Raw genomic sequence first — 144179 nt, forward strand, 5'->3', positions numbered from 1 at the left:
GTTTGAGTAAAGACCTTAAGAGGTGATGGAAGGTGCTGTGGATATTGGAGAAAGAGTGTCCCTGGCAGGCGCAGAGGACAAAACACAAGTGACGATTTCTACATAAAGAAGAGCTGTGCCCGCCCCGCTGTGGGTGGAGTGAAGTGACAAGATGAGCACAGCTCTTTGCACCAATCATGACCCTCCCTTTCTTCCTGCCTGGCTTAATCTAAGCCACACTCAGTATCACGGGAACCACAGGCCACACGTCTTTTGCCAGTTGGCAAGAAGGACAAGGAAGCCAGGTCGTTGACATCAGGAATACTTAAAGGTCTCTGCCAATGACTACAACATAGCGTTAGGGGTTATATCTGTGTCCCCAGCGCCTAGCACATTGTAGGTGCTCATTAAATGCCTCATGGATGAATGGAGGGGGTGGACAAGAATTCCAAGATGGCAGCAGTAGGCAGAGGTAGGCAGCTGGACACTAATCTAAAAAAAACCCTTCTGTGCAGAACTCAGCCGGGGAGATAGAATCTAGCAGAGTTGGGGGAATAAGGCCTATTTCAGGATGTCTGGAGAATTGAAAAAGAGAGCAAGAAGTGGTCTCAGGCACAGTAAAATAAGACAGGACACTTAATACTGAAGCTGGAGTTCAAAGACAAAATGGTACCAGTAGACAGTGGAGTCGATGCTACATAGAAAGGCATCAAGCAGTCCTTCCTAGACAAAGCCCTGTGCCCAAGTCTTTGCCATGTGCATCTGACACTGTCTCAGTCTTATACAAGGGCCTTTGTCTTGACAGGTCAACTAGAAGGACCATACATTTTTTTTCTGGAAAGCTGAAGAAACTCACCTGAACTAGCTGCCCATCACAGACCCTTGACTCATGGCGTTGAGGGCAGAACCTTCTGGTTTGTTCTTGTCATTGTTGAGACCTATTGGGCATACACTCTATCCCTTAAGAAGAACTTCATTTCCAATGAGACAGTGGTCTTACTTTGTTTATAAGTCCAAGGCCTCGCTCTAGGAGATGATCTTGTCTTGGTCCCCAAAGCTGAGGCATTACCACTTCTGTAAACTACTGGCTGCAGCCAGAATCACCTCCCATAAATCACAGCCGAGTTAAGGGGTCCTAGTCAGCAAGCGCCCATCCAATGCACAGAAGTGGATTTGTTTTAAGTCACTAACTGCTGGGGTGGGTTTTTTAGGTAGAAAGGCTATTGGTGGTGCGCCGCCAGAGGAAGACATAGAGGAAACAGGAGGAAGAGAAGGGTTATAGCAGCGGCAAGCAGGAGTTGGGTGTGATGAAGAGTAGCTGTGATAGGCTGTCTTATGCCAAGGAATCCTGCCTGGGCACTAAGCCAATGCTCTCGAGCTAAGCTGTCTTTCTGTGACCCACTTCTGTGTCTTTGACCTTGCACGACAGACCCATCGTATGTCCGTGTTCTCACTTTGATTCAGGTCTCAGTAAGACCCACCTTTGGATTCTGGCCCTGCCACTAACTGGGCTCTTTGCTGTCTACCCATCCCTGTCTTACCAATTATTCTCAGACTTGGGCTTTATAATGAAATACATTCCTGCTCCATCCTTTGTGTTGCCTGTTTATCTCTTACATTCGACCTAGCTCACCATCTCTCTGGTCTGGTCCTGGGCTTCACCCTCTGACTCTGCCCCTAGCAGGTGCCCAGGAAAATCTCACATCAAGGAGTTGGCGCCTTGGCTGAGCTTTGGGGCTGGGATCCAGCCCGGGAAGTCTCTCATCTTTTCCTCTCAACATCGCCCGCGCTTCTGCAACCTGAAGCCTGTCTTCTGATATCCTCCTGGATCCCACTGTTTTTCCATGTGTTCTTTCCTGCTAACCTGTTTTCCAGCACACCACAACATCACTTACTGAGAATTTCCACTTCTGCCACTCTGTGGCACGTGGCCTAATGCCTTGATCTGCCTGACCCTGCAGAATTGCAGCATTTCCCAAGTCAGCAGCTGCTTCTTCCAAAGGATTACCCTGGACTTGCCCTGCCAGGGTGGATTATACCTGCAACAAGAGTTATGAACTTGTGAATGCTTTGCGTAGGGGTTGTGCCTGAAACTGTTTTTAGGTAGCAAGAATGTGCTTGATTCGTGGAAAGACATTTTCTATTTGAGAAAAAAAATGAAATCCCTTTTCTGCACTCCAGTAAATAAAAGGACTCTACTATTTAAAAACACTAGGAAAAACTAGCTCTTGGGAGAAAAATAATACTTTCAAGTCATGGTGAAACAAAGGCACACAGAGGGCAATGCTATGAATATAAGATACTCTTTTTAAAAATTTTTCAGGGAATAAGATATCCTAGAGAGTCTAAGTGATAGGAAGTCTATTAGTACTTTTCTTGAGGCAAAAAGCATTTTTAGATCCTACACTCTCTTTATACGTCTTTGGGGTATTTAAAGAGATGGCCTTAAACAGGCACTCAAATGTCTACAGAACTCCTCTTTAAGCGTCCCCAGTGCTCTTTAAAGAAGGTCTGTTATTGGCCAGGAGCCTAGCGCTGGGACTGCTGCTTGCATGGTGAAGTGGGTGGGCAGGAGGTGCTTGAACTATCCATGAGCAGCCATTGACATGGGAACTCAAACATCTTTGTATGTGAGTAGACAGAGACAATCACATGTAACGCAAAATACACACATTCTAGGTACTATTTGCCATCTATCCTAGATATTTCAAGACAATCTCATGTCCAGTTATATTTCTTCATATACTTTCACTCCCTTGGAAATACTGTCTTTCCCCTGGAGGTAAGTGACTGAATGAATCTAGTCTACCAAGCTAATAACTGAGCAAGCTGAGATTTTCCAGTTACAAGTGTAATGATACCTTCCATCCTCAGTACATATGAATGAGGAAAGGGGCCATGCCTGTTCTTTACTTACATGCATGTGTTTACATGCTTAATGTTTTTCTATCATGTAATCTTTAAATGAAAGGTAATTAATTAATTATATATATACACACATACATGTATATGTATATATATAGCTATATATCTGTATCTATCTATCTATGTAAAATTTCAAGTTTTTACTTTTGTAAGACTTTGTATCATTTAGGAATGCTTTTGACTACATGTAACATAAAATCAGACTAACAGCAGCCTGAGCAAGAAAATCATTACATTTTTCATGTAACACAAATTTTGGGAAGGTGCTTCCAGGGTGTGTTCATTGGCTCAGTGATGTGAGGGTGCTGGGCTGGTATCTCTGGAGTCACTTGGCTTTTCCTCATGTTCACAAGATGGCTGCTGCAGCTCCAGGCATCAAGACCACACACCGGAATCTTAAGTAAGAAGAAAGTGCCAAAAGCAAAAATGAATTTTCCTCAGCAGATTCCTTTTCTACTTTTCTTCCTCCTTCTAAATCAGACTGTCTACCGTAGACTTTTCACATAAGTCAAGTTACATGTAAGAAGAAATATATTGTAAGACACTATGTTTGTCCGTGTTTTGGGTTTTGTTGCTCTGTGCATGGTATGTTTATTTCCTTGTCAGTGTCTGGGACCAGACTCTGTGCTCTCTGAGGCAAGGGTTTTGTTGGTCACATCTCTTTGTCCTCCCACTACCAGGCTTGGAACACCAGAGATGTTTGGTGTTTGCTAATGACTTGCATATGACAACTTTCAGGTTTCCCTTTGCTCTTGAACTACTCACACCTTTGGGAAACTGAGGAGCTGGGGATCAGACTACTTCAGCGTTTTAGCATTGCTTACACCAGTAACTGAGACAGGAACAGAGTGATGGCAGAACGATCATACCTGATTATGTTGGGTTGGTATCAACATCCTCAACCCCCATCACAGGAGAACCTAAGTGTGCTCGGTTGGTTCTATGTCTATGTGTTAGATTTTTTTCTCTGCTTTCCACTCCCATGACACTTGGTACATTGCTCTGTATAACTCCTTCATATTGAAAAAATAAGTATCTAAGTGTATATCCTTACTTGAGAATTTAGAATCCTCAAGGTCAAAGGACATTTCTTAGTTATATTTTTCCCAGCATCTTCCACACTGCCTGGCAGGATAGTATTTATTTATTTAAGTGCTGAGAAAATTGAATGAAAGAAAATTTTCTTGTACTGACATAATACATCTTTCAAATCTCCTGACATGAGTGGCCACTTACATGAAAATGACCCACTGTGCCTTCAGGGCAGCAAATAGCACTATTAAGTTTATTAAGCATATATTTATTGAGCATCTATCAAGTGCAATAACTCTATCAAGTGCAACTACAGCAGAGGGAGTGGTTTGAATATGAATCTACTGCTTTGAGCTCAGGCATTGACTAATACTCTTAATTATAAGAATACAGATACTTTTTTATTTAAAGTTGACTTTAAGGATTAGTGAGATGTTAAGTGGATGTCTACCAAACAGTGATCTTCCTGTAATTAGGCATACATCCAAGTAGACGTGGATGACCGCTCGGATACAGGATAGAAATGAATGCCAGTTTCTGGAAGTTCCATGATTATAAGGCACAAGGTATGATTCTTTAGCTATGCTCTACAGGGCCTAAACTCACCTTACCTTGTTCAACTGTTGGTAAAGACTTTGACCATCAGCAATGACTTGAAACATCAAGAGGTTGTGCCAGTGTTCATGGGGTAGTATGAAGCCTAAGAATGCTCTAATTCTGAAAAACACCCTAGGCACTCATCACGATGAGTTTCTGGAGGAGATGTCCTCTCTAGGGCAAAGCAAAGTGACTAACATTAGCCCGGCATGGAGCCTGGACCCCCCCCACCCCCCACCAAACAGAGCTCTGCTAAGCTCTGTTGGACCACAGGAAAAAGCATTTATCCTAAATTCTTAGACACATATGTCTTTAGATCAGAGTCCATCTCCCTACACCAGCCAGTCCCAATGGAGAATCAATCAGAGGACCGTCATGAAGTTTGCTGCTGCCTTTTCTCCCCTTTCCCTCCCCTGGATGCCACGTAGGAGAAAAACAGGGCATAGAGGGCCACCCGGGCTTGCTCTCAACTGAACCCTCTTACATGGAATGGGGAGAAGAGAGGTAAGCCTTACTTGCTAGGCTTCCAGTTTCCGGAGCATAGATAGAAGAGCTTTGGTAAAGGAGAGTGCCAGAGAGAGAAAGTCACAGCCATGCGAAAGAATTTTTAATGATCATCAGCAAATGTGGCTAATCAATGCCTTGGAAGGTAATTCATCTAGAATCTCTTCTCCACCCCTGGATGGGGAGCAGGTGGGAGAGAGAGGCATGATAGCTTGTCCGCACTGGCTGGTCACATCTGTTGAGACGGAATACAGTCGGAATAAAGGTAAACTTCTCCACTTAAGCTCCCGAAACAGTTGCATGAATATCAACAAATAGGGACCTCAGCTTCGACTTGAGGGTTTTTGGCTAGCTCACCGAGGTTATCATTCTGGTGTTTCCGTCGTATTAGACCCTCTTTATTCTGCACGGGTCAGACCACTCCAGATTTGAATGCTGTTTTGTAAAAGGAACACGGCAGCCTACAGATTGTTTAGAGGAAATTAATAAATGCCATAGGAAATTGAGTTAGAAAGTGCTTATTTTTTTTAATTGCTAATATTCTAGGATTTCAAGGTGCTAAACATCTAATCTCAAGGGATTCGAGGTTGTTGAATTCCTATCGTGTGCGCTGTGGTAGATGCTATGGAGGCGTTATCCGACTTGATCATCATGGCCTCCGTCCCTATTTTACAGATAAGGACACCCGGGCTACAAGAGGCTGATTTTCCTGCGGTCGCACAGATGGTGAGCAGCAAACTAGGATTTGTACCTTCGTCCTGCCCAACTCAGAGTACATGCTGTTCTACTACATCAAGCATTTAACGTTCTGAGATGCTGAGATTCTGTGCTTCGGTGATCCTGTGACAATGATTCTAAGGTTGCCGCGTTTGAAGACTCCGCAGGACGGCTGGGGAAGAATGGGGAGGGTGGGGAGGGCCAGAGGGAGTGTGAGGTGGTAGGAAGAACAGCCACGTCACAAAGGTGATCATTCATTTGGTTTCCCCCCAAACAAAACATTCCTGTTTATTTCTCTGCGTTTCTACCAGGCAGGCATGTGACCTGAGAACAATTCCTTTATGAGGCAGAGTTTTTCTCATTTCCTGGCTCCTAATCTAATAGAAATGTCTAAACTAGTTGGCTGGCTCTGCCAGAGAGAGGAAAAAAAAAAATCTAGGATCAATCACTCCATTTGAAGCTGCATCTGCAGAAAAGATGTCAGGAAGGGGCAGGGAGGGGCCAAAGCTCTGTTTACCACTGTGCTTCTCCTGCAACTTCTGGTCCGTCTCTGGGTCTCTCGTACCCCGATGAAGTTGCTGGCAGGGCCTCCCAGAGCAGAGTTCAGCCAGGGTACTGTGCCCCGGCCAGTCTTCCAGCAGATTCTCCCTCTTTACAACCCGGTTAAGTGCCTCCTTTGCCTGTCGCCAACCAGAGGATTATGCCTTGACCGGTTTCCAGGCTGCGTCTCTGAAAGTCTCCTTATTAAAGGCATTAAAAAAATATATATCCTAGTGAAGAGCTTCCAGGAGTTCTTTTTTTGAAACTCTAGTTATCCCCATGGGACAATCAGTGCAAATTTATCCCCAGTTGGAGTCCATCTGGCATGAGGACAGAGTCCTTGAAACACCCTTGCAAAGCAGTTTGTTTACATTTGTCACAAAAAGGACTGCTGTCGTGGTTCAGCTCTTCCGTGGGTGGGAGAGAGCCTCACCCTGGTCCTAACCTCAAGTGACTGATACCTGGGCACCTAACAAACATGCTGGATCCCAGAGGCAGATACAGTCAACGAAGAGCCTACACTGTCCTTGGATGTCTAAGATTATCACATGAAGTTATTACCCAAACTCTAATCAGATTTCACTATTTTCACACTAATGTCCTTTTTCTGTCCCAGGATCCAATTCAAGATTGCATTTGTTTTGTTTTGTTAATTTAATTTAGTTCCCCCCCCCCCCCCCCCCCCGAGCTTTACTGAGGTATAATTGGTTACATAAGATGTTAACGTTAGGGGAAACTGGCTGAAAGGTTTACAGAAGCTCTCGCTGAGGGCTGGGATTGGGGTGTGGATGGGAGGATTGACTGTAAAGGGGCAAGAGGGAACTTTCTGGAGCAATAGGAACGTTAGACATTTTTATTGGGGTGGTGATTACGTAGATGTATAAATTTGTCAAGACATCAAACTGTAGACTTAAAATAAGTACATTTAATTGTGTGTGAATTCTGCCTCAAGATAGTTGATATTTGAAACATTTTTTAATCATAATATAAGATCATGTCATCCCCATATATAAAAATCCACCAATGGCTTCTCATTACACATTAAATAAAATCCAAGCTCCTAACTGGGAAAAAAAATTGAAATAAATAAATAAATAAAAATGCCTCTAATGAAAGGTTGGATAAGGTCCTTAAGATACGAAGAGCTAGGGCTTCCCTGGTGGCGCAGTGGTTAAGAATCCACCTGCCAATGCAGGGGACACAGGTTTGAGCCCTGGTCCGGGAATATCCCACATGCCACAGAGCAACTAAGTCGGTGCGCCACGACTACGGAGCCTGCGCTCTAGAGCCCGCGAGTCACAACTACCGAAGCCAGCACGCCTAGAGCCCGTGCACCACGACGAAGAGTAGCCCTTGCTCACAGCAACTAGAGAAAGCCCATGCGCAGCAACAAAGACCCAACTCAGCCGTTAATTAATTAATTAATTTTAAAAAGATACAAAGCTCTTATTAACCAATAAGAAAATGGGCTTGGCTTATTAATGGGTGATTTATAAGGAAATAAAAAATGGGTAATGACATTCAAAAAGAAGTTTAACCCTATTAATAATAAAATAAATATAATTGGAAACAAACAAAAAGATGATCACGTGAAATGGCTTGTCTGAGGCTTGAAACAAACAGTAAGGTTTCCTTAACATCCCTCATTTGAGGAGCCTTCCAAGTCTCTCTCTATTAGGGTCTTCTTTTTCTTGCTTCCTAGACAGTATCTCCAGTGAAGTGAGATGTCAAAGAAAAATTGTGTTTAAATAGATGTTACTGTGTTGCTCAGACTTTTTGCAGAGATGACAGAGGCCAAGAACAGCATGAGAGTTGCCGAGTACGTGAACATCCTTAATTAAGATGCATGGTCTCACACCAGGCACAGGACGTGCTAAGAGATGGTGAGCCTGCTTCAGCCAGCAGTGGTCCCACGACACAGGCTATCTATATAGAATTTGGTTAAGGACGATTGCTTTGTAGAGTCATTAGTGTGTTCTGCCTCCTCTCCCCATGGTGGGGGCTCAGATCAGAAGGGCTGGGAGAGCATCACGTGAGGGTATTCCATGTGACCCTGGAGTTGGGGTCGTTAGGAGCTAGGTGCCTGATCCAGTTGTGCCTGAGGGGCTGTGGAGTGGGTCTTGAACTCTCACTGCCTGGCCCCACGGCCAAGACAGGACTATACTGGAAAGGCCAGAGTAGGAAGGGCAAAAGCTAGGGCGGTCTCTGTGTGCCGGACGTAGAGTTGCTAACGGGACCCTTCCCAACCAGGACAAGGTGACCGCAACAGAGTGTGGACTTCAGGCTCGGAGTGGAGGGCAAAGCTGTGAGTAACCAGAGGAAGGAAGAATTGTCCACTTAAGGGAAATGCAGACTAGAGGAATTCCTGGTGATGGGGGAAGTGTCTCCAAAGAACACTCAAAAGTCCCCAAGAAAAAGAGAATTGCTACACCCAGAAGATCCAATGACAGTCAAAATGGTATCAGTCAAGAAAGAAGTTTCCTGCCCCTTGCCTCTCCTCCCTAATTTCTTTCCAGCCCTGCAGAGACCCAAATTACATCCAGAAAGTGATGGAGTGAAAACGAAGGGAGAAGGTAAAGATCCACTGCTCCTCTGCCCAGCTGCCCAGGGAAGGGCTGATCTGGGGGAAGGAAAAACAAAATAAGTGAATGATGGTTTAGCGTTTGGATATGACTATAGATAGAGTAGATTTTTTAAAATCCCTAGAAAATGACACTCTTTATTATTATATCTTTTTTTTTTTTGCCTGAAAATGATTGAGGGATGTTTTATTATCCTAGACTGAGCTGAAAAGCTGAAGAACCTAACTGAAATTTCATGTAGCATAAATGGAGACAGAGGACAAAACAGGGAGTCTAAATCTGAAGTTCAGTGGTCGATAGACTACGCTGTTTCTGTCTACATCCAAGCCTAGTTTAATTATTAAACCTATTACATAGAATTCTCCTAAAAGGTAGGAGGCTTTGGAACAAAAAAATAAGTGCATCATCCATCAAAAAGCTACATTCATCATCTAATCAGGACATGAGACATGCAGTTTTTATATATGAGGAAAACTGCTAGCACAAGCTCACGCCTCCCTCCTGCTTCCTGAGTCATTACAGGGATGAAATATTCGAACTGAACATTTAGGCCACCTTAGTCAGGATCTCACAATGTCCCTATTGTACTCTTATAATGCCAAATACCACTGGAAATGTTCTGTTCCGGGTGCTGCATTCAATAACTTGTCATTGATTTCTTTAAGAAATGTAATAAGGTTTTACGTGGAGAGGAGCTTATTAAAGCATGGGTGTGTGCAAAAATACACCACAGCCATAGTATTTCTCCACCTAGTCCAGAAATTTCTAGAGAAATTTAGTCTTTCTAATCTAATAAGAAATGCAGAATTCACCCCGTTGGTTGAAAGAGGCCACTTTTTCATGTCAAGGGATTTTATGATTCCCGGGTGTCATTACAGAAATTGCAGAGGGCTACTCCTTATAGCTCACCTACCAAACCCTATCCTGCAATAGGTGAGGTTTGTCTTACCTTTTCTTCTCTTGCATACAGAGCTGGCCACTGAGTACTTATAATAGCTCCATCCGCCATGTTTCTCCCCTCTCTGGCCAGCCACTTCCCACTCTTTTCCTTCCTCTATGTGGTGACTTTAAAATATGTTTTCAAATCTGTTGACACTCCATCCATCAAGTCCAATTCCCTTCCTCTTGAATATGAGCTGGTCTTAGTGACTGACTTCTCACAAATAGAATTTGGCAGAAGTGATGATGTGTGATATCCAGGGCTAGGTCATAAGAGGCAAGACAGCATCAGTCTGGGCTCTCTCTTGGGACACTTGCTCTTGGAATCCAGCTACAGGTTTGACCCCAGGCCACATGGAAAAACCTCATGTAGCTGTTCGGGTCAATAGGATGGCTGAGGCCCCTGTTCACAGCCAGCGTCACCTACCAGGCACGTGAATGAGGAAGCCTTCAATGTGACTCCAGCCCCAGCCATGGTCTGACTGCAACCATGTGAGAGACTCTGAGTGAGAACCACTCAACTAAACACAGTACCATGTGAGACAATATGTGATTGCTGTTTTATGCCACCAAGTGTAGGGTGGTTTGTGACACAGCTTTCGATAATCAGAACACCGTCAAGATGTACTACTTGGGAACCTTTAAAAATGTACTCTTGGGGGCTTCCCTGGTGGCGCAGTGGTTGAGAGTCCGCCTGCTGATGCAGGGGACACGGGTTCGTGCCCCGGTCCGGGAAGATCCCACATGCCGCGGAGTGGCTAGGCCCGTGAGCCATGGCCGCTGAGCCTGCGCATCCGGAGCCTGTTGCTCCGCAACGGGAGAGGCCACAACAGTGAGAGGCCCGCGTACCGCAAAAAAAAAAAAAAAAAAAAAAAAAAAAGTACTCTTGGAAACACTGTTTCCAGTCTGGGAATATACCCTATGATTTAGAATACAAATTATGGAAATAACGTTTATGCATAGAGAGTTTTCTTTTAGGAAGAACCATTTCCCTATTATTGAACACTTGGACTATAAAACTCTTTCAAAGCCACACAATGAAATATTAGGAAGCTAGAAAAATTTCTAGCAAGACTGACAAAAATTAAAAAAGAGAAGGCACCAATCGCCAATATGAAGAATGGGATATACTACTAAGATCACTACGTATTCTGGTATATCGCTAAAGATTCTGGGGCCATTAACAAGTTATAAGGAAATACTACAAAGCTTTCATTTAAGCTCATAAATTAAACAACTTAGAAGAAGTAGACCAATTCCTCAAAAGCTGTATACTACCAAAACTCAACCAAGACCAAGCAGATAATCTCAATAGCCCTCTAACGGTTAAAAAATTGAACTTGTAATGAAAAAGATCCCCCCAATTAAACCACAATGAGATATCACTACACATCTATCAGAATGACCAAAATAAAAGAGAGTGACGACGCTCAATGCTAGTGAGACAATGGAGAAACTGAACCCGTCGTTGTTGCTGAGAGTGTAGGATGGTACGGCCACGCTGGAAGCTAGTTCAGCAGCTTCTAACAAACTTAAACGTGCAAGTGTTACACGATCCTGCCACTGTGCTCTCGGCATTTATCTCAGAGAAATGAAAACTTAGGTCCACCAAAAAAACCCAAAATCCCGTATATAGCAGCTTTATTAGTAAGAGCCCCAAACTGGAAATAGCACAGATATTCTTCAACAGGTGAATGTTTAAACCAACTGTGGTACCTACATAGCATGAGGTACTCAGCAATAAAAAGGAACAAATGATTGCTTTTCTCTTATTCATCCTATAGCTGAAAGTTTGTACCTTTTTACCAATCTCTTCCTATTTCTCCCACCCCCACCCCCTGCCAGCCCCTGGAAATCACTTTTCTCCTTACTCTCTATTTCTATGAGCTTGACTTTTTAAAAAATTATTCCACATATAAGTGATGCCACGCAGTATTTGTCTTTCTCCGTCTGGCTTATTTCACTCAGCACAAAAGGATTCCCTTTTCTCTCGTGGCTAAATAGTATTCCGTTGTGTGTGTGTGTGTATCACAGCTGCTTTATCAACTCATCCGTTGATGGACACTTAGGTTGTTTCCATATCTTGGCTGTTGTGACTAATGCTGCAATTAACATGTGTGTGCAGATATAGTTATCTCTTCAAGACACTGATTTCATTTCCTTTAGATATATACCCAGCAGTGGAATTGCTAGATCATATGGTAATTCTATTTTTAATTTCTTGAGGAACCTCTGTACCTCCACACTGTTTTCCATAGGAATACATCATTGATACATGCAAAAAATTAGATGAATCTCCAGGAATTATGCTGAGAGAAAAAAAGTCAACCACAAAATGTTATATACTGCATGATTCCATTTATAGAATATTTTTGAAAAGACACTTTTAGAAATGGAAAGCAGGTTAGTGAATGCCAAGAGTTAGGGACTGGGAAAAGGAGGGAGGTTGGTATGGTTATCAAAGGGCAACATGGGAAATCCTTGTAGTGATGGACCTGTTCAGTATCTTGATTGTGATGGATATAGGAATCTGCATGTCTGATAAAATTGTATTAAGTTAAATGCACACACATACACACACAGACACAGATGAGTTATAAGTAAAACTGGAGAAATCTGAATAAGATCAGTGAATTGTGTCAGTGTCAATATATGTTTTTGTGTCAATACTATATTTTTGCAAGGTGTTACCACTGGGGGAAACTGGGTGAAGAGCACTCTGTATTTTTCTTACAACTGTATGTGAATCCATAATTATCTCAATAAAACTTTTAATTAAAAATTATGTTATGAAGAGGCTGTGATAATATGGGATAAATTGTTTATAACATAAGCATAGGCTATTTATTTATTTAGAGGTTCTTAGTCTTTTTGTTTATTTAAAAAAAATTTTAACATCTTTATTGGAGTATAATTGCTTCTTCAATGGTGTGTTACTTTCTGCTTTATAACAAAGCAAATCAGCTATATATATACACATATCCCCACATCTTCTCCCTCTTGCGTCTCCCTCCCACCCTCCCTATCCCACCCCTCTAAGTTGTCACAAAGCACCGAGCTGATCTCCCTGTGCTGTGTGGTTGCTTCCCACTAGCTACCTATATTACATTTGGTAGTGTATATATGTCCATAAAAAGTTAAAATATTCATAAAATTTATATCCTGGGTGATTCTGTCAAATAGCTTCAAAGAAGGCAAAAATAAAAACTGTATAAAAATTTAAAATTAAGAGAAATGGGAACATCAAAGAAAACCAAAAAATACTATGTTAAAATTTTATTTTCTAAAGTTTCTATAATGAGCACAGGATACTTGCGTAATGGAAGAAACTCTGTTAAGATGAAGTCTTATTCACTTTTAGATTTTTACTATCTATTAGAATACTTTGAGACCTAGGTTCTCAACTGAGGAAACTCAGTCTGAATGGTACGTTTGTATTTTGACAGTAGAAGCAGAAGTCTCCAAATGCTGAATTTTAATAAAAAAGATTTCAGGCATCAGTCAGTGAGTTGAAGAGAAATGAGGAGGGGGTGATGGAGCTTATTACTACTCATTTCTGGGTCCCTGGAACATGTGGCATAGTGGGATTCCCCCACTTTGCTCTTGCCTAAGGCTGCTTACATGCCTCCATGGCAGATTCCTTGCCTATCCTACTACCATTGCACTTTGGGCTTGGCTTGAAATTATTCAACTGTGAAGATACAGAATTTCAAATTGTCCTGCCTGTTTCAGTAGGCACAAATTCCTCCACAGCGGGGAGATTTCTCTGGGGAAATTTTGAAAACAAGCAGAGATGCTGAAGGAGTTTGGAGAAGACTGTTTTCTGCATGGAAAGTTCTGAGTGCAATTAAGTTGTACCCAAAATTTAGAGAGGCTAGAAAATTTTGGGGGGAAAATATGGTCCCCCATCAATGCAAAGAATAGTGTATCATTTCTGAATAGAGGAAACTATCACCGAATTACAAAATCATTAGAGGCAGAAGGCACCTAAGAGAAGGGCCATCATGTTGAACAACATCAGGTGACCCCATGCACCTTTAGCCTATGTACGTGGTGGCCCTGGGAGTTGTGCAGTGTACAACCTGCGCGACTGTATTACTTGATTCTGATAAATCTAGTCATTACCACCACTGTCCTTCCCCCCCGGCCCCACCGCACTTAGATACAATCCTCTTTTAGAGAGGAGAAAAGTGAAGCCCAGAGAGGGGAAGGAACTTGTCAAAAGCCATACAGCTAACCACAGAACCCAAGTTCTTGAATTTTAGATTAATACTCTTTCCTCTCTACGGCGCCACCTGAAAGAAATGTTTATACTAAAAAAAAAAAAAAAAAAAATCATCCTGAAAAGTATTTGTTTCAAATCTACACTGCTGTAACCTAACCAGGGCTATTTTCATAATGTTGAAACAGGAGTGAAATTGAGTCTGTACATTCTAAGAACAGTTTCCTCACATATGAAATGGGGATAATAATAGTGCCTTTTAGAGTTCTTTGGGGGGATAAATGAGTTAATATTTGTAGAACACTTAGAACAGTGTCTGTCATATAGACACATATAAGTATTAGATATTATTATTAAGTGATATGTGGACTTTGGGAAGAACATGTACCTTTTATCTGTGTTTTCACATGACCTGGCATGGCTTTGAGGAAGTGCTATATTAATGTTTTGTGATGATGGATGGATGTGTGGATGGATGAATGGATGGAAAGACTGAGAGAAGGATGGATGCATGCGTGGATGCATGGATGGATGGATGGGTGGATGGAGGCATGGATGGATGCAAGGATAAATGGCACCTCTAGCATTATAGTGGTTCAGGTCAACAACCTTGGGGTTGTCCCTGATTCCTCTCTTACTCTATATAACTAATATATTAGCAAATCCTGCCTATTCTATATGCAAAATATATTTAGAATCCAACAACTTCTTCCAACCTCCACCATCCTAGGACCAAGCCATCAGCATCTCTCTTAATTGGCCTTCCTGCTTTGACCCTTGTCTTCCCATAGTCTATGCCCTTATAAGGATGATCTGGCCCCAATTACTGCTACTCTGGAACCCCATCTATTACCACTGTCCTACTTTCTGTCTCTGACCCAGCTACACCAGTCTCTTAACCATCCCTTGGATGCAGCAGGCATGCTCCCATCTCAAGGACTTTGCACTTACTGACCTCTCTACCTGAGATGCTGTCCCCGTTGATCTCTTCTACTTTCATGGCTCCCATCTAACAACTTCCCCTCTATTCCTTCTGCTAGTGTAATTGAGATCAGGAAATCAGTGGATTAGCTAATGCTGGGGCTCTTTCTCCTTCAGAGATCAGGAAGGTGGCGAATCTTCTATCATGAGATTGAGGGCTACGTTATTCTCAGCTCGGGTGTCCGGAGCCTAGAATACTACGTAATACTGTTTTGTCATGAAGGGTTCTGAGATTACAGCCCCTAAGGAGTGCGTAAACTTACCAGAACTTTTTCTCTTCTGCGTTTTAGTTGCTTATATTTTTTGAGCTTTGAAACCCATGCTCCAGGGTCACTTCTTATTTTTATTCTTTGTGATTGTTACTTGACATTTTGGATGGTGAGCATCTCAAAGCTAGGACTTCACGGTTGTATAATATCTCCTCTTTCTGCCACAGACCATGATACAGAAGAGGTTCATGCTAACAGGTAACTTTTATGGAGCACTTCCTACGTGCTAATGTGTAGACTGTTTGCAAAAATGGTGGCTATAATTTCCCTCCTGTATATCTTCCACTTTGCAATGTGAATTTGCAGCTCTTCCATCAAGTGATAGAGTCAGTTTCCCAATCACTGGGTGGGCCCTGTGGCTTACTTTGACCAAATATAATATGGCAGAAGTGACAGCCAGGGGCATGCCTAGGCCTCAAGAGACTTTGTGCAATTCGGCTGCGTCTCTTGGAGGCCTGTCCAACCTCCAACAAGCCCAGACTAGCCTCTTGGAAGATGAGGGGCCACAGGGAGCAGCTGAGGCCGTTTTAGACCAGCCAGCCCCAGCTGGCCTGGCAGCTGCCTGTGGATACATGAGTAAGCCTCGCCTCGGCCAGCAGAACCGCATAGTGGGTTCTCATCCAAATCATCAACCCATAGAACTAGGAGGCAAATAAATGGTTGTTGCTTGAAGTCAGGGCTTGGCAAACCACAGCCCATCAGCCAAATCTGGCCTGCCTCCTGCTTTTGTAAATACAGTTTTATTGGAATACAGCCTCACTTGATTGTTTACGTACTGTCTAGAGCAGCTTTCCCATTATAACAACAGAGTTGGGTCATTGCAACAGAGCTGAAAATACTTACTATCTGTCCCTTTACAGAAAAACTTTGCAAACCCTGTTTAAGTCACTAAATTTAAGAGTGGTTTGTTAGATCCACGAACTGAACCAAGCACTTTAAATGATTATCTTTAAATTTGCACTGTAACCCAGTGAGGGTTTTTGTTCGTGCCTATTTTACAGATGAGGAAACTGAGGCATGGTGAGGGAGTGTACATGGTGGAGTCGGGAAAAAACACAAACAGTCTGGCCTCACAGACTCGTGACTTTGGCATACTGACTCAGTAAATAAAGAGATGGGTTTCCATCTGAGCGAATATACAGCTGAAGGAACAGTTGAGGTCAGTTCCTTTGAGGTGGGATTGTAGATGTAATAACCTGTGTCAATGCTGTGGTACTTCTGGGCCCACCTGAATCCCTCACTGAAAGGGATAGGAATCTCTATATCCAGACCTTAAGTGTTCTGACAAGTCTTTTATAAGTGTGCCCCTAATGGAGGGCTCAGAAGAATCACTGAAATATATGCGGGAGGGAGGGAAGTAAGGGGTAGGGTGAAGAAGGAAGGGGTGGAGGTGAAGAAAGAGAGGGAAAAGAAGCTTTAGAAAAGGAAAGAAGAGCAATCCACCTTCCAGTCGTGCCTGAAATCCATCTCATGTCTGATGTTAGGTGGTCACTAACATCTGTCCTGAAGGTGGAATCAATCTAGAATCAATCTGTCACTGGGGAGACTTGGAGGGTCATCAGGGGTCATTATTATTATTTTTGTGTGTGTGTGTAATACGCGGGCCTCTCACTGTTGTGGCCTAACCTGTCTTAAATCTAAGCTCTGGTCTTTGCAGGCCCAGCATCCTCTGGAGTGGGCCAGGGGCCTTGGTGACAGGGACACTCACAGCATGGGGGGAGCATCCTCCCCGGCTCACTCATTCCCCAAGAACAGGAGCACGTGGTCAGTATATCACTGCATCCCGGACAGAACAGAAACCCCCCCCCCCGACTTTCTCAGCAACTCTCCCACCCCCCACCTTGCTGATACTGTTCAATAGCCCACGTTGACTTTGGGAGGAGAAAAAAAATGTAATTGTTAAAGCCTAAATCCCTTTAAACTCTAAGATCAAAAGGAAGGTTTCCATCCCATGACACATAATTAAACATGCAGACGTGCCCAACTTTGATTCATGAATGCTTCTGCACTTCTAAATTGTTGCCAGGGAGATCAGGAACTGAGAAAATTAAAACCATTACGCCTCAAAAGAGTACATGATTTTCACAGCTTTCTAGCGTGATTTCCTGTTGTGCAGAACTTTATGTTCTCCCATTTTCTCCTCCCTACCTCGGTGTCCGGGGCTGAACGGAAGCAGCTTTGCAAACATCTTTAGGTTGAGAATTCCTGCAGGTCCGGTGTGATGTGAGCACAGAGCCAGATTGCAAGGCCCACCATCTTCTTATTGCTTTATGTTCGACCAGAGGGCAAATTCCCCACTTAGGCAAGATTCCCTGAGGATGGCTTCAGATGCTTGGGTGATGGGATGGCAGCGTGGTAAGGAAAGCCCTCAAACCCATGGGATGTATTACGCAGAGCTCTCTAGAGAAACAGAACCAGTAGGATCTATATCTATATCCTCTATATTTAATTCATTATTATAGGAATTGGCTCGTGCAATTATGGAGGCTGAGAAGTCCCACAGTCGGACACCTGCAAGCTGGAGACCCAGGATGGCTGGTGTGGTAACTCAGTCTGAGTGAACTGGGGCGGCAGACGATGCAGATTTCAGTCTGGGTCTGAAGACCTGAGAGCCAGGAGTGCTGAGAGCAGGAGAAGATGCCTGTCCCAGCTCCAGCAGTCAGACAGGAAGGGCCAAATTTTTCCTTCTTTCGTCTGTCTCTTCTAACCAGGCCCTCAAAGGGTTGGTTGGTGTTCATTCCTACTGGGAAGGACAAACTGCTTTACTGAGTCCACCAATTCAAGCACTGATGAGTGAGGGAATGAAGCCTGAGGGATGTGTGATAGGGGTGGGCAAGAGCATCTCCTGGCCCATCACTCTTTGCAGTTAATTAAGGTGGTGCTTCAAATGGAAAACGTCCTGCTAATGGCAAACCACATCTGACTCTCTCCCCCTGCCCACAGTGGAGGGTGAACATCCCCCTATCTCTATTCCTCTTGCCTTTCCGGGAAAATCCCAAAATTGAAGACAGCTGTTTCTTACGATAACAAGCCCCCGGCCGGCACGTCAGCTCCCCTGCATACTGCAATGACATGTCTGTTTCAAGGAACAAGTAAAACAGTGGGAAGTTGCCAAGACAGAAAGAGCCCCAGGGGAAAAAGCGCCAGGCAGCGTTCAAGTGTCCTTTGCTCGCTCAGTGACTTTCAAATGTCCTTTAAGCAGGAGGCCAGCTACTCTGGCAAAGCAGGGGGAAGAGGTATGGAGTGCCGCTGGCTCTCATAGGAAGCATGCTGGGACCCTGGAGGCTCAGGCTGGTGCAGCAGGAGAAAGGCGGGACTAAGTGACCTTTTATTTCTTGGCCCTGATGTGGACCACCAGCAGCGGGTCCATGGAGATCAAGGGTCAACTAGCTCAGGTGTGGTTCAGGCAGGTGCCCGCGACCAAGAGACAGACAATACTCAGAATCAGAAGACAGCAGGATCATGACCGTCACAGGTGTCACAGGTGACACAGGTGAGCAGAATCTAGTCTCCAGGGGAAGAGGTTGGACCATGCACAGCTGACCTCACCAAACAGGCTGCGATCCAGGCTGAGCACACATTCCTCCTGGCAGGTACCTGTAGGGCTGGGTGGGAAAGCTGAGCTGGAATCCCAGGTACTCCTTCTGGACTGGTGAGATCCAGGGAGCGCGGGATGCCAGGGGCTCCCTCCAGTGCACCCGCCACCTGGCAACAGTAGCTGGCTTAATCCCCCTGGCCTGCAGCTCCAGGGCTCAGGCAGTGGAAATTCTGCCTGCCTCGCTCAGGATCCTCTTGGGGACGGTTCAAGGCTGAGCCTCTAGGGGAGGGACCAAGGGCCCTGGGTGGGAGGGCTGAGGACTGTGAGATTATACCGTCCTCTTTACGGAAGTCTGGGAAAACTGGGCCAACCTCTAGCAGGGCACGTTTCTGCCAAAAACAGCCAGTGAAGCCACGACACCAATGCACGATGTTATCTTAGAGGCGTGACTGTGGCTACTTTCCACCCAGGGCTGGATGGGATGTTTAATCAACACGTTGCCAAATAATGATTTTGTTGTAGCATTTTATTGATAACTAGAAAAGACTAGCTCACGGACTGTCTGTTCGATCCGGCAGACCACCCAACTCCCCACTTCCCACAGGTAATTTACCTGCTCCTAATTGGGTCTGAAAGCAGCGGGTTGATATTTAAAGGTAGGAGCACGGCACATTTTGTATTTTTCCAGAGACCATGTGGATGAGAGTTTTGTGCTCTGGGTAACTGTGGCTTAAAGAGCCACATCCTTCTCTTAAGCTCTGTGTCTTTGGGGAAAATATATCACTTCCCAGAGCCTATGTCTCTCCATTTATAAATGGAAAGGAATGATGTGATGCTGCAGTGAGATTAGGGACACAAAAGCAGCTTTCCCAGTGCCTGACACACATGGGATTCTCAGGGATTGCTAATCTGTATCTTTCAACGCAGAAAGAAGTAGTTCCAAATCTCTACCTCTTGCTGCCCTGGGGTGTCTTGTAATATCCTCTACCTCCACACATAATGCCTCCTAGCTTATTATTTCCTATCAATTAAGTTTGCTTTTCAATATAGCTCTGTCAGGTCATCCAGACAGGTGAAGTTAGTCTGGCTGTACAGATGGGGAAATTGAGGTCGGCAGAGGGGAAGTGACCTGTCAAAGGTCGTCTCTCTTAACTAGATGATGGTGTCAGGGTTTGTTGCCACTGAGACCAAAGGGCTATTGAGCCTCGGGGAAGGAGAAGTGGGAGGAAAGCTGGAAGAATGCTGAGAAGACAGAGTGAAAGTTACAGTTTTCAGCCATGCCCTGGAGAGGTAAGAGGGAGCATGAATGAGTTCTGGCTCCCAGGAAGTGAGGTGAAAGATACCTAGGCTGGCTGGGGTGCAACACAGGGCTCCCCTTCCTGGGGGATTGGTGCTCCGGGGAAACCCGGCAAACTAAAAGGCCCGAGTAGGAGTGGAGGCAGGTGCAGAGAGTGGCCACCATCGAACAGCTTGATGAGCTTCAGAGAAGGGGTAGAACTCGCTTGCGTATCGCTCCATGCTCGTTGAGACTGCAGAGTTGGGGCAAAGACGGAGCAAGGTCTGAGGTCTGCCCTGTTTGAGCCCCTTTCATTCAGCTAGCACAGGCATAAACGTTTGCTCGAGGTCAGCATACGGAAGAGGCTCCTGTGGGTGCCTGCCCCGACCCAGGGGATTCTGCCAGGTGGCCTCCTGCCGTCCTCCCTGGCTTACGTGTTCTCCTGTCCCATTTTGGTGCTGGATCTTAAACCCGGCTCTCTGGCACGTTCTTATACGATGCTGGGGATAGATTTAGATGAAGCATGGCTTTGGTCACAACCTCAACACGAAGACATGTTTGTTGACACGTCTTACTTCCCTACTAAAATTTCAATGCTTCCAGGGCAGGGCCTTGACCTTCTCACCTTCGAAACCTTAGTACCTGCCCCTGCACCTGTACATGACAGGTGATTGTTGAATGAATGAATGAAATGAATGAATCTGGCATCTCACCAATCACTAGTATTTAAGTTTCACAAGGACGACAAGGAATGTCGTCCATCTTGCCCGTTGCTGAACTCCACGTCTGGTACATGACGGGCATTCAATAAACATTGTGGAATGAATGAAAGGTTCATCTCCACCTCGGCAGCACTGGCCTTCTCCCTTTCCACTGATTCCTGCAGTGCTGGAGCTGGGAAACACTTTAGAGACGAACTGATCCAAGTTCATTATCTCAGAGACAAGACGGTGTGACCCGGTGAGCTCGCACACGCCGCTGAGTTGGGAGGAGAATCCTTGCATTCTGGCTCCCAGTCCAGGGTTCTTGACTCACTACCTGCTCCATCTTCATGACGATTAACCACCTAGGAAGCAGAGCAGCAACCGGAGTCACATTCGCTCAGAGGCCTGCCTGCGCCAACGGCAAAAGCAAGGGCTCAGAGAACGTCTGAAAACCAAGCTTAGGCTAATCTGTCGCTCAGCCAGTGAGACACTCAGATTCTCCAGCAGGTGGACAGCAAAGCCACAGCCTGAGCAGGGATTTGCGTTGGGTGGGCTTTCTCTAAGCAGTCCTGTGGCTGAACGCTCACATTGCTGGGGGTCCCCGGGAGCCTCTGGATCACTTAGTCTGCCCCCGAGGGTTTGCTCCCGCATTCTGAGTTCCCTTGGTCCTTCGCCAGGGGGCTGCTGAAGCTCCATCGGACTGCCTTCTTGCAGGTGAGTGTAAAGCACGGCAGCACCGGCCTCAGGAGGCCTGGTTTCAAACGTTGGCGCTGCTGCTTCCTGGCAATAAAACCTTGGGCAAATTATTGCTCTTGTCTTAGCCTCGTTTCTCATCTATAGAAAAGGGGTTTAGTGGAATAAAGAACATAAACCTTGTGAGAGTATAAAGCACGGTGCCTCGCAGGTGTGGCATACGGTGAGCATCTAATAAGTAAATATCAGGGACTACAGGTAGTACTCAGGTTGAGGGAGGACTCAGTACAGCGCTTAGAGCCTCCGTCATCAGACTCCCTGGGTTCGAATCCCGGCCTGGCTCCTCATCAGCTGCGTGTCCTGGCGCCCGTGATCCAACCTCTCTGTACCTGAATATCCTTATCAATCAGATGAAGGTGATAATGGGGTTGTTTCACTGGGTTTATGACAGATTCCAATAAGTTAACTTGCAGAAAGCACTTCGAATAGTTTCCGGCACGTGGCAAGTGCCGGATAAACACCAGCAGTTCCACTCTTCTCATTACCTCATTTCAAAAACAAATTTAGGAGAGCCAGATTCTTTCTCCTGCAAGCCTCCGGCTGAAGAGATGAATGCAGACACCAAGACAATGGTGCCAACATCTAGCTTATTGGCTGGTAATCGTATTTGCTTATCCTTGTCGTTCCCAAGTATAACCCACTGCTGGTGGCGCCCCGTGCCTGGACGACGCTTCTGAGCTGAGGTCGCTGGGCGGTGACTCCTACACTGTGCGCCGTAACTGGCTGCCAGCAGCGAAATTGCATCTGTATTGATCTAAAGAACACTTCATTGATCAAACACTGGGAAAGCAACCTTTGAAACATAAACCCATTATTTTAACAATTTGTTGCCAGGAATAGGCAGAGGCTGCTTTTATTTTCCTTGTTGGTCAGTTGGCCTTCCCAGGGCAGCTTCCCCTACAGGTAGGTGGTCTGGAGACCTACCTTCCATGAGCAGCTGAGCAATGACCACCTCTCAGGTCGCCAGCGCCATGACCCCCTTTTGCCCTCCACGTCTCTGTCCCTCTAGGCCTTCCTATTGGCAGGCTCTTCAGTCTCTAAATACTTTTTCCCCCGCGTCCTTGCCTGGTTCTCCCTTGCACAGCCTTTAAATCTCCCCTCCCTCCTTGATCTCACTGGCTGAGTGGGACGGCCCATCCTCCTTGGTGTTTCTGGATCATTCTGAGCAGTTGGGGGTGAGGATGAAGGGACCAGGTTGCCAGGACCTCCCCACGAAGCACTCACGGGCTGTCCCATCAGGTTTGGAGCACAAATTCATCTGAAGCCACTGTCCCCCACTCTTCCCCATGTCTGCTCCTGGATCGGACTTTATTAAACGTCATTAAACCAAATTCATGTTGGTGTGGGCTATTAGGAAACTTAGGGCCTCTAGGTGAAACATTTTTAGAAGGGAGGCATCACTCTGCAGCAATTTCCAGAATGACTCAATTAACGCATGCACACAGAGGGTTTCAGTAGCCCTCATGGGGGAGCTAAAGATTTGTCCCCAGTTCCTGCCCTCAGTGGACTGACCATTTAGCCACACTAACTGGAGAAACCCACACAAAGGAGTAAATCACAGGAGGCAGGACTTACGAGGAGTTATGAGTGGCACAAGAATTCAGTAGGAAAAGAATGGTCTCTTCAACAAATGATGCCAAGACAGCGGGATAGCCACATGCCAGAGAATGAAGCTGGACGCTTACCGCACACCCTATACAAGCAATTACCTCAAAATGGAACAAAGACCTATGTGTAAGAGCTGAAACTATAAAACTCTTGGAAGAAAACTTAAGTGTAAATCTTCATGACTGTGGATGAGGCAACGGTTTCTTAGATATGACACCTAAAGCACAAGGAACCAAAGGGAAAAAAATTGGACTTCGTCAAAATTAAAACTTTTTAACTTCAGAGGATACCAACAGAATGGAAGGAAATGTATTCAAGTCATATATATATTTTTAAAATTTTTGGCTGTGTTGGGTCTTCATTGCTGCACGCGGGCTTTCTCTAGTTGCGGCGAGCAGGGGCTACTCTTCATTGTGGTGCGCGGGCTTCTCATTGTGGTGGCTTCTCTTGTTGCGGAGCATGGGCTCTAGGCACGCAGGCTTCAGTAACCGTGGCATGCGGGCTCTGTAGTTGTGGCTCGCGGGCTCTAGAGCGCAGACTCAGTAGTTGTGGCACACGGGCTTAGTTGCTCCGCGGCATGGGAGATCTTCCCGGACCAGGGATTGAACCTGTGTCCCCCACATTGGCAGGCGGATTCTTAACCACTGTGCCACCAGGGAAGTCCCTCAAATCATATATTTGATAAAAGTCTAGTATACAGAATATATAAAGAACTTTTACAACTCAAGAACAGAAAGACAACCCAATGTACAAATGGGTAAAGGATTTGAATTGACACTGCTCTAAAGAAGATAGGCAAGTGGGCAATAAGTACATGAAAAGATGCTCAACATCACCAGTCATTAAGGAAATGCAAATTCAAACCACAGTGAGGTACCACTTCACACCCATAGGATGGCTATTCTCAAAAGACAGAAACGACGAGTGTTGGCAAGGATACGGAGAAATTGGAATCCACATACACTGCTGATGGGAAGGTAAAACAGTGCAGCCACTTTGGAAAAAATGTTGGCAGTTTCTCAAAAGGTTAAAGGTAGAGTTACCTTGTAAGGTAACTTATAATGACAATTCCGCTTTTAGATATACACCCAGGAGAACTGAACTATGTTCACACAAAATGTGCCACACAAATGTTTGTATCAGTATTACTCTGAATATCCAAAAGATTGGAAACAACACAAATGTCTGTCAGCTGATGAATGGATAAATAAAATGTGGTTTATTCATACAATGGAGTATTTTGTAGTCATAAGAATGAATGACATTTGGATACTTGCTGTAACATAAATGAACCTTGCAAACATTATGTTAAATGAAACAAGCTAGACATAAAGGCTGCATATTATATGATTCCATTGGCGTGAAACATCTGGAGTAGGCAAATCCATAGAGAAAGGAAGTAGATTAGTGGTGCCAGGAGCTGGGGTAGGAGGACATAGCGGGTAACTGCCCAGTGAGTACAGCATTTCCTTTTGGGGTGATACATAAAAAGGGTGACTTCTACAGAATGTGAGTTAGATCTCAATTTTCAAAATAGAGTGGCACAGACCCAGGGTGCTTTGGGTGGTCTGTTGAGAGAGGGAGCCATTAGGTCAGGACACAGCTGGGGGGAGGGGTCCACTCTCCTTCCTTGTGATTTCGCCCCGAGGGTGGCAGGCTCCTAAGATGACCCTTGTGACCCCAGAGCACCAGGAGGCCATCACTCTAGGCAAATAGGAGTCTCACAGCCCAGGCTGTTGAGTCCTCCGTGCAGTTTTCAAGGGGACTTACCTTTTGGTTTTGAGTTTCCATTCCTCTTGGAGAAGAGAGGCAGAAGCTGTTGACAAGCCTGGAAATTGGAAATGTAAACGAAAAAGGGAGTCCCGCGGGAGTTGAACACACAGCCTCCCCGGCTCAATCACCTTGTCGGACAGAGGCTCCTGGCTCAGGGACTTGGAAGCATAACCTGCTGAAATGGTTTGCCGTCCATCTCTCAGACCAGGCAAGCCACCCTGGGCATCATGCCATAAGGAAACAAATGGGCTGTCACTTCATGTATAAGGCCAAGCACATGAGCAGAAGAGCTCCAGTCTCGACCACGATGTGGAATGGAGGGAAACAGTTTGGGAAATGTTTTTGAACCCGATGGACAGGATATTATGGTTTAGGGTGGACACCTGCTCAGGAATCAATGGAATGGGCTGGTTCTATTTATGGAGGCTGAGGGCAAATCCTGCATCTACCCTGTGGGCAGCGGCAGGCAGGCTGGACGCGTTCCCGGAGAGCATGTGGGCAGGAGCCTTCATCCCACAGATGCTCAGAGAGGCTGAGTGATGTGGCTACAATGGCAAAGCTTACTGCCTGCAGATCCAGGGTTGGAAGCCATATTGCTGTCCTTGTACTTATTGTTTCACTCCTTGGACAACTCTTCCTCTCTAATGACAGATTCGGCGATGCCTGGTCTTTTGGCTGGAACTCCAGAGAATTTCTCTCTCCTCCTCCACCACCACCTCCTTCCCCTCCTCCTCTTTCTTCTTCTTCTCCTTCTTCTCCCCCTTCTTCCCCTCCTTCTCCTCCTCCTCCTCCTCCTCCCCCTCCCCCTCCTCCTCCTCCTCCTTCTTCTCCTTCTCCTTCTCCTTCTTTTCTTCTTCTTCTTCTTCTTCTTCTCCTTCTTCTTCTCCTCCTCCTCCTTCTTCTCCTCCTCCTTCTTCTTTTCCTTCTTCTTCTACTCCTTCTTCTCCTTCTCCTTCATCTCCTTCTCCTTCTTCTCCTTCTCCTTCTTCTCCTTCTTCTTCTCCTTCTTCTTCTTCTTCTTTTCTTCTCCTTCTCCTTCTTCTTTTCCTTCTTCTTCTCCTTCTTCTTCTTCTTCCTCTTCTCCTTCTTCCTCTTCTTCCTTCTTCTTTTTTTCTCCTTCTTCTTCTTCTTCTCCTCCTCCTTCTTCTTTTTCTTCTACTCCTTCTTCTCCTCCTCCTTCTTCTTTTTCTTCTCCTCCTTCTTCTTCTCCTTCTCCTTCTTCTTCTCCTCCTCCCCTCCCCCTCCCCCTCCTCCTTCTTCTTCTTCTCCTTCTTCTTTTTCTTCTTCTCCTTCTTCTTTTTCTTCTCCTCCTTCTTCTTTTTCTTCTCCTCCTTCTTCTTTTTCTTCTCCTCCTTCTTCTCCTCCTCCTCCTCCTTCTTCTTCTCTTTCCCTCTCCCTTCCCCCTTCCTTTCTTTTCTGAATAAATTGAGTAAAATCCATTTATACAGAGGCATTACATAAATTCCTCAAAATAAAGAGTGATTCTCAAACTAGAGCAAGCACAAGACTCACTTGGAGGGCTTGTTAAGACAGAGAGCAGGGCACCACCTTCAGAGTTTCTGATTCAGTAGGTCTGGGGTGGAGCCTGAGAATGTGCATTTTTACCCCTCTTCCAGGTGAAGCTGATGCTGCCAGCTCAGGGACCACACATCAAGGTCCTGCTCCGTAACTTGAACAGTGCATTTCCCAGCCTCTGGGCAGGACCCTTCCTACATCATTTTATGCAGGGGATCATCTCACTTGTTTTCATAAGTCTCCAGAAAATTCTGTAGATGAATCCATATAGAATTTCTCCATGAAATTCTATAGACCAATCAATATTATTACAATCATCATCTGGAATTTATTGAGCAACTACTAAGTGTCAGGGGGCTAAAGCTCATAGAGGGGTCTTTTCTAATCCTGAAAAACTGCATGCAAGTTAAACTCATTGATGGTTAAGAAACCACCGCCTGTGGCTTCTCAGCCCTAGAGCAGGACTCAGGTGGGACAAAGGCTGGAGCTACTGAGTTTCAGAAATGATGTCATTGTCACCTGCTGACCTCCTCACCCACAGGCAGTTCTGGGAGCACTCTGCTAGAGATTTTTGCTTACTTGATTCCTAGGTATCCATAGAAACCCAGAATCATGAACTTGCATGCTTGGGTAGGACCCTAGATGTCATCTGGTCACTTCCTTTCACTCTGGGCGTATGTAACGTCTTCTCTATCTCTTGGTTTCCCACTGCAGTCCTACCCTTCCCGTAGGAAGTCTCTGTCTAAAATGACACAGCTTCATAAAGGCTTCCTGATTGTCTAAGGAGATGGGGTCATTCCCTCTTCCACCTCTCCACTTCATCGCCTCCTTTTTGATGTGACTACAGAGAAGCAAGCACTTAGATACCAAAGCTTAGGGACTCTTACAGACATAGTGTAATCCTCTTATTTGCCAGGGCTGGAGACTGAGGCCCAGGAGACAAGTCAGGATGTAAGTTAAAAAATAAGAGAAACAGGCAGAAACTCTAAGAAGTTCAGAGGGCAGTGAATATTGTTTTCAGTGAAATGAGGTCTTGGTGGAAGGTCACTGGGCAGTGAGATACCTGGGTGGAAGGGAGCACAGGGAGGAGGGACCTGTGAGTGGCCAAGTGGGGTCTCGAGGGGGTCGAGGAGTGGGAGAGAGAGGCAGCAGCTCCCGCAACCCATCAGTTTCCCAACTGTGACATGGGCCAGTTGTTGAGGACCCAGGCTTGCTGTGAGACCCAGGTGGAGTGAGTTAGACATGAACGGCTGTCTGGTCAGGCCTGGGGATTCTGGAGAGTCACCTGCACCTGCTCCTTCCTCCTGGGGCTCAATGGCCCAAAACACTCCTGTAGGGACCCAATCCCATCAGAACTGCATGGACTTAGACTTGGTCTGTGCTGCTCCAGGATGTGGGCAAGCTCTTTCTCCAAACCCTTTTCCAGAGATTCAACAACCATCCTAGACTCCTTCCCTACTCTGTATTAGACCCAATCAACCAGGACAACAGAATATGAACTATTAAGATTATGAAACAAGACACAAAAGAGCCCCATGCGCTCACCTATATACCCATTTGTCCTTGTCATCCCCCATTCTCCTTCCTGCAATTTAGGCTTCAAATATTTTTCTACTTCTTTTGCTCTCAACACACCATGCTCCCTAGAGCCCCCTTGCCACTGCATTGCTGGCAATGGCCAGCCCCTTCTGCCCACTGGAGCAGACGCTGCCAGTGCCTCATCTATAACCCTCAGACCTTACACATGTTCGTGCATCTGGCAGCCTTGCAACTGTCGGGGTCTATGTCTGTGCCTGAGGCTTTCACCAAGCCAGAGGGGGCTGAAAGTGCCAAGCACTCAACATTCCTCATCAGGAGCGGAACTCAACTCTGACTTGGGAGTGGGTGCATAAATACCCCAGCTCCCTCGCCCCTCAGGTGAGACAATTCTGAGACACTCATTTGGTACCTGTTCCCAGAGTTTATGCACAAACTGTGATAGCTGACTTAATAATACATCCTATGGGTTGCTTTTTCTTCCCTTTATCTATTCCTTATTCTCTCTCTGGGGTTCATGTCCTTCCCAAATAAACTTCTTGCTCTCAGTTCCTTCTTTTAGAGTCTATTTATAGGGTGAATCCAATCTCAGACACATATTAGTGATCTCATGCTTAAAATCTCTGTATTGAAATATTTCCTTCCTAGACTTTTCCAGGCAGTAAAGGGTTGTGACCTCTATATGCTAAGGGTACTGTCTGCCTGCCTCTCTCAGGGCACATTGTTTTCTAAATGCCTGTTGCCTGACAGTATCTCCTCATTATACTTTACTCCCGAAAGGCAGGGACCATGTGCTACCCTTCTTTCTGTCTGTATCATCTGCCCACCACCTCCCATAGAGTAGGTATTAAATGATGTATGGATTGTTGCCTAGAAGTTGGCAGGCATCATGGTTTAGAGGAAAGAGCATTGAATTTGGAGTCAGGAGGTTGGGCTTGGGGTCCCCATCTTTCAGGACATTACTTGTGTAACCAGGGACAGGCCACCTAACTTTTCAGGCCTCAGTTTCCTTTGTGAAGGAGATGCAAATTGGAGTCATACCTCTGGGGTTGTCTCCTCCATACCTAATAGAAGATAAAGAGCCTTCTACTTGGCATACCAGCAAAGGACACCACCAACCGAGGGCTGGGTCTCCACACTGAGGATGATTTTCCACTACCCACATTCGGGATTCTTCCCCTTGAATGCTGAAAGGAAGGCGGTCCCCAGAAGCCCAGGAGCTGGGTCAGGAAGTCTGGTGGCTCCCAGCTGCAATGGCGTCATGCTCCAGCAAACTCACAGAATGCTGTGTAATTTCCCTTCCTCTTAGCTATCAGCAGCTTGGAAGGAAAGCCACTCTCTCCCGCCCTACTCCCTCTTCCTTAGTTAGTCATGACTCATTAATTGCCACCAGAGAATGAGTTTTATTCTAATTTTCATGATCTAATTCAGAGATGTTTTCAGCTAAAGATCAGGATATAGGTTTTCAGCTTAGCTAATGAAATACCTAATGAATTGGCATTAGTGACAATTACAGACAGGACACCTAGAAGGGAAGAGCCAATTGCAGCCCTCCACTAAGGCCACTCACCAGTGGCTCCTTGTAGGGAAAAAGCACAGATCTTGTGTTTATCTTCCTGATTGACAATGCTATTCTGGAGACTTGGGTCCCAAGAAGTGGATTTGAAGAAGACACATTCGTCTCTCTCTCTTTCTCTTTTATGCTCTGGTTCTGCTTTCCAACCACCAGCATGATGTGAAAGTGGGCCTTCCAAGTGTAAACATTACCTCCTGAAAATAGGGTCAATGTATAAACTTGCATGTAAGTGAGATTCTATCAAGATAAAAATTCTGGACCTTAGAATAGTTATTCATCAGGGAGGGCAGATGCCTTCTCTAATCGGATGGGAATCTGAGGCAAAGGACCACAGAAAGCCAGGGAACGTTTAAGATACAGTCTCAGAATTCTTGCTCAAGCCCCATGCAGTGGAGTCTGTGCTGCTGTTATATGGCCCCTACACTCTCCCATCCTTGCCTCGTAGAGTGAAAATGTCAATTGAAGGTGGCAAAACGTGGGAAGAGAAAAGTCTTTAAAATCACAGAGCTTAATCACTTGACATTGACAGTTTTTATGATCTCTGTTCTGGTGCAAGCCAGCTGGTCCAAGGAGAGTCGAAAGCAGCAAGCAAGTTAAGGTATAGGCTTCAGGAGCAGGAAAAAAAAAGACAGCCCCCAAATTAGCTGAATGCACTGCAGAACCCCTCCTACCTGGTTGTTCCCACCTCCCTCATTATCCCAAAGTCATGGGTAGGAGGGGCATCCTCTGTGGCCCCCAGGTTAAACGCAGTCATCACATTTGGGTATAGGTGTTGGGGTTTTGATCTCTGTTTTCTTCTTCCTTATTCTTTCCCCTCCACCTAATTCACCTTGACTTGAATGTCAAGTCATCTTGATTGACCTCCTCGGGTCTTTTTCTGGCTCTGTTACTGGGCATTCTTCCACATTGGAAGGTGAAAAATGCTTCCTTTCATTTCCTGTGCGCTCCTCCATCTTTGTCTTGTGGAGTGTCTGCTTTGGGCCAGTTCTTCTTGGGAGTTTGACAGCTTTATGCACCCGCTAATGTTTCTCATGTAACCTCGGGTGTTCTTCATGGTCACAGGGGAGCTCTCTTGAATTTAAGAGGTCGAGATGGTGGAGTGAGCGATCCAGTACAAGGGTGAAAATAAAAATGAGTACTCCCTTGGGGAAGGCATTATACATTTCCCATCCCTGGGGACCATGCCAGTGAGGAGAGACTGGTCCTATCTTACACATCTATATCACTTAGCATACTTGGTAGATACTGTTGGGGCTAGAAATACGTGTGAAACGAATAAACATTTGAATGGTTTTTAGACTGTTTTCTCTATGGAAAGGAAGCTGGAAAAAGGCCATCATCAAAACTGAGATCTCAGTCCCCAGAGGAAAAACAAACTTAAGAGTCTGTGATGTAGAGATCAGATACAGGATTGATGCTGTGGCATTCAGCCATTCTGTGCAAGAAGGGAGTTGACTGTCAATGCAAATGCTATCAGGTTTACCCTAAACACATGCCAAAGCCTGGCCTCCAGGATGTCCCTTATCCTCTCAAAAGTACACTTCATTTTAAAGGGGCAGAACAGGCATCGGAGAACACATGCCATTGGGAAACGCTAGCACTGTAAGGGGACAGAGCGGTCCAGGACTTGGAGGTAGGAGACACAGTGCCAGGCATCCTGACTTCGACAGGAAGTCTGACCAAAATGTGGAATGGCCTAAGGCAGCTCTGAGTGTGTGTGCGGCCAAGCCAAGCAGAAGGGGAGGGAGAGAAAGCCTGAGGGATGAGGGCAGAGAAGCAGAAATTCCTCCTGCTTAGGAATGGGCAGGGAGGGGGCGAGACACTGTGCAGCCTCGGACCAGACTGGGATGCCATCTCAGTGTAGGGCACAGACGAGTGCAGTAGTCAGAGCACTGGCTACAACATCAAACAGGCCTGGATTCTCAGCTGAAGACCTGTACAATCTACTCACTGAACTCCTTTGAGCCTCTCTTCCCTCGTCTGTAAAATGGGGATCATAGTAGCACGTAGCTCATGGGATGATAAGAAGGACTAAATTAGATATTCAGCATATTCACTGAGACTGTGTGCCACGAGGTACTCGGGGCTCGGGGGATAGAGGACAAGACACGTGAGTCTCTGCTCTTGGGCAATTTTCATTCCAGTGGGAGGCTGCACTTATGCAAAGGAACAAGACAGCTTCAGGTTAAGACACATGCTGTGATGAAAATGAACAGGGCTGATGGGGCAGTGACTCCTGACTTGGGGGTTGCGGTGCGCAGGCCTTCCCTAGTTGAGGCGAGCAGGGGCTACTCTTCTTTGCAGTGCGCAGGCTGAGGTGGCTTTTCTTGCTGTGGAGCACAAGCTCTAGGCCCGCGGGCTTCAGTAGTTGTGGCTCATGGGCTCCAGGGCACAGGCTCAGTAGTTGTGGCACACAGGCTTAGGTGCTCCACGGCATGTGGGATCTTCCCAGACCAGGGCTCAAACCCATGTCTCCTGCATTGGCAGGCGGATTCTTAACCACTATGCCACTAGGGAAGTCCCTCCATAGAATTTTTTAAATTAAATTGATTGGACTGGAAGGTTAGAGCGGAGTTAACATCCTCTGTCTGGGGCAGTGGTATAAGAGTTAGAGGTCAGATGCTAAGTAAACACTCCATAAATGTCTATTATTATCATAATTCCTATCTGATTCAGAGTCACAGACTATCCAGGGAAATTCCCTCAAGGAGGCAAGGAAGATGAGAAATTAGTCCTGGCCTCAGAGGCTATGGGTTGTGCAGGGCCGGCTGCTGGGCTGGGAGCTGGGAGGTCAGTCCAGGATGCAGGAGGGGGAGTCAGCACATCACAGACCACTCAGCACACCCCATGAACTATTATTGGCTCTGATTCTTTCGTGTGTTTGTCAAAGTTTCCACTCATCACCAGTTGGGTGCCTAGGTGCACAATGCCCACACTCAAAGCACCAAGGGCAAGGCTGTGGGGTTCTCAGGAAGTGTCCCCCACCAAGGTCCTCTTATGCTACCAACAGGCCACTCATGACGGCCCCAGTCCACCTTCACTTCCATCCAAGAGCATGCTGCCTCATCCTGACCTTCAGAGAGGATTGTGATCCGACCACGCGATCGCTGAAGGGGTCCAAACAGCCTCTGTACTTCAGCAAGTTCTCCACAAACGGATTTGAACCCAGAAGCAATGACTGATGTGTTCCCTTCCCTGGAGCTTTGATATTGCACCACTTAGAGTCTATGCGCTCCATGCTCCTGGACTTGTAAATGAACGGTCTGCACGGCTGTACAGTTACACCCTCGATGGTTGAAAATTCTACATTTGTACAATACAGTCAAACCAGACGGATTAAAGTTATGCATTTATCGCTGTGTCTTCCATAGCTCAACTAAAAAAATTCAGTCAAGAAATGTTTTGAAGGTGATAAACCCGGAGGGACAACTAGAAGAGGTGAGGAAACAGGAGATGTCGAGAGCTGACAACACTTTTTTGAAGATGAATCTCTACAAGGGGAATAACTACTGATTTAATAAAGGGGAAAAGCTGAACTCTCAGTGCCTATAAATGGTGTGGCTAACAGGAAATGAGCCAATACACACACACACACACACACACACACACACACACACACGATCAGGAACTGGATTCACCAGGTAGAAAGGAGGCTCAAAACATCAATATTTGTTGACAGTCTAAGTAAGGAGCATTTGCTTTCCAAAGACCGGTGTACCTAAGAATAAACCAGCTGGACCCATGAAGACCCAGGATAACAAGTCATTGTGAGTGAATGGCACGACTATTACAATAAATGTGCCTCTCCTTATCCCAACCAAAGACCCTATCAAGATTTGGGTTCCATGGTCTGAACTGGACGAGGCCATCTGGTCTTCTGCAGCCTCACACACCGAAAGACCTCAGGGGGAAGTCTGTGTGATCTGGGTGAAGCCTACTCCATCCCCTCTCCCCCAGCCCATGCACTTGTGAGAAAGATGGAGACACCCAACCGGGACCCCTCGTTTGCCATTCATCTAGCAGAAGCATTCATTTCTGGGTAAAGAGCAAGGACTACCATTTTGTACAGTGAGTTGAATTCCTCTCCTGCTGGGAGCAAAACCCTTGAAAGAACTTGGCAGAACCCAGTTCTGTGTCCAGCTCCAGCATCCCTTAGATACTCTGCTAAACCCTGTAATGACCACTGTCCAATGACCTTGCAGTGACCTTCTCCACACAGCCCCTCTGAGGGTTTCTCTCAGGCAGCAAGGATGTCAGCACACTATAGACTTCCTAAAAGCCCAGTGCCTTGAGGGAACTGGTCCTCAGAGGTGCCTAAGCCCTGGACAGGGCAGAGGATTGGCCCTTACCCTCCTTCCCATGCTTCTGGAGCCTTTAAACCAAGTCTGAACATACTGAGTAGACCAAGACTTCAGAAAAAGAATGACTGAGGGTTATTTTCCAAGAGCATCCTCCCATCCACGGGCCTCATTGGCCTGAATCATTGCAGACGGTGGACACTGCATGAGGATGCAGAGCAGAGACATCTCCCTCTGTCGCTGCCCACCTGCCCTCTGACTCTGAGCCCTCTGTCGCTGCCCACCTGCCCTCTGACTCTGAGCCCTCTGTCGCTGCCCACCTGCCCTCTGACTCTGAGCCCTCTGTCGCTGCCCACCTGCCCTCTGACTCTGAGCCCTCTGTCGCTGCCCACCTGCCCTCTGACTCTGAGCCCGTGACTAAGCTGCTCACTGTCATCATCTTCAAGATGATGTGGAGGGACTATGCTTGTGTGGGTGTGTTTGTTACTTTTTTTTTCAGACTTAAAGAAAAAGTTGCAAATATAGTGAAAAGAATTCCTGTGTCTCTTTGATCCAGATTCCTTGAATGCTGTATCTATCATAACCACACTACAATGATCAAAATTTAGGACATTAACATTGATATAACACTGTTTTCTAATGTACAGACCTCATTCAAAGTTTCCCAATTGTTCTTCTTCTGGTCCTGGATCCAATCTAGGACCACACATTCAATCTACTTGTCAAGTCTTTCATCTTTTAGGCTTTTATTATTTTGTTACTATTATTATTTATCACCATTCTAATGGTATTTCTACTATTACTAATCTCCTGAAGTCTTTAGTCTTCTTTATGATCAGATAAACTCGATTGTTTTACGAAATTCCCTTCGAGCTTTTATATGCTATGAATTGAATCTTTCTTGCTGTTTGTATAAGCAGTTAAATACGCAGTATTTTGCAGGCCAACTGGGAAGGTTTGTGTAACACCCTGATCTGAGTTTACGGGAGTAAAGTTTCCGATAAAGTCTCCCTTGCCTTCTGGAACCTTTTTTTTTTAACATCTTTATTGGAGTATAATTGCTTTACAATGGTGTGTTAGTTTCTGCTTTATAACAAAGTGAATCAGCTATACATATACATATATCCCCATATCTCCTCCTTCTTGTGTCTCCCTCCCACCCTCCCTAACCCAGCCCTCTAGGTGGTCACAAAGCACCGAGCTGATCTCCCTGTGCTATGCGGCTGCTTCCCACTAGCTACCTTCTAGAACCTTTAAGTCCAAGTGCAGTCAAACATTTACATCCAGAGTTAGGTAGAAATGACGGCATGGAATGAGCATCTCACCTTAGCTGGTTGAACTCCGCCGAGTTCATTGGCTTCAAACATAACTAGGTTTACCCAGATACATGGGTGCTAGAGAGAGGTTGCACCCTGCAGGGGTGAGGTGGGAAAGCAACCAGGAGGGTGAGTGGAGAGGGTGCTGAAATCCAGCCTGGGGTCTGCTCATCACACCCACCTCCTGGCTCTGGGCTCTTTCTGCCCACAAAGTGCCTTTTTCTAATTAGCACGCAGGTGCTAGTGGTGATTCTGCTCAGCCTGGAGCCCTCAACTCAGACCAACGTGCCAGAAAGCCAGTCGCTTTAATAACTGGAGACAGAGGGACAGTGTGAATGACTCAGAGAAAAAGTGCCACCACCACTAAGAAGGCGTCTCTAAGCACGGAGGCAGGTGGGGCCACCTGGAACACCATCATTACACAGGAAGGGGGCAAGGATGAAACTGGTCACACATCTCACCCCTCGGCTAGGGAGCGGGTACCGACAGATCCACCCTCCTTCCTCCCCGCCTTGAGTCCTCAGCCCCCTGGTGATCACTCTCACTGTAGCAAACACTATGTTAGAGCTTTTACTTTGCTCATGTTTATTTTTCACCATAAAAACAAGAACTGCGCCTTAGAGAAAATTTAGAGAATAAGAAGAGTGAAGATTAAAACAAAATAAATAATTATCGCTGCACGCACCATGCAGGCAAGCACAGTTAATATTTGTTAGTGTTTTGTGCTCAGTTTTTTAAATGGAAGTCTTCTATATTATAAATATTTTCCTTAACATTGCTATAGTTATATACTATCCTGTGTTTTAACTTTCTATTAAATCATAGATGTTTTGATGTTATTACATCATTCAATGTATTACATCAATTTTATATTGTTTTCTCAAATTTTTTTTTTCTTGTGGTATGTGGTCCTCTCACTGTTGTGGCCTTTCCCGTTGCAGGGCACAGGCTCCGGACGTGCAGGCTCAGCGGCCATGGCCCACATGCCCAGCCGCTCCGCGGCACGTGGGATCTTCCCGGACTGGGGCACGAACCCGCGTCCCCTGCATCGGCAGGCAGACTCTCAACCACTGCGCCACCAGGGAAGCCCTGTTTTCTCAATTTTAATATCTGTGTAATGTTCCATTGAATGGGTTACATAACCTTTGCATCATGAGGTCTTGAACTTTTACCATTAAAAATTACACTTTGCCCTTTATTTAGGATTGTTCTCTTAAGGTGGAATCCCAGAAATGCTATTACTTGGTTAAAGGCCATGCATATTCTGAGATTTACACTTTAGCTTTTTACTCTTCAAATTGTTTCATTCATTCATTCATAAATTTATTCTCTCTTTGGCCCAGGAGAGATTTGAAAAGGATTTGCACACTAGAACTTGCTCTCTTTCCACTCCTAGAAGTCTGAGCTGCCACAGAACAAGCCCGCGCTAGCCTGGTGGATGATGAGAGATTCAGGGCCAGGTCAAACCTGTTGTTCCAGCCAATAGCCAGCCAACCACCAGAAGCAGAATCTAACCAAAAGATGTGTGAGTCAGCCCAGTGAAATCCAGCCTAAATGGCCAACCCACAGAATTGCGAGCTAAGTACATGAGCTACGTTATGGGGTGTTTTGCTATATGGCAACACGTAACTGATAGATCCCCTCATTTCTAGTTGGGTTCATGTGACTAGTTTTGACCAAGGGAATGTGGACAAAAGTGATGTATGGACCACCTCCAGGGCTGGCCCCTAAAATCTTCTGAAAGACTGTTCACTTGCTTTCTCTTGGCCAGTGAGTCAGGAGAACAGAAGGCTGGAAGGAGACTCTAAGGGACGTAGTCGATCAAAATGGAAAGAGTATGAGTCAGATTCAATACTTAGAGGACAGCTGTCCAGAGAGCCACCCAACCAGGAATATCTTGGCTGGACTTTGCATGAACAAGGTGGTGAAGTGCTGGATGAGTTCTTACATTGAGTCACTGAGATAGTGCTGTGGGGGGGGGGGGGCGTGGGGGGCCTTGTGTGTGTGTGTGTTGTGTGTGTGAGATAGCAACTAGCAGTAATGAACCTAATGTTTGGTATTGCTACTTAATACTTGGAACTAGGTGATTGATTATGTACCATGCTTATCCTGATATATCAAATCCAAAGACTAGATAGTGGAGAAGGATATATATTGAGAAATGGGTGAATTGGGGACAGAATATGAACAAATTTTTATCCCTGCTAAGGTGTTTATTTACTGTTTTATTCAGTGAAGGGCCAATTAGCCATTTTTCAGCAGGAGAATGACAAGGTAAACTATGACAGTCAAATACTTTCTCCTTCCCTCTCTTTCTCTCTCTCTCTCCCCATTTTTTTACCTAACATGCTGTGAGCACTGTTGATGTTTACTAAATAACTTTTTGAAGCAAGGCAGGAAGGAGCCACGTGGAACGGTATTACCCTTACCTTCATAGTTCTGCTGTTTTAGCAGTTCCATGATTTTCATTCTATCTTAATTACATCCATTGCTTTGAGTCATGGTGTCAGAAATTCTTACCTGAATTTAGTCCAATGTCTGTAGCTTTGCTTTGCTCCCTTTTAACCCTCTTCAAGGGATGTACCAGTTCTTAGCTCATCTTCTTGGGAAGGACTCCCTGAAATCGCTCCAGACTGTGAAATGCATCTCTACTGATTTCTGTGGAATTCAATCAGCAGAAAGCCAGCTTAAGCCTGATGTGAAGTTTGCGTGTTCTCGCCTCCCTTGCAGAACAAGGGATGCATCGTTTTTTAAGGATAACATTAAAATGTAAGGTTCAGAGAAGGTCTGTGAAATGCCAAAAACTTCTGCATTCTCTCGCTTCTTTCCCTTCCAGTAAATTTCTATGTGTAATTCATCACGTTCAATGAGGAACAGTTAGGCTACCTTCCCATCCACTCTCCAAATTCTTTGTACTCAATGTCCTTTGCCCTGTCTTCTGTGTGGCTATTCAGTCTTGCTGAAATAATAAGCTCCAGGCTGTTTACAGCTCTTTTTTATGTCATTGAGTTAAAGAGAAGGTACTCAGGATAAGCATTTTTTATTTTAAAGGGTCTGCCCATGTTGTCTATGACCAAGAAATGAATAGACTTATCTTTCGTTGACAATCTAGCTCTCATACTAATAGTTTTGTCCCCTTAACCAACCAGTGGTTGCCAACTTTATTCAGGATATTAATGAATTTAAAAATATCATCAAAAAACAATAATTAACCTTGAATATAGAAGTATTAATCAGAAACACTCAATCACTTTCCCAAGCTTAGGAAACACTTAGAATGTATTAACTGTCCCTAAAGGAGTAATTAAAGAACTTGGCTGTTCTGTTTTAAACACAAGGAACAAAGGGTCAGTCAAACACAACAATCTGTGATTGCAGATAAACAGGAACCAAATGGTTGATATAAAAGACGCTGCATCCACAGAACTGGATGCTCCCTGATAGGTGAGTCTGTAACATTTCCAAGCAGGCATTTCTCTAAAAGACAAATCAGGGAATAACACCACCTACCACAAACTGCCCAATCGTTGCCTCTTTGGGTTGATTCTTTTACATTTCACCTGTATTGTAATAACAGTGACAGTAAGAATTTATGATGCATCTTGCCAAATTGTGTTCCAAACAGGTGTTAAATGTGTGCACTGTTATTGGAAGTGGTCAGGACTGTGTTGCATAATGGTTTACAAAGCTGTACTGAGGAAGTACTGACATATAACAAGCTGCACACATTTAAGCATACAACATGATAACTTTTGATGTCTGCATACACCCATGAAACCGTCACCACAATCAACATAATGAACATCTCTGTCAGACCTAAAACTTCCTGTGTCTCTGTAATTCTTCATTCCTAAACCCCTGACCACTTGCCAGGCAACCACTGATCTTTCTGTCACTACAGATGAGTTTGGACTTTTTTTTAGAATTTTAAATCAATGAAAATATGCAGTAGAGTTCATTTGGCACAATTCTTCTGAGATTCTTGTACTTTACAGAGGTATCAAGAGTTCATTCCCTTTTATTGTTGAGCAGTATCCCATTATACAATAAATCACAGCTTGTGTATCCATTCACCTGCTGTTGGACATTTGGGTTGATTTGAATTTGGGGCTATTACAAATAAAGCTGTTATGAATATCTGCATACAAATCTTTGTGTGGACATATGGTTTTATTTCTCTTGGGTGAATAGCTATGGATCACATCGCATGAGTCCTTTTAATTTTTTAAGAAACTACCAAGCTGCTTTCCAAAGTGGTTTTACTCTTTTATATTCCAAGCAGAAGTTTATGAGAATTTCAGAATCTCCTAAAATTAAATTCAAAATATTATGTTTATTTAGAAGTACTCATTTCTCTAGGGAAAGGGTCCATAGCCTAAATATTTACAGCTAACGTACTTCCAATAACGATGTTTTCATTTTATTTATTTTATCTTTTGCCATTGCATAATAAGTATCCATTTGGTTCTAATTTTTTTAAAGCAGTTATTTATTTCTAATTTTTTCCACTTCATTAAATAAATCTATTTCATGGGAAAGCTTTCTTCCTGTCTTTCTATCTTTTATCCTTAATTGTCATGATGCAGAATTCTTCCAAAAGCTTCACTTATGCTTTCTTTTAGGGTGTTCATTATGTAGCTTCACTTTTATTTTTTGCTGTCCTAGTTTTTTTTTTTGGAGGCTATCTTGAAAGCCTACCCTCACTATCTGGACTGATCCTAGACCTGGGCCTGCTTCTCTCAGGCCAAAAACAAGTCTGATGGAAAGATAACTCCAAATTCCTGAGTTTGGGATATGGGTAGTTGAGGACATTCCTACCTCTTAGACAAGGCTAAATGAAAGAGTCAGCTACCGAGCCAATAGAACAGAAAGCTGCCTTCTCTGGGTTTGGGGCAGGTAACAATCTTTGCTAGCTGCTGCTAAATATTTTTTGTTGTTTCCTAACATTGGGTGGAGGCGTGGCATGGGAAGGACGATCAGGAAAGGGATACTTAGTATTATTCTGTGGGATGTATCAACATTTTCTCATAATGAGAAAGTGAGGCAGACCTAGTCTGACAATGTACGTAGCCAGTGATTGTATCATTTACTATTTGGTACATTCATATGTATTATATAATATTTACTATTATTGTTTAGTACAATTATAAAATATTATGGTATATTGAATTATATTATTTGGTGTATGTATATACCAAACTGATCCCAGTAGAAGTAGTTCTTATTCTAATCCAACAGCAATATCACTCTTTGAATGTATGTGGCATCCAACGGTTTGAGAGGGCTGCTAAAATAAGCAGGATGATGTATATTACGTCAGGAAACTGTTTCAGCTGCAGACCTGAGGGAGCTTTGAGACCTTTTTCAAAGAACTATCTATGCAAGATCCATTGAGATCAGATATTCCATGGTACTGCCATTTTAACACTTTGGAAAAGAGTTGGCATTGTCAGCTAATCACAAATACACTCACACCCTATATACCATCAGTCCCCCTCCTAGGCAACACACACGCATGCACGTTCAATAGAAATGTGTTTGCTTGCACCAAAAATGTACATGGGAATATTCACAGCTGCACTTTGGGTTGTATCCCCAAACCATAAACAATCCCTATGTCTATCAACAACAGAATGAATAAATCCACCACAGAATATCCATACGATGGAATTCCACACAGCAATGAAAATAAATGACGTGTTGCTACCTGCTACAACATGAGTGCATCTTACAAATACCATGTTGGGCAAAATAAACCAGATAGAAAAGATACAGAGTGTATGACTCTCTTTATATAACGTTCAAGAAATAGGCAAACAAATCCACTGTGTATGAGTATGCATGCTAAAGGGGCAAAACTATAAAGAAAAGCAAGAGACTTATTAAGATATTCTATATCCTAGTCAGGGAATCAGTTACTTTCCTGGAGGGAGAAGAGGACAGAGGTTGGGTGCTGGGTGATGGATCGTACTTAGGAGGGTTTTGTGTGTTCTCAAATCATTGTGACATAGTTCTGATTTTTGTAGTTTTTCCTATAATATCTATATTTAAAAACTTATTAAAAGAAAGGTTAAAAAAATAAGTCCCCCTGGGCTTCCCTGGTGGCACAGTGGTTAGGAATCCGCCTGCTAATGCAGGGGACACGGGTTCGAGCCCTGGTCCAGGAAGATTCCCACGTGCTGCGGAGCAACTAAGCCTGTGCGCCACAACTACTGAGCCTGCACTCTAGAGCCCGTGAGCCACAACTACTGAGCCTGCGCTCTAGAGCCTGCGAGCCACAACTACTGAGCCTGCGCTCTAGAGCCCGCGTGCCCCAACTACTGAAGCCTGCGTGCCTAGAGCCCGTGCTCTGCGACAAGAGAAGCCACCGCAATGAGAAGCCCGTGCACCACAATGAAGAGTAGCCCCTGCTCACCACAACTAGAGAAAGCCCGTGCGCAGCAACGAAGACCCAATGCAGCCAAAAATTAATTAATTAATTAAAAGTCCTCCATAGAGCTCTGTGATGACCTAGATGGGTGGGATGGGGGTGGGTGGGTGGGAGGGAGGTCCAAGAGGGAGGGCATATATGTGTACATATAGCTGATTCACTTCGTCGTACAGCAGAAACTAACACAACATTGTAAAGCAATTATACGCCATTAAAAAAAAAAAAGAGTCCTCCAGCCACTGTCTGTGGCGGCTGGTCTGGGAAGACCATGCACTGGCCACAGCTGCCATTTCTCTGTCTTGCTGGCTCCTGTTTGTGCTGACACCCACCCCCTGGCCAGTCGCCTCTGCTCTCCCACGTATGCTGCTTAGTTCTGCGTGCTCCCAAATCTCCATCTCAGATTGACTTTTGGGATGATGTTTTGATGTCCCACCCATATTCATCTGGTCCTCCAGGTGCCTCATCTTTGGTTTATTTCCTCTCCTACAGGTGCTCATGGCTTTGGGCTACTGTAGCTGGAAGTAGGTCCACCCTTCCCATGTTCTTTGTCTCCAGAGACCAGACACGCAAATATAATCCAGTGGCCTAATATCCCCCCCCCGCCCAATCCCCCCAGCAACCAGCCTGAGAAGGAGTGTGTGCATCCTTTTATCCCAAATAGCCTTTTCTCTGTTGTCAACTGGAGGGAAAGAGACTTCGGAGAGGCATCCAGTGGAGGGAAGGCCACATTACTCTGATTAATGGGCTTTAAATTAAAAGGAACAAATCACTATCCTGAAAGTGAACTTACCAAATAACGTCCTATTTAAAAAAAAAAAATCACTGACCATTTTCTCAAAGGGCACACTAATTAAAAGTGGTTTGAGGATAGAATGGGAACAAATGTTTATTGATTTCCTACAATGTGCCAGACATTGTATTAAACTCTTATGTAATCCCACCTTATGGAGTGTGTGCTATTACCTCCAGTGTATAGGTGAGGAAACTGGGGCCCACGGTGAGGAAAGCTGGTGCACCCTTGCTCACTCTGGTAATGATCGAGAGAATCTGGGACTGAAACTCTGCTGGGCTTGGCTCCAAAACGAAGACTCTTTCCACACCATTATGGTGTAGAGCTTCTTGGACAGGATGATATATAGGGCAGACCTGGCAAAATAAATACGTTACACTGTAAACATCAGACAAGTCAGATATTTGCAAGGTGGGACAGGAGAGATCTTTCTGCCTGTTACCTCTATACTACCCTTGAGTGAACAAAGTAATTATTGGTTGGGGCAAACTCACGGCATCTGGATAACTCATTAGCTCTTATTTGTTTAAAGTCTGACGGTGTATGACAAAAGGATTTGTTCCAGATGTCAAAGTAGCACAATGGAGTTTAACAGCCTGTGCATTTAGAAAAGCTTCACTGCAGGAAATCACTGGAGGTCACTGAGGCAGACAGAGGCTGGTCAACGCCGGCTCAGCCTCACAATAAGTCCCCAGCTCTCCTCCCGGGAAGTCACCACTTTCTGTCCCAACTCATCCATAATTCTTTGCGCACGACTCAGAACGTTAATACATTTTCCATCCTCTGAACTTGAGGTCCTTGAAGGGATTATTGAAATAAATTCCTTTTGGGGTTTGCTACTGGAAAAACATTTTATCTAATACACACACACACACACACACACCTATTCCCATAATCCTAACTACTTAATTCAACATGCTTTGCTTTTTCCTTTGCTTCTCAGGAAGCTCAGAGCTCAATTTCCTACTCAAGTGCAGAGTTCTGCTCAGCCTAACTTCCTCATAAAATTAGGTGTCCACTCTGTCCCATGCCTTGTTTTATCACTATTCACATGGTCCTCTATTATCTGTATGAATCTTCATCCTCTTTGCCCTGGTTTCTTTTTTATTTTCTTTTGCTTAGCAAGGATTACCATTACCACCTGGCATATCATTTATTCGTATAGTAGTTTATGATCTGTATTGTAACAGGAGGGATATAAACTCCATGACAGCACAGACGTTATTTGTTCCATTCACTGCTGTATCCTTGGAGCCTAGAACAGTGCCTTGAAGACTGTAGGCTCACTATGCATTTCTCTGCCAGGTGAGGTTAAGTGCTTTAGCAAACAAGCCCCTAAACTCAGTGGCTTAAACCCATAAAGGGTTATTCCTCACTCAGATTGCAGCCCAAGATGGGTGAGTGGGGTCATTCTGAGACTCAGACTCTCCATCCCCTAGAGCCTCAGAATTCTCTACTGGATATTCTGCATTTGGCCAAACACGAGGGAAAGAAAGAGGCATGGAGCATCATGCAGTGTGCTTCACTCTGTCCACATCCCATTGTCCAGATCCCAGCCACACACTCCTCCCTGTGTACCCAAGAAAACAAGGAGAAGGAAAGTGGGCATATAGCAGTCTCTGCATGAATGATATCACAGGACACATTGAACGGCAGTTTGTATTTCTTTTTCAAATCCTGGAATAATTTCATTGTTAGAGGGACTAGGCTAGAGGAAAAATGGGGTCTATTTAATATTTGGAAGTCACTTATCCCATAGTAGTTTGATTAAAAGATATTAACAAAAAGGTCCAAATCTTTTGACAATAGTCGTAGCTACCACTTACTCTGGACTAGGCACTGTTCTAGGCACTTTACATTTTATTTTCTCCTCAGATATCTTTATGAGATAGGTACTACTATTGTCCTCATTTCACAGATGAGTGAACCAAGGAAGAAAGAGGTTAGGTAACTTTCCCACATCACGCAGCTAAGAAATGGCTGAACTGGGATTTGAGCCCAGGCAGTACGATTCTTGGATCTATGGATTTCACAAGTATGATAGCCTGCCCTAGAATGGGATGGGGTCAGCCAGACATTCTCTTTGAAGTAAGGGGTGTGTGTGGGGAAACGTGAGTACCCTGTTCTTTCCTAGTCCAGGAGGATGGAGATGTGCTAAATCTTTACAGCCGATGCATATGGAGCCTGTTCTCCACCTACTTCCTTTTTAAAAATATATATATTCTGTTTTTAAATTTTTTTATTTATTTATTTGGTTGCACTGGATCTTAGTTGTGGCAGGTGGGCTCCTTAGTTGTGGTTCGAGGGCTCCTTAGTTGTGGCTCAAGGGCTCCTTAGTTGCTTCTTGCTGGCACCTTAGTTGCAGCACATGGGCTCCTTAGTTGTGGCATGTGAACTCTTAGTTGTGGCATGCATGTGGGATCTAGTTCCCTGACCAGGGATCAAACCTGGGCCCCCTGCATTGGGAGCGTGGAGTCTTAACCACTGAGCCACCAAGGAAGTCCCTCCACCTACTTAGTCTCTTTCTTACACAAATGGCTACAAATAACACAAACAGCAGTTTTCCCTCTAAATTTTATCTGTTGGTCCCACTGGCTGTAAAGGAGAAATCAGAGTACTTCATGCTCTGCTTTCTCCCCTCCTTCCTCACCCCAGCTTTTCGACAATAAAAGATATTTAATGAGCACCTATTTGGTGCCAGACAGTTTTCTAAGCACCAAAGTTTGGAGGAGATGAAGACACGACAACTAAACGCAGTGCATGTTCCTAATGGCATCCTGGGTCATAAATAAAAAGAGACATAGCAGAATATAAGCCCAGCAGACCAAGTGCTAGTTATCTAAATATCTAGTATGATGCCAGCTGGTGATGAGTGTCTCAAAGAAAACAGAGGCAAGGGTGGTCAGAGACGTCCTCTCCTGAGGATGTTTGGGCAGAGCCATGAATGACACAAGAGAATCCATCACTGTAAAATGTGCAGTGAGAGGGTCCCAGGAAAAAGGAATAGCAAGTTCAGACCCAGAGCTAAACACCTTTTCATTTTCAATGATTGCATGGCAACATTTTTACATTTTCAGGGTTTGTAACATTTATATTCTGCTTTTTAAAATATTTGGAAGTAAGTACAAACTTACAGAAGAGTTAACAAGTTCAAAGAACTCCCGTAACTCCTTCACCCCTACTCCCCAGGTGTTAACATTTCATTGCATTGCTCCATATTCCCCTCCCTCCCTTCCTCTCTCTCTCTGTTTCTCTCTCTCTCACACACACACACACTTCTTTTTCTTCATTATTTGAGAGCAAGCTGTAGACGTGAAATCCCTTCATTTGTAAAGACTCTAGTATGTGTCCCCTAAAACAAAGATAATCTCCTACAGAGCCACCATACAAGCTTCCAGATCAGAAAGTCAATATTTTCACACTGCTTCCATCCAATCCAAAGATGCCATTCAAATTTTGCCAACTGTATCAACTTCTCAACTATGTCTCTTTTTCCTTTATGGTCCAGGCCACCATCCAAGGACATGTATTGTATCTCATTGTCGTGTCTGTTAGTCCCCTCCAACCTGAAACGGTTCCTTATCTTTCTGTCTCTCACATCCTCCACAATTTTAGAGTACAGGCTTCACACACTGTCAGATGACACTCAGCGTGGGTCTATCTGACGTCTCCACAACACCAGATCCAGATTGTGCATTCCTGGCAGGGATATCACAGAAATGATGCTGTGTTATCAGCACAGTGCTTTATGTATACACGATGTCAACTCAAGCTACCCATCACTGGTGATATTAACCTTGATCACGTGGTCAGGCTGGTATATGCCGGGTTTCTCTACCATAATGACATCATTTTCCCTTTTGTAACTGGTTATTATCTCGTGGGGGTATATTCTGAGATCATACCAATACTATTTACATCATCATATTACTACCCACCTACCTTAGCATGTCTGAACCAATACCTGCCTGAATCAGTGACCACAGGTCCACTATATCCAAGGACCAAATAGTGATTTTGTTTCTATCAATCCTTTTATACTTATTAGTTTGAATTGTACTATAAGGTAGAGCTTTTCCTTCTCCTTTTGTTTGTTTACATCAGAACGGGCCGAGAGACCCTTACTTTATTTACTGTATTATAATCTGTAATATACTTAAGCAGAGTTTTAAAACCACATTTTTTTTAGCTTCGTCCCACAGTTGGATTGATTCAATGTTCACAGCCAGTCTGCTTACCAGAGTGCTACCGTTCATTTGTTGGCTGAAGTTAATCATCTAGTATTTCTTTAACAAGACCCTATGGGATTTATATTCTCTAAGTTTTAAGACCCTTTAAAATGGTTTTCTTCTTTTTCCTATAACAGCTTTATTGAGTTATAATTCACATACCATACAATTCATCCATCTGACCTGACAATTCAATGGCTTTTAGTATATTCACAGAGTTGAGCAATGATTACCACAATCAATTTTAGAACATTTTTCTCACTCCAAAAAGGATCTTGGTACCTATGAATAGTCACACTACATTCTTCCCACCCTCCCCCAACCCGCTCCCCCCACCAGCCCTAAGTAACGACTGATGCATTTTTTTTTTTTTTTGTCTACATAGAGTTGCCTATTCTGGACATTTCACATAAATGAATTCATACACTATGTGGTCCTTTGTGATGGCTTCTTTCGCTTACCAAAATGCTGAGTAATATTCCATTGTATGGATACACCACATTTTGTCTATCCCTTCAACAGTTAATGGACATTTGCGTTGTTCCCCTTTTGGCTACTGTGAACCATGCTGCTTTGAACATTCATGTACAAGTTATTGTGTGGATGTAGATTCTCATTTCTCTTGGGTATGTAACTATGAGTGGAATTTCTGAGTCATATGGTAATTCTATGTTTAACTTTTTTTTTTTTTTTTTTTTTTTTTTTTGTGGTACGCGGGCCTCTCACTGTTGTGGCCTCTCCCGTTGCGGAGCACAGGCTCCGGACGCGCAGGCCCAGCGGCCACGGCTCACGGGCCCAGCCACTCCACGGCATGCGGGATCCTCCTGGACCGGGGCACGAACCCATGTCCCCTGCATCAGCAGGCGGACTCTCAACCACTGCGCCACCAGGGAAGCTCCCTATGTTTAACATTTTAAGGAACTACCAAACTGTTTTCCACAGTGACTACACCAGTTTACATTCCCACCAGTAATGCACAAGAGTTACAGTTTCTTTACATTCTCATCAACACATTATCATCTATCTCTTTTATTACAGCCATCCTAGTGGTGATCAAGTGGTATCTCATTGTGGTTTTGATTTGCATTTCCCTGATGGCAATGATGTTAAGTATCTTTTTTGTGTGTGCTCATTGCCCACTTGTATAACTTCTTTGAAGATTATCTATTTATATGCTTTGCCTGTGTTTAAATTGGATTATTCATCTTTTTATTATTGTGTTGTTAGAGTTCTTTATATATTCCAGATCTAATCCCCTTGTTAGATGTATGATTTGCAAAAATTTTCTCCCATTGTTGGTTGTCTTTTCATTCTTTTTATGGTGTTCTTTGAAGCACAAATATTTTTAATTTGGATGAAGTCCCATTTATCTATTTTTCCATTTGTTGCTTGTGTTTTTGGTGTCATATATCAGAAATTACTTCTTAATGCAAGTCATGAAGATTTAACTCTATGTTTTCTTTTAAGAGTTTTATGTTTAGCTGTTACATTTAAGGTTTTGATCATTTTGACTTAATTTTTGTATGTGCTGTGAATTAGGGGTCCAGCTTCATTTTTTTGCATGTTGATATATCCTGTTTTCCCCGCAGCATTAGATCAAAAGACTAGTCTTTCTGCCATTGAATTGATTTGGTACCCTTGTCAAAAATCAATCAAATATAAATGCTAGGGTATATTTCTAGACTCTCAGTTATTTTCCATTGGTCTATATGTTGATCCTTACGCCAGTACTAGCATGATTTTCTTTTGCCCTTGTACTTTAACAAAAGTTATACTGGGTATAAAATGGTTGGGTCTTCATTTCTTACCTTGAAGATTATGGGAGTGTGACTCCACTGTCTCCAGCACTGAATATGGAAAAGTTTGAGGCCCAATCCAATGAGTTTTTTAAAAATTTATTTTATTTATTTATTTTTGGCTGTGTTGGGTCTTCATTGCTGCACGTGGGCTTTCTCTAGCTGTGGTGAGTGGTGGCTTCTCTTGTTGCGGAGCACGCGCTCCAGGCACGCAGGCTTCAGTAGTTGTGGCACGCGGACTCAGTAGCTGTGGCTTGCGGGCTCTGGAGTGTAGGCTCAGTAGTTGTGGCACATGGGCTTAGTTGCTCTGTGACATGTGGGATCTTCCCGGACCAGGGGTCAAACCCATGTCCCCTGCATTGGCGGCTGGATTCTTACCCACTGTGCCACCAGGGAAGCCCCAATCCAATGATTTTTACAGCTTCCTTGATATTTTGATTCAATGCCCAAAGGATTGTTTCTTTTTCTGTAATAGTCACTATTTCTTAGGATATCTCTTGGTGCTAATAGTTCCATGTCAGTTTTTCTTGAGAGCATGGTGTGCTTTAATTATGTGGATTCGATCTTTATTTTACAGAAAGTTTTCTTGGACTAAAATCTTATAATTTTTTTGTTTCATTATTTTAGTGTCTTCTTCTTTTGACTTTATTCTCTTCATAGATATGTAAGTAGGTAGATAGATATAACACAATACGGATAGATAATATAGAGATATGTACATATACACATATACATATACATATATGCGTGTATAGAATATATGTATATTCTTTGGTTCTTCTTTTATGTTCATTTTTGCTTGATTTTCTCAACCCTTTCCTCCATAATAAACTACTGTGCTTTCAACTATACTCTCTTCTTTATCTTTTCTTTAATGTAGCTTGTACTTCTCAGAATTTTTATTTTTCTCTTCTATTTCCTTCTTGTTCACTTCTTTCTGCCAGCTTCAGTTTCAGCTCATTCTGTTATGGTGCCATATATTCTCTGTGTGCTTACATTTCTGCTTTGAGCTTTATTTTTAAATATTGATACTTTATTAAAATATTCTTTATTTTATATTTATATATATATATTTATTAAAATATTCTTTAATGAATGAAACTGTAGTGCCACTATTCCTCTGTTCAAAGACGACGTTTCTCTCTATGCGTTTCTCATTTGCCATTTTCTCCCACTTTTGACCTTTTTTCTTATATAGTTTCTATACAGTTCTTGTCTTGGTCCCTTTTATATTATACTTTGTCTTTTTTTTTTTTCCCCGGTATGCGGGCCTCTCACTGCTGTGGCCTCTCCCGTTGCGGAGCACAGGCTCCGGACGCGCAGGCTCAGCGGCCATGGCTCACGGGCCAGCCGCACCGTGGCATGTGGGATCTTCCTGGGCCAGGGGCACGAATCCGTGTCCCCTGCGTCAGCAGGCGGACTCTCAACCACTGCACCACCAGGGAAGCCCTATACTTTGTCTTTGACTGAAATGTGCTTTTTTTCTGGACATACAATTTGTGTAAGGATTCTGTGTTGGGAAGGGTGGAGGCTGTCATTAGGGACAGAACTAAACCTCCCTGCTGTTCAGTGAAGTTGCTCAGGACTCTTTGGTGCCCATGTGAGGAGGTCCTGTCTTTCCTTAGCTGAGAGAAACATGCTCCCACCACTGTCCGTCTTGCCTGCTCTGCCCATTGACGGATTGCTTCCTGCAAGTAAGGTGTCCTGTCCCAGCGGTGTTAAGCACTCATAAGCACATACAGGGAGAGAGTTAACAAAATAGCATCTGTAGCTGTCTTTGAAGTATTATGCCATGTGATGCTTTTATTCTGTTCTTTATACTTCTCTATAATTTCAGTTTTAAAATGTATATTATCGGGGCTTCCCTGGTGGCGCAGTGGTTGAGAGTCCGCCTGCCGATGCAGGGGACACAGGTTCATGCCCCGGTCCGCGAAGATCCCACATGCCGCGGAGCGCCTGGGCCCGTGAGCCATGGCCGCTGAGCCTGCGCGTCCGGACCCTGTGCTCCGCAACGGGAGAGGCCACAGCAGTGAGAGGCCCGCTTACCACAAAAATAAAAAAAAAAAAAAAAAAAAAAAATGTATATTATCTCTATAATCAGAAAATTGATGCATTTTATTAAAAGTAGAAGGCCCCCATGGCTACAGTGGAGTGAAAAGACTCAGGTGAGTGGGAAAGCTGAATCTACAAGCTAGTCCTTGTGAAGTGCCCTGGACTAAATAGTTAATGACAAGCCAACTGAGGGGGTCATAGGGCTCAGACCTGGCCAGGCAAAATTGGCCACTACAGTTAAAGAAAGTAAACTGAAAAAAAAAAAAAAAAGAGGGGAAAAAAAAAAAGAAAGTTAACTGTACAGGTTAAGCAGGGAAAAAAAAACAAAACAAAGCCCTGAAGCAAGGCTGGATAGAGGGGAAATCTTATACATCGCAATCATTATTATAATCATCAAAACTCCGTTGGGAGAGGAAATTGAAGCTCTGAGAGGTTAGGTAAATTGCCCAAAGTCCCTCCATTGTGACATGCCGATTAAATCCTGCTCTTGTAATTCCACATCCCAAGGCCTTTCCTCTCCTTCCTGCCTACTTATTAGCTCTCCAGCTGGGTGACTCGTGTATGGTGATGCTATTAGCCAAGAGAGGGGATGCTGGGGAGGGGAAAGGAGGCAGCTTGCAGGGAGAGATAACGAGCTCTGTTTTGGACATGATGAGTTATTGTGAGTGCAGCACTCCCAGCTCCACTGCTGGAATAACACAGAGACAGAGGCATCATTTTATGTGAAAGCCCACTGTTCCTGTCACCTCGCTCCTGTCAGTCAAACGAGGAAAGAAATAATGTTTCTAGAACCCTTGCTGGTGGCTGTCTTTCTCCCAGAATGAAACCACCTAGCACAGATGACACTGGGATCTCAAAGAGACAGGATCTGACGGCCACAGGGGACGAGGATGAGCTCCTGGCATCCATCCTGCTCCAGGCTCTTGGGTGGGGGCATTCCAGACACCTTGGGGGGTGGAGGGTGGTAGGGGAGTGGTGACAGCCTTATTGAACTATTCTGTAACTTGAGAGATTTGCCTTCCCCATTGTGGTCCTAAGCAACCGGTCTCAGGGGATTTTATCAGGGCCAAGTTTTCCCCTTAAGATTGACAAGCACAGCATCCTGATCTGATCTATCCATTCACTGCCTTTGTGCAGAGACCAGTTTGCCAAGACCGATGGCGAGGGTTCCAAACACAACAACACAGTAACAGAAAAATACATCCAGCCAAACGAATGCAACCTGTGTGAGATAAACTTTTTGCAAAAGAGGCAGTTGTTGAATTCCAAGCCTATTTTTAAAGTGTAACTGTATAGGAAAAAGCTGGTAGTCTAACTCTTTTTCTTTCTGGTTGAAATAATCTAATAGGCCTGTGACTTGCATCTTTTTTTTTTTTTTGGTATCAATTTTGGATTCAAATTCAGACTCTGCCACTTAACTGTTCTGTACCCTTGGGTAAGTAGTTTAGTCTCTAAACCTCAATTTGCTCATAATCCAAGGGGCATCATAACACCAGTCTCATAGCATTCTTGTGAGGATTCTATTAAACGAGATAATGTGTGGAAAACATTTAGCGCCGGTTTTGGAACATAGCAAGTGCAAATAACTAGCAGCTATCATCAGTATTCTTTTGCAAAATGCAATATGTACCCAAGTACCCACGTCCCCGCAAAAATATTGTGCCCTGTACCCAGTATGATTTTAGCTCTTGAGAATGGATGTGGCAACCACGGTGCATTCTGATGTCTTCTTAGAGCCTCCTCTATAGGTAAACTCCCTGCTCCAGCATTTATGCAACTCGAGCCTGTTCTAAAATGCAGCAGTGATGATGTCCGTGGGTTATGAATCATCTCTAGACGGTAAGCAGATGAGAGCAGAGGCCACTTTTTGTTTTATGCATCAGTGTGTCCCCAGCATCTAGTACAGCATCTGGTGTATGATGTCTTAACATACATTTTAAGATTGAATAAGTTAATTACGTGCTCTATGCCAATATCATTCCAGGTGCTCTGCAGACTTTGCTTCAATTCTTTTCTACACCCTTGAAGATGAACTGACTCCCAGATCAGTGAGGATCAGCTAGGTGATGCTGTGATAACAAACATGCCTCCAATCTTCGTGGCTTATAACAGTTCTTAATCACTGACACTACATGTCTGATGATTGTTCTGCTGGCAGCTTTCCTCCCAAGCTTCCTCGCTCCAGGATCTAGGTAATGGAGCAGCCACTGTTGCCAGTCCCAGGGGCACAGAGGAAAAAGCAGGATGGACTGCAAACTGGCTGTTAACTCCCTAGAAGTGCTCATGACTCTCTTGTGCTCACACGTCACCTGACCATGCCTGATGTCAAAGGACACGGGACGGGGGTAGTAGAACCTCATCAAGTGTCTGGGAGAACACATGGACTTTTTTGTGAACAGTCCTTGTTTCCTCATGAGGGAAGCTGAGACTCTTGGTGGAATAACTTAGCCAGGTGTTAAGGAAATGAATCATAGTCTGTTGGAATCTAGAGCACATGGCATCCCGTTTGTCTTTTTGGTCTGCCTGTTTCTCCTGTCCTCATGGAGCCAAATATTTGGTCTCTGTAGGCGATCTGCTTTCCCCAAGATTTGAATAGACTGAGTGGATATAATCAGGTTGCCATTTTACATAAATATCAAATTCCAGCGAACTGACTCCTAAGCAGAAGGTCGTTCTCCAGAACCACAGGAATGTCTAGCTGGCCAGGCCCCAATGACACCAAGAAGCTGGCCTTTGTCACTCTGATGTGGCACAGATTTCCAGGCCATCTAAATCTAAGTGTCAAATGATGTCAGGATCTGTTGTGGGGACGTCCTTGCCATCCAGGCAGATGTTCTACTGGTAATTCAAACCTAAGCCTGTGGAGACGTCCTTGCCATCCAGGCAGATGTTCTACTGGTAGTTCACATCTAAGCCTGCTTCTCTAAGATGGCTGACGGTTCCAGCTTTCTGAGCCACCGCTGCCCTACAAAAACAAAATGCCAACCTTGTTACCTGTGCTCCAATCCCGGAAAACTTAGAATTTTTCTACTTATCTAAATGTGATGGAGGAGGAAAAAGTATCTACCTTTTTTTTTCTGAAACAATCACTTAGTAACTCATTATCCATCAACTGACATTTCCTAATAGTACCGTTGTTTGATGTCCATGTTTTTTAATTTTTTAAAATCATTTTCCTTCTGTGGAGCGAGTCCCGGTCATATTTGGTAAAGGGACTACGAAAATGTACTCACAATACATGGTTCCTGAATCATCAGTCTCACCATCCCCAGCCACGGAAACCTTATCTGAACCACTTACAAGAGTCTGAGCATCCCCTGGAGTTTGTACTTTTCCTTTTCCCTGGTCCTCTCTTATTGATGTGTTAAAAAAAAAAATTAAATGGTCACGAGTCACACAGAAGCAGATAGAAAAGGTAGAAAAGAAATGTAAACTTGTCCAAGACTTAATTTAGCAGCTCTCAACCAGGGGTATGAATCAGCCTCATTTGCATAGCTTTTTCTAATCTCTATCTGCCCAGGATTCATCCAGAACCATTGAATCAGAGATCCAGGTAGGGGGCCCAGGACTTGTTTATCTTTCGAAAGTCCCAGGATGTCACTTCTGCTTTGAGAACCACTGAATGAGATCATCAACCACTGAAGAGCTGAGCCAGCATCCCTTCCTGACCACCCCGACCCACTCCCCTTAATACTTTGCATGTAGAATTCTCATCAAATGAATAGTACATTTATAGACGTTATGTTGAGGTTAAGATGTGTTTATTCTGCTCATCCCTACACGCTTCTAGATGCTAATTAAGGTCATTTTCAAGGTTTGTCTCCAAGTCAGCTGGAACAATAACCCTCACTTGTCAAGCAGTATGGCCTCACTGCGTGCCCTCTTGTATCTTTCTGGCGCACACCAGAGGGGAGGGGACAGTTGTCTCACAAGGAATTCCCGCTGCAGCCTCTAACTCTGGCTGGTTCACCACCCTTGCTTGGGCCATCTACAAGGGCGTGCCGATCCTCCCCTAAACTGAATTTTCTGGCTGTGACAGTGTTGCCTGTCCTTCTGCCTCCACATGTCTCCAGATCTGACAGTGACCTTCCTCATTGGCCTGCAGGGAAATGTTGCCCTTTTCTTATTTATTTTGATGTTGAGAGAGAAGAGAGGGGACAGGTGGGGCCATAGCTGAGTTGCACTGACTGTTAGAGACACAGTGTTTCATATCACCCTGCAGCTCTTCTTTCCTGCTACCATAGGCCCTGATGACCAGGTTGGACTACCATGGCAGACTCCTCCATCTGTAGCATTTTCTCTCTCAGGAACTTCCTTCTCCTTCCTGCAAGCTAACTTCTGTTGCTTTCCCGCCTGTAGCCTCTTTAGACCTCCCCGATATCTACATTTTGCATTTCATTCTCATTGTACGGTTGGCCTCTTGGGGTCGGGGTCAAGCAGGCAGGATCTCCGCTGAAGGCTTCCATAGCATCAACGCCCAGATTCACGGGGGAGAAGCTTGTAGCTCAGATCGGACAGTGAATCGATGGGGAGGGGTCTGGTTGGGGATGTAGATGAGAATTTTACTTTTTGGACTCTTTCGCAAAGGATTGGGTGTCTGGAGAACTTTTCGTCATACAAAGCAAGATGGCAACTTTCCCAGGAAAAGGGGAGAAGAGGGGGGCAGGAAAGTAGAGCGATGCTCTCTGCCTCTGTTTCCACTTTGTGACAACTGGTAGCTTTCCTTCTAAGCTGCAAATGCCGCTATTTAAAAAGAAACAAAGAGAACTTGTTCTATGGCTTAGCAGATCCAGGTACGCAAAGGGGCAGGGTAAGGTATGATGGGGAATACTCTGGAAGGATATCCTTTCAAAGGACAGCTATCACGCTGAGTTGCCTCTTCAGAGGAGGTGAGGGAAAAGGGGCTTCAAAGCACCCTTCAGAGCTTCCAAAGGCATCCCTGTTTCGGGAAACACGGGAGCCTGATGTCTGAGAATGGAAAAGTGGGTTGTGGACTGCTTCAGACTCCTGACCCAGGATATCCCAGGTGGAGGGTGCTGGGAGGGCTGACCACCTGCCTTGGTGGTGGAGCCTGGGAAGAGTGGCATTGGGACTGGCCAGCACAGGGTTTGCAGGGCCATGGGGAATGCCAGTGTTCCCACGGAGCAGGCATAGGTGACAAGGCAGTTATGGGGTCATCTTGGATCCTTTTCAATCAGGCTGCGCAGGGGGCCAAGGAGTGTCAGCAGAAAGAGGCCAGAGGACCACGGCTGGATGCCCAGGGGCTGAAGAAATATCGTAAGTCACAACCTAGAATAGATACATCCACCCTGGCGCCCAGGTCAAGGACGCCAAGCCAATAGTCTCCAAGTGCACTGCAAAGGAGAAAGCAACAACTGTACACATCTGAACAGACCCAGAGAACAAAAAGCCAGACAACTACACCTCTTCTGCCCTTTCCTTCTCCAATAGCAGTCCCTGGAGGCGACGCCGTGAGGGTGGGAGGGGGCCGGGGCAGGAGGTTCAAGGGGGTTCATGGGGATACAGAGTGGAAGCAGCAGGAAGAGAAATTTGAGAATACTGACCCCTCTGCCCCCTTTCTTACCGCGGGCTTCCAGCCAAGTTCACAGTCTCTCTTTAAATTGTGGTGTGAACATTGTAGTCTCTGAATCAATCTGTGTTTGTAATTGAAAATAACTTTGAGATGTTCTATTGTCTAAGAGTGAGCAGAGAAAACAAGGGTAAGATTCCCTCGTGAAATAAAGTTTAAAGGGACAATGACAGACAGAATAAGTTGTCTTGTAACCACAGTCCACACATCTACAAAGAGAGGAACCAGGAGGGAGACGACAGTAGAAACCTACACATTACGACTGTGCTTCTTGAACTGCCTTCTGTGAAGTCCAGATTGTTTTCTGTATTATATAATAAAAGGAAACCAAGGAAATGGACTTGAGCGTACGCTGGGACTAGAGCTTAGAAAATGGTGCCCTCGAGGGCTTCCCGGGTGGCGCAGTGGTTGAGAGTCCGTCTGCCGATGCAGGGGATGCGGGTTCGTGCCCCGGTCCGGGAGGATCCCACATGCCGCGGAGCGGCTGGGCCCGTGAGCTACGGCCGCTAAGCCTGCGCGTCCAGAGCCTGTGCTCCACAACGGGAGAGGCCACGACAGTGAGAGGCCCGCGTACCGAAAAAAAAAAAGGTGCCCTCGAAAGAGTCATGGACTGAAAGAGTCCCAAGAATGAGGTGAAATTCAGATCCCAAGTCTCCACATAAAGAAGTTCCTCTTTCTAGTGGTAAAGACCTGGACTTTTCACATTTGGCCTCGTGGCCTCTCTGCCAAGTACAGGAAAATCAAAATATGTTTTTGGTTTGAATTCCTTTCCAAAGCGTCCTCCTGGACGCTTTGCTCAGAAGCAACATCAACCTACAGTCTCTTTGGAAAGAGGATGAAACCTGAGATGGAGAACACGTCAAGGGTATTGACTGCAACCTTAGTGACAATGCCCATTTTTACTGATAAGCAGTGTCAGACTTTACTGATAAGTGGTCAGACTCATCCCTGGGGGCTGCCCTTCAGAGTGGTGGGTGTGTGGGCAGGTAAGTCTGACGTGGCAAGATGCCCCAGAATTACGTGCTCCTTCTTGGAAGCCTCTGCTCCACCAGATAAGGCATCGGTTTCCACCTGCCCCTGCTGTGTTCCGGGCAACACTGGATGCTGTAATTCATGATGTAGTTTTGTGAACTTGAAAGGACGCTGAGATTGGACTCCCATGGACTTGGTTCAAACTGTGACTCTGCCACTGGCTCTTTGACCTGGCCGTATAGCCTAAAGGTGCTCGTTCTCTTCTTGACTCTCTCTAAACCTTGAAAACTGGTTCTGAGGATTCAATGACGCTTTGGAGGTGAAAAACCTTTTGCACAATGCAACAGACAACAGTTGATCTTTATGTCTATTTTTTATAATAAAACAATAACTCTGGAAGTTTGCTACTAAGACACCCTAGTCATAAAGCAAAGAAATAATTCTTCAACAGGACTCAGTGGCTGTGATGGACACTCAATCCCCAAATTACTTGAAGTCCAGGAAGGATAAAATTGGTAGCACTGAGTACATCTGCAATGAGAAAATTTAATATCCAGCCCATTTCAGAATGCTCGCATGGTCCTGTTTTTTTATTTGAAGAAAGGGTTTTAGAAGTTCTGTCTCTACTCTTCTGCTCCCTTTTGCCTGGCAGTCAGCCTACTTAAACATTCTTCTCTTGTGTATTTTTTTTTTTCCCTCCTGTTAAAAAGTTCGTTGAGTGAGCCACTGAAATTTTTAAGCCAGCACTGGAAATGCCTGACTGGGCCAAGAACAGCTTTACTAACAGAGAGTATTAAAAAGATAAATTGTTGTGGACCGAAAGAGATAAAATTATATGCGAGTGTAAAGGGAGAGTGGCCAGTGAAAGGCATTTGAAGTACGCCTGTGAAGCCAGCAGGTTTTTAGGGCACCTGGAGTAGCTCACACACCACACAAGCTTTCCAATTGGGAGAGCACTTTTTTCCCCTGCAGTTCCCTAAAAATATGCCTTATGTAATGGGTTAACCCCTTCTCTGCCAAGAACCCTCACCAAAACACCTACCATCCCCCCACCCCCAGACTCAAGTGTCATGATTCCCAGCCCTTCTTGCCCTGGTCTCTCTCCTGGAGACTCAGGAGGTTTCTGTGTCCCTCTTCCTCTGCCTTTGATGTGGACACCCAGTTGTGCCAACCCAGCTGAGGTTCCCGTCAGCTCCTATGGCACCTCCGTTGACTCCTGTGGGGCCTGGATCCACATCCCTCACTTGGACTTATGTCAACAAACCCTCTCTTCAAAAACTTAAAAGTAGTTATTTCTATTTATCCCCATTTTATGCCAACAACATTTCATGACTGTAGCTGTGTTCCAGACTCTGTATTAAAAGGTTTACATTTGTTACTTCATTTAATCCTTAAACCAGGAGTTAGCCAACTGTTTCCGACTGTTTCCCTAAAGGGCCAAATAGTAACTCTTTCAGGTTTCAGTAACTCTGTCCCAGCTACTCTGCAGCATAAAACTAACCATAGACAATATGTAAACAAGTGAGCCGGGCTGTGTTCCAATAAAACTTTATTTAGACAATATTTAAACCAGTGAACCTGGCTGTGTTCTAGTAAAACTTAGACAATATGCAAACAAGTGAATCTGGCTATGTTCCAATAAAACTTTATTTAGACAAACAGGCAGCAGGCTGGGCTTGGCCTGAGGCTATAGTTTGCTGACTCCTGCTCTTAACAACCCTTTGAAGTAAGTATATTTTTAGTATTCATTTTATAGAGGAGAAAATGAATCGTAGAGAAAAGATTAAGCAACATTGCAAAGATCATACAGATTTTAAGTGGCAACACAAGGTGTGTCCAGTTCCAGGGCCCGTGTACACACCATGTGGAAATGCCTGCAATGAAGACATGTGCCTTAGGAAAAGAGATGGAAGATGGGCATTTTCCCCAGCAGCCTGCCCCATTTCATTATTACAAGGTTCCCATCAGCTCCACACCGGCAATGAACTTTTTCTTGTGGGCTGGGATCCTGATCAGGGCAGCAGTGGCTCTTGTCGCTCTACCATGGGTGTCAGACAAGCAAGTCGACTGTCTGTCATTAACTATTCTGCATTGGAACGCAACTTCCGAAGGTTTCAGGATAAAGACAACAGCTGTTTCTTACGTTGCCAGGAATTTGAGTCATGTTTCTTCGTACATGTATTAATGGCATTAACTAATTTAACAATTAAATTATCGAGTGTGTGTGTGTGCACAGGTGTGTGTGCATACATGTATACACCAGACTTTGAGCTAAGTCCCGGAAATATACCAAAAAACAGCCAAAAGGACAGACAGATGACCACTAGACCTGGGTGTGACTGACTACATTTTGCTTAGGTCTAGACAGTTCATTTAGTCTTTGTCTGCATTATTCTGACCGATCCTCAACCTGAGCTAGGTATCACTCAGTCCATCTTTATGGTAAGAAAGCTCAGGCTGGGAGTTGCAGAGACTTGCAGAAGATTCCAGAGTGGCAACTTTGGTGGACTAGCTGAGTCTTCGGCTTGGGGCCTCTGACCCTGGACTTGGTAACCTTTCCACCACACTTCGCTATTCTGCTATCCCAAGGGCCATGCTCTGTACTGTTCTCCTTTACCCCTTTACTCCTGCACCTGCAGCTGGCAGCATCTCTGTCTGAACTTTATGTAACCTGGCTCCTTTCCAGACCCTCTGGCAGCCGTCCCAGGCTTCATTTTCTATCTACCCAGCATCTCCCAGGTTCTCTTCTGAAGCTCTTATCCTTCTTTGGCAGCCAAATGCCCTCTATTTTATTTTCTCCCTAGGGCACACTCACAGGATGGAGAAAAGCTGAGAGATTGTTCACTTTCTTAACAGGAGCTGGTTTCAATTCAGCCACAGCTGCTACACGTTTCAGAAGTGAGATGGATCCCAAGACAGATGGCTCAGCAGCGACTATTTTAAGCCCCAGAGTCACAAGAACAGATCCAAAATAACTCCGTCCAGCAGGGGTCAAATGCAGAGCAGAGCTGCTGGCTTTAGAGAAGGCATGACCCCAGATCTTTGGAGTGAGGCAGCACTGGTGTTTTCTAGTAAATAAGACTTCTTCTGTGCAGACTCTAAGCTGATGTTTCAGGACTGACTTGGCCCCATGTTCAGCTGCTGCTCTCAAAAGAACCTCCCTCGGATGGCTTCAAAGCTCTAGTTTGAATATTTGTTACTGCTACCAAGATTTATACCAGGGGAAACTGCACTCCCCTGTGTATCAGTCAGTTAATTGCAACAATAATGCTGTGTAAGAAACCAGCTTGGAACTCAGTGGCTTAAAGCAATGCTCATTTATTCTCTTCATGTGCCCGGACTTGGCTGGGGGTCAGCTGATCTGGACTCACCTGGCTGATCTTTGCTCTGAGCTGTGGATTTGCTTCTCCGGCTCCACTGAGCTCTCATCCTTGTTGGACCAGCAGGCTTCAGAGCAAGTTCTCATGGCCATGACACAAATACAAGAGGAAAACGCACCGGCATGCTTCAAGCCTTTGTTCGCATGTGTCTGTTAAAATCATATTGGCCAAAGCAATTTATGTGGACAAGCCCAGTCAATATCAATGGGGCAGAAAATATACTCTACCCCTGGTGGTGAGGAAAGGGATTGCAAGTTCCCATGCAAAGGTTGTGCATAGGAGAGGAGAGAAGAAGTAGGACAGCATTGAAATCCATTACACCTGGGCTGCAGAGCACCTGGAGGAGAAGGCTGCATAGAGGGGCAGCAGAGAAACCTGGTGGTCTTTCCCCTTTGAGCAGCTGTGACTGCTCACTATCTTTTCCCCTCCAGGGAGGAACCAGGGCCATGGCAGATGGCCTGACTTCTCCCTTTGGAACGGCCTTAAACTATCTCTGCACCCTTGTAAATTGGTTTCCTGCCTTCTGTCCACAGAGTGGCCGGGCTGATGCTGTTGAGTTCTTCAAACTGGCACCTCAGAGGGTTTTAATAGATTTGGGAAGTCCAGAGATGCAAACAGGATGGATGAGCAGTGGGTATTTTAAGGACTTGAGCCCCTTTATTTGTATACCTCTGTCCCTGCATGTAAGAGTAGCTTCAGTTTCAATGAGAAGACCAGAGAGGTGGGCTCCCAGCAGCTCCCTGGAGATGGAAGCACATGCAAGATGATACTGTCCTGTTTTTGAGGCTGTCATAATGTGTCTGTGGACTGGCCATGGGAGCAGAAGTACCACGTGCAGGGATTTTTACATACGAAGACCAGGTAACACTGGACAGTATGGCTGCTAGGATCACACAGCTCTCCTCACTTTACATCCCTCTGTCTGGCATACTGAGCCTTGGTGAAAGACCATCTGCCTCCAGAGCCATGGGGGCAATAATGCCATCTATCTTCCAACACTCTCTACTCCCCTGCCCTTCTTGATATGTTTATGACAATTTCACCATATGACATTATTTGTGTATTTGTTTATTGCCTAGATCTTCCACCACTTCTTGTGGGCAAGAACTCTATTTACCTCATTTAGGGCTGTATCCTCAGAGCCTAGACTTGGACACATGGTATCAATCAAGAAGGAGTTCAGTAGATATTTGTTGAATGAATAAATATATAGACTTGTTCCACTGAGTGATATAGAGTAGGTGCTTAATATGTATTTCTTCCTTCCTTCCTTCCTTCCTTCCTTCCTTCCTTCCTTCCTTCCCTCCTTCTTCCATATGCAGATTGATATCCCCAACCCTACTTCATTTTGCATGATTCTGAAACTTGTTTTCCAAGGTGCAATGTAAACTTCCCCTTAGCCATATTTATATTTAGGGCCAAATGGTGATTTCAGAGGAAAAAAAAAATCAGTCTTGACTCATGGAGGCCCAGACCTTTTAAAATTCAGATCTGAGGGCACCTTAGCCGCAGGAAGAAGGAAATAGCAGTTAGATATTTAGAAATTATCTTGGGACTTCCCTGGCGATCCAGTGGTTAAGACTTCGCCCTCCAATGCAGGGGGTGAAGGTTCGATCCCTGGTTGGGGAGCTGGGATTCCACATGCCTCGCGACCAAGAAACCAAAACATGGAACAGAGGGAATGTTGTAACAAATTCAGTAAAGACTTTAAAAATGGTCCACATCAAAAAAAGAAAGAAAAGAAATTATCTTGCTCTTCATTAATAGGAAAATATTGTAAATGGGCAAAGAGCATCATCTAGGAATAAGATATTCTACATTCTAGGGCTTCCCTGGTGGCGCAGTGGTTGAGAGTCCGCCTGCCGATGCAGGGGACACGGGTTTGTGCCCCGGTCCGGGAAGATCCCACATGCCGCGGAGCGGCTGGGTCCGTGAGCCATGGCCGGGGGCCTGCGCATCCGGAGCCTGTGCTCCGCAGCGGAAGAGACCACAACAGTGAGAGGCCCGCGTACCGCAAAAAAAAAAAGATATTCTACATTCTAGTGTGAAGCTAAGCAGGCCAAATGTGGTAGACTGAATCATGGCTTTCCAATTATGTCCACATTTTAATCACCAGAGCCTCTGAATATGTTAGATTACTTGGCAAAAAAAAAGGAATTAAGGTTACAAAAGGAATGAAGTTTTCTAATCAGTTGACTTTGAGATAAGGAGATTATACTGGATCATCTGAGTGCGCCCAAAGTCAAAACTTAGGTGAGTCCAATTGTTACAAAATAAAGGTTACTTTTAATGGGGAAAAGGTGGCAGAAGAGTCAGTGTCAGAATGATGTTATGTGAGAAATAGTAGACCTGCCATTGCTGGCTTTGAGGATGAATGGGGCCATCAGCCAAGGAATGTGGGCAGCCTCAAGAAGCTGGAATGAAAAAGGCAAGGAAATGGATTCTCCTCTAGAACCTCCAGAAATGGACACATCCCTGCTGACACCTTGATTTTAGCCCATTTTGGACCTAAGGCCTCTAGAACTGCCAGCCAATAATTTTGCATTGTTTTCACCCACTAAGTTTTTGTTTGTTTTTTTAAACCTTTTATTTATATTGGAGTATAGTTGATTAACAAAGGTGTGTTAACCATGGTGTGTTGATCATGGTTAAGACGGTGAAGTCTTAAAATGACTCCTCTGTCATTTGGAGGCTGGGGGGCAATTAGAAGGAGAACCCTGATAGGGGGCCAGTGGCTGTTTCTATCTCAATATGAGTAATCAAGGTTATCTTGACTTATGACATTTTCTGTGTTTATTTTCCTAGCGCTACATCACAATTGTAAGGTATATATTGTAAAACTTGCTTTCACTCAACAGCATTCAGTTGTTCAGTCTCTTTTCTCTGTCAGGCTGGGTAGCCACGAATCACAGCTCAAGTGAGACTTGGTCCCTGCTCATGAGACACTCTCAGCTACACTACATGGTACAGTAAGTCCCCTACATACGAACGAATTCTGTTCTGAGAGCGCATTTGTAATTTGTTCGTAAGTTCGACAAAGTTAGCCTAGCTACCCAACTAACACGATCGGCTATATAGTACTGTACTGTTAACAGGTTTATAATACTTTTCACACAAATAATACATAAAAAACAAACAAACACAAAAAACAAAGAAAACATTTTTAATCTTACAGTCCAGTCCCTTGAAAGGTACAGTGGTCCAGTACAACAGCCGGCATACAGAGGCTGGCATTGAGTGAACAGGCAAGAAGCGTTACTGGCTGGAGGAGGGAGAGGGGGTAGGAGATGGTAGAGCTGAAGGATCGTCAGCAACAGGAGACGGAGGGAATGCTGCAATTTCACTCATGCCTGACACGATTGGACATGCACAAGCATGTCCCCATCTTTGAAAGTTCACAACTTGAAGGTTCGTATGTATGGGACTTATTGTATTAAAACATGAACCTCGGCAATCCTTGTGTGCTACATTGAGAAACTGGCCATGGGGTTTTAGAGCTTCTGTCAAGGAGCTGAGTCTATTTCTCCACTCTCTGGATCCAGGCTGGTCTTCCGACTTGCTAGAATGTGGTAGAAATGACACCGCTCACTCTCAAATCCTAGGCCCCAGGAAGACTTGCAGTTTTATCTCTTTGCTGTCCGTGGGAACCCTGCATCCATCAGCCTGTGAATCAGCCAGGGCTAGCCTGCTGGGTGACTGATGGGGATGTTGGCCCAGTTACCCTGTCCCCCTAACCAAGAGCCAGCCAACCCCAAGTCGTGTGAGTGAGGCCCTGGATGGCCTGCTCCCCACAAACGCTTGAGCAAGCCCAGTCCATGACAACAGAGGCAGCTCCCAGCAGCCCCCTCTGCACTCAACCCCAATTGCCCACCCATGTGACCTATACATGGTAGAGTTTTAAGCCACTAATTTGGGGGCTAATTTTTTATGCAGCAAAAGCTAATTGATGCACCTTGTACAGCAGAGAGGAACCCGACAGTACTCCAGTGCTGTTTTCAATGACATTGTCAAGGGCAATCATTTGTTAATTTAAGCCCTACCTAGGGCCTTGATTATGGGTGTTTATGGGGGTGGCTGAGGTGGGTTGCTGATGGACACTGACTTTGTGTGCTTTTAGGGAATTGTTTTCTTATTCATTAGTGAAGTAGCTGAGGTAGTAGAAAAATCAACATGGCCTCAAGTGATGACTCTCCTAATTGTTCTCTACTGAAAGAGGTTTGGCCTTAAAAACGTCTGAGCTGAGAATCCCATCCGAATTCTCTCATCGGAAGAAAAAGTCACCCCACCAACCCCCATCCAGCCGTCTCCAAGTAGTGCCATTGCCACCGCCCTCGGCACAGTGGGTGTTACTGGCTGACAAACCAGGGGAGAAATTTTCTGAAACAGAGACCCTGGCTCTCCTTTTTTCTATGTTGTCTGCTTCTTTTTTGGAAATAGAGCTCCCACTGACATCAAAAAGAATCTCTCTCAAAGTGCAGAGAAACCACAGGGCAGGCAGCGTGGTTCCCCCAGCGGCAGAGAATCAGCTCCCGATGCATTCACTGTAGATCAAATTGGGTTAAATGCCCCCTTCCAAGCAAGCCTGAAAAAAATCCCCGACACGAGGTCTTTCATGCGTTAGACCTCGAATGAAGGGCAAGCCTCAAAGCCTGGCCTAGTTCTAAATTTAGATCAGTAATTTCATCCAAGAATGTAACTGTGTCATGAATACTTCTGTTTTCCTTCCCTTTTAATGCCTGAGTGGGGAGGATTAGGGCTACATTTGTGCCTTGACAATTTTGAGGAGGTGTCGTGTGGATATTTCTCAGTGAAAAGTTCAAAAGTAATAGGAGACCAGCTTAAAATGTCAAGTCACATTATTGGCAGACACCTAAGGTGATCTCTGCCGCTTTCCTTTGCTCTTAAGTCAAGCGACGTTACATGTGCTAAGACAACAGTGAGCAGCTGGGAACAGACTGCCTGATCTCTGGGAGCTGGCTGCTGCAAGGACAATCTGAATGGCCCTTCATGCATTTTCTCATCCTTAAATGGGTGCTTATTCTCTGGGGGTCAGTAGCTATACTCTTAGGGCTATTGTAGCAGAGAAAGAGTAAAAGCCCGTCAATGTGCTTCGTACTGATTTTCAATATTTTTAGCATTTGAATGAATACATGCTTATATATATGTGTGTGTACACACACACACACACACACACACACACCAAGGTTCCACAGTCCAATTAAATATCAGATGCCTCTGTTTGGGGAATGAATTATTCCAACTCATCCTGACTATCAAATGTTGAAAAGAAGGTCTGATTGACAATTGTATAGATATATTCATTTAATAGAAAAGTAAGACCAAAGCGATGAATGATTACGCTATAAATGCAGCATGTTTAGGACTCAGAGGGAACAAGGGGGCCCCTTCGTCCTGCTCTGGAATTAAAAGGCTCTCCTGATGGGCATAGGACTGGCCAGGCCAAGATATTAAAGGTCTGCATTGGAGAGGACAGCGTTTCCGCAATGGTTTTTGGCGTAAACCACCAGAGATACCGATGTTTAAATGAAGATTTTCAGAACAGTCCACATGCTCTTGAGGTAAACCTTGGACCTACCTGTCTCCCACATAACCTGCAAAGCAAGGCACGGGGTTTTGATTGAATTGCCTAGTAATTCTGTCATGAACTGCCCTGCTTTTTTCCCCCTTGAACACATTACTGATGGTAACAAGGGAGTTATTTTCAATCAAGGCGTGCTACAATGAAAGAGATTTCTCCTAACATTGTGATCCCTTCCCCTGAAATCCATTTCAGATTGGCGGATAAAATGTGATTATATATACACTTCCCTGACACGATCCAGGCAGCAAAATAACAGGCTGCCGGAGACATTTTTCTTCTTCATATTTAGATCTGTCAGTGCCGTCGTGCTGGGGGAACAGGGAGGGGTGACAGAGGCAGCTGGGGTTGGTGATATGTTTTAGTTGGCTCACAAATAGAGACTCTCTGTGCACTGTGAACCTCTCTATCTCCCTCTCATCCCAGAGTTTCTTGAACGCCGTCCTGATGGTGTTCAGAGCAATGGGCTAATCAATAGTGCTCTATGCAAATCGAATTTCTCATTTTTGCCTTGACACAGTCCATAAATTATTTTGACATGCTACCTTAATTGGTTCTTATTCATAAGGGGATGGATGGTGTGTGACTCCCAGTATCCATGTAAGTCACCACTGTAAATGGATTTAAAATCTAGGCTTCCAGATGGCAAGGCTAAAGTGGTAGATGGGACAGCCTAGAGGCGACATGATGTTGCAGACAGTAAGAGACCCCTGGCTGGGGTGAGGGATTCAGATTCTGGTTCTCAACCTACCTGGTCATATGTGATATCAGGAAACCCATCCACCTTCTCTGGCCCAAGTGTCATCATTTGTAAAGTGAGTGGGTTGGTTAGGGGACCATCAAGATTCTTTGTGTGTGGAGTCCTGCCTATACTTCCCAGAGTGGCAATGCCAAACTTGTGTTCAAGTCCTCACTGTCAGGGGAGGATTGACATTCCATTTCAACAACATTGTAAAGATCATCAAGGTTCCCATAGACATCACCCTGGACCCTTCGTAAGTAACCTGTGTTTCTAACTCTAAATACAATACTCTCCCTCTTGAATCCACAGAAGGTGACCTTTCTCTTTTTCAGGTCCCCTCTGAGCTCTTAATGGTAGCGGATGCTGTGATCCAGGAATAAATGACTTGCTGCTTCCACTGCTCTGAGTGCTGCCAGCAGAGCCATGGGTAGATATGAGAGCTCAGGGCTCAGAGACTTCCAGGGGTTGATATCTTGGAGAAGAGGACCTACAGAGACATTCTGTGTCCCTTCTGACTTCACTGCATTTGCTGAATCCAAAGCTGAGCTAGATAAAAAAGCTGATAAAGTAGAAAATGGCAGCTCAGAGAAATATACACGTACATAAAGAACTTCTAGCAGTCTTGTGGTGCTAGGGAAAAATACTGGACTTCAGGAAGAGCTAAGAAGTTGGCTAAGCACTCATGGGTGAGTTTTAATTGCGACCTTAAGGGTCTATGCTCCAGGAGCGAGTATGAACCAAAACATAGGCAAGCCCACATAGAACCTTAAATCTAGGCTCCAACCATCTCGGTCCCTGATTAAATGAAGGCATTTGTACCTAATAGCCAGAATTACTTTAAGTCCGCTCTAGAAGAATATAAAATTATCCAGAACCGTACAGCTTTTCATAAAAATGTCTGGCATTCAATAAAAAAAATATATATATTATGCAAGCCAAGAGGCAGGAGCAAGTGACCAAAAGCCAAAAGGAAAAATAAAATGGAAGTAAGAATCAGACCTACAGGTGATACAGATAGTGAGGCAAGGACTTTAATATGTTTAGGAAAATAGGTTACAAGATGGAGAATGTCAACAGAGAATTAGAATCTATAAAAATAAGCAAAATAGAAATTCTAGAACAAAAAATAATAGTAAAGGCTAAGATTGAAAATCAAGGGTTTAATAGCAGGTTAGGCATAGCAGAGGAAGGGATTCGTATATTGGAAGGTCACTTAGTAGAAAAATATACAGACTGAGCACAGAGAGGAACAATGTTTAAAATGATGGAAAGTAGCGTGCAGGACATATAACACATGGTAAGTAGTGTAACATACTTATAATTAGATTCCTGGAAGGAGGAAAAAGAGAGAATGGGACAGAAGTACTGCTTTTTAGCCCACTGGCTGAAAATTTTCCCAAACCGACAAAAGACATTAAACCACACATTCAGGGCTTCTCTGGTGGCGCAGTGGTTGAGGGTCCGCCTGCTGATGCAGGGGACATGGGTTCGTGCCCCGGTCTGGGAAGATCCCACATGCCGCGGAGCGGCTGGGCCCGTGAGCCATGGCCACTGGGCCTGCGCGTCCGGAGCCTGTGCTCCGCGGCGGGAGAGGCCACAGCAGTGAGAGGCCCTCGTACCGCAAAAAAAACAAACAAACAAAAAACACATTCAAAAAGCTTTATAGCTCCCTACAAGCATAAATACAAAAAATGCCTTCTAGGCATATCATAATAAAATTCCTGAAAGCCAAAGTAAAACTCTAAAAGAAGTTAGAATAAAAAAGACATGTTGCCTTCAAAGGCATAAACAATATTTATTTTTTAAAACAGCCTGAGAGCTGTTTTGCCAACAGCAATTATGTAAGTCAGAAGACAATGGAATGTGCCTCTTAAGGTTCCGAAAGAAAATTATTTCTAACCTAGAATTATATACCCAGTGAGAATATCCTTTAAAACTAAAAGTGATCTAAAGACATTTTCAGACAAGCAAAAACTGAGAAAATTGCTACTCATTAAATGCTCCCTAAAGGAAATTCTAGAGAGAGTGTTTTAGGCAGATATTAAATGACCCCATATAGAAACACAGTTAGGTAGCAAAGTATTAAAAATAACAGTGGAAAGCGTAACTATGTCAGAAAACTGAACACATATTTTAAGAATGTAAATTTATAATTTAGATAGAAATTCAAAGGGCCAAGAACAGCCAAAGCAATTGTAAAGAAGAAAAAAGTTGGAAAATATAACTACCAGATATCAAATTTATTATAAAATTGTGCCTATTAAGATAATTGATTATTCACAACAGCCAAAATGTGGAACAACCTAAGTGTCACACACACACAATGGGATACTATTCAGCCATGAGAAAGAAGGACATTCTGCCATTTGTGACAACATGGATGGATCTTGAGAGCATTATGCTAAGTGAGATAAGTCAGACAAAGACAAATATTATACGGTATCTTTAAACATGGAATCTAAAAAAAGCCAAACTCGTAGAAATAGAGTATAGAATGGTGGTTACCAGAGGCTGGGGACTAGGGGGAATTGGGACGATGTGGTTAAAGATGTTAAACTTGCAACTAGAAGATGAATAACTTCTGAGGATCCAACGTACAACATTTGATTATAGGCGACGATACTGTATTTTATACTTCAAAACTGCCAAGGGACTAGATCTTAAATATTCTCACCACACACACAAAAATGATAATTAAGTGACATGTTAGAGGTATTAGCTAAGGCTACGGCGGTAATCTTATTGCAATATATAAATGTGTCAAATCAGCACATTGTACATCTTAAACTTACACGATGTTATATGTCAATTATATCTCAATTTAAAAAATACAACTGGTATGGGCACAAGTTTAGATCCAAACCAGACCAATGGAATACAATGGAGCACCCAGAAACAAACTCACACATATTAATCACCTGATTTATGGCAAACATGCTACTGCAAAATTCTTGAGATGGTACTTTACAAAAGAGGATTCCAAATGGCCGGTAAACAAATGAAAAGTTGTTCCACATCACTGGTTAACAATGATTTAAGATAAGTTAGAACTATAAGATACCACCTCAAACATGGTTAAAGTTAAGGGGGGAAAAATGTGGCAATACTACACGTTGGTGAGGATCTGGAGAAACTAGAATTTTCGTAGCCCAATGGTGAGAGCGTAGTTTGGTGAGGAGCACTTTGCAAAATATCCCACCAGGTATGGTGAAGAGGGGAGGGCAAAGGGAGGGTAGAGGTGGCTCGTAATGTCTAGGTGACATTGGGAGCCAAGGGGCTGCCGCCTCATAGGCTAAATTATTGGGAAAAGGGAAGAACAGGGCTTCCCTGGTGGCGCAGTGGTTGAGAGTCCGCCTGCCGATGCAGGGGACGCGGGTTTGTGCCCCGGTCCGGGAAGATCCCACATGCCGCGGAGCGGCTGGGCCCATGAGCCATGGCCACTGGGCCTGCGCGTCCGGAGCTTGTGCTCCGCAACGGAAGGGGCCGCAACCGCATTAAAAAAAAAAAAAAAAAAAGCGAAGAACAGCCCTCACAATCTTTCTCCATCAGCTCAAAGCCAGGGTTTGGTGAATCCCAGTAATTAATCTTACAAAGAAGCATCTGATTTTCTGGGAATAACAGTTCTCACTTTGACTCTGCTGATGCCTTATAGAATTTTCCAAGAGATATTTGGAGTAGATTTTTCCTTCCTTAAGAGCGTGAGCATGAAGCTACTTGACACCAAAGCAGTGGCTTCTTTAGCCAGCGCTGGCTGCTTCTCTGAGTACTGTGGTCCTTCCTTCTATTTCCAGTTGCAGGCTCAGCATCAAAGAAATACATGAAGAAACTGGCAGGCTCTCTCTACCAGGCTGGCTTCTGGAATCGGTCCCGCCCCTCCTCCCTGGTGTCAGTCCTGGACAGGGATAAGTAAGATGATGGTCTCCCTTCCTACCCCTCCCCCACCCCACCCATGATGTCTTTGTCCTTGGTTCCTGGTTTTTCCTCCTGGCCTGCTAGGATAGAGGTTCGACTCTAAATTTCCACATGATCAATAGAATCTCTAACAACCTTGCTTAATTCCACATTGCTTTGGCCCCCGGACTGGACACTGCTTCTGATATTGCCCAGCTATTGCTGGTTTTGTCCTCCGTAGAAAATGTTTCTGCACCACAAGTCGGCATTTCTAAGCAGAAGACCTGATAATCCCACCCAACATCCTCTCGATACACTGGCATTAGACTCTCCTACCCCCAAACTTGACCACCCCACATGAGGCTGAACCTTATTATAACCCCAGATTTTGTGATTCGTACTCTCTGGCTAAGTAGACTCACCCCATTCATAGCCTTCTCCTTACAGGGTATTTCTAGCACGCAATATGACTCATGGAAAAAAACTGTGAAAAATCCATCAAGCCAGTTGTTGGCATTCATCTGTGCTTGTCTGGCAGAAATTTAACATTTCAAAGGCTTTAGGGAAAATTGTGTTAGGACAGAGGATACTTAGATAATAGATTTACAACATCTGTGTTCGGGTGCAGCCTTCCTTGGTTATTAGATCTGTAAGTTGTTACTTAAAGATAAATTTCTCAGTTTGATTTAGTTTAAAGGTTGCCTCTGAGAATTACACACATTCCCAGAGGCCACAGGGCAGACGGTACAACTTAAATAAATTGGGCGTGTTTGAATCGATAAATAAATGCATATGTCTCCACCCACTCCAACACCATGTACATGGAAGATACTCTGGGGAAAGTTCTAAGAAAGGCTTGAGAATTAGCCCAAAGCAACAGGAAAACTCCTTCCAGGGACAAGGTGAAGTGGGCACCCAGCTACCCGTGAGAGGAGTCAAACTCACTCAGAGATACGGGTCAGGGAGTATCTCTGGGAAGACTTTGGGATACAATGAGGAATTATCTATTTTTGTAAGGACTAATTTTTTAGAGCAGTTTCAGGTTCACGACAAAACTGAGAGGAAGGTAGAGCGGTTTCGCACTTACTCCCTGCCCCTACACGTGCACAGCCTCACCCAGGATCAACGTCTCTCCCCAGAGTACACTGGCTGCAACTGATGAACCTACAGTGACACGTCACAATCACACAAAGTCCACAGTTTACATTAGGGTTCACTCTTGGCATTGCACACTCTGTAGGTTTGGACAAAAGTATAAATGACATGTAGCAACCAATATAGTATCATACAGAGTCATGTCACTGCCCTAAAAATCCTCTGTGCGCCACCTGTTCATCCCTCCTTCCCTGGATCCATCCCGACCCCCTGAAAAACACTGGCCTTTTTACTGTCTCCATCGTTCCGCCTTTTCCACATTGGGATATAGTTGGAATCATACAGCACGTAGCCTTTAAAGATTGGCTTCTTTCATTTAATGATATGCATTTAAGGTTCCTCCGTATCTTTTCATAGCTTAATAGTTCATTTCTTTTTAGTGCAGAATAATAGTCCATTGTCCTGGATGTACCTCAGTTTACCCATTCACCTACCGAAGGACGTCTTAGTTGCTTCCAAGTTTTTACAATTATGAAAAAAGCTGCTATAAACATCCCTGTTCAGGCTTTTGTGCGGACATATGTTTTCAACTCCTTTGGGTAAATACCAAGGAGTGTGATTGCTGGATCATGTGGTAAGAGTATGTTTAGTTTTTCAAGAAGTGGCCATACTGTCTTCCAAAGTGGCTGATCCATTTTGCATTCCCACCAGCATGAATGAGAGTTCCTCTTGTTCCACATTCTTGCCAGTATTTGGAGTTGTTACTGCTTTGGATTTTAGCCATTCTAATAGATGAGTAGGAGTATCTCATTGTTGTTTTCCTTTGCATTTCTCTGATGACATACGATGTGGAGCGTATTTTCATGTGCTTACAGATCACCTCAGAGATATTGCGGGTTCAGTTCCAGACCATCGCAATAAAGTGACTATTGCTATAAAGCGAGTCCCACAAATCTTTTTGCTTCCCAGCGCATAAAAAAGTTATGTTTACACTAGGCTGTAGTTGATTAAGTGTGCAATAGCATTGTGTCTAAAAGAACAACTAACATACCTGAATTAAATACTTGATTACTAAAACATGCTAACCTCTATATGAGCCTTCAGTGAGTCAAAATCTTTTTTCTGGGGGGGAGGGTCTTGCCTCGATGTTGGTGGCCGCTGACCGGTCAGGGTGGTGGCTCTGAAGGTTGGGGTGGCTGTGGCAGTTTCTTTCTTTTTTCTTCTTCTTTCTTTCTAGCCGTACAGCACAGCATGCAGAATCTTAGTTCCCCGACCAGGGATCGAACCCTTGCCCCCTGTGGTGGAAGCATGGAGTCCTAACCACTGGACTGCCAGGGAATCCCAGACAATTTCTTAAAATCAGACAGCAGTGAAGTTTGCCGCATTGATTGACTCTTCCTTTCATGAATGATTTCTCTGTAGCATGCAATGCTGTTTGATAGCATGTTACCAACAGTAGAACTTCTTTCAAAATTGGAGTCAATCCTCTTAACCCCTGCCACTGCTTTATCAACTAAGCTTATGTAATATTCTAAATCCTTTGTTGTCATTTCAATAATCTGCACAGCATCTTCACCAGGAATAGATTCTATCTCAAGAGACTACTGCTTTTGCTCATCCAGAAAAAGCAGTTCCTCATCCGTGAAAGTTTTATCATGAGATGGCAGCAATTCAATCACATCTTCAGGCTCCACTTCTAATTCTAGTTCTCTTGCTATTCCCACCACATCTGCAGTTACTTCTGCCACTGAAATCTTGAAGCCCTCAAGTCATCCATGAGGGTTGGAATCAACTTCTTTCAGACTCCTGTTAATGTTGACAGTTTGACCTCTTCCCATAAATCAAAAATGTTCTTAATAGCATCTAGAATAGCGAATCCTTTCCAGAAGATTTTCAATTTACTCTGCCCAGATCCATCAAAGGAATCACTATGTATGTCAGCTACAGCCTTACAAAATGTATTTCATAAATAATAAGACTTGAAAGTCGACATTACTCCTTGATCTATGGGCTGTGGAATGGATGTTGTGTTAGCAGGCATGAAAACATTAATGTCACTGTCCATCTCCATAAGAGCTCTTGGGTGACCAGATGCATTGTCAATGAGCAGTAATGTTTTAAAAGGAATTTTCTTTTTCTGAGCTGTAGGTCTCAACAGTGGGCTTAAAATATTAAGTAAACCATGCTATGAACAGATGTGCTGTCATCCAGGCTTTGTTGTCCCATTTACAGAGCACAGGCAGAGTAGACTTAGCATAATTCTTAAGGGCCCTAGGATTTTCAGAATGGTACATGAGCAATGGCTTCAACTTCCAGTCACCAGCTGCACTAGCCCCTAACAAGAGAGTCATCCTGTCCTTTGAAGCTTTGAAGCCAGCCATTGACTTCTCCTCGCTAGCTATGAAAACCCTAGATGGCTTCTTCTTCCAATAGAAGGCTGCTTTGTCTATTGAAAATCTGTTGCTTAGTGTAGCCACCTTCATTAATTATCTTTGCTAGAACATCTGGATAACTTGCTGCAGCTTCTACATCTGCACTTGCTACTTCACCTTGCACTTTTATGTTATGGAGATGGCTTCTTTCCTTAAACCTCATGAACCAAACTCTGCTAGCTTTAAACTTTTCAGTTTCTTCACCTCTCTTAGCCCTCTTGGAACTAAAGAGAATTAGGGCCTTGCTCTGGATTAAGCTTTGGCTTAAGGGAATGTTGTGGCCGGTTTGATCTTCTATCTGGACCACGAAAATAGCCTCCATATCAGCAGTAAGGCTGTTTTGCTTTCTTGTCATTTGCGTATTCATAGGAGTAGCACTTTAAATTTACACCAAGAACTTTTCCTTTGCACTCATAACTTGGCTAACTATTTGGTATAAGAGGTCCAGCTTTCAGCCTATACTGCTTTGCTACATGCCTCCCTCACTAAACTTAATCATTTCTAGCTTGAGATTTAAAGTGAGAGACATGTGATTATTCCTTTCACCCGTATACTTTAGAGGCCACTGTAGGGTTATGAATTAGCCTAATTTCAATACTGCTGTGTCTCAGAGAATAGATAGGCCTGAAAAGAGGGAGAGAGATGGGTAAACGGCCGGTCAGTGGATAGGGCAGTCAGAACACACACAACATTTATCCATTAAGTTAGCCATCTTATTTGCATGCAGTTCATGGCACCCCAAAACAATTACAACAGTAGCATCGAAGATGACTGATCACAGCTCACCATACAAATATAATAATAATGAAAAAATCTGAAATATTGTGTGAATTACCAAAATGTGACACAGAGACACAAAGTGAGCAAATGCTGCTGGGAAAATGGTAGGCTTGCTCGACACAAAGTTGCCACAAACCTTCAGTTTCTAAGAAATACAACATCTGTAGAGCACAATAAAGTGAAGTGCAAAAAAATGAGGTGTGTCTGTATTTGCTGTCTGTATATCTTCCTTGGTGGGGTGTCTAATAAGGTTTGGGGCCCATTTTTTAATCAGGTTGTTTCCTTACTGTTGAGTTTTAAGGGTTCTTTGTAATATTTTGGGTACCGGTCCTTTATCAGATGTAGCTTTTGCAAATATTTTCTCCCAGTCCGTGGCTTCTTTTCTCATTTTCTTGAGTATGTTATTTTTTTATGGGTTTCTGTGTACAAGTCACAGTGGGGTTTGCACATGACTGATTCCATGAAGAACTACAAACTGCAAAATCATCTAGTGTCGAGCATTGTTTTGGCCAGAGACCGTAGGGCATAGTGATTAAGATAGCTGCGTACGTGCAGCTGGGGAATGGAAGTGGGAGCGACCAAGTGTTCTGTGTGAGATGCTTGAGCTCAAATCCTGGTTATGCCACGTAATCGCTGTATAATTTGGGACAAACTACTTAACGTTCTCTGACCCAGGCTCTTAGCCTGTAAAATGGAGACAATTATATGGTAAGCATGTTGAGAGGCTATGAAGACATGTATGGATATATGTAAAGCTTTTAACAGTGCCAACATTTAGTAAACACTCAATAAATGTTGGCCATTATTATAATGCACACATCTCCATTATGGGTATTTTTGGAGATGCAGGAGAAAAAGATATTCCTACCCATGGAAATCACTTCATTTCATTGCAAAAGAAAACTAAAATGCGAGATACAGAAGTGAAAAGTAAAAGTGAACACAGGCCATTTATGAAAACATTCTCTGTCACCTAAGACTAAGCAAAAAGTCTGGAATATAGTGGATTCTGAATACATGTTTAATTAATTCATCAATTATTTAACAGAAGGGCCAACCTGTGTGGTATGTAATTAAAAAGAAGGTGACATTGAGAATAAAACAATTTAAGATGATTTAATGACAGAAGGTAGGATGGAACCAAATCCTGAAGGATTTAGTCAGCGTCGGATTAGTAAGGGGAGAGGAGAAGGCCCTGGAGTGGGTATAACAGGTTGACAAATGGTTGGAAGAAAGGAATACATTCATAAGACATGGAGGAGACAGACTGGCTGCAGGGGAAATTAGTTCAGTAGAGAAGAGCCATATTACTTGACAATAAATGATGTCAGCTGCCTATTTCCAAACCAGTTTGTGTTTATAGGAACAATTGATTTTAAGAATCAATTACTAGATTTCAACACCACTCCCCCCCCCCCCCCCCCCGCAAATCTGCTTCCTAAATAGCTAATTTCAAAATAACCAGGTAACTAATGAATGAAACTATTGTGTCCCCCTGGGCATTCGAGACCAAATCCTCTCACATAATTTATATAACTTATTTCTCCTTCCTTGGACAACTATTAGATCTATTATTCTACTCTTGGGGTAACACAAGAGTGAAAGAGTGATTTGGAACTCTCTTTACATACCCAGAATCAGGCCATTCAAGCAGCTTTGAGCAAACTGTTTAAATATTTACCCCTCACTAAATGCTTATTGGTAAAAACTGAATTTGTTACACAACTAATCCGCACACATATGTCCACACAAAAACCTGCATGCAAATGTTCATAGCAGCTTTATTCCTAATCACTGAAAACTGGAGGCAATTAAGATGTCCTTCAATAGGTGAGTGGATAAACGAACAGTGATCCATCAATACAATAAAATACTATTCAGCAATGAAAAGGAATGAGCTAGCAAGCCATAAAAAGACATGAACGCATCTTAAATGCACATTGTTAGGTAAAAGAAGCCAGTCGGAAAAGGTTACATACTGTATGAGTCCATTTATATGACATTCTAGAAATGGAAGAACTTACGGATCAGTGGTTGCTAGGGGCATAGGGGAAGGAAGGAGGGCTGAACAGATGAAACACATGGAATTTTTTATCTGTATGAAACTATAATGGCTCATGCATGACACTCACTATATATTTGTTAAAACTCATAGAACTTTACAACACAGAGTGAACCATAATGTATGCAAGTAAAAAGAATCATTTAGGAGGTCAGGGGATCCTAGGATAGAATGTGGAATGTGATGAAAAAAGTGAACTAAATTACAAATGTGTGAAACACCCTTGATAAAGTTGGGGTGGGGGGGTTTCACCTAAGTAATTTGAAAAAGAGTGGACACAATGCCCAGTCTACAGCAATCCTGCGGGTAGGCCTGGCCTCCCTGTGTTGCTCCGTCTATGGACCGGATCCACCCCCAACACCTTGAGAAAGCCTTTCCCACTCCCTTGAGAGGTGCCTTTGTCTTATCAGCTACCCAGTTACCCTAAGTCACCCCGGCCACCTTTGCCCAGACACTGCACACATCTTAAGCACCTTACGAGTGCCAGCTGGGAAAGTTGCCCAGCCTACAGCTACCCTAAGCTATGCAGGAGTCTTGGGATTTCTCCCTTCAGGTCCTACAAAGATTCAATGGGGCAAACCAAAGTAGAATTCAGCAGACGCAGCAAAAGGCAGTGGTGGCTAAAATGCAAAATGTCAATCGCCCACGGTGCCCTTACAGCCGGTGCCAGCCATTCTACGAATTCAGTTCGTAAGCCAAGAGCAGTTTAGAGGCATGTCATCACTATCGGCCACTGAGCCACCTGACTCGCCGCACCAATTGTTTTGAAATGTACCTGGGATTTGTTTTAATCAGGTATGGTAAGATGACAGACATGGAGACAGCTGCTTTGGAAGAAGAGTTTATGCTTCACGATTCCCAAGAGGAGGGGGCATGCCCGTCATACAGGACCACACGAGGAAGCACCAGGGTCATTCAGGAAGCAGAAGGAATGAGAGGAAAGTGTAGACCAGAGTCCTTACTACTACATAAAGAAGTGGTGGGGACTTGTCTGGTGGGGATGTCCCCTACTGAGCAGGAAGCAAACACAGATGTTGGAGTTTGTGTTGGAAGGTCAGTAATATGATTTCTGTAGGCTGTAAAACCACAGGGGTGGTAGGGACGTCAACGGTTTTGGCCCATGATTTCAAGATGTCAAATCATCAATTACAGACTATCAAGGTTGATTATTACAATGGGATCCTGGAACAGAAAAAGGGCATTAGGTAAAAACAAAGGAAATCGCAGTAAAGTGTGGAATGTCATTAATCATAATGTAGCAATATTGGTTCATTAATTGTGACAAATATACCTTACTAATGTAAGATATTAATTATAGGGGAAACTGGGTGTGAAATATATGAGAACTCTCTGTACTACTATCTTTACGACTTTTCTGTAAATCTAGAACTTTTCAAAAATACAAGTTTATTTTATAAAACTTTGAGAACAATTTATACATTTCTGTTCTTTCTTCTAAGCCTTCTTCATGTTAGGTATGTGTGTTTCCACCAGAGGACAAGAAGGGAGTTGGTACTTCCTCTTTCCTAATAGTCATTCGTTCATTTATCAGACCCTTACTGAGCATCTGACTGTTTCTGGCTGGTGCTAGGGGCAGATAGAAGGAAAGGAAAATGCTACCCTGCTCTTAAGAAAATCCCAGTTTAATGGAGGTTACAGACACAGAACCCCAGCATTGCCTTACAAGGTGACAAGTGCTGTGCCAGGATTTTGTACATGATTCCTTGAGATACTCAAAGAAGTATTTGGAGGATTTCAGGGAAGACTTTGCAGCAGAGCCAACATTTAAAGGGCATCTTGAAGGGTCAGGAGCAATTTGAAAAACAGAACAGAGGGGAAAGGGCTTGAAAGCAGAGCTTGAGGTAAAGACACAGAGGTGGGAAGTCGTGATGTTTGGGAGGTGAAGATGGGCAGGACGTGGAAGCCATGGTTGGGAGTGGTAGGAGATGGGGCTGGAAAGGAATATTGGGCTTCAGCCTTTAGCAGGCACTTAATAAATGTTGCCGACTAACCAAATAAATGAATGAGTGAATGACCAGAAGCTGAAAGGCCTTTCATGATTTCTAGAGTCTAGATTTCATTCAATAGGCAACAGGGGGTTACCCTGGGTTTTCGATTGGGGAAATAACATGACATATGGGTGATTAGACTCTTGCCACTGCAAGTGTGGTTCATGGACCCTGTGATTCATGCAGGATCAGAATCACCTGAGGGCTCGTAAGAACTACAGAATCTGAGGTCAGACCCCAGACATACCGAATCATAACCTGCATTTCATCAAGACCCCCCGGGTGATCTACCTGAATGCTTAAGTTCCAGAAGAGCCACTTTAGAAAGCTCACCTTGCTGGCAGAAAGAAAAAGAGTAGTCTTTTTTTAAACTTCCTATCAGAAAAGAAAGAAAGGGAAGGAAGGGGAGAGGAAAAAAGAGGGGAAAAGAGGAAGGAGAGAAGAGAAGAGAGAAAAAGGAAACAATAACTCACATAAATGAAACGGACAAAAAGCCTTCTCCCTAACTGCTTTCTTCCACCTAAGTCCTGTCCTTTGAAAGAAGCAGCATCTCTAATTGGAAGACTTCCAGATCCCAGCCAGCCTCCAGAGGAGGGATGCGCGTGTCCTTTGAAAGGGCTACTTTAGAATTGGGGAGGGAGGAGGGGCTGTGAGGGACCGCTGGTGGCAGAGTGACAGGCAAACATGTAACTGTTATTCCCTCTGCAAGCAGATGAAACATGCACTTAATTTCCAGGAAAGTGGCTGCTGGGATGGCAGCCTAGGGAAATCAAAAGCTCAGCGGGCCCCCATAATTCACACTCATTTTGTGTAGCCAGAGTGGATGAGGGGACGGCAGGGTGAAAATGTCCCCGGCTCTTGCTGGCACGCTGCTGTGTTGCCGCCCGTCCCTCTCCTCTGTCTCCCTCGGCATGCTTGCCCAGGGCAGCCAAAATCCGGATTCGTGCAGAGAAAGAAAATGCAAATGTCCCACTCTGCCCAGGCACAGGCTGCTGAAGCTGCCCTCTCAGACGAACGACCCACCTCCACCACCTCGTGTATACTGTCTGTGCGGCTGGGGCATCCTCCTCCAAGGGGCCCTCACTGAGGTTTATTCTATTTACCTGCAAATCCGGAATTCACTTCTGATGAGCTACACGTGAAAACGATATCCCTGTGTCTCAGACTTTTATTTGAAATGAAAGACCAAACAGACCCTGGCTTGTCTAATGAGTGCCCCAAGTTCAGTGATTATTCTCAAATACAGGCAGGGCTTTATTTGGAGTCTCATTCTTTCCCTCCTTTCATCGTTGGGTTGCTATGAATGGAACTCATTCTCCATTGAAGCCTGGCAGCTGCTCAACTGCTCTGACTGGGCAGGTTCACCTATTTTTTTCTTGCAGTCCATCATGAACACACTGCGATATGCTCCACTTGTTCCCAGTTTACAGACAGGGGCATTGAGGCTAGCAGCTTGCTGGTTCCATAGCTGGGGTTGCATCGAGACCCTGCTCTTTCCTCTGCATTGTTAGTGACATTAATTCAAGGTCAGAATCCTCTAGGAGCCACCATCCAGGTACCTTGAAACAGTATTGTCTTGGAATAACCATCTCTACCCTGAAGACTGCCAAGTTTTTAATGATAACATTGACCTTTCATATTTGTTAGTGCTTTCTGCTTTTTGAACGCCTTATCACATCTTATCTCGTTTATGCTTAAAAATATATCATAAGATCTGCAGAGCTAGGTTAATATCCACAGTTATTTGGAGAAAGGGATTGAACACCCCAGAGAACAAGCAGTAGCATGGTGTGTGGGGAAGGGATTTGGAAGAGACAAGAGGTGCAGGGGGGCCTCACCTTTCCACCTGTGTGCCTCGATGCCTGACTTCACCCAGCAGAAACTGGAATGTGTAGCCTGGAATTGATGAGATGGAACTAGAAACAAATGATTGTTGCCTTTGAAAAGTTGAAAGTTGCCATGAGGAAGAAGCAGCAGCCTTGTCTTGTGTATGTGTGTGTGCACGTGTGTGTGTGAGCGCGCACACGTTTGGGTGCATTTCCGGAAGGCATATGAGAAGTGAGAGAACCCCGCCCCTGTGGCTAGGTCTCCAATGAATCCTAGTCACCCCCCAGCTTAGTTTGATTCAATTAAATAGAGAGATAGTAGCCCTGAGCAGGACATATCACAAGAACTGGTAGGACCTGACAAAGCAACCGCCCACCAATGGCACAGTTTGCCTGAAGATTTTATAGGCTTGGTGGGTAGAGACTGATAAGAGTCCTTGGGCCTATGACCACTAGAGACTGAGATGATTCAAACACGATTGGAAAGCAGAGCGCCTTCCCGAGCCTCCTCCCCCAGACCACATCATAGAGATGCCAGCGTGGGATGCAGACCCGAGATGACGGCTTTTTGGTAGCAAACAGAAGCGTTTTTCAGGCTGGTGTAGCTCTTACCATCTTTGAACCTCATCTTAGGAGAACTGATCCAAAATCCTAAAGAGAGTGACTGTAAGATTCTAGGAAACTCACTGCTGTAAGAAACTGAGCCACCGAATGAAGAGAATGGAAAGAAGATGTGCGTCACAGCATCACAGCTGTGGAGAGGACCATTCCCAGCCTCAGTGTGGATAACTGGCACGGAGGAGCTGCAGAAGTGACATCAACTCGGTGACCTAATGTTGGCAAGGATGGGGACGGGAGAAGGGGCACCATGGCTGTGTCCAGCTGTGACGCTGTAGCAGTTGAAGAGGCAGGAGTGGCTGAGGCTAGGAGGTGGGGCAGAGCTCAGGGGAACAGTTATAGCTGAAGAACTTTAGTGACCTCCAAGATGGAGTGTGAGATGCCCTGCGATGTTACCAGCTTCCCATGGGGGATCAGCCGCTGCCCCTCTCTACCTGATTACATCTTACTCAACCTTGAAAACCCAGTTCCAAGGACACTTCCTGAAGTGTTCTTTTCTAGAAGTGGGGCATCCTCCTCCAAATTCCCAGAGCTCCCAGATCTCTTAACCTCATTTCACATATTATTTTCCATCTTGTCCTTTGGCTGGCTGTGGTCCATTGGCCCCAATTAACTTTTCTAGACCATGACCACCTGTCTCCTGTTCCTCTCCCCTCTTTCCATTCAGCATCCCCTTCTAGATCCTACGCTCCTTGAGGGAAGAGACCTCATCTCTGAATCCTACCCCCATCTCAGCCAGAATGCTTCACCCAGTATGGACACAGTAATTTTGTTTTTGAATGAATGATTGCGTCACCAATATAGGAGGCAGGGTGAAGGCAGGATCAGAGAGGGAGACGGGGTGCCTTTTAGTCCCCTGGGAAAGAAACTGCGGTGGCTTTAGCCCCACTGCAGCCTCGTTTTTCCAGGAGGGGTCAACTCTGCTCACAGTAGGTGAGCCAAGAGCTGGAGGGAGGGAGACCGCCAATGCAAGCGCATCCATTCCCCTGGAGGAAACGCCCTTGAAGGACACCCCCAGCTATGTGCTGCTCCAGCTACATTCCCAGAAATTAGAGGCAGAGAAGGCAGGGAAAGAGGTTCATCTCAGAGGCTGGAGGGTGGAGGGAAGAGGAAGGAGAGGCCAGGGGCGGAGACAGCACCTCGCCGACTAATTAAACTCTTTGGTAGCTGGCCCCCACCAGCCCCAGCGGATTAGCACTGCTGAATCAGCTCCCTGCCAAGGCCAGACTCCTGCTCTCTTTTTTCTTGCTTGATTTGCCTAATGGAAGCTGACAGAGAGGTTCAACTCTGATTGTCAGATTTCAGTAGGAACCTCGAGGCGGGAGAGGAAAGGCAGATATTTGAGGAATAAAAATAACGCACAAAATGAGATCCTTTATTTAGCTGAACCACTTCTTTAACGACTTACCTACCTCTCCCTCTCTCCCTCTCTCTCTCTCTCTCCCCCAACACACACACACACACACACACACACACACACACAGAGTTGTGCCTACAAGTGTCTAAATTTTTGCTTGGGCTGGAGACCTTGCCTGGGTCCTATAGGAAAGGCAGGCCATCTGTCTCGGACGGTAACAGTTGGCAACAAGGGATGTCATTTAATGGTGAAGTTGGGAATTATTCCCCTGCACTCCTCCAAGGGGCATCCCCCCTACCCAAACTCTTTCAATAGATCCATTTTCCAAAATGTGACTCACGGAATTGGTGTGACCAGCAAGACCACCTGTGCGGGCGGGCACGCATACATAGGGTGGCTCCTTTGCCTTTTGGTGCCTCCCGTTCTGTAAAATGAGGTCTGAAGGGTTTGATTACTTCTCAACATCTGGGCTCCTCCTTAGAATAATCAGTCTTACCTCTTATGGGAGGAAAGAAGTGGGCACAGGCAAAGCCTCTAGATATCCCCAGTCACATAGCGCGTGGACAATAACAGTCAGCGCCTTCCTACTTTGAAGTGGAATTTTCTATAATATTATAGGGAATCACCCAGCGATCTTAAGGGTCAGGGTTGGAAATCTAATTCTCTAGAAGGAGGTTGAATTGTTAGTTGCCTTTATTAGGCAGCTGCCACTCTGAGCATTTTCTGAGTGCCAGGCACGATGCTAAACACGTCACAGCCATTCACTCATGCAAGCCTCACCACAGCCCTGTTATCCCCATTTTATCCCCAACCAAGGCACAGAAGAGTTAAGCAACTTGCCCAAAGTCATCACAGCATGAGTCAATGTTGAACCTGAAATCCGGTGTTTTGTTTTTGGTTTTGGCTGCGCCACGCGGCATGTGAGATCTTAGTTCCCCGACCAGGGATTCTCCCTGGGCCCCCGGCATTGGAAGCGTGGAGTCTTAACAACTGGACCTCCAGGGAAGTCCCAGAAATTTGTTTTTAAGTTGTTTAAAAGCTTCAAATAAATAGAAAGAGCTCCGTCCTTGTTGGACACTAGGACCTATTTGTGCAAAGGTCCTTCCTTTTGTTACGAGCGGAAGCTCATACAAATGACAAGAACACAGACCTGTGTGTGCTGAGGACAGGAGGGATTTGGGCGTCCTAGCTAGGTGATACTGGTCCTGGACTAGGTGTCACCTTGAGACGTAAGCCCCTCCTTATATTTTACCCTCTGCACATCTCACTCACCTCACACTAGCCCCAGCCACGTGAGGGAGAGAGACCCTGAAAGGTCAAAAAGATGTAACCCTGCTGTTCGGAAGGAACAGCTAACCAAGACCTCCCCAAGCTAATAACTCTAGAACAGGTCTCTAGAGAGCAAGTTCAGATCCAGTGTCCAGAGCCAACCCAGTCCCAGGTATCACTCGTCATTCTAGGAAACTTAAAAGATGAGGTGTAGAGTCTTTTTCTGAGTGATTTTTGGATCTAGACCATGGTTTTTCTTCTATTTTTCTGTTTCCCACCCTAAAACACTCATTGAGTGTTAGTGGCCATTTTTAATGGTGATCACTTTCCCTCATCCCTCATCATTTTATCCTCACTTCCTGTTTCACAGATGAGGGACGACAGATCAGAGAACTTATGAAAGTTACCCAAGATGAAACAGCTAATGAAGACATTGAAGGTCTAGAGTCCAAAGCCTGAACTCTGTTCACTTAAGGTGCTTCCCTCCTTGGAGTCCTAGGCACAGCAGAGGCCCCAAAGAAGAAAATAGTCAGTGACTCAAGGACCCTGGAACTTACTACTCTACACTGACCCCTTTTATTTTCATAACATGCCCGTGTAAGGGAGCCACACAAACTGGCACCCAAGATGACTGTATTTCCCACCATGTATACCTTCTGTTTCTCTTGGTGTCTCCACCACAGGTGAATCTCCACTTTGATTCTCAGAATTCTGCACCAAAAGCAGCCCTGGCAATTCGCCCACCCCTCCCCACCCCACCCAACAAAAAAGGACAGTCTTCATACACATTTATATTTCTTGTTGAACAGCTACTTTAAAACCCATGCTCTACTCATTGCCATGCAAAGCAACAGACTTGCCCACTTTTTCAAGTGTCTCCAAGTGACTGTTTTAATTAATACAAATGTTTAACTGTACTTTCAGGAGACAGGCATGATTTTTATTAATCACCAGTTTCCCGTTGCCAGTGGAATGTTAACTTTGACGATAGAACAAAATAACAACAATCGTGGACATATATACACCAATATGTATAAAATAGATAACTAATAAGAACCTGCTGTATAGCACAGGGAACTCCATTCACTGTACAGTAGAAACTAACACAACATTGTAAAACAATAATACCCCAATAAAATAAAAAGAATAATAATAGCAATCGTGGCAAGAGGAATTCCCCCAACGTTTGCTCACTTCACGTTCTGTGTGCTCCATGAACAAGTGATTAGGAAAGTGGCCAGATGAAGGCTGGGAACAAGACAGAAATGGTAAAAAGAGTCTGGAATCAACAAAATAAGCAGGACCTGACCAGCTCCTCATCTGACAAGCTCATTAATCTCTACTCAACACCTGTCACTAGCTTCTGTTTTCTCCCCATCAGGGAGACAAACTGACTGCCACCAACTCTGCCCGTGAGACACCAGAGAAATCCAAATAAAATATAAAGAATCCCCATGAAACCGAGGCAAGGGGCATGTGAGTGGAACGCTATCATTAGAGGCTGAGAGGTCTCAATACATTATGAGTAGATGAAAGTCGGATAAAATGTACATTGATGGATAAAACCGAGAAAGCCTCAGCTCACAATATGCTAAGGAAGGGATACAGTGGTGGAGAAGCTGGCCTTCTGAGAATAACCCAGGACAGACTCTATACTAGAGGTCTGGAAGAATAAAAGTAGGCAGTGAGAGGAGGAACAGAGCAAAGAACTTAGTTGAGCATTTACTTGTCCTTGGAACAGATATGCCATTTAACTCTTCCCTCCATGCTTTTCTTTGTAGGGTAGAAAAAACAGAAGTTCCAAGATGGAAGCCAGGAGGCAGCTGGAATGATATTGGAAAGGGAGTTTGAAGGGATCCAAGGAAGCAAGTTTCCAGTAGAGGAACTAGATGCTCTAATAGATGGAATTGTTGATGGACTGGACAAGCCTGAGGGTATGGTAAAGACATATTATTATTATTATTATTATTATTTTAATTAATTTTTTTTTTTGCGGTACGCGGGCCTCTCACTGTTGTGGCCTCTCCCGTTGCAGAGCACAGGCTCCGGAAGCACAGGCTCAGCGGCCATGGCTCACGGGCCCAGCCGCTCCGCGGCATGTGGGATCCTTCCGGACCAGGGCACGAACCTGTGTCCCCTGCATCGACAGGCGGACTCTCAACCACTGCGCCACCAGGGAAGCCCCAAGACATATTATTGTTTTATCACCAGGAAGAAGCAAGGAAGGAAAAAAGGAAGGAAGGAAGGAAAGAAAGAAGGAAGGAAGGAATTCCAAGTCGGGGGAAGAAACTCAGGACCCAAATATGAGGCAAATAAAATGCGAGTGTTTCTGAGCCATTAATAGAGTCATCAAGAAAGAGAGAGAGAGAGAGAAATCTAGCTAATCTACATTCAAGGAATCTTTTCTCTTTAGTGTCATTATTCCCAAGAAGGAAACAAAACCTTAGTATACTATAGGGCTCTGCAGGCTGAAAATGGTACATAGTCGTGATAGGATAGGACATATGTGTATATATATATATAATATATAATAATATAATAATATATATAATATATTATGTGTGTGTACACACATATTAATTTACAAAACTCCAAGTTTTAGAATTAACCTATAGGAAAGAGTAAAGAAGCCCTCACTTTGGTTAGTGAACACCATGGTTGAGTTCTTGATCTTCACCGTATGAAAGCGATGTTTTAGGTTATAGAAGTTGGAGTATGGAGGGCAAGATGGAGAGGAAATACAGAAAAGGATGTGATTGCTAAAGGGCCCAACTTTGACGGTATAAATTCAGTCATCTGCTAATGTTGATGCAAGAAGAAATAGAGGTTTAAATATATCATTTAAAATTATAAGCAGAACCAAGATAAAAACACAAACTATAATTATCAAAAATTAGGACTTATGGAGTTCCTGCTGCATTCTATGTGGAGTCATGTATTCTATGTACAGTGACCCTGGAAGGGAGAGGGAAGAAAACGTGACCAAGATTTTCCTCTTTTATATTAGCAAGTCAGCATATATGCTTTACAACTGATAAGTTATGACCTATTTTTTTTTTACATCTTTATTGGAGTATAATTGCTTTACAATGGTGTGTTAGTTTCTGCTTTATAACAAAGTGAATCAGTTATACATATACGTATGTTCCCATATCTCTTCCCTCTTGCATCTCCCTCCCTCCCACCCTCCCTATCCCACCCCTCCAGGCGGTCACAAAGCACTGAGCTGATCTCCCTGTGCTATGCAGCTGCTTCCCACTAGCTATTTTACGTTTGGTAGTGTATATATGTCCATGCCACTCTCTCACTTTGTCCCAGCTTACCCTTCCCCCTCCCCGTGTCCTCAAGTCCATTCTCTAGTATGTCTGTGTCTTTATTCCCGTCTTACCCCTAGGTTCTTCATGACAATTTTTTTTCTTAGATTCTATATATATGTATTACTATAAACATATTATCTGGAAGAGAAACAATAAAAGGAGGACTGAAAAAGTTGTAGCCTCTCTGGTTAGGAACTGGGGATCAGAAGGTGAAGCCTGTTCCTTTTTTGTTAAATATCTTTTGAACTATTTGATTTTTTAAAAACATATGCATCTAGTATTTTGATCAAAATTTAAATGAAAAAATATCTTTCTAGCATATGAAAAAATATTAATTCAAGAGTTACATTCTCTCCTGGGAAATTGCAACTCACTTCAAGATAACAGATTTATTTGCTTCGAACCAAATCTGAGAACTTGCACATGACTTGAACTTTTGTAAGTTAATAAAAAAGCAGCAGCTACTCTTGTGCTTTACATTTGACTTCTGTCTCATGGCATGTTCGCATCACATGCCTTTATGCAACTGCCTTATCAAAGGTCCAAGGCACCATGCAGTCAGCTTATCAAATAATCCTCGGTTTGAGCTCCCTCATAAATCACATCCAGAGCCCCATCACACAGGAGAAATTCATTTTCCTGCAACTGTTCTTTTTCCATGTAAGTGACTGACCTTCATATTGCTTATGAGTTCATCTCATACAGGGACTTCCCAATCTGAGTTTTAATTCCCCTCCTTCCTGCTCCTGGCAATTATCCCCTGATTCCCAATCTCGACTGCTGCAGTCACTAGCAGGTCTCTCTCAGATTCTCTGTCCTTCTTTTACTTCTTCCAAGGCCAGTCAGGTAATGCTCTTTAAAACCATACTGATAGGAAAGAAAGTGACCAGACAGGAACTCAAGTAAAGGTTTACCCCTTGCTAATAGTTGATTGTATAGGAAAAGAAGATACGTGGTCCAGACAACCAACATCTATTGAACACCCCAGACTCTATGCTGGGTGCTTCATGAGAATGATCCACTAAATTTCCACAAGCAACTCATGACACAGGTATTGCTTCCTCTCTATTACAGACAAGAATCTGAACTTCATAAAAGCTGGGCACCTGCCCTGGTCACATGGTTATTATGGGACAATGCCAAATGTGAACTCAGGTCTGTTGGACTTCCTTTTTAAAATGTAAATCACAGTGTAATTACATTGTGGTTAGGGTTCCACATAAGACAAGTCACACTGAATAATGGAATGGGATTGAATATAGCTGTCTTCTAACCAGCTAGCTTGTAGGCAATCAAGAACGTGGAGCTGGTGCCATGTGTTGGCATCAGGAAACAATCAACAGGATTGAGTGTCCAGGGATATGGGCTTTGCTCTCGTTCCTATGATCAATTAGCTCTCTAGACTTGAGTTTTCTCATTTATAAAATGAAATGTTTTTCCTGGATGATTATTAAGCTCTATTCCAACCCTGAAGAATCTATACACACAAAAGAAATAAAGCTCATTAAACTTATTGTCTAATTCAGGTATCTTGCAAATCACTGGGGTGAATGAAGTGGAAAAGTGAATTTAAGGTTAAATGATAAGACAATAATTGAACTAAAAATAAAATCCTCATATTCTAACTCTTTTAACTTGTTACTGCCCAGCATGAAATGGATTTAAAGTACTGTAGTGCATTAGTTTGCTTGGGCTGCCATAACAAAATACCACAGACTGAGTGGCTTACACAACAGAAATTTATTTTTCACAGTCCTGGAGGCTGAAATGTCCAAGATCAAGGTACCAGAGTGCCAACAAGGTAAGTTTCATCCTGAGGTCTCTTCTCTTAGCTTGTAGGCAGCCACCCATCTCACTGTGTGGTCACATGACCTCTTCTTTGTGTGCAGGAAGGGAAAGAAATAGAGAAAGAGAGGGAGGAGATGGGGTGTTGGGGTGGGAGTTCTCTAGTGTCTCTTCTTAAAGTGACACTAATCCTATAGGATCAGGGTTCCACCCTTATGACCTCATCTAACCTTAATTAATTCCTTAGAGGTCCAATCTCCAAGGACAGAGTGTTAGGACTTCAATATATGAATTATGAGGGGACACATTCAGTCCATAACAAGTAGCTTTAAAAGATAGTGGCGTGACAGCATCAGATTTGAATCGCCAAATTTTGTCCCCTAAGAAGAGTGAAGAAAATACCCTAGTAAAGATGTTGTCATAAATAATGCAGAGCAATGCTTTTTCAAACTTTCCCCTGCACAGGAATCTCCTGGAGAGACTATTTAAACATAAGTTTAGCTGTGAAATTGGTTCTCAAATCACTTGTGACCAGAGCAAAAAGAAAACATGCTCCTTATATACCTTTCACTGTCCACAAGGAAGTTTGATATAAATCCTTCAGGAGAACTAAATGTTTGCCATCAATTAATTCTAAAGTAAATTTATCATCTCTATGACACTGAGAAATAAGTGGAGGGTGTTCTGAAGAAAATCTTGGATTTTATAATAATAAAGCTATTTCTTCAATCCTGTCAGTAAAAGTTGAAGCTGTAATGTCAAACCAACTCAATAAAAGCATTATTCTGGGATTATGGATTACCGAATATTTCAAAATAAATGTAATTCTTTTTCAAATGCATAGAGTCATTGGAATTGGGTCAACAAAACATTGCTAGCAAAGATCCTTAGGGGATCTGCTTTAATGAAGAGATGAGACATCTGTGATGAGCATGACTGTTTTTTTAAAGAAGCAGTACTTCTGCAAATCTTGAAGAGCTGTTTGTCTCCTAAACAGTCTGACCATTCTCCAGGGACTTGTGTTTATACAATTAATTTACTTACAAACACTTTTTTTGTTTTTGTAGGCCAATAAGTTTTATCTAGAAACAGGGATGTTAATGAGGGGAGACAGGTTGTATCCAATTCAGAAATTCTGTGTTCCATCTCTTTTACATCTGCTTTATGTAATTGGCCTCTGATGCCTGAATTTACGGGGTAGCCGAAGGTGTTGTTGATAAAATATCTATGAGAAGTTCTCTCTAAGAATAAATGAGATAACAGATTGCACTGGATGGGGCATAGTTCTCTGTTCCCAATGCTTCTCCATAATATTGGCTGAAAATGTTCCCAAGCAGGTGGTTTGCACTAGCCTAGATGTTTTATAGCTCATCTCTTTCCCAAGCCAGTGGAGACGTGCAGACAGGAGAGAAAAACAAAAAGAAAACAATAATAAAATTCCATTGTGCTTGATTTATGGATTTGTTCTACTCTGAGAGTCTCAGAGGAGTTCTTTTTCATAAGAGCCATAACTGATTAGAACGTAATGAACTATGGAAAAGAATCCAAAGATACTGAGATTAGATCTCCACTGAATGGAAACCGGTAGCATGTGTATGAAATGTCCTTGTGCTGCCAGCTGCATAAAATGTGAATGCATTCCTGTTGTCATGTTTCCTACCTCCTGAGAGCTGGGTTGGAGAGCTGAAAGCACCAGCAAAAGGAGTAGGCAGGCCTTTGTGCTTAATGATTGTGTTACTGAGTAATGTTGCCTGTTTTAAGCCAAGGTGTATGCTATTATCAACTTCCCAGAAGAAATATTTGTATTTCCTAACTTCTGCTAAATGACCAAATCTAAATCTAATCACTGAAATCAAAAATTTTCATAGATTACATTTGCCTTCCCTAGAGGTGAACTGGCCACAAAGGTTCGTGATGAGTTACAAAAACATACCCAGAACTGCATTGTCTATTTTTACATCACACCTGTCTCATTAGGTCACACCAATAGAAGTCCAGTTCTGAATCAGTTATCAATCACCCCTAATTTCACCAGTCACTCCATAGACAATTCTATACTTTGTGCTATCCTATCTACCCGGCCAGACAACTTTTCATCCATACATTTATTCAAAAAAGCTTAAAATTTGAACTGAGTGAAATGTAAAACTAAATCTCATCTCATTTGTTCTAATCCTTTATCCTGCGGTATTTACATTGAAAAGACAGGCAGAATGCAGAAATAGTTCTAGTTTTCAGGGGTCTGTGGGGCAATCCCAGTAACCCTTTTCATATCCATGGGGATTTTATAGACTTGAATAATGTTTCCTTTGGTTTTTCCATATAATTCTAATCTCCTTTATATTCTTCCCTGGAAGCTATCTGAATCACCTGATACTTAACTGGCAGAAAATCATTGCAGAAGCAGTGTTTCAGAGGATCAAAGAAATCCAAGATCAAAGAAACCCATATCCTCTAATGTCTCCCTTCAGTAACTCTTCCTAATCCCCTCCACCTTCTGTTAGCTTCTCATTTCTGTGTCAAGACCAAAGGGGCCCTAAGCATCTGCCACACATATAGATGTCAACTTCATTGAATGGACCATAAGGATCTGATTTTGATGCTATAAGGTGGTAGTATAATATATAATTATAGTACCAATATAATTAGAAATCAAACACTACTAACATATTTTGTATGACTTGACTCCTTTTAAATTTACTGAAACTTGCTTTATGGTCCAGAATATGGTCTATCTTGGTAAATATTCTGTGTATACTTGAAAAGAATGTTTGTAACAAGAAAGATTAAAAAAGGAAATGTAAAAAACACTTGGTTAATGCAAGAGAAGGCAGAAAAAGAGGAAGAAGGAAACAAAAAAGAGAGGAAAAATAGAAAACAAATGGCAAGATAATGGATTTAAGCCAATTATCAATTATCACATTAAATGTAAATGGCATAAACATCACAATTAAAAGACAGAGATTATTAGATTTGGAGTGGTAGGCAAGACCCAAATATAAGTTGCCTACAAGAAACTCACTTTAAGTATAAAGACACAAACAGAAAGGAAAGAAAATATACTGTATTAAAACTAATCAAAAGGATGCTGTCATATCTACATTAGTCTACAAAGTAGATTTCAGAGCAAAGAATATTACCATGGATAAATATCATTTCATAATGATAAATGGGGTCAATTCATTAAGAAGGCATAATGCTTTTAAACATCTGTGCCTTAAACATAAATTGAGTCAAGGAAAGGAGACACAGATGAGGAAGAGGAAATTGATAAAACTGAAAGCAAACAAACAAAAAACAGACAGAAAAACAATGGAACCAAAAGCTGGTTCTGTAAGATCAATATAAGTGATAAACCTCTGGACAGACTAATCAGGAAGAAAGAGAAAGAGACAGAGAGAAAGAGAGAGAGAGAGGGAAAGAGAGAGAGAGAGAGGGAAAAGAGAGAAAGAGAGGGAAAAGAGAGAGAGAGGAAAGGAAAGAAGCAAGCAAGGAAGGAAGGAAGGAGGGAAGGGGGGAGAAAGAAAGGAAGGAGAGAGAGAAAAGACAGAAAGACAAATTATTCATACCATAATGAAAGAGGTAATATCATTCTAGATTCTATAGATAACAAAAGGATATGCCAATCATTTCAACAATTTAGATGAAAAGAGCACATTCTTCAAAAGATATATTCTACCAAAGCTCATTCAAGAATAAATAGATAACTTGAGGAGTCCTGTATCTATTAAATAAAGTTGAATTTGTAGCTTAAAACCTTCCCACAGAGAAGACTCCAGGCCTAGATTGCGGCACTGGTGAATTATAGCAAATGTTTAAGGAAGAAATAATACTAATTCAGAATTTTCTTCCAGAAATTTGAAGAGGAAAGAATACTTCCCAATTCAGTCTATGAGGGTAGCAATATCCTTACTTCAAAACCAGACAAAGACATTCCAAGAAAAGAAAACTACATACTAATATCCCTTATGAACATTGATGCAAAAATTCTAAACAAAATTTTAGCAAAGTAAATTTTAAAATAAAATAATAAAATATTATGATCAAGTGAATTTTATCCCAGTAGTGCAATCTTGGTTTAACATTAGTAAAGCAATCAATATAATTCACCATATTAACAAAGAAACAAAAAAAGAAAGGAAACCCATATAAGCATCTAAATAGATGGAAAAATTATTTTAAAAATCCAACATCTGGGGCTTCCCTGGTGGTGCAGTGGTTGAGAGTCTGCCTGCCGATGCAGGGGGACACAGGTTCGTGCCCCGGTCTGGGAGGATCCCACATGCTGTGGAGCGGCTGGGCCCGTGAGCCACGGCCGCTGAGCCTCTGCGTCCAGAACCTGTGCTCCGCAACGGGAGAGGCCACAGCAGTGAGAGGCCCACGTACCGCAAAAAAAAAAAAAAAAAATCCAACATCTATTCCAAATTTAACGTAAACAAAACGATCAGCATTCTAGGATAGAGAGGAAGTTCTGCAATCAAATAAAGAGCAGCTATGAAAATAAGGTGACAGCTACAGCTGTCAGCTACAGCTGACAGCTATCACCTTATTTACAGGTAAAAGACTGAAAGCTTTTTCTGTAAGATGAGGAACAGTTAAGAATATCATCTATCATCGCTTCCACTTAACACTGTATTTGGGCATTCTGTGTAATCTATGCAATCAGGTAGAAAATAAAGAATTCAAATGCAACCAGATTGAAAAGGAAGAAGTAGTAATTGTCTTTATTACCAGGCAACATAATAATCTATATAGAAAATACAATGGAACCCACAAAAAATGCTACTGGAACTAAAAAGTGCCAAGTTTCAGGATCTAAGATCAAGATACAAAAATAAAGTGTATTTCTATGTAAACAATCAGGAATTGACATACCATTTAAAGTAGCATCAAAAGATGAAATATTCAGGAGTCCATCTAACAAAGTGTACAAGGATTGTACATTGACAACTATAAAATATTGCTAAGGGAATTTAAAGAACAAATAGATAAATGGAGAGGTGTATCATGTAAAACCTAAAGCTATAAAATTTCTAGAAGAAAACATAAGGAAAAACTGTGTTGATCTTATACCCCATATCATAGATATGACACTAAAAGCATAATCTGTAAAAGAAAGAATGGATAAATTTGACTGCATAAAAACTGAAATCTTTTCCCCTTCAAAAGACACTGTAATGAGAATGAAAGGCAAGCCATGAACTAGGTGAAAATGTTGGCCAATCATATATATAATAGTATATGTATTATTAAGATATACAGATTAAAAATATGCATAAATAGGAAAGCTTGTTAAATATCATTAGCCATTAGGGAACTATAAATTAAACCATGATAAGATACCTCTACACACCTTTGAAAGAGGTTAAAATAAAAAATACTGACCATATCAAGTGCTGACGAGGACGTTGAACTGTTGCACTGCTGATGGCAATGTAAAATGGTACAACTATTTTGGAAAACAGTTTGGCAGTGTTTTAAAAAGCCAAACATATACTTGCCATACGATCCAGCTATTTTACCCCTAAATATTTACCCAAGTGAAATAAAAGTATATTTCCTTTCAATGACTTGCATGTCAATATTCTTGGAAGATTTATTTGTAATAGGTCAACACTGGAAACAATCCAAATGCCTATTCACAGGTGAAGGGATATGCAGAGGTGGTATATCCTTATACTGGAATACTGCTCATCAATAAACAGAGTGAACTATTGATACAGGAAACATCACGGACGCATCTCAAAATAATTATACTGAGTAAATGGTGGGAGAAGAAACAACAGTACATACTGTGTGGTTTCATGTCTATAAAACTCTAGAAAATGCAAACTAATCTATAGTGACACAAAGTGTATAAGCAGTTACCTGAGGAAGCCATGAAGGCAGGGAGGTAAGGAAGCAAAGAAACACAGGGAAGCTTTTGGAAGTGATGGATATGTTTATTACCTTGGTTGAGATAATGGGCATCAAAACTTATAAAATCTTATATTTAAATATATGTGCTTTATTTTATGTCAATAATATACCAATAAGGCTGTCTTAAAAAGTGAATGTATTTATTAGACAGACTATGTAACGCTGAAAGTGTCCCAGAAAATTCATAATGCACCAAAATGCCAGCATCTGATTCAGTAAATAGAACTCATGTTCTAGCCCTAAATATAGTTAGCAATAGAATGGCAATACCTAATTATTTTAATAATCTAGGTTTTATGATTATTTATCCAGATCAGAAACTTAAGTTTATCTTTCTAGAAGTATTAGCTGAATTATAAGTGCACACAAATTTGCCTTGGGCAAATTAAATCAACTCTCTACATACAGGTTTGAAGAACATTTATAGGCAAAAGTAACCCGAGTTTAGGATTCAAAATAAAAAAGATATCAGGTGCCCCTAAACTCCATCAATGCTTCTAGGACTCCTTTCCAATTTCCTTCTATTAATTGACCCATGAGTGACTGCTAACCTAGCTGTGAGTGGGATATAGCTGGGTCCCAGAATGCTGGTTCCTCTAAGGTTTGCTCTGAGAGGGTGGTGAGTGGAGACCTCAGTCACACAGGGTTTCCAGCCCTGATCAACTTGATTCCCCTAACCGTCTAACTCTTGATGTATGTCCAGGTGGAGAAAATGGGAGGAGGCATGCATTCCTCTCTGGTCAGCCAAGGTACCATCTCTGAGCTGTCAACATTTTCATTCAGCAGTCTTGAGGAATTGCTTCTGTCTCTATCCAACAAATTGGGCTCTAAAAGACTCCACCTCTTTCCCCGGAGCCACTGGGATGATGAAAGTACAGGGTCAGGCGTACTAGCATCACCAGCTACCTGTACTCTGGTTTACCAGGGTCTTTCTTCTTGCCATCATCACGCAACAGCAGAGCTCAAGCAGAAACCAGCAGAGGCAGAACGTTCCCCTGTAATGACGCTGCTGCATCAGCTTCCTGCATGGTGCCCTTCTGTTGCACATTTCTTCTGGCTTCTCAGAGGTGAAGTGTCTGAGACTCGGACACCCCCCGACCCACTCCCACCGCAAGATTTGGCTTCTTACTGGCACTCTGAGCCCACCTGTCTTGCCACCTCTGTTCCACCTTCCCACCTCTGTTCCACCTTCCCACCCTTCCCACCTTACTGCCACTCTGAGCCCACCTGTCTTGCCACCTCTGTTCCACCTTCCCACCCACTCAGCTCTTGGAACTCAGAATAGATCACAATCTTTCTCTGACTGGGGCAGAGACAGATGCTAATTCCAAAAATGTGGGCTGGTTGAAGCCAGTTCTCAGGCTTTCCTGACTCTCTTTTCTAGGGCCCTTCAACTCAGTGGGACCCATAAAGACATAATTACTTTCTTTATCCCCTGCTACCAGGTTTCAAGGTAATCAATTCTGCCCCACTACTGCCATTTAGTACGAATTTACTACATCTGAGCACTGTGCTGACTGAGTTCTATGTGTGACGTAACTCCTTAAATCTCTTTTCCTTCCCCAGACTGCCCTTCAGATCAGTTACTGCTTTCTTCCTCAGTACAGGGCTTGTGTTCAACTAGGTTAACTAACTTGCCCAAAAGCCACACAGCTAGTAAGTGGCCAAATTACCTCAAGTCCAGTGTTTTCCGTCCTCCACTGATACCACAGTGCCTTGATTCTGAAAAATCCCTTTAATGGAGGGCTTTCTATTATTATTGTGAGCTTCATTCTCAATCCATAATCTACCAATAAGAGCAAACTTGGCCTTTGAGGCTTCTTCAGTTGGCTTTCCCATTGCCTGGGTCTTCCTGAGGTTCAGAGGCACAAGAATATGGGTCCTGGTGTCATTATTCACCCAAGACCTTTTCTCAAAGGTGAAAGGCAGTTAACCAACTAAACAAAGCTAAACAGTTAAAGGCTCAAGAATCCCATTAATATTTAATAAACAAATCGTAAATGACCCGAAGCCTTTCAAGCAGACCCCATATAACTTTCATACTTTCTGTTCTTGGTGTGAGAGTGAGTACTGCAAATATGTGTTTTTCTGAAAGTAGCCAATAGGGAATTCCCTGGCGTTCCAGTGGTTAGGACTCCGTGCTTTCACTGCTGGGGGCTGGGTTCAATCCCTGGTCGGGGAACTAAGATCCCGCAAGCTGCAAAGCATGGCCTAAAATAAGTAAGTAAACAAACAAACTAACTAATTAATTAATTAAATAAAAAATAAAAGTAGCCAATAATTGAACCACATCGATCAACTTGCAGTCTACACTTGTGAAGATTGACCACATCCCATTTTAAGCTACTTTGAGATATATATATGTATATATACATGGAGAGAGAGAGAGAGAGGGGTTTTTTTTTTTTTTAAAGAAGAAGCTAAATTTGTATGAATCTGACAAGCCATCCACTCACCTCTGGCCCTTTGAACCAGATGGGTCCATGCATCACATCTCTTACCAGGTGACCAAGCCCAGCCCCAAAGCTGTGCATGCCTATAGCCTGGACAGGGCCTCCCTTTCTACTGACCTATCCTCCCCCAAACACTATTGCCTCCCATCTCTCCTACGAGCTCCTGGAATTGTAGCTTTGTCTTCAACCCTGCTTCTGGCTCTGAAATTTGTGTTTGTCCCAGCATTTGATGCGAACACCCCTCTACCACCTGGAGCTGGTCTACCCCTCTGCCTCTCTTATTCCTACTTTCCCGGTTCTGACTCCTATTGTCCGGGGAAGGCCAGCATTGGGTCTCCCACAAAGTGGATCTTAGGCAGATAATTAGTTATAAGTGTGTGTGCATTACAGCTGAGTTTGTATTATCTATCGAGTTATGTGAAATATATATGTGTTCATTTTCATGCCTATTTAACACAAAAGTCCCTATCTCTGGGGGTAATGTGCCATTTTATCCGTCATCTTCTATCATGTGAAGATCATAACATCCTAATATTCTCAGCTCGGCTCTTCAATTCTCTAGGGAATCCCTTTTCCTGGTATTAATCTTCGCGGCAGCGCTCATTAATATGATAAAGCTCTCTGGTTTTAAACAGCTCTTCAGACCCAAACAGGCTCTCCTTGAATGGGAGATTTAATTGTTTTTTTCACTCAGCAAACAATCAGGCCAGGAGAGCAAGGGCACTGCAGACAAAACACCACCCCTCAACTCAGGAATGAAAGGCGTGTGTTTCCATTCTCTAACAGTCAGAAATGTCAGTGGATTTCAGAAAAGCTGGCTCAGTTGAGAAGAGAGAGCTATTGAATTCCCCCTTCTGGCTGGCAGACAGCTTGGCCACATGGCTCTCTCTTCCCCTGTCACTCCTGTTGATTTGCCTTCAAGGTGGTCATTCAGAGAGAGTGAAAGAAGAAGCCACTGTTCGCCACTTCAGGCCCAGAGATTTAACTGTGACTCCTGCCTGGCTGTAGCTTTCAGCACGGCAGCTCAGCCCAGAGGCTCCTGCAAACGGATGGCACGCCATGCCTTAGCGTCGTCTTTGTTCACATTAAGTAAGATCCTCTCACAGAGAGATGATAATTGTCTCCCCCCAAAAAAAACCCCACAGCCAGGGGCATGGGTTTGATGGATCAGTGGCTGGCCCCGGATCAGCAAATTCCATTTTCCTCTATACTTCAACTCAGTAAATCATGTTTTTAGGCTTATTGACAGTCGGCATCTACTCTGTTTTATTACCTGCTGCCTGACTTCCCTCTCTCCCTTCCACTGGCACTTCATTTTCAGGCTACCTGCATTCTAGCTGGAAAATTTTGTAAAAACCTAATTTTCAACTTTTTTCAAAACACATTTAAAGACAAGGGACTCTGATTTTGGAATAAACCGTGTCCCGATTCACTTCTAACACGATTATTCATCAAAATAAGACCAATGATCACTGCCGCAGTGTGGTAGAGGTTGCTAGAAGTTCACCAAAATCAGTATCCCTTTCTTCTTGAATGTATTATTCAGAGGTCATGTGGGAAAACAGTTACATTTCTGTAACGAGTCACTGTTGATACTTATAACTGTCCTCTCCCACTGCCATTTCATGCTCCCTTTGTTTTCAATCAGGTCCCAAGCTGGTCAGCGTTCTTGACCTTGTGTGGTGATATGAAACGTCATTCGTGAAGGGTTTGAATACTGGGTGGCCCTGCCCTCATATGATTGGTATGGTTTCTTATTGAACACAGAACTAAGAAATGGCTTCTCCAGAGGATCTCAGGTTTGAAGTATGATCTGGAATGCCAGCCTTATGTAGCAGCAACCCAGTTTACCCTAAATAATCAAGACCTATCACTTCAGCCAGCAGAAGAACAACCTTATGTGCCTGTTGGTTTAATGGCATAAACAGCCCCCAAATGACCAGGTGGTACGCTAAACTTCCTATTTACCCTACCTGGGCACTCTGTTGGAAGCACTCCGCCTGTGGAAAATTAAACCTAAAATGGCAAGGATGGGAAGCCAATTATCTGTGAGTTGGTTATCACGTCCTTTGATTCCCAGACCTGTGTATTCAGGCTATGAGAAACAGCGCTGTATGTTGGCCACTTATTGAAGGTATATTCAACATCAGATCTCCAGCATGCTTTCTCCCAGCTGGTACTACAATCAACTCTTAATGAAACCATTTCCCGTCTCTCTGACCAGCTGCCTATGTGTAATGTGATACATGGTAAATTCCATGGGTATGAGTCCATTGCACACTTATTTTGCTGTAAAATAGTCTCCTTCATCAGAAGCAATGTTGTATAGAATATAGACATGGAGAATAAGACATTCAATAAGTCCATGGGTTTCAGCTCTGGCAGAAGCACTGAAAGAAAGGAAGGAAAGTATGTATCTATCCAAATAATACATATATGTCTACCTTCAACTATATCATTTATTTAATTTATAAAATTAATATAATAAATTATATATACATAATAAATTATTATTATTTTAAATGGAAAAGATGGGAAACCAAAAGGAATAAAAAAGATTTTCTGAGAAAACCAGATCACTGAACTAAGCTTGGTTTTGTTATTATACACCCCTAATTTTCTCCATATCAAAGCTGCTCAAAAACAAAACAAAACAGAGTAAACAAACACATGTATAAAAGTTCACCAAACTTAAACCTTACCAGCACTCATTGGTTATCTCAGAGTTGTAGGGAATCGTTTTGCTCTCTCTGAGAACAATTGCTTACATACTGTGTAACCTTTTCCCACTTTACCAAGAGAAAATCTTTGTTCTCTCCCCAAATGTTCTCTACTCAGTTTGCTTTTCTGCCAGGAAGATGTCTTCTCCAGCCATCTCAAGAGGGTCTCTCCAAATATCCACTTTCTCATTTCCCCATGGGGCTGCCTATACCACCACTGACAGATTCAAATCATAGGTTGGAAGTATCTCATTGAATAAATGGGTAAAAGACAGAATAAATGAAAGTTCCAATTCCAGTAATTGTGAAATAATTTATATCTGATTAAGCTTCATGCAGATAACAATGATACAATTGTGATAAACAAAACGAAACAAAGAACAACTTTTCTTTTGGCACTGGAGAACAATCAAAGCAAGCAGAAATTGGAATGGATTCAATGCTTGAATGAGAGAAAATTCATTGGTGACAACTATATTTATTTAGCTTTTCCTCTGAGAACTGTCCCAGTATGCTCAGTGTAGGTTGCCTAGAACTCAAACAAAAATATGCAGCCTTTTATCTTGGGGTGTCAGAAGGAAGAATTTGGGGCTTCCAGAATAGCTGAAAATTTAAGGAGAGGAAAATGGTCCAAAGGAGGGACCTACAGAAGGAGAAATCCCTAAATCTGCATGTAAACTCTCCTTAAATCCTTGACTGGCATCTGAATTATGCATACGTAAGGGAGATGCCAAGTCATCCAGCAGAGAGCAACAGCAGGAAAATTGAAAAACTTGAGGTGAGATTTCAGCTGGGACCTGCTTGAGGAGAGACAGAGTTCAGAGTCTGAATCTTAAGTTATAAAGTGTTGATCAACACCTTGGGCTGTTGATTTCTAAGAAGGGTCATGCCTTACATGTAAAGACAATTTCCCAGGACCGAGGATTCATTCTAAGAGAAAAACTGAAACTGACCCACCCTAACAAAGGATAGAACAGAACATTCACAAGTTCAAGCTAAGTAGCCAGTAGTTAGATCACTTGCTAGAGCGAAAAGCAACTCATCCAAGGAACATAAAATAATCCAGAGTTTATGCAGCATCCACAATGTCTAGTACAAAATAATCATTGAACATGGAAAGAACAATCAAATGTGGTCCATAGTCAAGAGAAAAATCAGTCGATAGACTAAGACCATATGATAACTCAACATTGTAATTAACAAACAAGGAGTTGTGAGCAGTAATTAAATACATGATCAAGGACATAAAGTAAAAGATGGTTCTAATTAGTGAACAGAAGATGAATACCAACAGAGAAAGAGGAACTGTATTTTAAAAAGAACCAAAATTAAATCTATCACTTTAAAATATAACACTGGAAATGAAAATTTCACTGGGTGGGCTTAACAACAGATAAGATACATTAAAAAAAAAAAAGTCATTGAGGACTTAAAAGAAAACAAAAGTCTGAAAAAAACTGAAGTTCTCAGAACGTGGAACAATATAAAATACTCTAATATATGTGTAATTGAAGTCCCTAAAGGAGAGAAAAATACCAGAAATAATATATAAAGAAGTTAATATTAACTTCCAAGAATTTGGTGAAAACCATTAACCTACACTTCCAAGAAACTCAGAGAACCCTAAGCAGGATATATATAAAGAAAACCATAAGTAGGTCATCATAGTTACACTGCTGGAAACCAAAGATAAAGAAACTGTCTTCAAAGCAGCCAGAGAGAAATGACATATTATATACAGGGGAACAATGGTAGTATTTATAAATAACTTCTCTTTTGGAACAATGGAGATGAAGGGACAATGGAACTCTCTACCTAAAATTCTATATCAAGTAAAAATATTCTTCAAACGAGAAAGCAAAATACAAACATTTCAATGAAACAAAATTTGAGAGAATGTATTGTCAGCAGACCTGAATTTTAAGAAATGCTAAAGAAATTTCTTCAGGCTGAAAGTAAATAAAACCAGACAGCAGTTAGGTTCTGTAAGGAATGAAGGATACCAGAAACGATACATCCAGTCAATCCTCATTATTCATGGATTCTGTATTGGTGAATTTACCTATTCACAAAATGTGTAACCCAAAATGAATATTTGTAACTATTTTGCAGTCCTTCACAGACGTGTGCAGAGTGGGGAAACTTTTGAGTTGCCTGATGGGTACTGTTCCCACCTGAAGTGACATGCTGCCTTCTTGTTTCAGCGCTCATGCTGTAAACTGGTGACCTTTTTGTATTTTATTTAGTGCCATGGTTTTCACATTTCTGTGCTTTGGTTGGGATTTTGCAGTTTAAAATGTCCCCTAAATGTAATACTGAAGTGCGGTCGGCTGTGATGTGTGCCTTATGAGAAAATATGTGTGTAGGCAAGCTTAATTCAGGCATGAGTTACAGCTCTGTTGGCCCTGAGTCCAATGTTAATGAGTCAACACTATATATTACTAAGGTGCCTTTAAACATAAACACACATAAAACAAGGCTCATTGTTAATTAGTCGATGACCAGAGCCCTGCAGGAACCTAACCCTGTATCTCCCTAGGGACAACAGTTTAACATTCACTTACTCAGTGTTCACAGAGACTTAATAGAACATTACCATTAATAATGGAGTATCAACTGTATATCAGCAGATAAGGAAGTCAATTGTTCCTTATTGAGTTCTTCGAAGGCACAGGAATATTTAGTTTTAAAATGTTAATAATGTTTTGTGGGTTTATAAGGTACGTACCTGTAAGATAAGTACAAGAACAACACAGATCTGAGCGGAACAGTAAATGGAGTCATATTGTACCGTTTCAGGATTCTTACATTTTATGTGAAGTGGTACAGTAGTAAATCAAAGTAGGTTATAAGGGTGTATATTATAATCCCTTGAGCAACCACTACACATTAATATGAAAAATTATAGTTTAAAAGGCTATTTGGTGAGTTAAAATGGAACATGAAAAATATCTGATTAATTCAAAGAGGTCAGGGGAGAAAAAACAGAGGAACAGAAGACGGATGGGACAAATATAAAACAAATAGCAAAATGGTTGGCTTCAATACGACCATAGATCAATGAGTACATTAAATATAAATAAAACAGATCGAAAAGCGGAGAATGTCAGACTGGATAAAAAGCAGGATAAATGAATGAATAAACCATCGAATGAACAATCTTGGAAAACTGGATCAAATGGGGTTAGTGGATGTTTTGTCACTACTGGTAACCATTTAGGGAACTATTACCCCCTATTCTCAGCTCACACAATGTAACGGCAGGTCTAATCCCACTCCTGGCTCCAGGAAACCCAGATCTGGGCATTCAGAGCAGTTTCTCTCTATCCATGGTGATGGATTAAGAAACAGGCACATGAACCGAACTACACCAAGATGAGGCACAAACAACTGTTTTGCGGCAACACAGGAAGCTCTTTTCTCACAAGTTTCTAAGCTGATAAAACTGGATCTTCTGGTGGCCATCTTTGCCTGCTTGTTGATGAAGACAACACAGATAAAGCAGAGCTAAAAAATTATACACATATTTCTGATGTTATCCTTCAAGCCACTGGATCCAGGAATGCCTGAAGCTATAGATACCCTGTCTTAGCAGTTATTTAAGAAAAAAAAAAAATCCCTCTTTTGGTTTCTATCACTGTCAACCGAAAGAGACCTGGCTAACACAAGTTGCAAACCAATTATTTTCCAAAAAAATTCATAGCTATTGGCTGAAATAAAAGGTATCCATTAAATGAGCTTGTTTGTAATTTCTGACCATTTTCTTCAACCATGAGAAATCCTTGCAAACTCATAAACCAGAAATGATATAGAGAGCTGCCTTTAACTCTTTGCAATTGATGGATAGTGTTCATGATACACTGTGCCCTCTAATTTCCACATGACATATTAGGAGGCCCTCGAGGGTGTGCTCTCAACCAACAGCACTTCCCTCTTGGCCGCTCCCTTTAGAAGCTCCTTTACCTTTTCCCCAAACTATTTACTCATTGTCACTGGCCGTGGATCTATATGTGGCAATATTAACTGCTTCTTCTCACGTCACAGAAACACTATTTATATACACAGCAACTAAAGCTAGATGGATTGCAAGTAGATGTTTATTTGCCTACCCTCGATGCTTTGGAGGATTTGACATAATCAATACCTTGTATGACTGAAAAAGGATATTACCTTCTAATCTTCATAAATTACCTCCTAAAGAGTTGACTTTCTCATATCTATTTGCTCTGTAATGAAAGAATGATCTTTTAGGGACTTGCAAAATGAGTTTGCCTGTGTTTTAGAATCTTCCTCTACAAATGTCTACTGTCACAGATACAGAAAACAAGTCCGATATCAACTGGTTAAGCGTACACCGATGTGGATATGATATACTGATCAGCACTCACTCTGCACTCAATTCAAGAATCAATCTTGGGAAGCTTTGCAAGTGAGAGCAAAACGGCTACACTGCTATTTGTTTATTCACACAATATGGCAAATTCTCATTAAATGCCCAATGGATTGAATTGAATCTATGTTGGAACAGATTTGTGAACAGAATGCAAAGGAATACATCTGAGGAGATTATTTTCTGTAGCTCAGGAAGCTGAAAAGCAGAGCATTGCTACCTCTGCCTTGGAGAGAAGAAGCAGGGTTTCTAAGGAGGGAGCATTCAGCTGGTGAGGAATAAGGAGAGGGGATGGGGCTGGGACTACAGTGAGGCCAGCGAGGGCTTAGGGAGCAAACCAAAGGCGACACTTGCTTTCAGGGACCCACATGATCCTGAGAGCCAGCACCTCACAGTTGTGCCGTGGGGGCCTCACTCTCCTTGCCCTAGTCTGGCCCTGAGTGTGGGGTACGGGTTACAGGCAAAAAAGGACGGAGGCAGCATTCTAAGCATAGAAAACGATGTGTGCAAAGAATCAGAGACATGGACGCAGGTGTAGGTAGAGAAGGAGGAAGAAGTTAAGTCCTTTTAATTGCAGAGAAGGATGCAGGGGTGGAAGGGAATGGAAGGGGAGGGGGGCATAAGATGAAACTAGAAGGGTGGGCTGTGGCCAAACTGGAAATGGTCTTATATGCAGTGTGATGATTTTTGCCTTTTTATCATAGATAAAGGGGGAACAGATAGCCTTAAGTTCTGGGTTGTTTTTAAAGGATCACTGTGATAAAATGGTGTGGAAACACGGTTTGGAAGAGAAACACTAAAGCTAGAATAAATCTGGTAGGAGGCTCTCCGTGGAAGAAAAAAACAGATGTCTTGGAGGGGTAGGGAGCAGACTTCAGCTGGACTTGGTCACTGAATGTGTCTGATGAGAACAGGACACATGTAACTCGATGATCTCTAGGCTGGGAAAGTGGGCAATTCGATCAACTAAGAAAGATAAGAACAAGAGCTGATTAAGGGAGGAAGCTGGTAATTCTGAGTTTGGGGCATGGTTTAAAACATTTGAATAAGTTAGCTTGTATCTTCGTCAGCTTGGGCTGCTGCAACAAAAATACCATAGGCTGGGTGTCTTAAACAACAGAAATTTCTTGCTCATAGTTCCGGGAACTGGGAAGTTCAAGTTCAAGGTGCTGGCTTTCACTGCCCAGTGAGGGCTCTCTTCCTAACTTGCAGACAGTCTCCTTCTTGCTGTGTCCTCACATGACATTTCCTTTCCTTGGTACAAGCTCTCTGGTTTCTTCTTATAAGGGTACTGATCCCATCATGGGCTCCACCCTCATGACTTCATTATTATCTCCCAAAGGGCCCTGTCCCCACATACCGTCATAACGGGAGTCAGGGTTTCAACGCAGGAATTTGGGGACTGCAAAAACACTCAGTCCAGTCCATCGACACTTGGATAACTTTTTGATTTCATTGGCAAGAAAACTGGATTCCGCTCTTTGGCACTCCGTAAACACAGCCAGCAGAGCTGCCTTTAATCCATTTTTCACATTTTCACAGCTGGTCACTAGGACTTGATGGGCAAATGAGATCTCACCAGTGACTTGACCCACTTTAGCTCAGGAAATATTAAAAAAAAAAAAAAAAAAAAAAAAAAAGCAATTCCCAGTTTTACTTGGAAAAAAATAAGCAAGCTTGTCCCTGGAAGCCCAGTCCTGGCTTCATGGCCCCAGCTGACAATCTCTTGGCTTTGGAAATTCATGTAAATTGTCTCCAGGGCCTTACCATTTTTCATAACCTTTATTTTAAATCAACTCATTGTTTCTGATCCCTTAGGCCTCTGCTGAAGAAAAGTTGATATATCTTAGAACGAAAGCAGACACACACGATGCATACTACTCCAGCATATTAGTCAAATGTCAAATTCTCCTACTGCCTATTTTCAAAAATTAACCTTTCATCTCCTCCTCCCTCAGCACCCCCAAAAGAAATTCCCATATTGTTACTATTTTTTCACATCTCCTGGATCTCCAGATGTAGATGAAGGCATAGCATGGCTCAGGGTTGATTTCAAAAGCTATAGGCTAAAACCTGAATTTTTTTTTTTTTCATTCCACCTCTTGCTAGCAGAAAATTCACACACACGCGCGCACACGCACATACACAGATTTCATTCAACTGTGAACATGACAAGAGATACCTTTTTACCTTCACTACAGCACCTCCCCGGTGGAATTTCTCCAGCCCTCGCACCCTGGGCAGAGTCTGTGTGCGCAGCCCTTGTGCCCGCTGCAGCTCTCAGCATATGCTCCATCGTAATTGTCCATTTCCTCTCCTGTTTCCCCACGAGAATGGGATCTGTGTTAGTGCAGAGACCCAAACTACTTTACCTCCATGGCCTAGGACAGCAGGAGGCACAGGTATGTGTTCCGTAAATGCCTGCTGATTACATGAACGAATGATGGATGGTCAGGCACTCATGGTATTGAATAAAATGTCCTGCCTCTGAACAGCAGTGTTGCCAGAGCAAGACTTCTCTCCTATGCTGTTCCCTCTGTACAATAAAGGCCCTGCTCTCCCTGGTTCTTATCACCTGCCATGGTGACAGGCTTGCAGGGTAGTAGGTGGGGGTGAGGGGTGCCTTGTGAGGCTCACCCAGAGCCCAGGCTGTGGGTTTATAGGTGAAGGAACCCCTAGCTCTGACTGCCTGGCTCACCTCTGAGGACCTTCCCTCTTCTTCTGCCCAGGGCATTCCAAGGAGGCCCCCTGCAACTTGGGACCTGGACATGAGAAAGGTGTTCTCTCTCCACAGCTGTCACATTATTTACCTTGAAGCCCGTAAGCTCCAGGATCGCAAATTCCAATTCAGAAACATCCAGGAAAATGATTACAAAAAGACACTCGGATGCTCCGGTTTAAAACGACATGTTCTCTCCTATTGCACCGACTATGCTATTTCCTCTGGTTGACCCACATGTTTCTAGTTGATTAAAAAATCTACTTTGTCTGGCATTCATGTGCTCATGTATTCAGCCAACAAACATGGCCAAGTACCTTCCATGGTCCAGATCTATCCCACGCTTCACTCCCTGTGATGAAGATCTTCCTCAACTTGCTAAGTCTGAGTTAATGACTCAGCCAGCACATTTCACATTCATTTCAATTATGCATTTGCTACTTTCACTCCCCCTCTCCATCGTGGGATGCTTGAGGAACAACCTAGCCTAGATTTAGGTCTAGATTTCCAGCGTTCATCACGCAGCCTCATGCATAGGACGAGGGCAGCGAGAAAGTGTTGTTCAGAATCCCACACTGTCTATGTCAAAACCACAGATTGTTCAGGGATAAATACTATATTTCCCCTATAGGTTTTGACTAATGCCCATGGATTTCCTGTTGTTTCTTTTTGTCACTAACAAGTGACTCTTTATGAATAGGTCCCTGTAGGGCACTTGCCTTTAAGGTGGACCCCACACCACAGTCTGCATTATTGGAGAATAACCTGTAACCTTGGGCAGAAGTCTACAGGTGTTGGTTCCTAGAAGGGAAACAGGCAAACAAACAAAAATCCCCACTTCCTGAGGATATTTAGGGGTACAATTAGGACTCCATGGTAATGTCAAGGCCTTAAGGACAAACCAGTAGTTTAAAATCTGTGGTCATTTCATAGCCAAGGGTTACATTGGACTATCTAGTGTCCTGAATTTATGAAGTGGACCGTCGTGTTACCAACCAAATGCCCTAAGTATTACATATTATTAATTAACCTATGAGATTTGATATGCCTAAGAAGGTCCGACACAGGCCAGCACCATCCCCAGAATGGGACAGTGTTGAGTAGTCTGTGATTTTTAAGATATCTTGCAAAAATAGGTATGGGATCACTGGCAATATGAACAGCCAATAAGTCCTGTATTACCCAGCAAGCAGCACTGTGTTGGTGGTCCTTTAGGTCAAACAGACATGAGGGAAGGGAATTAGAGAAAAAGGGAGTGAGGGGAAAGAGGGCCACAGAAAGATAGAGACAGAGACAGAGACGGGGAGGAGAGAGATTGAGGGCCTAGAGGGAGATACAGTAGATGCTGGAAATGCTGCTGAAGGCGGGGTAGAAACAGAGCGGTACTCTGGCTCCTTCCAACTTACTGCCTCCAGTTTCCCACGGATTCCTCCACTGGCTGAACCCAGACAAAGTCTGGGAAACGCAGTCTGCAGGCCGGGCCCCGGGGGACAAAGCAGGCCGGGAAGGCGAGGCAGGTCTGAGGTCCCAGAGTCCCAGAGAGGGCACGGCAGCTCTGAAGCCTGCACAGCTTCACTGGATGGACCAAAGGCTGCACATGCACCGAGCAATGACTGGAGGGTTGTTTTGCAAGGAACCACTGCCAGTAGCCAATGTTCTTGAAGATATGTATTCACCTGGATCAGAGCAGTGGAGAAGGGCCCGCTACGTCTTGTCACTCCTCCTTACCTGTGTGGACAACTGGGTGTGCAGCCTGGAAATCCCGCCCCCGCTCTGGGAAGCATCATCTGGAACCTCAGGGGCCCCTGAACGGCTGAAGCATCAGATGACCCCGGGAGAGGGAACAGCTGAGCCGGGACTGGCACACACTCGCCCCTGCTGGGCTCATTAGAACTCCAGTTGGAAAGAATATGTTAACACCTCAGAACCCTCTTCCTGTGCGACAACACAGTGAGAACATGTCTCCTATTTCCTCCCAGCGCGTGTGTTAACATGTGTAGGGCAGGAGCCGGGGGAGAGGTTTTCACTTCAGTTCAAAGAAAGAGGAGGCTTTCCAGACCCTAGTCCCCGGAAGTGTGAGAGGGTAAGAGCCAGGAGCCGTGGGCACCAGGCACCCACCAAGCTCCCAGCCCTGTCCTCAGCTCAGGACCCAGCCCACACCAGAGGCTGTGGTCACAGGATCACAGAGGTAAAGGTCTGAGACTCAAGGAATTTAGGGTCAGAGGACAGTCAGCTAGTAAACTGGCTTGATTTAGGAGACCTGGGTATAAATCTTGGCCCTGCCAAATTATTTGTTAAATGACTTTGAGGCAGATGATATAAACCTCCTTGAGTCTTTTTTTTTTTTTATAAACCTCCTTGAGTCTTTTTTTTTTTTTTTTTTTTTTGTGATACGCGGGCCTCTCACTCTTTCGTTGTGGAGTGCGGGCTCCGGACGCGCAGGCTCAGCGGCCATGGCTCACGGGCCCAGCCACTCCGCGGCATGTGGGATCTTTCCGGACCGGGGCACGAACCCGTGTTCCCTGAATCGGCAGGTGGACTCTCAACCACTGCGCCACCAGGGAAGCTCAAACCTCCTTGAGTCTTAAAGTTCTAATCTGAAAAATGCTGTTCCTCACATCGTTGGGAAGATGGAATAAATAGGATCCCAGCGGTATGTGAGTGCTAAGTAAACGCACATATGTGTTTTTGTTAACTTTCCAAGAATGAGATTGTGATGGATATTCTTGACTCAGAGTGGGAACAATGATGATTTCGATCATTATTTTGGTAAGAGCAAAGGAAATCCTTCTCTACACTTGAATTTTATAAACGAAGGCCTCCAAGCACGGGAAAAGGGGGTGGACTCTGCTCCTGGGATGTGAAAAGGGCTGTAGATTTTCCCTGCTTCTCCCCTTCTCTCCTCAGAGGAGCAGCGCCCTTTGAAACCTAGAAGGACCCTGTGGGGTTCCTGGGCACGGAAGTCTTTCCTTTTTATTTTTATTTTTGTCCCCCATTTCTTGTAGGCAATATTCCAGCCTCCATGACCTTCCCTGAGTTCCAAAGGACAGATTGGAACAGTTGCTAATCAAGGGAGGGGCAGTCAAGAAACCAGCTGAGGGGCTTCCCTGGTGGCGCAGTGGTTAAGAGTCTGCCTGTCGATGCAGGGGACACGGGTTCGTGCCCCAGTCCGGGAAGATCCCACATGCCGTGGAGCAGCTGGGCCCGTGAGCCATGGCCGCTGAGCCTGCGCGTCCGGAGCCTGTGCTCCGCAACGGGAGAGGCCACAACAGTGAGAGGCCGGCGTACCGCAAAAAGAAAGAAAAAAAGAAACCAGCTGAGGCGAGATGAAAAGGACCAGAGAAGCTCATCAAGATTAGCAGCCCACCTGTTACCCTGCACACACCCTCATCTTGCCAGTAACCCCACCCTTGAACTCTTGCTTATAAAACCCCTCATCAAATCCTCCCAGGTTGGGACATAGTTTTCGAGGGTAGGAGCCCGCTGCGTCCCCCCTTGCCTGGCAAAGCAAAAAAGCTGTTCTTTTCTACCTCACCCAAAACTCTGTCTCCGAGATTTGATTGGGCCCCGGTGCACAGAGAGGCTGAGCTTTTCGCATCACCTTGTTCACAGTGGCCTGGGGAGTGGACATTTGTCTATTACGAGGTGACTTTGAAGTGAAGTTCTGCCACTCAGGAGGGATGCTGGTTAGCAGCTGCACCCTCCAACCAGGTCTGTTCTGCTCCTGCTGTCTCTCTGGCTGGTTCCCCCCCAGTGCTGTCCCCAGAGTACAGCCTCCTTTCTACCAGTCTCCATGGCAGTGAAACTGTGCACCTCAGAAACAGCTTAACTGTTTCTTCCCCAGGGAGACCATTCCCTCCAGGGTGAGCTCACGACCTCTGCCGGCCTCTACCGGACTAGCTGGAGCTCCCTGTTTTACGCTCTCCCAGTCTGTTGTTCATTTCCTTCAGAGGATTTTTATCATGGCGATAATCACGTGCCATCTTGAGCAACTAGGTCTGTGCACTTCATGAAGGCAGGGATCCTGTCTGTCCTGTTCTCCTCTGTGTCTCCGAAGACGGCAAAGGTATTGATGCATGGTAAACCCTTACTTAGTGTTCACTGGATGAGTGAATGAACGGATGATGAATATGTTTGGCAAGAACAATTATCCTCTCAGGGTCTCAGTTACCCATTCTGTAAAGTGAATATCCTATTACAATCGTCCTTGTCTTCTTAGGGTAACGCCGTATGAAAACCTGGAGTTCCACACTCAGCCAAGGACCGAGGTGTTCCTACCGGTCTGCAGTTTACGGTCATTAGCATCCCAAACTGTTCGTCCGTAACAGACGAGCTGAAAACTGATGCCTGCTCCAGTATTCCGTGCCTGTTTGAAGATCAGTTATTAAGACTGAATAATTCCTAGAGGCCAGTCCAAGACCTGACCCCCTTCAACCCCAATCTTCTCTCCTTGGGTTTCCATCCCAAGTCCTGGCATGTCTCATCATCAGTAGAAGTTCCAGGAAGCCATGAGGAAACACCGCCCGCTCAGGTCAGTGGTGACCTCCGGCTCATTCAGATGCCACCTCCCCACACCCCAAGGCAGCAGTGGGATACGGGTACCCCAAACGCCACATTCCAGCCCTGGTGAGCTGGCCAGTCCTCAGACTCACTCTTGGAAGGCCTGGCCAATCTCAGAGTCTAGAGCACTCAGCACTCCAAGGCTGCAGAGCAGATGACTGGATTTTAATTCCTTTGGTCAGGCCTTTCCCACCGTAGCAACTCTCACAGGACCTTGCTCATGAGAACTGAGGCCAGTTTTTATCCTTAATTATGCAGTTCTAAGGCCAACCTTGACCACATTCACTGGGCATTGGGGACAGAAACATCCTTCTTCTTTGCCAGTAAAGGTCTATTTGGCTTTTCCTACTATGACATTTAAACCCTGTGCTTGTCTTGTTTTAACTCCAAGTATAGCCCCTCGAGATGACACCTCTAACTGGAATGGTGGCTTTGCAAATTGATGTGAATGTACTTGGCAGTGTCTTGGATGCTGAGTTCACAGATCCATCCTTCCAATCATCTGAATTCAGTGTGATGCCTTTTGGCCCAATGTCAACAAACACTGTGAATGTGTATGGTTATAGAGCAGGGAGTTTACCCAGCATGGTTAGGTGTAGATCAAAAGGAACAGATAGATGTTTGCTTTAAGAACTGGACATAGGGTTGCCCTCTAAACAGACTTGTCTTCTGTTGCCAGCATGTCTAATGCTGTTGGATAATCTACATTTCTCTGTAGCATTCTCTCTGGTTTCATAGATTAAGTTATCCTAAGAATATTTTTAATCTCGTTGCACAATTCTTCTTCTCCTCTCATTAAATATAACTGAGATCTAGCTTTGTGCCAAGCCCTGTGTTATGTACTTTTATAAAGAAATGGGGTTATTATCTATTTCTGTCTCGTATTCTAACATAAGAGACAAAAAAGTAAATGAATGGCAGTGTATTCTGATATGTGTAATAAGGGTATAAGCAAAATGTCACAGACACTCAGAAGAGGTAATCAAGGAAGGTTTCAGAGAGGTAGTGGCGCTTGAACTGAGTCCTATGTGAGAAGACAGAAGGGAATATTAGGTGAAGAAAAAGGCAAAGACAAGAAAAAAGAGGGCAAAAGATATAAACAGGAAATTGACAGAGGAAATGTTAAAAGCCAAGGAGCATACGATGATACATTCAAAATCACAGTAATTAATTCCTATCAGACTGGGAAATCTAGAAAGCTGGATAATGCCAAGTGTTTCTGAGATGCAGAGGATGTAGATATTGGAGCAGCCATTCTGTAGAACAGTCTGTCAATATTTAGTCAAATTGGGTACACTAATGCTCTCTGACCAGCAATTCAACTTCTGAGCATCTATCTCCCAGGGAAATTTTCACACAAATCCACTGTAGCATCATTTGGGGTTCTGGGGAGCTGGAGGCAACAGATGATAGTGAGCAATGAATTAAAACTGAGGTTAACGTAACTCTAAACCTGAGACTATTAAAGGAGAGAGACAGAGAGAGATTGAAAATGGGGGGAAGGCACTGCCGGCAAAGGCAATGAGGCTTGGGAGAGGAGGTGTATTGTTTTCTGAACGTCAGAAATGTTGGTCCTTCGGGGTCACTGGGTGTGCTTGGAAAGCAATGGAAGAAGGACTTGGACAGGTAGGTTGGGTGCAGAATATAAAGGGCCTTGTAAGTCATGATAAAGGGATAGACACTTTATTTCCTAGGCAGCTGAGTTACAGGGTAGACAGTAACATGTTTGGATTTGGATTTTAAGCTAATCATTAGGAAGAACTGAAAGAAGGTGACAGATTATGTACCAAGGACCAGTGGAATCCTAGTAATAGGAGGGAAGTTCTCAATTTTTAGCTGCATCTTCCCTTCCACAGATAAATAAAATGACAATGACCTACGAGCAGTGTCATGAAGGTGCCCAGAGCCCCACCTCTGTCTGTCCCTAAGGGACATCTTCTAGCTCTCCAAAAGCCATGAGCTGTCCCCGGAACTCTCCCTCTCCAGCCAAACTACATTCATCAACTTCTTTGAACTGGCTCAGTGCAGAATCCTAGGACTGATTGACTAATAAGACTTGTTTTTCACCCTTGAGACTTGAAAGTTTCTTCCTCCTACCCACACTTGTTCTGGCTCACAGCCCAACATTGCTCAGGAAATGGAGGATCAGGGATGATGACTTATCTTGGAAACACAAAAAGACTCCCTAGGGAAGGCTTCACATTAGAAAATCAATGTGATTCACCATTTTAATGAACTTAAAAGGAAAATCACAAGAGAAGCTCAATAGATGCAGAAAAATTCTTTTCAACAAATGATGTTGGAACAACTGGATAATGTCCCCTGCCCCCCACCCCCAAGAATGTCTATCCATACCTCACAGTATATAGTAAAATTAACTCAAAATGGATCATGAAAGTGAATATCAGACTGTGAAACATCTTAAAGAAAACTTAGAAGAAATTCATTGTGAACTTTTGTCACTCAAAGACTTCTTAGGTTCTACTGAAAAAAAGTCCAACATCCATGGCAGATAAAAACTGTCAGCAGCTTAGGAAGAGAGGGGAATCGTCTAAATTTGGTAAAAGCACATCTAAACAAAACCTATAGCTAACATCACTCTTAACGGTGAAAGGCTGAATGCTTTCCTCTTAAGATCAGGAACAAGACGGACATATCAGCTCTCACCAGAGGTTCTAGCAGTGCAGTCAGGTAATAAAAAGAAAGAAATAAAAGACACTCATATTGGAAATAATGAAGTAAAGCTGTCTTTATTACACATGACATGATTGTGAAGGGGATCATAATATGCCACCCCAAAGTATGCCACCTTGGCATATGGATTGTTTCAAGAGGAAGGCAACTGAGAATCAACAGATGCAGGAAGATAACTTCTTGGAGCCTCTCTTATCTGACTAAAACCAGAAAATTCTGAGAAAGGAGGTTGCTATAAATTCCTTCTCCAGGGGAGTTTTATGGCCATGAAGAAGACAGAAAGTCAGCATCAAGAAGAGTCTGTATAAACAAACGTTACTAAAATAACCCTTATCTTCCATTCGTTTCCCCATATATTTATCTTTCCACAATTTACTACCGCTAGAAGCCCCAATTCCCCTTTCCTTTGTCTAGTTACTTTTCCTTATCACACTTCCTTAAAATGGTATAGAGATATGGGAACACATGTATATGTATAACTGATTCACTTTGTTTTAAAGCAGAAACTAACACACCATCGTAAGACAATTATACTCCAATAAAGATGTAAAAAAAAAAAAAAATGGTATATCAGGAACTTCCCTGATGGTGCAGTGGTTAAGACTCCATGCTCCCAATGCAGGGGGCCTGGGTTCGATCCCTGGTCAGGGAAGTAGATCCCACATGCATACCACAACTAAGGAGCCCACCCGCCACAACTAAGACCCAGCACAACCAAATAAATAAATATTAAATGTTAAAAAAAACACAAAATAATTCTCAACTTTTAAAATGGTATATAAGCTTCCAAGTCTAACCAGTTGTTTGGGTTTTCACGTCTTTTCTCTTTATCCCCCATGCATGTAAAATTTAAAATATTAATTAAATTACTATTCCTTTTTCTCCTATTAATCTTTCTTTTATCAGTTTGATTCACAGGCCCCAGGCACAGAACCTAGGAAGGTAGAGGAGTTGATGATGTAGAAAATAGGATGAAACCTATAAAAACCTAATAAGTGAGATTAGCTTGGTTGAAGATTATAAGGCAAAAATCGTCATAATTTTATTACTATAAATGAACAGTGGAAACTTGAAATTAAATTAAAAATAATTTTTACTAAGAGATTGACAAATAGATTCTAACATTCGTATGGATATGCAAAGCACCTAGGATAGCCAAACAACTGTGAAAAAGAACTGGAAAGCTGGGGGACTAACATTACTTGATTTTAAGACTTACTAAATCCACATATATATGGAAAACTGGTTTTCAACAAAGGTACAAAGGCAATTCAGTTGAGAGATGATAGTCTTTTCAACAAATGATATTGGAATAAGTGGGTAATTTCTCCTCCCCCTCCCCCCAAAATGTCTATCTATACCTCACAGCATATAGAAAAATTAACTCAAAATGGATCATACAACTGAATATCAAACTGTGAAACATCTAAAAGAAAACTTAGAAGAAATTCATCCTGAACTTTTGTTACCTAAAGACTTCTTAGATGTGACACCAAAAGCACTTCCTATGAAAGAGCAAATTAATGAATTGGCTTTTATAAAAATTGAAAACTTTTGCTCTTCAAAAGTCACTATTAAGAAAAGCCACAGACTGGGAGAAATTATTTGCCAAACGTGTATCTGATAAAGTGCTTGCATCGAGAATGTAGGAAGAACTCTCAACATATAATTAAAAGAAAACACATATTTTTAAATTGGCAAAAGATCTGAATAGATAGTTCATCAAGGAGTATGTGAGGTTGGCAAATAAGCACATAGAAATATGTTCAACATTAGTAGTCATCAGAGAAACAGAAATTAAAACCACAATGTGATACTACTACATACCTAATACAGTGGCTAAAATTAAAAAGACTGCCCATGCCAAGTGTGGACAAGGACGTGGTAAAACTGGCACTCAATAGAATACTACTTAGCAATATAAAAAAGTTCACTAACAATAGGGCTTCCCGGGTGGCACAGTGGTTGAAAGTCCGCCTGCCAATGCAGGGGCACGGGTTCGTGCCCCGGTCCGGGAAGATCCCACATGCCGCGGAGCGGCTGGGCCTGTGAGCCGTGGCCGCTGAGCCTGCGTGTCTGGAGCCTGTGCTCCGCAACGGGAGAGGCCACAGCAGTGAGAGGCCCGCGTACCGCAAAAAAAAGAAAAAAAAAATTTCACTAACAATAGACACAAGAATGAATACGGAATAATTCTGCTGATTCAAAGAAGTCAGACCAAAAAAGAGTACACATTATATGAAATCCCATTTATATAAAACTCTAGAGAATACAAAGTACTGCCTCAACTCTGACTGAAAGCAGATCAGTGGTTGCCTGGGGTGAGGGGAGAGATAGGTGGAGGATACAAAGGGACACACAGGGACACAAAGAAACTCTCGGGGTGATGGGTACATTCATTATCTTGACTGTGGTGCCGGTTTTGAAACAGGAGGGAAGGGGGGCAGGGCACAACTTTTAAAAGAACCACATAGCCATAGGACGTGACAAAAACTGGTTATGTTAGGGGAACCACTGACCAAAACGGCCCACCCTGGCCAGGCAAGATAGTAACCACTTGTATGAGTTATCTTACAATAGGAGGTCCTGGTAAGGAATGAAGAACTAACAAGCTACCACCAACTGGAAGTATTCGGGAAAGGTCAAAAGGAGAGAGGAGACGCCAGTCCATATGTCCTACCAGCCTCCCAGAATCCTTCTCGCTGGAATCATCTTGGCTGAGTGATGTGCTCACCACCAGGAAGGACCCTGAGTCAGAACGACTGGCCAGAGACAACCCATAAACTAACCCCATTACCATAAAACCCGAGACTGGGAGCCATGTGGCTGTGGCTGTGAGGACCCCGCTGTTCTCCGCCTGGGCCCCCTTCCCAATAAAGTCTCTTGCTTTGTCAGCACGTGTGTCCCCTCGGACAATTCATTTCCAAGTGTTAGACAAGAGCCCACTCTTGGGCCCTGGAAGGGGGTACCCCTTCCTGCAACAGTTAGAACCAACTAGGTCCAAGATGTCGGAAGATTCAACTTCCAGTGGACCTTGAGCCTCATTATACACTCACTGTGATAGATTAGCATCTAAATAACACACCCACCAGCACCATAACAGTTCTGAGGCTAACCATAAAAGGCCAAAGAGTGGGCGGTGCCCAATTCCTTGAAATCCCTGCCCCTTCCCCCGAAATAGTTGGAATAATCCTCCCACTCATTAGCCTATGAAATTACCCAGCCCATTAAAAACAAACCATGCCATATTTCAGGGCCTCTCACCTTCTGAGATGGCCCACCCGCTGTCTGTGGAGTGTGTTTCTCTCTAAATAAATCCACTTCTTACCTATCACTTTGTCTCTCACTGAATTCTTTCTGCGATGAGACATCAAGAACCTGAGCTTCATTAAGTCCTGAGACCAGGCGTGTGATCTCAGTTAAAAGACTGTGGGTTCAAGTCCCCATCTGAGTTATACGGTTTGAGTTTCACAGGTATATTCATAAATAAAATTTTATAAAATTGTATATTTTTAACAGCAGCAGTTTCTTATATGTCAATTAAACCTAAATAAAGATGATCAAAATAAATTTTTAAAAATTTGAAAGTGTTAAAAGTCATGGTCAGAGAGTGCAGGGAAGGACCAGGAGATGCTGAATGACAAAAATCAAAGGAAACATAGTATCTCAGAGGAGAGAGTGGTCAGAAGCTGTAATGCTGACAAGAGACTGTTAGAAGAGGAAAGATAATGCCCTCATGTATAAAATGACGCTAGTAAGGACAGATCTCTAACAGGGCTGTTTTGAAGATTAATTTTACCTCTATCTAAAATGCAATGGTTGTAATATGCAATCAATAATTTTAGTCATTAGTATTAAGGAGACATCCGGGTTAATGCTATAGCAGTTAAGAGCATAAAATAATTTACAACTGAGAAGATGGTAGAAATCAAGGCTGGCTTCCTGGAGGAGGTGTTACTTGGTCAAAGGCATAAAGAATGCAGTGTACTATTATTTAAATTTTTATGTCTCTGTAACCTGTTTGCACATGCTCTGTAGCATATTCAGTGTGTTCTGTTCTTATATCTTCCCTCACCAGGTCAGCCCCAGCTCCAAACATAGTGTTAAACAGTTTTAAACCTTCAATAAATGCCAGAGTCACAAAGTCACGGAATTTTAGATTTCTAAGAGACCTCAGAGTCTTGCTAGTTCAACTTCCTTATTTTACAAGCAATTGAATTGTATTTTAAAGCAGCCAAGCAAAAAGGAAAGACACTGAGGTAGGCAGGTTTTCTGACCTCATGGTGGCCTCAGGCAAACCTCTTAACCTTTGTGGGCTTTGGGTGTTTCATATGTAAAACAAGGGCAAACTTACTGCTAGGGGACACTGGGCTAAACCTGTTATCTCCCTCCCTCCACAAAGGTGACAGCATGAATTCTTCTATCTTGCTCCTTTTAAAGTTTGAAAAACATTGCAGGTTCAGGCAGTTGTTTAATCTTATAAGTGGTAAAAAAAAAAAAAAAAAAAAAAAAAAGAATCTACCAGAGAAGGTGCACAGACTTGGGAAAACCGTGCTGGAAATTCTAGTCTCAATTTCAAAGCCAGCTCCTGCATGTGAATTTGGGATGATCTTGAGTATGTCAAATCATGTTGAATCAATTCCCTTCTTAACTGGATATACTCACAAGGACATCCTAAGACATCAAAGGACGAGCCTCAGTGAGCCTCTTGTCCTCATCACCACAAAGAAAACTACAAGCTCAGGAATGTATCAAAGATACACTTGTCACATCTCTCATTATGCACTAAATATTACACTTGATTCTCACCAGCTATTCGAAGTAGGTACTTGCTGAGAAGTCACAGCAAGTGCTGAATTAGCGAATACTGAATCACTGCCCCTAGCATACATACAGAATTAAGTTCTTGGAAGCCTCTGGTCACACATCCATTAACTGATCAATACAGAAGCTTGTTTTAGATGTGTTTCTGTTTAAAGACACTTTAGTTAATATATACTGTTGATTCATTACCATAGAACAGCACAATAACTCATGCCTGAACCTAGTTTATCTAACACATCACAGCGTCCTTGCACATAGGAACATTTGATAGCATTTCAACACTGGTTGGGGGCCATTTTAAATAGCAAAACCACCAATAGAAAAAGCATACACACACAAACACGTGGCATTAAACAGACCATGGAAAGGATACTTGTTCACGGCTTGAGAGCTGAAACAAGAAAGCAGATTGCCTCTTGTTCAGCCTCAGCTGGGAAAGTGTATATTGGCAACACAAATTTTTCGCCACTCTTCTTATGGCTGTGAATGGCTGCAAAAGTACTATGAATATTTATCGATTTGGGGTTACAAATGAATTTCAGTGAGCCAGTGGGTGAATCTGTAAATACAGAATCCATGAATAATGAGGGTTAACCATCCCTTGGTACTCAGCAGCATCCCTCCATTCTAAGCTCTCCCTGTATGGCCCCTGCTAGGATCCAGAAAACTACATTTCACAGGCTCCCTTGTCATTTGGATTCTTATTTAGGTTCTGCCAATGACAGGAACTCACACCATATGTGGCAGGTGGGAGAGAAGCAGAAACAATTATAAGCCTTGGACAGAGGTGGGCAGGTGCACAGATTTCGGCAGAAGGTGGTGTGATGTTTCATGGTTTTTTTCCAAGCTTTCTCCTGTGAATCACCTGCTTCGTCGGGTGGCTGTTTCTTGCAATTCCTGCAACTGCCTGATTTCCTGGGATCACTGCTGATTTCCCCTGGTGTTGGCACCCCCAGCTTTGCCAAAGTTCCATGCAGCACCTATGATGCTGTGATTTATGATAGGAAATATATATTTGTTTTGTCCTGATTTATGAAACACCGCGCCTAAAACCCTTAAAACTTCCTAAATAACGAGAGGAGTAGGAGCATCTTTTGCTCTAATGAGTGACCCTGGGTGGCTCCTGGGTGGCTCCTGGGTGGGCTCCTGGGTGGCTCCTGGGTGGCTCCAGCGTGGCTCCTGGGTGGGCTCCTGGGTGAGCTTCTGGTTGGCTCTTGGATGGGGGCTGGTGACCAGAAAGACCAAGCCACGATTAGAAGCTTGGAATTTTCAGCCTCAGCCCCCATTCTCCAAAGAGGTTAGAGGGGCTGGAAATGGAGTTAATAATTGGCCTTGCCTACAGGAGGAAGCCTCCACAAAATCCCAATAGTATGGGGTTCAGAGAGTTTCTGGGCTGGTGAAGACATCTCTGTTCCAGGAGGGTGATGCACCCCAACTCCATGGGGACAGAAGCTTCTGCATTTGGGACTTTCCCAGACCTCGTCCTATGTGTCTCTCCATCTGGCTGTTCATCTGTATCCTTCATCATATCCTTTAATAAAATGATAAATGTAAGTAACTGTTTTCATGAGTTCTGTGAGCTGCTCTAGCCAATTAATCGAACATGAAGAGGGAGTCATGGGAACGTGCAATTTATAGCCCCATCAGTCAGAGGCACAAATGACAACCTGGATTTGCAAGTGACATTCTGAAGGAGGGGGCGGTCGGGGGAGTGTTGTAGGACTAAGCCTTAACCTGTGGGATCTGACTCTATCTCCAGGTTGATAGCGTCAGAATTGAGTTAAACTGTTGCCTACCAAGCTGACGTCACAGAGAATTGCTTGTTGGGGGAAGAGCCTCACACATCTGGTGTCAGAATTGCTGTGAGTCTAAAGGTAGCATGGGAGTAGAGGAGAGACCCAGGAGGAAAGAAAGACTGAGGTTTTTCCTATTCAGCACCCAATTCCCTGGGTTAAATCCCTTTCTGATAACAACATCTAGAGTGGTTGCTGTGTCTCTGACTAAAATCACAACAGCAAACCTGTATCTAACCATGTCACTTAGAGAGACTGAAACTTAACCGATTTATTTCAATCTAATACATTTGGAAGACAAACGGCCTCATCTAAGGAGCAGATTGCCCGCTCCACACCCTAACGTGCACCATGTCCACGTCCATGTTCTGAAAAGGATATCAGATGATTTGTGTTATCACATATTCAGATAGAACTAACGTTTGTAGGTTACCGGTGAAGTCCCAGGCACGACGCTAAGTACTGTAGAAAAATGATCTGATTTGATCCTTACCATGACCTAGTGGGGAGGGCAATATTAGCTTTTACAAAATGAGTATCATAGACATTTAATTCCTGGACCAGGGTCATGAAAATAGTAAAGGGCGGAACAGTAACTCCAGATGATTCCATATCCCCTCTTTCCCTCCCACCACCTCAATCTCTCATTCGCCTTTAATAATTTAGGGGGAGAAAAGTCAGGTTTTGATCCTAGGAAAGAATAATTTGTGTATTTTACATTTTGTTTGAAGCTAATAATTAATGACAGAGGACCCATTTTCTCCATCACTGATGTGGTTATGAAATCAACACATCCTTGAGACAACAACCCTGCCTGTACATCCACCTAAATTAGTCAGAAAATGACTGCTCCTTTTTCAGATTTGCAAAGTGCATGTGGGTATGGAGAATCTCTCCCCTGGATATAAACCGTTACAAGGTCCATAATTTGGATCACTTCTCTGCTGACTCTCAAGTCTCACCAGGCTGTGAAGTCTACCACTACACAGATCTTAGTGTATTCGTCACTTCATTTGAGCCTTAACGGTCCGAACAATGTTATGAGCTGTATGCCACATATTCATTTATTAAACACTTATGAGCACCTACTATGGGACGGGCATGATGCCTATAACTAGAAGTGTCCTTGGAGTTGAGGAAAAGATCTTTTTCATGGACAGGCATGAACACCTCTTTTATGCCATGTGATCTGCCCCTTTATGGGGCAGATGGTGAATAATGCCTTGAGTTCTTCTCTTCTGAGAATGAATGAGAAGGCTATTGTTATGGACTGAATGTTTGTGGCCCTTGAAAATTCACATGCTGAAGTCCTAACCCCCAGTGTGGCTGTCTTTGGAGTTGGGGCCTCTGAAGTAATTAAGATTAAATGGGGTCATAAGGATGGGGCCCTGATTAGATTGGATTTGTGACCTGCTCCCTGACAGGGTGACAGCACGGAGGACACTTTCTATTCTTCCATGGCAACCCCAGCCTTGGGTTTCTGGGGAAAGTCAACTCAGAGTCCATAGGGAATTCATACAGGAGAAAGTCGCTAGAATGCCTGAGACAGGAAAGAATCTGGATGGTGGGGAAATGATTGTAGCCTCCTTCCTAGTACCTGGCGTTCCTGTACCTTCAGCTCTGCCCAGGCAACACCTGGACATTCTACAGGATATGCTGGCTGATGGCCCCCCCAGTTCTCCTTACCTACTGACTCCCCTAAAAAACAGCAACAAGGCCCCTATATTTGTCAAAAGGCTCAGTTACAAAAATGTCTCTTCTTCTCCACCCTCTACTTCGTCTCTCTTGCCTTGAATCGAAAGTTACGTCCGGATCTGCAGCAGCCATCTTGCCATTGTGAGGAAGGGGCTCAATGAAAGCAGAAATATCATCCTAAACATCACAGAGCCTATTAACTCATGCCAGGAAACCCTTATTTTTTTTTTTTAAGGCGCTTCTGTTCAGTCTTCTGTTACTTGAAGCAGGATACAGTCCTAATTGACAAATAGCTCCAGCTCTAGCACCTGCCAGTAACGGGTCAATAGCAGTGCTCAAAGATGTATGAATAATTAGATGGGTGCCGGAATGAATAAATCAATCGTTATACCGCCCGCAGCACTCAGCTCAGAGCCTGACAACTAATAGGCACGTGGTAGATATCTGTGGAATTAAACTGCAGACCCCAAGCCATCACTTAGCACGTTGAGGAGAGGGGCCCGAAATACTTCTCTGAAAAACCTAACTTCCCTTTTGAAGAACACAACAAAACTGCCAGGTCTCTGAGTTGAAAGAAATGAGAAATTGAGAACATCTAGTACCCAAAAGCGGTGCTCCAATTTAGAAAGCCTAAAATAATACCGCTCACTCATCACACTTGTCTCCTGGCAAAGTACAAATTAGTGGCTTGGAAAATTCCTCCAAGCTCAAGGGTAACACAGACGTTAGCCTAAATAGGAAAAGCCCTCATGACCTGCTAGGCCTGCTTCTCAGGGAGAGTTTACTCAGGCTCAACAAAGTCCAGAAAATCACAAGGCAACTGATTTGAAACAATCGCTGCGGAAAGTCAGATAAGAAAGAAATGGTAGGCAGCAGAGCGCCACCCTCGTGCAGACAGAGGCAGCCCCCCAGCTGCCAGCACAGAGCATGAAGGCTGTGTGTCCCCAGACGAGGCTGGCATTGCCTTGTCACCTCCCCTGTGTCATCCTCATCCCCGCTTCAACAGCAGAGACTCAGCCCACCAAGCCCTCCTCAGAGACAGCTACGCAGATGGCCTGGCCTGGCCTCCAGGGAGCATTATTTCTCATCTACTTTGTCCCCCAGCGAGAAACGGGGGTGGGACCAACACCAGGCAGATTACTGAATATGAATTATTAATACTCATTAGCATATAAAAATGCTCTCGGTGACAAGCACTGACGAAATATTGCTCACGGCAACTCGGCCCACGTGGAGTCAGCGAGACTCACAGGCCTGCAAACTAAGCATATGTTCAAATAGAACGGCAACGATGACGAAGTGGCCGCTCTACCCCCGACTCGGCATTCGTAATGCAGGACAGGGGCAGCAGAGTCCAACCGTGTCAGCACAAGCTTTCGAGTCGGACCGGATTCTGACGTCAGCTAAAACGTGTGTTAACTACTCAGTTTTCTCATCGATAAAATAGGTTTACTACTATTTCAGCCCCAAAGCTAGATGTGGTTATTAAATACAATAATGTAGATAAAATGCACGGCAGAGTGTCTGGCTACTTGCGTGAATGATAAACACGCATACGCGCGCACAGCCGTGTTCACTCAGACACTGCTCTTTGCAATACTCCACAGAAGAGAAAAGCCTAGGCTGGAGGGGAAATATGCAAGGGACAGAGCTAGCAAACTGTCGGAGCGGCAGCTGGAACCAAGCTTCTCTGACATCCCAGCCTGCGTTCCCTCTCCAGGCCCCTCTCGAGGAGCTGGGACGCAGCAGACAGACACACAGGGACAATGTCTTAGAGACACAGTCATGCTGCTCTTGGAAGCCATAGAAAGCCTCTTTCCAGTTCCTTCCACTCTCTCTTTCCTTGTCCCCAGCTTTAGTTCTGCGTGACACCTGAGCACAAGAATCACCCAGGCCTTCTGGGGGTTCTCGGGGCTAAGGAGGGGGCTGAGCCAGATCAAGAGGAAATTAAAAAGGGCCTCAGGGATGGCAGACCCAAGCTTCATTAAGACCTAACGACACCCTGCCAGGAGGCGGAGCACGGGTGCTATGAGCTTCCCTCTCTTTCCTTTGTGGCGGCCTTTTATAGGATTTCATGTCTGGAAAGAAGAGAGTGGATGTAACCAGAAACAGAGGCTGGGCCGGCAGCCTGGGAAAAGTACAGCCATACCTTCCCAACCCCAAAGCAGGCAGTGTGCTCTCATGTGTGTCAGGATGGCCCTTAAAAAGAGAGAGAGTACAGGTCATGGGGGCAAAGGTCACCTCTGAGATGCATGTGAGGGGTTACCACGTGTGATAATACGTGATCATCACACGTCAAACAGTGGGATCAGCAGCTGAGGCTGTGGACGGGGAGATGAAGTGGGAAAGGAGAGAGGTGGGCGGCAGGAAGGGTCCTGCATTTACTAGGCACCAACTCTCTAAGTAAATTCACGAGTAATGATCACTCCATCCCCACCCAGCCAACACCACCACCCCCGCTGAACATCGTGGAGATCTTTAGAGCGAGGAGCCCAGCACAGCAGAAGTCTGTAGAGCCTATGGCTGCCCAGTGTCCATTTCACCTGTGATACTGGCACATTGATGTCCTTTTGGGAAATAGCTCCTCTCCCACGAGATAGAGTCTGGAATAGCCAGGAAGTAGAGATACGGCACCCAGGCGGGATTGATTCGACATTCTGCACCAGGATGTGAATCTTGGGCTGTGATGATGACCATGGTAATACTTACCTATTCCAGCAGGTGGAATGGTCCCTCTGGTGGGACCATCAACATTCACGTTACCGGGCTTCCCTGGTGGCGCAGTGGTTGAGAGTCCGCCTGCCGATGCAGGGGACGCGGGTTCGTGCCCCGGTCCGGGAAGATCCCACATGCCGCGGAGCAGCTGGGCTCGTGAGCCGTGGTCGCTGAGCCTGCGCGTCCGGAGCCTGTGCTCCGCAACGGGAGAGGCCACGACAGTGAGAGGCCCACGTACGGCAAAAAAAAAAAAAAAAAAAAAAAAAATTCATGCTACCTAGACCCTTGAGACTCCTTGGTCCTTGTTCTTTTAAGTCTCATTCTTCAGCATTCCTGTCATTCCTCAGAGCTCTCCCTCCTCCAAATCATCATAAACAATGGCAGAAGCAGCTAATTACGTTATTGCCCATGATCACCTAGGATTCCTGTAGATCAATCAGTCTGCTGCTAATACAGACAAGACAAAGCAAATGAAGAATTCCAGGAGAGCAGGTAAAGTGGTTACAATGACAGGGACTTGGAAGGAGCAAGACCCGGATACTGATGACGAGGCCGCTGGGGGAGGAATTCTATGGGGTAGAATATAATTTTACACTTGGCCAGGGTATGAGAATATTTGTATCCGATGTAAATGCTCAGCAAAAGGCCCCCCGCTATTCAGGGTGCTTAATAATTAGATGGAGAGATTGGCCCTTCCTTCAACATCAATCCTCCTCCTCTGCAAATACCCAATGAGAGGACCCCGTGAGCAAAATGGCAACTATTATTCTAAAGATGCAGGCTAACAGCAAGCTCAGCGGTATGGACTTCCTCTCACTAAGGCCCTTCTGTCACCAGCTGCCACTCTAGACTGACCAGGATGCTGACACCAGTAATCGAGTTTGGACATGAAGGAGCACCAACACGATAACATACCTGTAGGAGGGCATTCAGCTACTGGGTGGCAGGTTGACTACATGGAACGCCTCCTATAATAAAGGGCTATGCAGTTTATTCTGTTGGAGCCGCCCCTTTACATGGATTTGAGTTTGCTTCTGCTTCTAGGCCTACCAGGCCTCTCTGCTAGTACTGTCATCTGTTAAGTTACTGAACATGTTATACACTGTCTCACACTACATTGCTTCTGACCAAAGAATGTTCTCCCCTGGCAGAGAAGAAAGACAGTGAGCTGATGCCCGTGCGATTCACTCACTCTCGTCATGAATTCTATCACCCAGGAGCATCTGACTTTACAGATGTGTGGGAGGGATTACTGATGGCTCAACCCCAGTGCCAGGTGGACCACAAGACCTTCAAGGTTCTTTCTGACAGGTATGCACCAGGGCTCAGCATATGGCGCTCTTGCCTCCAGAGCTAGAACACATGACGAATCCCTCACCCAGGAAGAAAATGTGAGAGAAGCAATTCTCATGAAGATACCTAATGACCCATCTATGAATGTTTTACTTCCTGTACCCATGATTTTGACTCTTTTAGGAGAGAGAGTGGAATTGGGAGCTGAGACCTACACCTAGATATTTCCCGCTATTCATTTATCTGGGGCAAACGTGGTTACCCCATTGTCTGGGAAAACTGACTGAAGTACCAAGGAGAATTGGGCTGCTATTACACAATGGGGGGTAGGAAACGAACAGAGGGAACTCAGGGAGTCCCTGGGACAGTCACACCACTCTGATCTTCAATAAAGGGTGATGGGAGATGACAGCAACTCTGCTTGGGCAGGTGCACCAAGGGCTCAGGATACAGATGCGGGTCATCCTAACCTGTCCAAGAGCCCTCCATTGGCTGCGGTGCTGGGAAATGATGAGGGAAAGTGGAACGGGTACCAGAAGAGAGAAGCATTACAGACTGGTAGAACACCAGTTCTTGTCCCATAAGTAGTTCGAGCTTTCATTCATTCATTCAACAAATATTTACTGAATGCCTCCCATATACCAAGCACTGTCTGGGACAACAGGCAAAGTAATGAAGAAAACAAAATTCCCTTTCTTCATGGAGTTTGGCTATTTCCGAGTGGAAGGACTAGCCAGTGCTCACAGCACGTGGTGGGGATAAGCCAGCCCTGCCGGAAGAACAGTGCAGAGGCAGGCTGGCTGGAGCAGAGTGAGTGAGAGGGATACGGTCACAGGCAGGGAGTCACAGGTGCCAGATCACGGGTACCCTGCAGGCATTTTGGGGAGTTTGGTTTCTAGTGGAGACTGCTGGAGGCCCCTGGGGGTTAGGGCAGGATGGTGTCTACTGACATGACGTCCTTTTCACAGGTTACCTGTGTCTGCTGCGTTGAGAATCGTGTACAGTGGGCAAGGGGAGGAGCAGGCAGGCACACTAGGATGTTATGCAGCGAGCCTGGCAGGAGCGGGTGGTGTCTGCATCAGGGTTATAACCGGGAAGGGGTGCCGACTGGCTGGATTCTGGATGGAATTTGAAAGTAAAATCACTGAGACTTGCTGACAGATTTGATACAGCATAAGAAAGAGAGGATGTCAAGGATGTCCCTAAGGTGTCTGGTCTAAGCCGCAGAGATGGGAAGGTTGAACAGGTTTTAGGGGAAGAGACCAGGAGCCCACTTTGGACCTGGACCAGTAGATATACAAGTGGAGACAGAGACGGGTGGGTAGATATAAATAATGCATGTGGTCAATAACAAATATGCCTTTTTGTATTTTGATTAATTTCCCTCTTCTTTCCTCTTCCTTTTGCCTCACACGCAGTGGAGGCTGGGTGGGTGGTAGTTAAATTAGCCATCTACTTCGTAGACTGCCGAAGATCCAGACGGGCTCACGCAGAAGTGGAGGCGAAGTAAATATCAAGCAGAGATTCTGAACGTGGAACTGGAGGCATGAGTGATAGGAGTTTAATTTGCTCTTTTTTGGTAAAGAGGTGGGAGTATTTTCAGTTGTACAGGAATATTGAATTGTTCAGTGACGGTACTTCAAGAAACACATGTAAGGGAAGAAGTGTGGCTGTAGGTAACGCATGGCAGTGGACAGTTATTAGTTTTTGGCTTTTCTGTACCCATCCCCCCCTTCCTCCTGCTTCCTTCTGGGGTTACGGACCTCAGGTCTCCGGGGTAATGAGGATAATGATAGTGTCTGGGACCATATACCAGGTCTGCAACTTCCAGCTTTAGGCATTTCGCACCAGTCTCTCAACCTGCAACTGGAAAATGATTGTTGACACTTGGGTGAGACTCAGTCTGGAACCTATGGACCGTGGTCCACGTGTGGAGCATCTGACTGGCTTGCCTTTCCCTCTGGATCCGATTTACCCGTCGTTTCCCCAACGCACAGAACTCTCAGCCCTGAATCCACTCTAGTAGACTACGGTTTTGTCCTTTTGTCCTAATTCCTAGAAGGCTTTTCCAGACAATCAACATAGAATTCATTATTGACTGCTGTTCCTTATTGGAATTCATTCACTTTCTTGGAAGCGTCCCAAAGTATCAGGGTGAATGAAGATGAGGCGTCAAGAGTCTATGCCAGAAAAGAGTCAGGCTGGGCAGACAAACATCCTGACACCTGAGACATCTAGACTATCACGAAAGCAAAGTAAGCCCGAGGTGGGCATCGGAAGCCAAAGAATGACCGAAGGGCTCAGAGACCTGAGGGGAAGGAGTTAGCAGATGACCAGGACAGTGGGTTCATGGGAGGGTAATGAGAATACATGTCAGAGGCAGAAGCAGCTCCTGGCTGACCTTGTTGCTTTTTTCCACCCTGTCACATGGATAATCTGGAGACATTTAGGAGACACTGTAACACCTATTGTTTCCATCTGAGCGGCTCTCCTGAGTCTATGATTTCCACAGTCCTCCAACACTAAGGATCATGCTGCCAGAAGCTTCGGAAGCTGCAAGTCCCTGCTCAGAGAGTTTAAAACTGCACCAAGACCACAATTAGCCGTGGTCTGTGCAACACAGAGCTTTGGAATGTTGGCACCCACTGCTACGAGACCAGTTTCTCCCTGTCCCTGCGCTCTACTGGCCTCAGCTCGCTGCCACCCTCAATGTCCCCTCCTTCACCACCTTGGAAATGAACCATCGCTGTCAATTTCCTGTCCAGAGTGACTTTCCGAGACGTGCTGGGGAGCATTTCATTGATGTTGGGAAAATGGAAAGCATCTCAATTTCTCTTGCACCAAGATTTTATTATTTCCTTTGAAGTGAATTTTCAAATACACCAGACGCATCTCTGCTCAAATGGTAGAATGAAAGTGCATGTAAAAATCAAAAAGAAGAGCTTTCCTTGGCGGTCTCCCGTTTTGTAGCCTCCATGTCCTTGTTTGCCTGCCTTGCATTTGTTAATGGAAAGACTGCCTCTGTACATCCACCATCAATGGCCAAACAGAGCACCAAAATCCCAGGGAAAAATTATTCTGAGATATTTAAAGTCTTATTTCTCTCATCAATTTTAGCTATGTATCCTTCAGAGCCAGAAGTCAACCTAATAAAAGACCGCTGACTTTTTATGAACATTTTTCTCTATGTTCTATGATAACATGTATTACATTTATAATCAAATAAAACAATAAGCTATTTTAATCACATACCGTAGGCCTCAACTATGTGGAATGGGATAATAAAAATAAAATTTATTGGACTTGGAAGTGATATTTTAGGTCATCAAGAATCCTTCCACGGGAACTCCCTGGCCAGTGGTTAGGACTCCGCACTTCCACAGCAGGGGACCTGGGTTCGATTCCTGGTTGGGAAACTGAGATCCTGCCAGCCGCAAGGCACAGCCCACCGACCCCAGAAAAAAATAAATAAATAAAAAATTTAAAAAGGAATCCTTCTGGAACAACGGTGATAGATGAGTATCCTTTTGAGGGACACTCTAGTGGTGAGGGGCAGGAGAGTTCACTTGCCATTACTAGTTTTCTGGATCTAATTAGAAATGTCTCCATGACAGGGTCAGGCACAAAGATGTTTCCCTGTGTTGGTCTTCCCTAACTGCCACTGCCTGGTATGCTGAGGGGCCCACAGGGGAGCCAAAGAACCCCAGGTCTGATCGAGCCGGAATGCTGCCCAGCAGCGCTGGCTTCAGTGTCTAGTGGCACTTGTGACAAAAGAACCTTGATCTAGACCTCGGATGGGTGAGCCCTGACCCCCGTGTACCTGTCAGTTGTAGCTCTTCCTACACACCTAGCCTGCGTCATAGCAGCAGACTGGCCTCTGCTCGAATACTGCTTTATTTGTTCGGTTACCCTGCCTCATGCTCCAGGCTTTTTCTGGGCTTGGAGCCCTCCTTGGAATGCCAGCCTATCCATACCTACTTAGCTCTTAGAGTCTTTGCAGGGCTCAACCCTGGTCCATTCCTGGAAGCTCGCTGGATCTTGCAAGGATGGAGAGAACTCACCTAATTTATACCAACTCCACTCTTCTCACTGAAGCTGGCACAGATGCTGCTGGTACAGGCATCTGCTCAACCACACCTGAGCCTACGATCACCTTTAAACACTGTGTCTCAGCGTCTGGGGCAGACCTCTGACACTGGCTCAGTCTTGGTGACTTCTGCCTACAGCTTAGTGGTCAGTCTTCGCTGGTCCTCCTCCCACTGACCCTGAGTGGCCGTCTGTTCCCAAGTGTGCCTCACACACATATGGAGCTTTTCAGATACGTGCAGACAAAATTGGATCTGGCCTGGTCAGCCACTGTACAGTATTGACCCCAGGCCCTGGCATTCAACGTATCTCATGTTCCATGGATGTGCACGGAGGTTGCAGTCATTCAACAGCTGTGTGAAGGGCTGGCTCCTTTCTCAGCAATTCTAGACCTAATATGTACCCAAGAAAAGATGCAGCCTTCACTGTGACTGGAACAGGAATTATTCACTCTCCAGCCGGGACGTCAGAAACCCGCAGTTGTTTGAGGCTTTTGACAGGGAAGGATAGCTCTTTCTAGCTCATTTGTTGCCATCGAACTCCTGACTCAAACCACCTGCGGTCATTTCTTGACAAGCCAGCATTTCAGGACAAAACTTTTACCATTCCCCGTATGCAGGACATTCCACGAAATGGGATTCATGGAAATTCACAAGAAATTAAGCTATTCCTCAATTCAAGAACCAGAGTCCCTTGGCCCCGTAGGAAGTACCATCCAGCTTGAAGAAAAGTAGTGAAAAGAAGGGCAGGGCAAAGCTTGGAGACCCTTTGTCACTGGGAGATCCTCTAAATAATGCCTTCTCTTTAGATGAGACAGTTTAGATGGCCAAATGTGAGGACATTCTGAGGAGAGATTGTGTTCATTCCCCAAAGGAAAGCTGCAATGAAAGTAGTGGTGGGGTCCACATTTTTCACCGTCTCCGCAGCAAGCATATTTTATTAGAAAGGAACTAAAACTTGGCTGTCGGCTGAGTTAGTATACAGGCTTGGAAGCTCCGATTCACCAAGATGGGGCTGACGAGCCAGCCCTGTGGGATCAGGAGACCAGCAGAATATAGTTCAGAGAAGCAGGGGCCAGTACACATCACCATCTCAGCTTCTTCTATGCCTACACACACAGGCACCCACAATTAAAACTAGCCATTATCTAGTAAGTAAAATGCATTCAAAGTGAATGCTTTATATTATTATCATTTCTATCCTACCCAGCTTATCTGCCTCATCTTTGTGATAAATCTCAATCTTTATTTCTAATAGGTCCCCTTTCATCTAATTCACAGTGGTTTGATTTAATACTTAGTGAAAAGCCGGGTGAAATAATGCGATGGAAAGCACCTACTCAAAACTCACCCGTGCTAAATATTGTCTCAAGCACAAAGACCCTAACTCCTAGGCCGGCGTTCTGTGCGTTCCATAATCTGACTCTGACCAAGGTTTCCAGCCACGTCTTCCAAAACTTGTATTTTACATTTTAAGGCATCTGTTATTTTATTGGCCCACATGCTTCTTATTTTCTTCTAGGAAATATGCTTCGTATTTTATCCCTCCCACCATTGCTTCTCCCAAATGTTCCTTCCCAAGTCCAAATATGTGGTTTTAGAAGTGACATTCATATTCTTACAAATTCTGTGTTTTCACAAGATGCCCCTTCTCTGCCCACGGAAGTTGGTACAACCTGAACTGGGCACTTGCATGGGATTTTAGATCTTGAACCAGAGTCTGAGTCCTGGGAGTAATGCTAATAGGAGAGCCCAGAACCGTGGTTCCCACCAAAAGGAGAAAGACAGTGAAAGTGACAAGCTGAGCGATTCAGCGGTGAGAGTAAGTGCTGGTGATTTCAAGCCACTGGTCCCCTTTGTCGCTGTGACCAGCTAGACCTCTGCCCATCCCACAGTTTTATGAGCCTTACTATAAATTTCCATTTTAACCTACACTAAGGAAAGTTGATTTTTCAGTCATTGGCAACCACGATAATTCCAATGAACACACGTGGTGTGTGCTTTTCCACCCATTTGCCTGCCTTAGTAGTTGCTGTTTCCTCTCTAAGAATTCATTCTCTCATCTCTGACTCAGAGTTCTATCTTTCTTTCAAGACTGAGTTTAAATGCCAAAGTCTTAATTGAAAATGGCAGCCCGTGTTCCCAGCTGAAGTGGCGATGCTCGCGTCTGCTCTATGGCAGTAATGTTCTCTCTTATAATAAAGCTCTCTATATGCATGTGTCGGATCTTGCCTCTTATCCTCCATTAATTGGTAAGCATCCTAAGAGCAGAGATGGAGTGATCATTGGTTTGCTCTTCCCCGTAAGATCCAGCAGTGAACCGTGATGTGAGAAGAAATATGCTTTTAGCTTTTTCTTGAATTGTGTCTCCATCCGATTCCTCCAAGTCATGGGAGCAGAGTTTTGGAAGTAGTTACGTTTCCCAATCAAGTGAGTTCCGTCTGACGACACTGTGTTCTAAGCATTCAGATTTAGGCTCCTGGAATAGACACTTTACCCATGGCAGAGCTGCTTGACATACAGCCCCTCATTTTTTTTTTTTTTGTTTTGTTTTTTCGTTTTTTTTGGCGGTACGTGGGCCTCTCAGTGTTGTGGCCTCTCACGTTGCGGAGCACAGGCTCCGGACGCGCAGGCTCAGCGGCCATGGCTCACGGGCCCAGCCGCTCCGCGGCACGTGGGATCTTCCCGGACCGGGGCACGAACCCGTGTCCCCTGCATCGGCAGGCGGACGCTCAACCACTGCGCCACCAGGGAAACCCTAGCCCCTCTTTTAAATTCTTGCTCAAGACAAGTATGCAAGCACATCGTTTCTGCAGAGCAGCATCACCCGTGGGGATGTCCCATCATTCTGAGCCACTATGAGGTTATGGAATGACGCTGCTGGCAGGTCATCCAAATAGTACCCCTCGCTGAATTGGGGGCTGGGATCAGGAAACTAACAAGAACCCACAATCTATGGAAGTTGCTACCCTAAGAATCATCAAAATCACGCAGCCTGAAAGATCAATTGTCCAAATTAAAATTGAACGTATCCTATGCTTTTACTCGTGTTGTTACTCTCGGGATGGCACCCATTCCAACCCTTCTTCCCCGACTATTGAAATCTTTCTTATCTTTCAGGGTGTTTCTCAAAACTCAAGTCTCCCTTAAGCACTCCCTCTGCCCCCACCACTGGGGGCGTTTTCACCCTCTTCTGTTCCTCCTCAGTACCCTCCCTCCCCCCTCTCGTAGCTCTTACTGGTTAAGAGCGTACATCCTGCTTTTCTTTCCATTTGTACTGCCCCTGTCTGTCTTCCCGAACAATGTACTGGCTGAAGTTTGTTCTTTTGGTGTCCTATTTCCCAGCATGAAGCCTGGTACAGATTAGGTGCTCAGTCAATATTTATTGTAGGCATCACCCTCTAATTAGAGGATGACAACAGGAAATATTTATCTTCTTGCATCTAGGTAGAACTGAACCTGATTAAGCAAGGCAGATAGGAGTCTGGGCAACTCCTCTGGCATTCCAGCGGAGGAAAAATTCATAACTTATCTCAGCAAACACTTCTAACACCGGTGGAGTTTGCTCAGTGATGATAAATATGTTTGTACTGTCGCTTCGTCTTCATCTGCTGTTTGTTCCTCTTTGCTGGACTGCAAAATCCTGGAGCAGATAGAAACTATTACCTTTCTTTACAACCTTCACTGCATCTAATGTAAGATAATGAGCAGAGCGGACAGGTAATAAGTGATTAATTGATTGATTCAGTTAATAAACATTTCCTCAGCTTTCACTGACTGCCCAAGATATATGAACCAGGACGTTTCAGTCCAGTTGGAGATACTGTGTTTTATTACAGTTTGTTGTTTATGAATTTGACTCACAATGGAAACATTAATCAGGTCAATATGGGAACAAAGCAAGGGGTGATGAATTCTGCCCCAGGAAGTGCTTTCCAGAGGGAGGGATATTTGAGCTTCATTTTGCAAGTACGCTGGCCACCCAGAGGAGAAAAGACTTTAGGCTGATGGTCGTCTGTGAAAGCGTCACAATTTCATGCCTAAAAAACAGCACGGCTGTGTTTGCCTGGCAAAACCAACCCATATAATGCCTTACATGCTACTGAGTGGGTCTCGACTCCGAATATAGCATGACGGAGTGGAGAGAGCCAGCTACAAAGCATCAGATGCTGGGCTCCGGGCCAGCAGTACAACTGCAAGAAAGTCTCATCCCCTCTCTGAGCCTTAGTTTCCTCATCTGTAAAACAGATACGACAACCCTAGTCAAATGAAAACTCAAGTGTGAAACTCTGCGATAGTCCCTAGAGGAAGTGCTTTCTTTGCTCTGCTCTAGTGCAAATACTCTGCTGGTATTTAAGGTTTCTCATGATCCACTGCTGTAGTCTCCCTTTATTCCTCTCCTTCAAAGACCTCATTGCTTTCAGGCTGAAAGATAAACAGCAGCCCCACTGCTCACCCAAGGAGCAGTAGACAGAGCGATGGTGTGCAAGAAGCAGTTAAAACATAAAATAATAGCGAGGGGCTGAAACTGCCCCTGACTGCCCATTGCTGCTCTCATTTTTATAGTCCATTAAAACCTACAATCACTGTAATGTTTATGCATTATTGGGGAGATAAACTGCATAATTTTCATTTTGCAATTTAAATGTAATTATGATCTTACTAATGACTAAAACCTGAATTTGCTAGATTATCAGTTTTTCTAACCCTTGCCAAAATTATAGGTAATTACTTAAGGCTTACAGTAATTATAAGTCCATCTCTGAAATAATTAATGTGCACTTTCATGGTACAAAACAGCTAGTAATCAAACGACCTCCGCTTATACTGCAAACCCATGCAATTAGTCCTATTGTGTAGGCCTGTGGAAATATACCCATTTGCAAGAGTCCCTTCAGTTGGCAGAGCTGAAACAGAGCTGCTGTGTTTTATAGCGTCAAATAAGGGAGAATTCCCCTGTGGCCACAGGGCTAGAAAAAGAAAGCGAGCCACGAAAAGGTAAGAAATTCAATATTAACCTACACAATATGTACCATTGTAGCTGGTGGGAGCTGGGCTGAGGAGGGGGAGAAAAGTGTGGGATGCTGTCAGGGCTGGACTCGGAGAAATGGGGAATGATCTAGTTTTCACAAAGGAACTAAGTCTGGGGGTTTGGGGGGTGGTTATCACCTGTCTTTTGGTTCCTCTCTTCTTCTTTAGGGGGCATGCTAATTCCATCACATAAATAAGGTGAGGTTTTTGCCTTGAGGAATAAACCCACTAATGTGTGTTTCAAGATAGACAAACAGAAAATTAGAACACGCTGTGGTAAGTGTTAACGATTTTCCACAAAGTATTGACAGATATGGGAGCTCTGAGCCAGGAACGCTGTTTCTAAGTACAGTGACTCCTCTACATACAAACAGGTTCCATTTCAAGAGAGCGTTTATAAGTCCAGTTTGTTCACAAGGCCAACAAAGTTACCCTAGGTACCCAACTAACATAATCGGCTGTATAGTACTGTACTGAACTAGGTTTACAATACTTTTCACACAAACAATACATAAAAAACAAACACAAAAAATAGAGAAAACATTGCTAATCTCACAGCAGGGTACCTTGAAAAGTACAGTAGCACAGTACAACAGCCGGCGTACAGGGGCACGTTCACATCTTTGAAAGTTTGCAACTTGATGGTTCATATGTAGGGGAGTTACTGTTTTTATTATACGACTCACTAAGAACTTTTAAAGGTTGCTGAGACTGGAGCGGGCCAGTAAGGAAAATTCCAGGGAACTATACACCCTTGTGCATCCATGTTTTCCCCAGGGTTAGGGTTCTTGGTAAGTCGGCGCAATGGTGAGCATCTCTTAGTCACAATGCCAAATGTCCTTGATTTAGGAAATACCGGGAAACGAGTTCCCGGATCCACCGCCTTCTCGATATTCTGTATTGGCTATCTGCCTCTTCAGCTCCTTCTAACCTCATTACACTCAGCTTCACTCCTGTCTCCTCCAAACGCTACAGAGCCCTTGGACGTTTCCCTCTTCACACCACATTTAAGCTTATTTGAAGAATGTTGTTTTCATTAATTTTTTGTGTCAGTGTGTCTGGGCCATGGACTCAGGTATGTGGTCAAACATTATTCTGGATGTTTCTGTGAAGGTGTTTTTGGATGAGATTAACACTTCCACTGCCATCACAATTGCCCTCCAACCCAAACCACTAAAACTCCAGCCTATCTGGCCTTATAAAAGAATAACCCAGAACTTTGGGTCAGGAAGGGTGCAAGTTCTTCACAAAGCCCACCTGTTCTGCTTTACCTTCTGCTCATCTGTCCTCTCATCTCTTACCAACAGGCTGGGTGGAGTCCAGTCCATGGAGGACACACAGTGTCAGGGCAGAAGTGACCTGGGTCATGGTGACCCATGACCTGTACGGGAAGGATACTCTTCCTGAACCATTGCTATTCAGATCCTCCCCTGGAATAACCTTAAAAAGGGGCGGGGGGGTGGGTGGGCAGCTGTCCAGTGAGGTGAGATTGTGGAGCCTGGCTGAAGTCTTCTCTTCCTCCTTTATGACAAAAGAGTTTTAAAGATTGTTTTCATGTGACCACTTTTTTAAAGTCTTTACTGAATTTGTTACAACATTGCTTCTGCTTTATGTTTTGGTTTTTTGGCTGTGAGGCATGTGGGATCTTAGCTCCCCAACCAGGGATCGAACCCGCACCCCCTGCATTGGAAGGTGAAGTTTTAACCACTGGACCGCCAGGGAAGTCCCCAAAAGAGTTGTAAAACTACTTATATTAAGGGACACCCCTTCTACATGCCAGCGTCGGGGAAAGGCATCTATGAAGACACGTCTACACTTCCCACTTTTTAGAATTTTCTGTCTTTCGATCTGTGATGTAAGTAGCGTCACGTGTGCTGGGGCAGGTGGTAATAGTGGGGTTATCAGTCCCCCTTCCTTTGGATTTCTGTTTGAATTTGTTTTTTGTTTTTATGTCCTTGTACTTATCTGATCCAGGAGTAGAGCATGACAAGAGAGGGCAGCTGGCAAGGAGGGACAGTCCTCTCTGTTTCTTACTATCCCCGCAGCACATCCTCCAATGACAAGGAAGGCATCTGTGCAGAAAGCGAAAGCTGGTCTAGAGCAGGCAGAGTCCATCCATACGACTCCCCTTTTCAGGCACTGGAAGCTTGACTGTGGCCTAACATTTCCGAGGACCCTATGCAGAGCTTACATTTAAAAAGTAAGACCAGAAAATCTCCTTCTTGGGACGCTTAAGCAGAGAGGCAACTGTTCCATCTGGAAGCAAAGAAAGTGAAATCTAGGATCCTGGATACATGACAGACTATGGGCACCCATATGCGGGGACTCCACACCCCTGTGTCCCCTTCCTCACTTGGTGAATGTATAGGGTTCTTGATGGGATGCAGTGTGATATAGGAGACCCCATTGCTTCTGCAGAAAAAAAAATTCACTGATATTCAGGGAGTTAAGAGATTAAATTCCAATGTAAGTCCTCCACTCAGTGCTGTGTCCTCCTAGGAAAGTCGTTTTCTCTCTCTGGCTTCACTTTTGCTAAATTAGGAGTTAAAGGCTCCCGTCCTGGCAGATTTTGATTCTAAGGTCTGGCTCTGCACACCAGGACCTCCCGTAAATGGTGAGAGATTTATGTTTCTTAACTATAATCAGCAGCTTCGTAAAAAAAAAAACCCGCAGCTTTTGCAGCAGGGAGATGCTACACTTCCGCACTCTGCCATAGGTGGGATGTCGGCATGGAGGATTGCCTGACATCTGCGGTTTCTGGAGAAGCCATCCAATACCACCTCAAAATCCCCCAAAGCACCTCTGGCTGCATCCCCGACCTCTTCTGCACAAATAGCAGCGCCGTTGCCAGTTGTTCTTAAATGAACGCTCGATAGATTCCATCTCTTCACACAACGGGGCTCTGCACTGGCCCCACTGAAGTTTAGGAATCTGTGGGAAGAAACCTTACCTGTGCCGTCAGCTTCACACCTCATCACCCTCGAGCAAAGGGCCTGACTCAGAGGACAGCACAGACTCTGTTGCCAAGTATGGCAGGAAATTGTCCTCCAAGGCATAAATTTCTCATCACTTGGCATGTCACTCTGCAGTGGTACTCAACCCCCTTGAATCCACGATGTGATGGCATATCAAGACCCAAGGAGCACCTCCCTCTCAACTTAGAGGGGTGAGAATCACACCCCTGGTGGCTCCAGCCCCGCCCAAACTCATACCAAAGACTTGAAAACCACTACCTTGGCATACGTCATCTTTGAGCCAACAGGAGCCTGGCTGAGAGCAGGCGGGTGGAATGTGGAGGCAGATGGTGGACCCCCAGCTGCAGGAGGCCTTCCGTGTGCTCACTGCATTCTTACGCCCTAATTTCTTCCCTGGATGATCACTCCATTTTCTCACAACCAGAGTGTCACTCAACTGTGGGCAAAGCTACAGAATTTTATATGATGGAGAGAAAGTATGACAAAGAACAGCAACCTTTGGAATCCGATGCATTTGATTCAATTCCAGCTACAATATTCATAGCTCTAAGGTGTTGGGCAAGTTACTAGGTATTTCTTGGTCTCGGTTTCTCAGTATGAGAGATTGGGATGATAATTTTCCAGAGCAGTTGTTATAAGCACCAGTAATGGTTCTTAAAAGGTGCACACATAGTAGGTACTTAATGCATGAGAGGTGTAATAGTCATTATGTCTAAGTCCAGGCATTTCGGGGACTATTTTTAAGTCCTACCGCTTACCCATCAAACAGGACTTTCATGCCCCCTCGCGGTACCTGTCATGGTTTTACCATTGCCTTCCACGTACTGTTTTTTCTTCTCTAACCAACACTTCAGTTGATTTAGTCCGGTTGCATCTCAACTCCAGGTTCACCTTCAGACACTACCAGTGAACTCTCCCCTGACCCTATTCTGGAACCTGCAGGCCAGATGCTCTCACCCACCCAGGCTTGGGTCCCAGACCCTAGTCCATGGAGAAGCATGTGGGTCCGTGCTTCTGGTAGGGTTCGTAGCGGTTCCCCACTGGGATGAGCCCAGACCTGAACTTCAATGCTCTGCTTGGATCCAGACACCACACCTCTTACCAGGCCTTCTCCCCAGGAGGCCTGAGCCTATTGCCTGTATGCCCAGCCGTGTCTACTGGCCCGAACCAGAAACCACCTCTTGCCTGACATCACCCCAAGTACGTGCAAGCTCAGAAGGCCTCTGTCTCAAGGGCCTGGAGCAGAACTGATATCACTATGAGCACTGCCTGCAGCAAGCCTGAGCTGACCCCAGCTCTTCAAACATTTATGTGGACCGTTGGTCCCCCAGATTTGGCCGGATCTTTCTCCCTCCTCTTCAAACCCAGAGTGCTGAAGTTGTATTCACTACTTGCAAGCCCAGCAGAAATACGGCATCCCTAGGCTGTGTCACTTTCCCAGCACAGCAGCCCAAGAGGGAACCATGATTCCTTACCAAGGGGAGACCACTTTTAAACCTCCATCGGGTGCAGTATGAAGGATCACCTTTATTTTATCAAACAAGACATAGTGGACCAATCGAGGAACTCTCATAGAATGATCACTATTCTTTATGTAAAGGGATAAAGTTATTTTCATGCGTATGGCTGGAAAACATCTCTTCCGTTCTCCGGGTCTGTTACAAAAATTGTACTCCAAGTCACAACATTGTCTGGGAAATCCTTGAGTGCGTCTGCAAGAATAAGGAAATGATTCTAGGGACACTGAACTCCAGAGTCTCTGCAAGTGAACCCATCACTTTACTTATTTATTTATTTTTTGTGGTACGCGGGCCTCTGACTGTTGTGGCCTCTCCCGTTGCGGAGCACAGGCTCCAAACGCGCAGGCTCAGCGGCCATGGCTCACAGGCCCAGCCACTCCACGGCATGTGGGATCTTCCCGGACCGGGGCACGAACCCGTGTCCCCTGCATCGGCAGGTGGACTCTCAACCACTGCGCCACCAGGGAAGCCCGAACCAATCACTTTAAACAGTATCTTTGGTTATAACAAAAGTAAAGGAATAGCTTCTGCTTTCTCCCAGCCTCCTTGTCCTTCACATGGCTGGAGTACAAAGAAAATGCAAACCCTTTTTACTCTCAATTGAAGGTAATGGGATACCAATGATAATTTAGGGAATATCTTTTTAAAAGAAATGGATTTCTTTCATTGAAGAAATGGTCTTTTTCCAGCCACATTTGGTTGTTTCTCTACTGTAGCCCCCTGCCCCAGGCTAACAGACCTTTCTGCTAGCCTCCTTCTTTGTATGACTGTAGTGACCTCGATGGAGTCAAGCCTCTGCAGCTTCAGTTTCCCTCTCAGATGGATCAAAAAGCAGCCCTCCTTCCACTGTGTCATCATGGGTCTATGATGGTCACCATGGTGGGCTCCCCAGGGATGCTGGCTGGCAAGAGCAGGTGTAGAGTCTCCCAGAGCTGCTCAAAAATCAAGCTGTGACGTCAAGAGAGCTTACAGTAGTAGAACCTATACTGAGTTCCGTTCTGATTCTGCTGCTGTACCCAACCCATTTCCAGAGCACCTCTCCCCTTCTCCCTCTTCCCTTCTCCTGCACCGGAGCTCCCCTATTCCTGCCTACGGCCCAGTAGATAGTTCTCCATCCAGCGAAATCAAGCCTTCCTTCGTGGATGTGCGACAATGGTTAGATTGGCTTGGATTTGCAAGCCAAGCTATTGAGTCCCATTTCTGAACATGGCCGACAAGCCCTTATGTCTTTCAAAGACAAGACACAGCAACTTCCAGCCCACTTTGCATTCCTACACTAAGGAGTAGAATGGGGGAAATGGAGGATCAATTATGGAATCCGTCTTCACTGTGCTCCCTGCTGTGTGGCATGTACCGAGGGTCGAGGGTCGGGGTAGGGTGTCATTAACACATGCTGAGTGTCCATCATGCAGCCAAGCACCTCCTGGAGCATCCTCTTTAGTAGCAAAGAAAGTCATTTTTTTCAGAGTTGGGTTTTCAGGGTAGTGTTAGAGGAAAAAAAAAAAAAAATAGCAGAAGAGCCGGTTGTTGGCGAGATAGGGGGAGAGCTGTGACAGCAGATCTGCAGACCTCACTCAACTTCATCCAGGACAAGGGTATCACATTCGATTGCATTTAATTAAACTTAACTCTACATTGCATTTCGAAATTGTGACATTTAAAATTTTACACCAATGTAAAACATTTTCATTTTGTCATAAAAGTGTCAGTCTTCACAAGAAATAGAAACATCCCCCCCACTGCCAACACCCCGTCAAAGAGCTCTGTCACTGTCCCTTTAATTAGACGCTCATTAATAAATCTATCTTGTTCTCAAATCCCCACACACTTGGTGAAGTGGTTCATTAGCACAGGAAGAGGCGATTTAGATTTCCTCTGATAACAGCATCTGTCACGAAGCAAATTAAGGCAGGATGTGCAAATGTATCTTAAGCCGGACATGCTCCTGTGGGGTGGGCTGAGGGGAAGGCTCAGGGCAGAAAAGACTATCTTTAAGACTACGGTCTCGCATCCTCAGTGTACGGGGGCATCAAGTATCTTGCCTTGTTTTCCCTGTGAAGACATTTTTATTGATTAGAACATCCATGTGGATACAGGGCTCGTCAAATCTTGTCACTATTCCTAAAAGCAATAGAGAGTCATGAGCTATGGACTCTCTGAAATCCATGCATTTGTTTATCTATACAATTAACATCGATGGAGCTCCTGTTCCAGACCTCAGGGAGGCAGAAGAAGGAGAAAGACACAGGGAAGGCATTCTGAATTCTGTGTCCCTCAACATGAAGGCAGCTGGGACCATAGACATGCCCACCTCTGAATGCCACCACAGCCAACCCACCATGCATGCATTCATTCATTCATTCACTCATCCCCTCATTCACTGAGCAAGTGCCTGGAGCTAGGACCATTGTGGATGCTAGAGGTATAGCCGTGAACAGACCGATGTCCCGGGCCTCAGGTAGCTTACATTCTAGGGGATGGGGGAGACCAGCTACACACTGTAAGTTGGCAGAGACAAGAAAGCAGGGAAATGGGATGGAGAGAGAGGGGTGGAGCTCTGCAGGCGCTGATCTCATTAGGGTGATCAGGAAAGGTCTGAGAAAGTCACCTTTGAGCAGAGGCCATAATCAGCTGGAGGACTGAACCACAAGATCTGAGAGCCATGCAAAGATCTGCAGAAAGCTTCTAATATCTTGAGGGAAGAAGCAGAGCAAAGGCAGTCTGGCTTTAGGGACTGTGCTTTAACCACCAGCCCCTCCAGACCCTCCTGCCCTTGCCATTTGCGTGTATGAACTTTGAGGGTGTTAAGCTACGTGAAATGAGTCAGACAGAGAACGACAAATACCATGTGATCTCACTTACATGTGGAATCTAAAAGAAAAAAAACCAACCTCATAGATACAGAACGAGTCATGAGTGGCAACCTCATAGATACAGAATGAGTCATGAGTGGCAACAGATTGGTGGTTGTCAGAGGTGAGAGCTGGCAGGTGGGCCAAGTGGATGAAGGAGGTCAAAAGGTACAAAATTCCGATTATAAAATAAGTAAATCATGGGGACGTAACGTACAGCACGGTGACTATAGTTAATAATACCGTATTTTATATTTGAAAGTTGTTAAGAGAATAAATCTTCAAAGATCTTAAAAGTCCTCATCACAAGAACAAACATGTGTAACCGTGTGTGGTGATGGGTGTTAACTAGATATCGTGCTGATTATTTCACAATATTTACGAATATCGAATCATTAGTTGTACGCCTGAACCTAATACAATGTTATCCGTCAGTTACACCTCAGTGAAAAATATAAGTGATGCCAACTGACAACATGGCAGTGTTATTCCCACAACCCCCCGGGCAGCTTCCAGGAAAGCCGAGTCTTAAAGAACCCAGGCGCCACGCTGAGGTTGGAGGAGAGCCGGGAGAGCGTGGTAACCTAGAATTCCCGTGGGGACCGTCACTCCAGGCAGAAGGTCCACGGGTGGTGAAGACAAATACCTGATCACTGTGAGCTGAAGAGAGGCCATGAGATTAAGGAAGAGGAGTTGGGCTCTAAAAGGGAGCAGAAACCTGGGGCAGTAGCTGAAGGAGAAGG

This window comes from Phocoena phocoena, chromosome 15, assembly GCF_963924675.1.
Source record: "Phocoena phocoena chromosome 15, mPhoPho1.1, whole genome shotgun sequence".
NCBI classification, from domain to species: Eukaryota; Metazoa; Chordata; class Mammalia; order Artiodactyla; family Phocoenidae; genus Phocoena; species Phocoena phocoena.